Source organism: Sus scrofa, chromosome 13, assembly GCF_000003025.6.
Source record: "Sus scrofa isolate TJ Tabasco breed Duroc chromosome 13, Sscrofa11.1, whole genome shotgun sequence".
NCBI classification, from domain to species: Eukaryota; Metazoa; Chordata; class Mammalia; order Artiodactyla; family Suidae; genus Sus; species Sus scrofa.
The window spans coordinates 131,363,554-131,507,732 of NC_010455.5; the positions used below are offsets into that span (position 1 = coordinate 131,363,554).

Sequence of the window (144,179 nt, forward strand, 5' to 3'; positions counted from 1 at the left end):
CAAACACAGTGATAGATTATTTATGGTGATAAGTGGGTTAACCCTAGGGGGGAAAAAAATCAGTGAGGAAGGTCATGGGAGCAGCAGGATGGAGTGTTCAGAGGGCAGAATTTAAGAAAATGTGGGGATGAGGGATGGGACCCAAGAGCACAGGCAGTGGTGTGGGGGCAGCAGAGGAGCAGGGGTGGGGGTGGGAGACCAGAGGGAAGGCTGGGAGCAAAGGCCGATCCTGGAAGGGACACGAGAATTTGAGGTAGCAGAAGATTAAACATGTTGGAGGTTACGTGGAAAGGTCTAGCAGAGAGGGAGGGATTGCGAAGAGCAGACTTAGAGGGAAAGATATTTTCTTCATGCAACAGGTTCCTGAAACCAGCATCAGGTGTGGTCCTAGCACCCGCAGCAGGAGCCCTCACTGTCCCAGAAAGACTCAGGCTTCTGGCACGCTTGCCACCTCTGCCTGTCATCAGCTGGAGTCGTCTCTCCAAGCGTCCTAGTCCCTGTGTGTGAACTCAGATGACAACCTACCTGATATGACTGAGGAGAGGATAAGAAGGAAAATCTTGTGTGAAAAGCCCAGCTCAGTTCTGATCTTGGTAGATGCTCAGGAGGTGGGAGGGCCCTTTTCCCTTCCCCTCTCACCCCTTCTTATAGGAGGGCTGCTCCTCACTTCTAAGGAAAAAGGCAATCTTTGCAAAAATGACTTTCTATTCCTCCTATTTATCCCCAAGCAGTGGAATTTAAAGTATTGGGCTAAGAGAAGCCAACCTTTTGTTGTACAGCCTAATGTAATAAATTGCATTTGGAAGGCTTTTTAAAAAATAAAAATAAAGTATTGTACATCATCCTCATTAGATATATGCAATGGAACTCAGCCCTAAACTCAGCCATAAAAAAGAGTGAAATACTGCCATTTGCAGCATCATGGATGGACCTAAAAACTATCATACAAAGTGAAGTTAGACAGTGAAAGACAAACATCATATGATATCATCTCTATGTGGAATATAAGAAAAAAAAAGGATACAGGACTTAGAGTTTGAGGTTAGTAGATGCAAACTATTGCATTTGGAGTGGATAAGCAATGAGACCCTGCTGTATAGCACAAGGAACTATATCTCATCCCATGTGATGGAACATGATGGTGGATAATGTGAGAAAAAGAATGTACATATATGGATGACTAGTGTACACTTCACTGTACAGCAGAAATTGGCAGAACATTGTAAATCAACTATAATATAAAAAATTAAAATCTTACAAAAAATAAAAATTAAAAAAGGATACAAATGAACTTATTTGCAGAACAGAAACAGACTCATAGACTGAAAAACTTATGGTTACCAAGGGGGACAGGTGGGGGATGGGGGGAGGGATGGACTGGGGATTTGGGACTGGCATATGCACCATGAGGTATTTGGAATGATTGCCCAAACAGGGCTTGCTGTAAAGCACAGAGAACCCTACCCAGTATTCTGTGATGATCTATGTGGGGAAAGAATCTGAGAATAGACATGTGTATGTGTATGACTGGGTCATTTTGTTGTACAGCAGAAATGATCACAGCCTTGCAAGTTAACTACACTTCAATAAAACTTAAAAAAAAATAAAAATAAAGTATTGCATACCATTCTCATGAGGGAAGAACAAAACACAAAAAATATGCAGAATAATGAAAATAGACCCAACAAGCAGAAAGTCCCCGTCTTAAAATTCCCGGTGACAGCTCCCAGACTCATCCCCATCCATACCTGGTTATTAGTGGTGTTTCTCCAAAGGCAAGTGTCATGAGACTGTTCTTCATCCCGGCATTCTCTTCCTGATGATGATGATGATGAGGTGTTTAGAGTCAGGAGTGTTCCCGGGAGGCTGTTTGGTGGGAGGTTGTCAAGCCTGGGAGCAGTGGGTGGAGGAGAGAGGATTTCATGCCTGAAAAAGCAATCTTCAAACAAACAACCCCATTAAAACTCAGGCAAAGGGCTTGAGTAGACGTTTCTCCAGGAAGATGTACCAACGGCCGATACACACATGAGGAGATGCTCGGCGGCACTAGTCATCAGAGAATTGCATGTCAAAACCATAATAAGGTATCACTTCACACCCATTAGGATGACTGCTCTCCCCGAAATAGTAATTGTTGAAGAGGCTGGGGAGAAACTGGAACCCTCGTGTGTTGCTAGTAGGAATGTAAAATGACACAGCTGTTGTAGAGAGAAATATGGTGGTTCTTCAAAAATTAAATATAGCATTACTATATTCCCAGCAATTATACTTCTAGATAGATCTCTCTCTAGATAGAAAGAAAGAAAGAAAGAAAGAAATATATATATCTATCTATATATATATTCTGCTGAGTATACATGTACACAGAAACACACACACACACACACACATATGTATATATATGAATTGAAAGCAGGGATGGAACAGATATGTGTACACCCATGTCCATAGCAGCATTATTCATAACATCCAAAAGGGATAAGCAACCTAAATGCCCAAAAAGACAAATACTATATGATACAACTGAAATGAAGTGCCTAAAATATTCACATTCATAGAGACAGACAATAGAAAGGGGCTTGTCAGGGGCTGGGGGAGGGAGGAACGGGGAGTTAGTGTTTAATGGACAGAGTTTCAGTTTGGGACGATTCAAAAGTTCTAGAGATGAATGGTGATGATGGTTGCACAACATTATGGCTGTACTTAGCGCCACCAAACTGTACCCTTAAAATGGGTTAAAACGGGGGAGTTCCCGTCGTGGTTAAGTGGTTAGCGAATCCGACTAGGAACCATGAGGGTGCGGGTTCAATCCCTGCCCTTGCTCAGTGGGTTAAGGATCCAGCGTTGCGGTGAGCTGTGGTGTAGGTCGCAGATGCGGCTCGGATCCCGCGTTGCTGTGGCTCTGGCGTAGGCTGGTGGCTACAGCTCCGATTCAACCCCTAGCCTGGGAACCTCCATATGCCGCGGGAAGCGGCCCTAGAAATGGCAAAAAGACAAAAAAAAAAAAAAAAGGGTTAAAATGGTCAAGTTTGTTATGTGTATTTTCCCACACACAAAAAGCAATCCTCATATCAAATTATGCTGGACAGGAGTTCCCTTCGTGGCTCAGCAGAAACGAATATGAGTAGTATCCATGAGGACGCAGGTTTGATCTCTGGCCTCGCTCAGTGGGTTAAGGATCCAGCGTTGCTGTGAATGGTGGTGTAGCTCACAGAAGAGGCTCAGATCTGGCATTGCCGTGGCTGTGGTGTAGGCCAGAGGCTACAGCTATGATTCGAACCCTAGCCTGGGAACTTCCATATGCTGTAGGTTCAGCCCTAAAAAGACAAAAAAAAAAAAAAAATTATGCTGGACAGAGTTGAAGATCATTGTTCAACTGGTGAAATATTTTCCCATGCAATTAGAAGTTAGGCCTTGCTGAAAGCATTATCAAAAATAAAGACCACAGGGAGTTCCCGTCGTGTTGGAGTGGTTAACGAATCCAGCTAGGTTTCGGGTTCAGTCCCTGGCCTTGCTCAGTGGGTTAACGATCCGGCATTGCCGTGAGCTGTGGTGTAGGTTGTAGACGTGGCTCGGATCCCGCGTTGCTGTGGCTCTGGCGTAGGCTGGTGACTACAGCTCTGATTCGACCCCTAGCCTGGGAACCTCCATATGCCGCGGCAGCGGCCCAAGAAATAGCAAAAAAGACAAAAAAATAAAGACCACAGAAATCCAGTCTAAGTGAGCTGGTTCCTGGTTCACCTGGACCCCAATGGGTCATTGAGGCCACCCCTCTGCTCTGGGCTGAACTCAGCTCCCCCTGCCCAGCAGATGTGGCTGAGCCTCTGAGGAAGAGTGACCTGCCTCTGGGTGACAGGAATATGAGCCACCTTTTGTCCCCTGTAATTTTGCCTTTTATATTTTTTCCACATTTTCTATAATTGATTTGACTTTTTTTTTTTTTCTTTTTAGGGCCACACCTGCAGCATATGGAGGTTCCCAGGCTAGGGGTTGAATTGGATCTGTAGCCAATGGCCTACGCCACAGCCACAGCAACTAAGGATCCAAGCCACGTCTGCAACCTACACCACAGCTCATGGCAACTCTTGGTCCTTAACCAGAGTTAACTGAGCAAGGCCAGGAATTGAACCTGCAACCTCATGGATACCAGTCAGATTCGTTTCCACTGAGCCACGACAGGAACTCCAACTTTTATAATGAAGAAAACATTCCTTACATTCTCCATATTTGAAGGACGCCATCCTCCGGGCCGGCCCCTGTGAGCGAGGGCCTCTGTGTTTCTCAGGAGGGATTAGCCTCCAGGTGAAATCCTTTTTTCCCAGGTGAGTTCTGCAGGTAGGATCACAGGGATGGGCTAGGCTCACAGTCCAGATGAACAAATGTCCCAGCAAACCTCTGTGGCTATCAGCTGGGCTCCAGGTGGGCACTGAGTGAGGGAACCCACAGTCCGCAGAGACAGACTGAAACGACCTTCAGCCCCCGCCTCCAGAGCTCAGTCCCAGGGGTCTGAGATATAGAAACCACCAACGGAAAACATCCCCAAAGTGAAGCAGGTCCTGACCTCCTGCAAGCATGAGTTCCTGAAAGGGCAGAAGAGGAGAGGGCTCTGCAGCCGGGACAGATAAAGGAAGGCCTGGCAGGGTGGACCAACAGCTTCAGAGGATGCACGGGATTCTGCAAAGGTTTGAAGCAGATGGGCGAGGGTTCCAGGCAAAGGGTGCAGGGTGAGCAAATTTCCAAAGGCAAGAAAGGGTGCTGTTTGAGGGTGTGTTTTATAGGTAACTGGACTGCAAAGCTCTTGTGTCCCTGGCTGAAAGATTTGGGCTTTTTCCATAGGAGACTACGAAGCAGGAAGGGTGGTGGTTGCTACGGCTTCATTCATTTGATCAAGAGACGAGCCCACCTATGCCACGAGGCCTCAGAGTCTGCTTTCTTGTCCCACCAGCCTCAAGTCACACAGGTAGGACAGGTTGATCCTAACCAGTAGCCGGCCCTGAGACTGCAGACCGATGCGGATATACTTGCCGATTATCTTTTCCACACTGTTTTTCAAAGAGCCCAACCCTCCCTTTTCCTCAAAGGGATTCAGAGAGTTTGAAAACCTACAGTTCACAGATGGGGAGGGGGGGACCCGGCTGGATGCAGGAAGAAGGGAAAAGTTCTCCTTGGCCCAGAGCAATTTATTCATTACATTTAATGGTACATGCTAATAGGAGACTTCCCAATTTTATGCCACAATAAAACAGAGCAGCCTTTGAAATGATTAAACTAGCAACTTTGTGGTCCTCATGGCCAGCGCGTCACCACATCTAATTAAAGTTCAGAGATGGGTGCTGTCCGAGCTGCCGTGTTTTCCTTCATATTACATGAACAAACAGGTCTGTTGTGAATGCCCTACATGACTGAGGGTTGCACAAAAACACAGGGGCACGTGGGCTCAATCCGAGGAGCCCCATTCTTCCCTGGCTCCCCACTTTGAGAAACCTGCTTTGCTCATCACGCCCTCTACAGATTCCTCTCAGTGTAAACCCACAAAGATGGAGCAAATGCTGTTAGCTGGACAAACAGCCCAGAGGAAGGCATGGACAGCTCGCAGCCCAGAGCATGGACCTTAGTAATTCGCATCCCTTTGGGCATCAGTTTTCCCATCCCTAAAGTGGGGATATTACATGAGATAACCACGTATGACAGTGTTATTCTATGAACAAAAATCAAAATTTTTCACCCCATCTCGTCTGATAGAGAAGAAACAAAGGAGGGAAGGAGGGAAGTGGGCAATTTTTTTTTCTTTTTGGCCGCATCCCATAGCATGTGGAAGTTCCTGGCCAAGGACTGAGCCCAAGCCACAGCAGTGACAAGGCCAAGTCCTTAACCACTAGGCTACCAGGGAACTCCCCCCCTCCCCTACTTTTTCTTTTTTTTTTCTTTTTATAGCCACACCCTCAGCATTGGAAAATTCCCAGGCTAGGGGTCAAATTAGAGCTGCAGCTGCCGATCTACCCAACAGTCACAGTAACACTGAGTCCCAGCCGCGTCTGCGACCTATACCACAGCTTTCGTCCAACACCAGATCCTTAATCTTCCGAGTGAGGCCAGGGACCGAACCTGTATCCTCTCGGAGACTATGTCAGGTTCTTAACCCATTGAGTCACAATGGGAACTCCCTCATTCCCTTTTAAAAAAAAATTTGTCCAAAAAAATAAATAAGCCCAGTGAAGTTTGCCAAATAAAATCAGTATCAGAAGGAACTGGGTGTCTTCTTTTATTCAAACACTTGCTTATAAATGTGTCATTATCCAGAACCATTTTTATCCCCTAAAAGTGGTCAGGGGGAAGGCTTAGAGGAGGGCAAGGACTGGAAAGGACTTAGCCTTCATCTAGTTTAAATCTTTGCTCCTGTAGAAAAGGACACTGAATTCCAGAAAACCTCAGCCAACAGTTGGGATTAGAATCCAGTGTTCTCCCTGTTGTCCCACATCAGCCACTCTGAGTTCCTGTTCTTTAGAAAAGCAATATGTTATTTCTTAAGACTGCCTTCTGGCCAGCCTTTGCACAAGAGACAAGACAGCTGAAATAGCTGTTGCTCCTAATAAATGAAGCTGTTTGTTATTGCTCGGAGGGGAAAACAAGCCTAAATGACAGTGGTGTCTGGATCCCAGTGTCAGAGCCATCACCTGAATCCTTGAAATGACAGGCTGTCTTCTCTGGCATCGGCCATGTCCCTAATGGCAAATTAAGAGAAATGACTAAGCTTTGCTCTGACGGCAGAGGATTTTGAAGGCAGGAATGCAGTGACGGTGCTTATTACAACTGGGAGCCCAGAAGGAAGGCATGAAGTGGCGAACAGAGTGGATGGAGACTCAAGTGACAAGTGACAGAGAGGAGAGAGCTGGGGTTAGGGCCCAACAAGGATGACCCCAGGCTCTCCCCTGCTCTGATCACCTACCCATCCTCCTAGGAGGCATTTCCTTATGTGGAGGAGGGAGTCATGGCCCTCAGGACTGGTGACTCTGCGTAGATCAGCTTCCTGGTCACCTCGGAGAACTGTTTTCATCCATCCACCCATTCATCTTTTTGTGTATGTACTCCCATCCCTCCAGGCCCCAGAAAGGATGAGCGGTAGCTTGCATAAGACACAACAAAATTACTGTAAGTTAAAAGCGAGAAGGGAAGAAAGAGGACAAACAACAGCAAAGGACTTAAACAAATCCAGGAATGAGACTAAAAGTGAAAACCTCAAAATTCATTTTGTGGCCATCAATCCAGCTGCACACACATGATTTATGTGCTTGTCTGTGTGGATATATGGATGGCAATTTTCAAAACTGATTATTCTTTTTAAAGCGGTAAACTAGGCGGGCGTGCAGCTTAGCTCTAGTGAGATGTACATAGGAGGCTGGAAGAGCCAACACCTTGGGGCACAATGGCACAGGCCTCGGCTAGTGGCATGGAGACGTGGGTGCAGCAGGCAGTGGAGTGACTGCCCTGCCTCCCAGATGCTCTGCCTCTGTGCCACACGGCAGGTGAAGAGCCAGGGCCAACATCATAGAGCAGCGATGACATTGTATACCAGCAAAGCTGTACCTGCGGTCAACTGCAGTTCTGATACTGAAAGCACCTGGGCTCAAGGACTTCAGGAAGCTGGCTAAGGAGCAAGCAGAGGCTGAGCAGGAACCTCTGATGTTTTGGGGTACCCAGCATTACCTGGTTGCAAAGACAAGGCTGAACCTGTAAGAAAAACTGACCTACGACAGCCAGAGAGGTAGGCAGTAGGAGGCGAACCTTGCTAAAGGGGCCATACGTTTGCCTTTCAGCTTTGCAGCAACGAAAAGAAAAAGGAGGGAGTTCCCATCGTGGCGCAGTGGTTAAGGACTCCTACTAGGAACCATGAGGTTTCGGTTCGATCCCTGGCCTCAGTCAGTGGGTTACTGATCCAGCGTTGCCGTGAGCTGTGGTGTAGGTTGCAGACGCGGCTCGGATCCCGCGTTGCTGTGGCTCTGGTGTAGGCCAGCGGCTACAGCTCGGATTAGACCCCTGGCCTGGGAACCTCCATATGCTGCGGGAGTGGCCCCAGAAAAAGAAAAAAAAAAAAAAAGGAAACCATGTATGTCTGTACCATCAGATGCAAAGACCAGTGGCTGAGAAGGAGCAGAAGTAACCTTGGGATTAGATCAAAGGAGCATCTCTTCTGAGGGTCTTTGCACAGTGAACACTTTGTCTCTTAGTCCAAACATCTTCACCCTCAAGCATCATAGGAAAAGGTGGAGGCATGAGCTTCTCAGGGTTGTTTCTCACCACCTCCCACCCTGCGAGCAGTGGGGTCACCATAAAACTGGAAGCAAATTCTTCGGAGGGCCCAGTATGTGTGGTCCAGGCCCCAGGTCTCTGCACCTCTGGCTCATCTGGGGACATCTTTTAGGGTATGTGGAGGAATGTGTGAGCCACATCCCGTCGTCTATTTACAGTGACTCTCCCTAAATAATGCCTCTCTCACTTGAGCTTTTATTTTATTTTTTTCTTTTTATGGCTACATCTGAGGCATATGGAAATTCCCAGGCTAGATGTCGAATCAGAGCCGCTTCTGCAACCTATGCCACAGCCACAGCAACCGGAATCCTTAACCCACTGAGCCAGGCCAGGGATGGAACCCGCATCCTCACAGACACGATGTCAGGTTCTTAACCCACTGAACCACAATGGAAACTGCTCACTTGAGCTTTTAAGCAACATCTGGTGGCCGTGAGGCCAACCCTGCTCTCTCAGCCAAGTATAGATGAACAGGGGTTTCTCTATAGAAAATCCAGACTCACCCATGTTGGCGATCATGTCTTATAAAATCAGGTGTTTTTAAAAGGTAAAATCGGAGTTCCCATCTTGGTGCAGGGGAAATGAATCCGTCTAGGGACCATGAGGTTGTGGGTTCGATCTCTGGCCTCGCTCAGTGGGTTAAGGATCTGGTGTTGCTGTGAGCTCTGGCATAGGCCAGCAGGCCAGCAGCAACAGCTCCGATTCAGCCCCTAGCCTGGGAACCTCCATATGCCGTGGGTGTGGCCCTAAAAGGACAAAAGACAAAAAAAAAAAAAAAAAAAAAAAAAAAAGGTGAAGTCTTTAAATGTCCAACAAAGGGGCCACCCGGTTAACTTGAGGAGAAGCAGGGATTCCTGAGAAGGAAAGGAAAATGCAGGAATTGGTTTTTCACTGGGTGTGTCAGTGACGTCACATAACTCAATCCATAAACCAAGTCTAAAGGGCTGGGCTGTGTTTAAGAGGCTGCACTGCAGGCCTGTCAGAAGGATGAGGTGCTCGGGAAGCTGTGTCATCCATGCTGGGATGGGCCCCTGGGAATCAGCCCCATTTCTCCCCAGGCACCTCCCCAGGGAGGGAGGCCTGGGAGGGAGGCAGCCCAAGCAGGGATCTCTGTGGCCCCCCGGCTCCCTTGTCCCACTGCTGAGCTGTGCAGACCGTGCTGATTTCCTTGCTGCCTCCTCCTACCGTGCTGATCTCTTTGCTGCCTCCGCCTTGGTGACAACTCAGGGGCTGGGTGGTCCAGAAGTCCCCGGAGGCAGAGAAGTTCCTTGGGAGAGTTCCCTGGTGGCTCAGTGGGTTAAGGATCGGCCCTTGTCACTGCTGTGGCTCAGGTCACTGCTGTGGCGCGAGTTCAATCCCTGGCCCAGGAACTTCCGCATGCCATAGGGGCGGCCAAAAAAAATGGAAGTTCCTTGAGTTCACAGAGCCTCATCTACAACAGGGGCATGTGAATGTCTGGCATAGAGAGCAGCGTTCTCACTTTATGGCTGAGGGAACTGAGTGTGGAGGGGAGGAGAACCTGTGGAGGTGGGGCCATGCAGTGAGGGGCACAGCCATGACCTTGTCATACGTGCCCTCACTCACTCTGTCTCTCTGTCTTTCTCTCACGCCCACTTTCTTTCCGGGAAGCACCTCACCTCAACACGTCTAAGCCCAGTACCGTAGCCCTGCGACCTAATGCGCCTCCCCAGATGCTACCAGGCAGAGCCCCACCTCCCTGTCCCACAGGCGCCCAGTGGATCTTCCAGATGGAGCCATTCCTCACATAGAGCTTTGCAGGTCACAAAGCACTTTCTTTCTTTTTTTTTTTTTTTTTTTTTTTTTTTTTTTTTTTTTTTTGGTCTTTTTGCCTTTTCTAGGGCCGCACCCGCAGCATATGGAGGTTCCCAGGCTAGGGGTCTAATCGGAGCTGTAGCCTCTGGCCTACGCCGAAGCCACAGCAACATGGGATCTGAGCTGCATCTGTGACCCACACCACAGCTCATGGCAATGCCAGATCCTTAGCCCACTGAGCAAGGCCAGGGATTGAACCCACAACCTCATGGTTCCTAGTCAGATTCGTTAATCACTGAGCCACGATAGGAACTCCGACAAAGCACTTCCTCACCCACGTCTCACTGTGCTTGTTCCAAGAATGCCTCTTCCCAGCCATTGCAGGGGTCAGCTCAGGGCCATGATAACCCGGGGGACTGCTCATCATTGCTCCAGAACAAGTGAGATCCACGCTTGGTGCCAAAGGATGAGCTTTGTAGGCGGGGACGGAGCGCCCGGTAGTGCCTGCAGAACACACAGGTGGTGTTCCTGGTTAGCAGGGAGTCTTGTTCTGGGAAAGAGCTCTTTCTGTTGTAGCTTAAGTGTTAAGAGGGAGATGAGTGGGGTCAGCCATTCAGGGACAGCCTGGGGATGGGGGCACAGGTGACAGGGATGTGCCTTTGAAAGGATGGAGGTAGACGGACAAGGAAGGGGAAGTGATTTTTTTTTTCAGGACCTAAATTCCGGGTTTCTATAGCATCAGAGTGGGAGGGGCCTTCTGGTCCAGATCCCCATTTTATATATGGGAACACTAAGGCCCAAGGAGGGGAAATAACTCACTCATAGTCATATAGCTGGTCAGTAGCAGAGCGAGATCTGACCTGGGAGCAGGAACTGAGTGTCTAGAGACAGGAGCATAGGAAGGAAGGAGAAAAGCAGGCACATGATTTGGCCAGGGGCCAACCCTCTAAGGACAGTGTGGGGGCCTAGCATTGAGCTCTTCCAAAGCAATCTGGGAATATAAAACACAGGGAGGCCCTGCTGGCCAGTGAGAGGTCTCCTCCCTGGAAGCAGCAAGCTGCAAAAAGCTGTTCTTGGGACTGCTGGCTTTATGTTTGAGGACTTGGAACAGACCCCAGGGCACTAGGCACCCACACCAACACCATGCTCTTCCTCTGTGCAGATCAGCTCAACAAAGCCACAGCCAGGGTCTCCAGTGGCCAGAGTCTGGGCAGCGAGTTACACCCATAGCCACCCAGTTCAACTCAGGGCAGGGTCGAGTAATCACAGGCCGTGTGAGCAAGAAGGGATCCAAAAGGGCATGTACCAGCCTCACACCTGCCTCCATCAAACACCGGGATTCCTTCCATCTCCGGGTTGCTCAGCTGCAGCTTGAACAGCTCACGGTGACAGCTCATGGCCCCACGTGACGGCCACTCCAACCCTGGACCGTGCTCCTTCTCCCTACCCACCCTGCGTTTCCTGCCAATTGGTCCCTGTTCTGTCCCTTGAGATGCCATGGAACAGACCCCTTCCTCTTCTCCATTCTGACCCCTGAACTGGTTAAGGACAGTGACTAGCCCCCCTGAATCCTTTCCTTTCCACCCCTGCCTCTTTCACTCAGTTTCTCTATGACGGGTTCCAATCCTTAGCCAGCTTCCCCTCCCACCCTCTGCCCCAGTCATTTTCTACTCACTCTCTCCACTAGATTAGTTATTAATCCCAGCTCCCTAGGACTGAACCTGACATTCAAGGTGAAGGCCAGCATCTCAGTCATCCCCCCCTAGTCCTAAGGAAGCAGCTTATCCACATGTCCCTCCTTCCTCTTATCTCTTGTTTAGACCCTCTGATCCAAGCCACACACACACAGTTGCACACAAACACACACACGCACAAACATGAGGGCCATACATGTGCAGAGAAGAGTCATGTGTACCTTTGCTCATAATTAAATGTGTTGAAAATTCTGATTTTCCAAAACCTTAATAAAGAAACATATTAACTCTCTAAAAGGCAGGGGTCAAGGGGGAACTCCCCCAACAGCACAGCATGTGCTGAAGCTAACCTTTGTCAGGTCTGATTCTGGGGGCTGGCTTAGGCATAATGTATTCATTCAGGAGAGTTAACTGAGCACCTACAATGCCCAGTAGTTCCGTGGCAGAAAGGCTACATAATATATAGCTTTTATCCCAAGGAGACCAGTTAAGGAGATCTGTACATGTAGAATTATAGTAAAATGTGCTTAGATGCTGTAACTGAGGCATGGAAATGGGGAAGTTAGTTTCTTCTTACTGTTGTAATGAATTACCACAAAGCCAAAATGGGTCTCTCTGGACTAAATCAAGGTGTCCACAGGGCCGAGTTCCTTCTGGAGGAACTAGGAGAGGACGCACTTGCTTGCCTTCCAGCTCTGGGAGCCTGCCTGCATTTCTTGGCTCATGGCCCCCTTTCTCCATCTTTGAAGCTAACAGCATCCTTGACACATCTTCAAATCTCTCTCCAGCCTCCTGCCTCCTTTCACTTATGAGAACCCTTGGGATTACACTGGGCTCACCTGCATAATCTTCCCATGCTGAGGTCCTCAGCTGAATCACTTCTGCAGAATGCTTTTTGCCCTGTAAGGGGACATATTCACATATTCATAGGTTTGGGTGCTAAAACATGAATGTTTGGTGGCCATGATTTTAGCCATTATGTTCTACAGAGAACAACTCACTCTGTCAGTGGAAATGGATTCTTTAAGACTTTGTAGTTTTACGCAAGAGTGTCCTGGCATAAAAGGGAAAAGAGATTTACAAGACGAATGTTCTTCTTCTATTCACAATAGTCAAGACATGGAAATAACCTAAATGTCCATCAACAGATGTATGGATTAAGATGCGTCCATATATACAATGGAAGAGTATTCAGCCAAAAAAATAACAAAACAATGCCTTTTGCAGCAACATGGATGCACCTAGAGATTCTCATACTAAGTGAAATAAGTCGGAAGACAAATACCATATGATATCACCTATACGTGGAATCTAAAATATGGCACAAATGAACCTATCTACAAATCAGAAACAGACTCACAGACATAGAGACCAGACTTGTGGTGGCCAAGAAGGGAGCGGGATGAACTGGGAGTTTGGGCTTAGTCGATGGCAAACGATTACATTTAGAAGGGATGAGCAATGAGGTCCTGCTGTACAGCACAGGGAACTATATCCAGTCTCTTGGGATAGACCATGATGGAAGATGATATGAGAAAAAGAATGTACACACACACACACACACGTATATGACTGGGTCACTTTGTTGTACAGCAGAAATTGGCACAACACTATAAATGAACTATAATAAAAATGAATTAAAAAAAACCAAGAAGAATGTGCTTGCACTAGGCATGGAGATGAAAAGACATGGCTAGTTTTTGTCCCTTTTTTTTTTAAGATTGCTTTTCTTGGAGTTCCCATCATGGCTCAGTGGTTAACGAATCCGACTAGGAACCATGAGGTTGCAGGTTCAGTCCCTGGCCTTGCTCAGTGGGTTAAGGATCCGGCGTTGCCCTGAGCTGTGGTGTAGGTTGCAGACGCGGCTCAGACCCCGCATTGATATGGCTCTGGCGTAGGCCGGGGGCTGCGGCTCTGATTCAACCCCTAGCCTGGGAACCTCCATATGCCGCGGGAGCAGCCCAAAGAAATAGAAAAAAGACAAAAAAAAAAAAAAAAAAAAAGATTGCTTTTCTTTGTTTTCTTTTCCAGAAAGAATCTGATTGCCTTAAGGCTTTTAAGGTACTCTACCTTTCAAAATAGCTTGTTTCTCCCTATTGACAGACCTAAAGAGAAAAGAATCTTCCTTAAGTTGAACCGCAATGTTTTCATCATCACTGGCAATGTTAACAGATCTCTCAGTGCCCAGGAGTTACTTTAGTTGGACCAGAAAGGGTACTGGGCAGTGGGAGGGGTCTGCCACATCCTCATGCACAAAGAGGTCGGATGCATCCAGGACAGTCTCTGAGCTTCTTCTTCGGATAGACTGTGTTCTGCCTAAATACCCTGGGCCGTCACTGGGCCAATAAATCAGAGCAAAACCTTTCCCAAAGCTGGGTGGTCTTCAGCGTTTCACTGATGCCATCTCTTCTACCCCGTCCTGCAGATGCACTGAAAATCATTTAAACTGAAGCTGACTTTGACCTTGAACTTGAAGGGGCAAAAACTCTGAAATACTGGCATTTTCTGTTTTTCTTTCGATGTCGCTGCAGACATGAACGGCTAGGGGCTTGGAGCCAGGGAGGAGGCCCAACTCTACTCTGCCCGAGGCAAGCTGGGGTTCTTGCGGGCCTCCATCCGGCAGCCCCTGCTGTTGCAGTCAAGGGGAGAGGTGGGAGCTCTGGGCGGTGGGGACTGTGGAGGGAGACCAGTGCCATGGGAAAGACCTGTGCACAAGACAAATCCCGCATTCCTGTTAGTTCTTTGCATATTCTGTTGATGTCCTTCATCCCTGGGTCTTCTTTGTGCCAGGTGGGACTGTTCTGGGTCCTGCTGTGGGGTGTGGAGGCATTAGATCAAATACCACCCTGCCCTCGTGGTGTGCCAACAACAAGGGGACCCTTCCCTGCTGAACCGAGCTTGAGTTTACAAAACACATTTACACCCACGACTCTCTTTGACTCTTGTAACACCCAGGAGGATGGGGAGATGGAGTCAGCGGCATTGTCGAGACCTATATCTGAGACCAACTCTATATCATTCTCAACCAACAAGGGTGCCTCCTGTGGGCTCTGGATGGCTCCTGCTAGGTCAAGGCCAGACCTGCAGCAACTGTCAAAAGGCCTGCACTTAGATTTTCTTTTTTTTTTTGCCGAGTCCGTGGCATGCAGAAATTCCTGGGCCAAGGATCGAACCCAAGCCACAGCAATAACCAGAGCCACGGCAATGATAACACTGGATCCTTAACTGCTAGGTGACAAGGGAACTCCCCATGGATTTCTACCTCTTTTCTCTCATTTGCTTCCCCAACGCTTCTCCCCAACGCTTTTTTCTTTCATGTCCCTCTCTATTCTCTCTCCTTTTCTCCTTCGCAATAGCCAAAGCCCCACAAATAACTCTCAGCTCTCAGGGAGCCCCCAGTAGGTTTAAAGGAATAGAACCCCTAGGTTAGAATGTCTACAACCATGAATGAGTGTCCTCCTGGTGCTTAGCAGTTCCTAGGTTGAGCAACGGATCCGTCTATACCAGGAGAAGCCATGGGGGAGAGAGAGCTCGGAGTCCTCTAAGCCAGAAGCCAAGAGACTTTAGCTCACAGACTTGAGCTCTGCTAATCCTAACCTTTGGTGCATTACTGGTACCATTACTGAGGTACCATTCTGGACCTCAGTTTCCTCATCCAAAAAGTGGGATAATAACACCTATCTCCCAGGGTGGTTGCAAGGGTCATGATTTCATGGCACCAGGCATGTATTAGGTATTTAATAAAACTTGGTTGAACGTGGCAGCAGCTGGAACACAGAACCCTCCCAAGGGTTGGACTTGAAAATATCGTGCCTGTGCTGGGGTAATAAAAGCCAGGAAGCTCCTGGGAGCATCAACAGAGAGGTGGAAGGAGATGGAGGAAGAGTGTCACCTGGCAGAGGATGGTCATCATTTTCCCCCTGGGGCATCTCAGGCTCCTGGTGTTCTGGATCCAGCCATTGAATTCAATGAATGCTTGTCTCTTTATGATGTTGATGAAATCATCTTGTAACCTTCCAGATGCCTAATGAGGGTGTGTGCAGCTACTGAGCAGCGAGTCCTGGAATCTCCCTGCCCTCGGCACACCCTGGTAGTAATGGTGATTTTTAAAAGCTGGGAAGCCCAGAGTGACTTCTCCCTAAAACAGTCTTGGTCAGTATCTATGTCAACAGAGATTCAGAGCCCAACCTGCAGCTGTTCCCAAAAGAGAAGCCAATTGCAACATGCTGGGGGTTGGGGGAGAGACTGGAAACTTGGAGAAGAGAAATGGATGGACCCACAGTGAAACATGCAAATGCATTGTCCCCAGTTGTCTCCTCTCCCCAAGGACTCCACCTAGTTGGTAGCAAAGGAATTGAAATGATAAATTCACAACGTCACAGAGAATGCAAGAGGATTATCGATGGACCAGAAATTTCAGCAAGTTTATGGAACAGAAGAGTTGAAAGTAGGTGAGGAGGAGGAAGCCACGGCCAAGGTGAGTAGAATGATCTCATTTTCTTAACAGAAACCCAGAGAGGTTGGCAAATGGATTACACCAGGGACAATGCAGGATGGGAACGAGACTGGGGAGTAAAAACCAGGGAGTTATTTGAAAGCTACTATATAGAACAGTTACCTCGGCTTCCATCCCTAGGAAAACAAACAAGTTATTTTAAAAATCACAATATGGGGTCATATGGAAGTTCTATGTATAGATTTCTAAGGTATCTCCAAACTGTTCTCCATAGTGGCTGTACCAGTTTACATTCCCACCAACAGTGCAGGAGGGTTCCCTTTTCTCCACAGCCCCTCCAGCACTTGTTATTTGTCGATTTATTAATGATGGCCATTCTGACTGCTTGGGCATATATCCGGACAAAACTCTACTTAAAAGAGACACATGCACCCGCATGTTCATTGCAGCACTATTCATAATAGCCAGGACATGGAAACAACCCAAATGTCTATTGACAGATGATTGGATTCGGAAGATGTGGTATATATACACAGTGGAATACTACTCAGCCATAAAAAAGAATGACATAATGCCATTTGCAGCAACATGGATGGAACTAGAGAATCTCATCCTGAGTGAAATGAGCCAGAAAGACAAAGACAAATACCATATGATATCACTTATAACTGGAATCTAATATCCAGCACAAATGAACATCTCCTCAGAAAAGAAAATCATGGACTTGGAGAAAAGACTTGTGGCTGCCTGATGGGAGCGGGAGGGAGTTGGAGGGATCTCGAGCTTGGGCTTATCAGACACAACTTAGAATAGATTTACAAGGAGATCCTGCTGAGTAGCACTGAGCAACAGAACAAAGGATGGGGGGAAAATGTAATTGTAATGTATACGTGTAAGGATAACTTGATCCCCTTGCTGTACAGTGGGAATATAAAATAAAAATAAATAAAAATCACAATATGCTAGAGCAAACAACCCTTCGCAAACATCCTGGCTTATAGAGGTTCCCAGTATAATATACAACTAACACGCCAGAACCCTAACATGAAGATTTTTGGTCAACAAATCTTGCCCATGTGCACAGAGCTTTCAGAGTTGGTGATTTTTATTGCCTCAATTTAAAAATATGAACTAACAGCAACAACACCAATTACAACACCAAATCCCAGGAAAACAGATATAGCTCAAAAATTAAAATGGAACTTTAAAAACTACAAAATTTGGAGTTCCCATCATGGTGCAGCAGAAACAAACCCGACTAGGAACCATGAGGTTGCAGGTTCAATCCCTGGCCTCGCTCAGTGGGTTAAGGATCCGGCATTGCCGTGAGCTGTGGTGAAGGTTGCAGATGCAGCTCGGATCCCTCGTTGCTGTGGCTCTGGGGTAGGCCGGCGGCTACAACTCCGATTAGACCCCTAGCCTGGGAACCTCCATATACCCCGGGAGCAGCCCTAGAAAAGGCAAAAAGACCAAAAAAAAAAAAATAATAATGGTAAGTTCATGGAGTTCCCTTTGTGGCTCAGAGGGTTAAGCATCCAAAATAGTGTGCATGAGGATTCGGGTTTGATTCCTGGCCTCGCTCAGTGGCTTATGGATCTAGCATTGCCACAAGGAGTGGTGTAGGTAGGTCACAGATGTAGCTTGGATCTGGCCTTGCTATGGCTATGGTATAGGCCAGCAGCTGCAGCTCTGATTCTACTCCTGGCCAGGGAACTTCCTCATGCCACAGGTGCAGCCGTTAAAATATAAATAAACAAATAAACAAACAAATAAATAAATAAAACAAAAATAAGTTCAACTCCACTAGTTATCAGGGAAATGTAAGACAACAGTGAGATATCACTTCCTACCAATCTGATTCACGACAGTTAAAAATTCTGACATTATCCAGAGTTGGTGAGGATGTGGAGTAATGAGATATAAAAAGAAGAGGAAAAAGCACTGGGATTCACTCACTCTGAATCCTGAACTCAGGGGCCTGGAAATGGTGTTCATGAGCCCTGCAGAGGATTCTGATCATGTTCCTGTTTGAGAACCAGTCTTCTGGACTTTGGCGGACAGTTGGCGACCTGTGGGGAGAGGGGCCTTCCGTCCTCTCTCGCTGCTGTCTGAAGGGATGGAAGATGGAAAGCCCAGACTTCCTTGTCTCCCCCACCCGTCGATTGCACCGTGGAAACACAGAGCAAACCTCTCAATCCCGATGCCCACACTTTCCAGATGTTCCCCTTTCACGCTGGGAGGATTCAAGCGAAGTTCTTTGTCTTTTATGAAACAAAGATGTTGTCTAAAGCTTTAAAAAAAAAAAAAAAAAACTGGGATTCCATGTCCGTCAAAAAAGAGAACAGATACATTGTGGTATATTTATTCAATAGCGTATTTCGCAGCTATAAAAATGAATGAACTAGAGCCAAATGCTTCATATGGATAAATCTCAAAAGTGGGTTAGCCCAGGGAGGGTAAAAAGAATGGAAGAATGCTATATGCAGAGTAGCATTTATGTAAAATTTTAAAAATAGGCAAAGCATTACTTCAGCTTGTTTAGAGTCATAGACACAAATAATGAGTATAAAAACACACTTAGGGATGTAAAACACCGATTATTTTTTTATTTTTATTTTTTGGTCTTTTTAGGGTTGCACCCGTGACATACAAGTTTCCCAGGCTAGGGGTCCAGTGAGAGCTACAGCTGCCGGCCTACACCACAGCCACAGCAACACCAGATCTGAACTGTGTCTGTGACCTACACTACAGCTCAAGGCAATGCCAGATCCTTAACCCACTGAACAAGGCCAGGGATCGAAACTGCATTCTCATGGATACTAGTCAGATTCATTTCTGCTGAGCCATGACAGGAACTCCAAAACATCAACTTTATTAAGGAGGTTATCTCTAAAGAGAGGACAGGAATGAGAACAGGGAAGAGATAAAACCAAGAGTCTTCAGCTTTATCTGCTGTAGTTTATTGGGTTTAAAAATACCTGAAGCAAATATAGCAAAGTATAAAGATTTTATACAGCTGGATGAAATGTCCAAATTTGTTCCCCATACTTTTCTCAGTGTTTGAAGATAATGGCCAGGAGTTCAGGGGAGATGTTTCAGTTGGAGGGGAGACCAAAATATAAATCCCATGGAAGCACAGCCTTTGTTTTATCCACTGCTTTATCCCTCCACTTAGAAGAGTGCCTGGTATGGTGGAGGGGGGGGGTACTCAATTAATATTTGTTGAATGAAGGAAGTGTGTAAATGCACTGAGACATGCTAGAACACGGGTGTGTTCTGAAAGAACTAACCATAATAATAGCCAACTTCTACTGAGCCCCATAGGCACTTGCAAAGATAGTAAGGACCATTATTATCCTCCACTCTGCAGGTAAGGAAACTAGCCAGGTACCTTGCCTGAAAACATGGTGGTTAGGGCCACAGTCCATATCCATCAAGAAAGTCTGAGTTTTATGCTATAGGTAGTTTCAAAACTTGGAGCAATGAGAATAAATAAGACAGGCAGACACATAAACACACACACACACACACCGAGAGTGAAGGGTAGGCAGGACAGATGGAGGGGGAGAGTGCCTAGTGTGGATAGCCTAGGAGGGGGCACAGAGCAGGGAACACTTTAGTCTTCCAGGACACTCAGGGAAGACTCTTCAGGAGACATTTGAACCTGACCTTGAAAGACAATTGCGCCTACAGATGCCAGGACCCCAGCTCTTCCTGCTCCTTGCTGTAGGATCTCTTTTCTCTGGACCCTGAGCATAGAGCACAGGGCTGAGACCACCCACAGGCGAAGACTAACTTGAATGTAATCTCTAAGTTGAGCCTGTTTGCTGTCACCTTTATGTACACACAAAAAAGACTAGTTCAAAGCTCTTTTTTAGAAATCATCACAGCAGTAATCATTGCTTGCCCTTAATAATAAGAGCTATCATTTGTTGAGCATGTACTGTATGCAGGACACTGGGCTAAGTCATCAGATGCTTTATTGCCTTTAGTTCTCACAACAACCCTAAGAGGTAAGTACTGTTTATCCCTTTCCAGGGTGAGGAAACCAAGCCTTGGCCAACTCAGGTGTCTTGGCCACAGTACTAGGCAGTTAGTAGGTGGAGCTGGGATCTGAACCCACGGGGTTCTGTGTCTCCGCCCATGTTTTAACCACTGCTTCTCGCAAGCAGACATACAATTAAAGCAACGAGGGTTTTACTGCTTTCAATTGGAATAAATGAGAACGTGATCCGAGCATAATAAACTAGAACCCAAGCTTATCATTACATTCATGAACACCTGTCACAGTCAGAAGCTCCGTAAATGCTTGTGAAATGAGGTAATGTAGTTCCGGGAAATGCAAACCAACCCAGTGTCAAAATGACAGACTTCACCCCTAGGGGACGCTGTTAGAAACTCCCAGACCACGTGAAAAAGCAGAGTAGGGCATCACTGGCACGCGCCTGCGGATAGTCGCCCTCGGCGTCGCCCCCCAGCCCCCCTCTTAGACCTCCCGCAGCGCCGCCCCCATCCCTCCCTCCACCCGGGTCCCACTGGCCCTCCGCCTCGCCGCTCCCCTGCTCCTTGGCGCTCAGCCCAGACCTGCCCTAAGGGCTGTCGCTGGTGCCAAGCTCCTGGAGGGAAGGCTGTGTTTTCTCTCCTTCAGCCTGTCAACCCACAGACCTGCTCGGAAAATATGCTCTGCATGGAAAGAGTTCAGAGTTCTCTTCAAAACCCAACGGGTCGGAGATACCTAAAGTGAGAAGAAACAGGACAGGAAAAGAACGGGAAGAATTCTGCTTTTCAAATAAAAGTAGGTGAAGAGAGCAATCCATCCTCTCTCCTAGGAAAAGCTGTCATCGCTGGATCCCACGTATTCATTCTAAGGCATTCATTTTACAGACGTTTACTAGACACCTGCCAGGTGAGGGAGGCAGGCCTGGTCTGTCTGGGGCTGCACCCTCCCTCACTACACACTGAAAAGACCACTCAGTGGGGTCAGGGAGGGGCCGACACACAGAGGAGGAGGAGACAAAGGGCACCACAAGCAGTCACAACTTACGACTGTAAGTGGTACTAGGGGCGAGGGGGCGGGGGGACTGCGAGGTAGAATAGAGGGGGAAGGAGAGACGGAGGGAGGGAGGGAGGAAAGGAGGTGAGAGAGGAGGAGGAAAAAGAAGGGAGAGGAAGACAGAGGCAGCGGGTCTGGACTCTTCCCAGAGCCCTGCTGACAATATTCTGATTACGTTTTAATTAATTGCAAGGCTTGCCCAGTGCCTCAAACCAGAGCGCACTCTCTGATTAATTTCCGAAAGAGCCTGCAGAGTTTAATCATAGCAAACACGATGATCCCGGTTATCAAGGCCTGAACTGCTAAAAGCAGAAAATAAAGACCCCAGAACCGGCTATGGTTTGGGCTTTGGCCTTCGGCCCCCTGCGGGTGCCACGCCCAGGGCTCGGAGCGGTTAAGCCCCCCGGCAGCTCCGGGAGGAGCAGCGGGCAGGGCTGGCCGCCGGGGGCCTTCGGAGGAACCGAGAGCAGGGGAGCGGGGAGGCGGACTCCCGAGACGCGGGCAGCCGGGGTCGCCGGCTGGCAGGGCCCAGAGCGGCAGGCCAGCGTGTGGCCTGGGGCCGTGACACAGCGGGGGCTCGGCCCGGCCCACGAGGGCCGCGTGCTGCCGCAGCCACGCCAGAAAAGGCCTTAGGCCACAGTCGCAGCGCCAGGGATTGTGCCCTAGCAGGACCTCCGCCAGCTGCGGCAGACCCTCAAACATGTCGCCGGGCAGGGTCTCCAGCTGGTTGTGGTCGAGCTGGACCTCCGCCAGGCTGCTGAGGTTGTGGAAGAGCGCGCGGGGCAAGGTCCGCAGCCGGTTGCGGCGCAGCGACACGTGGCGCAGCCGGCCGAGGCCGCGCAGCAAGCCGGCGGGGAGGGAGGCCAGGCCGTTGGAACTCAGGGCGAGCACTCGCAGCTCGCCCAGGCCCCGGAAGGCGTCCTCCGGGAGCGCGCTCAGCCGCGGGCTCAGCGTCACCCTCAGGACCCACAGGCCGCTCAGGTTGCGGAAGACGGCGGCGGGCAGGGTGAGCAGCTGCGTGCCGTTCAGCCACAGTTCCTGCAGGCCGCCCATCTCCCCGAAAAGCACCTCGGGGAGTTCCTCCAGCGGGTTCTCGAACAGGGTCAGGAAGGTCAAACTACGCGAGTGAAGAAAGAGAGCAGAGGGCAGACCCTCGAGCCGGTTTCTGGCAAGAGTCAAAGAGCTCAGGCTTCGCAGCCTGTCAAAGGCGCCGGGTGCGACGGAACGGATGTGATTGCTGTCCAGCTGCAGCTCCTTCAGGGCGCGCAGGCTGTCCAACAGCCCCGAATCCAGAGAGACGAGCTGGTTCGAGTGGAGCAGAAGCTTCTCAAGCTTAACCTGGGCCCCAAACAATCCCTTGGGCAAGTGAGTCAAATTATTTCCCGATAAATCCAACAATTTCAGGTTCTCCAGGTGTGCGAAGAGGCTAGCAGGAAGGAATGCGAATTGGTTTTGGTTCAAAAAGAGTTCCTGCAAGCTAACTAGTTTCTGAAACATGTTTTGGTCAAGACTCTTTAGTTCGTTGCCGTCCAAAAACAACTGTTCCAGGAGCACCAGCTTATCCAATAGCGCGCCTGGAAGATGAGTGATCTTGTTGCGCGACAACCTCAGAGTTTTCAGCTTTATCAGGTCGTTTAAAGTGCCGGGGGCAATGGCCGTAACGTGGCTGTCGGACAGCATCAGGCGCTGCAAGACGGTCATGCCACTGAAGCTGTGGTTCTGCAAGGCGCCGCGGCCCATTCGGAAGAGCAGAAGGTGCGTGAGGTTGGTGGGCAGGCTGAGCGCGGCGATGCGCGCCACGCTGCTCCCCGAGCACTGCGCCGCGTCGCGGAACATGCACACGCAGGAGGGTGGGCAGGGGAAGCGCTGGGCGCGCAGGAGCCCGAGCGCGGCGCCCAGCAGAACGCTCCTCAGCATGTCTGAAAAGGAGATCTCCGCGGATCTGCGGGCAACACACAAGAGGCAAACGCTGGAATTTTGATCCTGTAACCCTGCAGAGGCATGATCCTGTCGCCAGGATTAGCGCTGACTTCGAATGTGCCCCAGATACAAGTAAGTCTACCTCTTTTCTTAGGAATGCGGATATTCCTGGGTGGCGAAAAGACATACCTTCTACACTAGGAGGTCTCTTTCTTTTGTTTTACTGATTTTCCACTCTTAGTTCAAAGCGTTGAAAATTAAAGCATTTTCAAGCTCTGGAAAAGCCAATACCTTTAAAATTCTACATAGAGAAAACTAATGAATATTCCTCACAATCAAGCTTCACGAGCATCACAGAGCTGTGCTCATTGTGAAAATAGCCGTGCTCTTGACTTTATAACTTAGCCAGGAGTGGCGATTACCTGCTGTCCTGAAGGGAACAGCAAAGTCTGTTAAAACGGCAGCAACCAGCACCTGAGAATTCCTTTTACCACAGTTGTGCTGTAGTTGCAGTACCAACTTACTCCAGGAAAACAGGAACACCCCAAAATAGTGAACACCCTTCATTCAGCACACAGAGAAGAGTAGATAATAATACCGGCCACTTTATGCCACACATCCGTCTCAGCTCTCCGTCTAAATTAATATCATTATCCCCAAAGGATGTTGGAACTAAGGCACAGAGAGCTTCAGTAACTTAACTGGGGACACAGAGGTAGAATTTGAGAGTAGTATTTCTGACTGAGCCAGACGTGAGCTATCATTTCTAAGATGCTTAATTAAACATTAGGATTTGTGGCATTGAATTATCTGTGAAATACACACTGATACTAATCTGCCCAATGTTTCCCAAATGTAATTTTACATAAATCACTTCTTATACTAAATTTTGTTTCTTATACACACACAAACTAGCCAAACCTTCCGATTGCTCCTACCAAATTTTAGAGTAGATGTCCTTACCTGAAATGGTGCTGCTTCCCAAAGCAACTGAAAGGCTCAGAGCTTTGCATGTGATTCGGCACTTTCCAAAGGAAAGGAGAGGAACCCTTGCATCCTGAGGATAAAGCCTTTCCCAGAATAAACGTCATAGAAAGAAGCCTATCTCAGAGGGCATATTCTGGTTTGTACCGACCAATAGACCCAAATTCTGAAAAAGAGACCATATATCACCTAAGCCCTACTGCCAAAGCCAAATGATAAGAGCAGGAGGGAGAAAAGTTCCTCCATAGATGGCACCACGTGACTCTGTGATGTGTGTCCAGTAGTGACACAGCTGGATCACTGCAGCAGCCACGCTCCTGGTTGGGCCAACATTGCCTTCAGGTCTTCCTTTTTTGGCCACTTTGCTCCAGTCTTACTCCAGTTCCCCTCTCCTCCTTTTAGGAATAATAAAGCTAAGAACCTTCTCATATGTGTTCCGTAATTGTCTTGCTGGGCTGAAGGGTGTTCACATGTTCAATTTAACAGAGGAATGTGAAACTGCTTTCCAAAGTAGTGGTGCCAACATGTGATGCCACCTACCATGTATGATTGTTCTTGTAATTCCGAATCTCTGCCCGCCCCTTGGAATGGATTTTTTAAATTTCGTTTTTACCATCCATATGAAATGCTTTGGTGTGGTTTTAATTTTTCATTTCCCTATTTAATGATGTACTTGAGCATTTTTTCATTTTTTTTTCTTTTTATGACTGGACCTGAGGCATATAGAAATTCTCAGGTCAGGGTGTTTGAATGAGCTGCAGACGAGCTGCACCTGCTGGCCTACGCCACAGCCACAGAAACACCAGATTGGAGCCACATCTGTGACCTCTGCCACAGCAATGACGGAGCCTTAACTCACTGATTGAGGCCGGGGATCAAACCTGCATCTTCAGGGACACTACGTTGTGTTCTTAACCGGCTGAGCCACAACAGGAACGCCCATCTTTTCATATTTTTAAGGGCCACTTGTGCTTCATGTTCTGAGAAATCGGGGTTCTTTTCTTTTGACCATTTTTCTGCATGCAAAATATGTATGTTATGTCTTTAAAAAACAGAATTGTAGTCATTTGTTATAGATTCTGGATACTAATCTTTTGCTGGTTGTAGGTGTCACAGATTTCTTTTCACCCGCTTTATGTCTTTTGATGGACAGGTGTCTCAAAATGGGAAGTTATTCATCTTTTATGGTTTGTGTTTTTGTGTCTATTAAAGTAATTCCTCTTCTCTCAAGCCAGAAAAGTATTCTCCTGTGACACCTTATTACATTTTAGAGTTTTGTCCTTCGCACTTAAGTCTTTAATCCATCTAGAATTGATTTTTGTGTATAATGTGAGTAAAGTAGTTTTTTTTCCATTAGGATAACCAGCTGTCCTAACCATCTATTTCTACACACACACATTTATACGTACACATATATATAACATATATACACACATACACAGTCTGCAAGGTATCCTATTGCGTGGATGTATTATAATTTAAATGACTAGTCCCCTATTGTTAGTCATTAGGTTTTGTTTTCCTATTACAATCCTGCAAATAAGTTTTTGTGTACACATCTTAATAAGCATACCCATAGGATCTATTTTTAGCAGTGGAACTGCTGGACAAAGAATATGTACATTTAAAAATTGGGGGAGTTCCCTTGTGGCACAGTGGGTTAAGGAGCTGGCATTGTCACTGCAGGTGCTCGGTTGCTGCTGTGGCATGGGTCTGATCCCTGGTCCAGGAACTTCCACATGCCAAGGGTGTGGAAAAAAATTTTGGTTGATATTACTAAATTTTCCTCCCCACAATTTGCCACTATTTACATTCCCACCAATGTAGTATGAGGATATCTCTTCACACTCCGTAAAACACTGGATATGTTCAGGCTCTATATTTCAGTGTGGTTTTGGTGCAGGGATCATCAAATAGCCCAGAATCAGATCCACACATTCATCAGATATGGATTTATGACAGTGCTGGCATTATAGCTCTGAGGGAAGAAGGGACTAATATATACATACATACATATATATATATATATATACACATACACACACACATATATACATATACACACATATATATGTGTGTATTTAACCCCTAGCCTGGGAACTTCCATGTGTCACAGGTGCAGCCCTAAAAAGCCAAAAAAAAAAAAAAGGAGAGCGAGGAAAAGAAAATATTGGGAGAGAGTTCCCATTGTGGCTCAGCAGGTTATGAACCTGACTATTATTCATGAAGATTCAGGTTTGATCCCCAGTCTCACTCAGTGGGTTAAGGATCCAGGTTGCTGTGGCTGTGGTTGTAGGCCCACAGGTGCAGCTCTGATGTGACCTCTAGCCTGGGAACTTCCATATGCCACAGGAGTGGCCCTAAAAAGCAAAAAAGAAAATACTGGGGAAAGTCAATGCTTGAATTGCAAAAGAACAAACATTAACTTCTGGAATTTTTTTTTTTTCTTTTTTTAGGACTGTACCCAGGGCATATGGAAGTTCCCAGGCTAGGGGTCGAATCAGAGCTGAAGCTGCCGGCCTACACCACAGCCACACCAGATCCAAGCCACATCTGTGACCTCTCTGCAGCTCGCAGCAAAGCCACATCCTTAACCCACTGAGCAAGGCCAGGGATCAAACCCACATTCTCACGGATACTAGTTGGGTTCTTAACGTGCTGAGCAACAGTGGGAACTCCAACCTCTGGACTTTTTTTGAGTGGAGTGGTACAGCAGTAGTAGTTCTGAAATTATTTTATCCCAGTTGGGAAAAAAAAAGTCCCCCCAAACTGACATTGACACGTGTTATAGAAAAGCCACTGAAATCCAGTCAGCCTTTGGTGTAACCAGATCCAGTCAAAACCCATTAAATGCTGAACTGACTCAAATTATTATTTTTTTTAGGGCCGCACCTGCCACATATGGAAGCTCCCAGGGCTAAGGTTCAAATCAGAGCTGTAGCCACTGGCTTACACCACAGCTCACAGCCATGCTGGATCTATAACCCACTGAGAGAGGCCAGGGTTCGAACCTGCATCCTCATGGATACTAGTCAGATTCACTTCCACTGAGCCACAACGGGAACTCCTGAAATGATCTTCTATGGCATGCAGTCCTAAACTACAGGGAAAGCTGCCACCTCCGTCAGGTATTGTGGGAGGTCTGTCTTTCCGCTCAGATCAAGGGAAGCAATTCCAGAGACTGGAACAGTTACCCTGCTGACCCGTTGGCTATGCACAGTCACAGCAAGTGAAAGGGCCTGCGCCCATCCAAGGCCAGGAGCCAGCGTGACAGAGGCCTGGAAAGAGGTACTGTGAGATAATCAGGGTAACACTTTGAGACAAATTCTGTTGAAGCTGCTTTAGCCTATTTCTCCAGAAGACCTCCAATGAGAATTACCTCCAAGTTTTATTCTTTGAAGAGAGGACATTCCGATGGCGCCAGAAGGGAACTCTGGGCCCGGAAGTTGGAGTAGAGGAACATTGAGTTCATCTGCTGAACAAATTGATGAGGTATTGAGAAGTACTTTGAGCACTTAAGTTGAAAACCCCACTATTAATAAGTCCCTAGTCTTGGAGTTTCCATAGTGACTCAGTGGAAACGAATCTGACTAGTAACCATGAAGTTGCAGGTTCAATCCCTGGCCTCACTCAGAGGTTAAGGATCTGGCGTTCCCATGAGCTGTGGTGTAGGTCACAGATGAGGCTCGGATCCTGCCTTGCTGTGGCTGTGGTATAGGCCAGCAGGTGTAGCTCCAATCAATATGACCCCTCGCCTGGGAGTGGCCCTAAAAAGCAAAAAAAAAAAAAAGGGGGGGGGCCCTAGTCTTATATTTCACCATTTCCTTCAGACCACTTGATATTGAAAATTTGGCTCTACACTCTGACTGATGGGTTTCCATGTAATAGTCACCGATATGATGTGACATGTGGAAAGTTGTATGATTTTCTTGAAACTTCGAAGTTTAAAAAAAAAAAAGGAAATGGAGGTAGTATGAAGCAGGGAAATAAATCGAGAGGCAGTAATTTGTGCAACTAAAAAGCAAACAAACGTATGAAGACACACATGCAAATGTTATACCATTGATTTAAGTCTTTATTTTGAACAGCTTCCCTCAAAAAAATTTCATAAGGTATTTACAGTGCTGAATATACAATTCTGAGTTTATGCCTTTTTGACATCAGGGTACCATTCTTGAGCAGCAATACAGTTTTAAAAATATAAAGATGCAGTATCATTTCTGATATAAAGTTACTTTAAAAAAAATCCAAAGTCTTAGGGAATTCACAAATCATAACAGGAAGTCACTATTTTATTAATTTAATGTGCACATAATTACCAAATCTTAATACATTAAAAATGTGTAAATGCCCACAGACTGTACAAAAAATTAATATTCTGTTAAAAGTTCCCAACCACCTCCCACCATAAATATACAAAAATCTATTTTCAGATATGTCAAAACTGCATGCATGAAATCTTAGAATGTTTTCTACAGCTTGAATTTTGCTCTTCTCTGGATACTGGCTCCATAGCCTTTGGGGGAACAGAGTACATTACATAAATGCCAATATAGGTGACCATGCCTTTGGAACTGTGCAGTATTTTCATAAACATGGGAGACAAAATAAATAGTAAAAACTGCAACAGTTTTGTTTAAATATAAGTACAATTTGGAAAGCTGTCGAATGTAAGGATTATAAAACTAATATAAAAAGTATTTATTTTGTTGTTGGCTTAGCCATTTTTATTCAAGCATTATTTGCAGCATTGCTTTACAGCAGTTGGTGCTAGAAGATACAAAACATATAGTTACCACTATTTATATTTTAGGGAGGAAAAAAAAACAACTTTAAACAACCCTGAGGGAGACACACATTAAAAATCTTGTTATTTCTTTAAAAAGTTAAAAAGTTACATATTATTTAACAATTAATTACTTTCCTGGACATTCCTGTCCTTTATAAGTATGTGCATAAATAAAATTTAAATAAGCAATATTTATTAATCTTAATACATCAAAATAATATATGTACAGATTTTAAAATTTAGGTCTGTATACACTCAAATAATTTAATGTGAAATTCAGGATCAAAATGACTACGTGATGGCGACCTACAGAGAGGACTCCGTCTCTCCATGGCACTGCGGAGACCCCCACCTGGATTCACAGACAGTCTTCAAACCACACTCTGGAAGCCATCTATTATCACTTGAACGACTCACTGTGTCTAAACCTACCTAAAAACCTCATTCCTTTGAAAATATGGACAGATGTGATATAAAACCCTTATAAAATCTAAATGTTAAAAAAGGGGGGAGGGTGTCAAAAATAGAGCTCTTTACGATCACGCTCCTAAAGATGTTAAATACAATCTGATACTTGGAGTTTAAGCTGCTACTTAGCAATTGCTTTAATTATATGCTTCAGTATTTAAGTCAAAGAAGAAAGTTTACAGTTCTGGGAGATCACCGAAGACAAACACACTGGAAATTAATGGAAATTATAAAATTATAAAATGATTGTGAGAATAACTATAGAAAACAGTGCTAATTCACAGCTCAAGAGGTCTAAGATGCATAGCTTCATAGAATCATTCGTGGAACAACTGTTCTTATCATCTAGTGTGTATTAATACAGTATCATACTTTTTGATGGAAAACTTCAATTATATTTGTGTAAAAAATCATCAGTGGCCATAGCAATAACAGTGATCCTGAGTGTAACTTACATTTCTCTGCAGTTACCAAACATCATCAGGTCTCTGCAGCATAAAAAATGAGAACCACATGGTTCTACAGTTCTGGGTAACATTTGATCAATTTGGTAAATATACATCAGGAAAATAATGATCAGCTAGAAGTGGAAAGCACAAGCATGCTACTGATTAAGGAAGAACACAGGATAGTATCACAGAGTTTTAGTAGTTTAGTGCCCATTTTACAGCAATACCAGTTTTCTTGCTTATGAGAATTTTGGGCTTTGCCAAACGGCTGTATCTTACCTATAAAAGCATTTTTAAGTTATCTTAATTTTGTTTAGAATTTAAATGTTAACCAGGCAAAACTGAAAGGTAAAAAATATTTTTCACATTTCTTTTGATCAATGAATGTCTATTTTCTAACTTTATTTCAATTTTTTTCCTCCCAGAAATTTCCACAGCCAAATATGCTTATCTAATCCAAAACAGGTAAGCTCTGACCTCTGGCGCCACCTAATGGTATAAAACAAACTTCACCAAGTTCATTTTTGCTTTGAAAAAGAGCACTCATTTCAAAACCACTCATTTTTTTAAGCCTTATTGTTGATAGGACAGACATACATCAAACCTTTAAAATTTCAGGAGTAAAATTATAACTCAAATAAATTAAAAAAAAAAACCAAGACAAAATCCTATAATCCTATGTCTTTACATAATTAAAGACACAGAAGAAAATAAAGACATTTAAAATAATATAAAACCTGAAAGTAACAGGTATGAAAAGATATTAGAAGGACAGATCCACATCTACTGCCAAAAGATATAAGCTTTTTTCCTACTGAAAAGGTCCTACAACATTTAACTAAAGCAAATTATACTAATGACACCAGACATAGCATTAGATCCATTTAATAGCTTTGAGGGACATCTCTTGAAGGCAGTGAAGCACCTTGCTGTTTAGAAAAATAAAACCCAGGCAGTTGTACAGAAAATATAAAATCATAAATGGAAATTACCTGAGTTGTATAAGCAACACCATAAAACTCACTCCTAACCCTAGGCTATCAAAGGGAACTGGTTTATGTATACAGTTTTCTTTGGGAGAAATACTGAAATCAAATGAATACAGGTTTTCTACCTATTTTCACTGGAGGCTAACTTACACCCATTTTATCTCTCAATCACAAATTTAGGGGCTGTATATAAGTGATGACCTTTTCTAATAAAGAGGCTGTGAAAATAAATTTAAAGGCATAAACTAAGTCTTTAGAAACTAATGTCTAAAAACCTTCCAAATACCAAATTTCTTCTGTACCCTGTAGAGTGTCACTGAGGGTGATGATGAAGAAAATTGTGGAAATATAAAGAATATTTAGTTACTGAATGAAGGTATAGGATCTTAGAGATTATTAATTTCACTGACAGGCCAATCTCTTTTTGTTTGTTTTGTTAAAACAAAAACAAAAACAAAAACAAAAACAAAAACCCCAAAACAAAAACCTCTCAAGTCAGCCCCTGTATCAGAAGGGACATAAATTTAAAGGGTGCCATTCCAACACACAGGATCAGATAAAGTCTTACATTTATACTTCCTTCAATACTGCTACTGGAATACCACTGAGACCAAATTCACTGCTACGTTATGGTGATGATCTGACATGATCCATTCCCCTTTACTAAAGCTTTAGCTTCTGTTGTTGTTTGAGGTTTTGGTGGCCATTCCGGATCAACCAAGAGCTCCTGAGCCAGATACATGTACTTGGCTTTTGGCATCCTCTTTCTACAGTTCAGGGCCCAAGACAAGCAGCATTTTCCCCACCAATCCACGGACTCCTAAGAAAATAAGGAAAAAGAACACCACATGTTAGATTAAGAGCTGCTGTTTATAACAGGTTTGTTAAAGCACAGTTCACTACCACAGAAAAATAAGAGGAAAGGACTTCTTGAGCATGGAAAACAAAACAAAACAAAACAAAACACATTTTGGAAGAAGTCAGCTTTCAATTATTTAGGAACATTTTTTAACAGATTATCAAATTATCCATGTACTTTACTTCATTTTACTTAGTTCTATGCACTGATCTCCTCTTGTATACAGATGCATTCTAAAAAATCACTTGTATATCTGCAGTCAGTGATTCTATAACAAACATAAAACATCTTAATGTATTAATAGTAACTTCAAACTATTCAGAAAGAGAAAACATTTTTAACATTTAATATGAAAACTTTCACATTCTATCCCAAGCTATGTTTTGGTACTATTGCTTCTAGTGACTTAACCACCTGATCTTTTTTGGAAGAAAATGGTATAAAAACACCACTGTTACTGTTTTTTGTTTTGTTTGTTTGTTGTCTTTTTAGGGCCACACCTGCAGCATATGGAGATTCCCAGGCTAGGGGTCAAATCAGAGCTACAGCCGCTGGCCTCTGCCACAGCCATAGCAATCCTAGACCCAAGCTTTGTCTGCGACCTACACCACAGCTCACGGCAACGCCAGATCCTTAACCCACTGAGCGAGGCCAGGGAGGGAACCCACCACCTCATGGTTCCTAGTCGGATTCATTTCTGCTGCACCATGATGGGAACTCCCCACTGTTACTGCTAATATCACCTTTCAAAACATTATGTAAATACTGTTAGGTCAAAATCAGAACTTAGATCATGTTTAATGTCAATCACTTCTTTTAAAACCATATTCTCATTAAATACAAAAAACAATTTTATTTTATAATGATGGTTTCCCCTTGGTGCTCCACAGCTGAGAGAGGTACACAGAAAGGTAAAATGCAAGTACTATTTCTTAGTATTATTTCATTATAAAAAGCTCTGTGTCACGGAAATCTTTCTGATCAATCCCGAAGTTTTTAATGAATCTGATCTTAGATACAGAGTACTTGGAGAATGAGAAAGCAGAGTTCCTGCTTATTGTACAAAAATGTAAATTCAGTAATAGGCTCTCAGAATTCGTCTTGACTGAAATTGGAAATAAATGAAATAAAACTAAATAACTATACTGAGCCTGGAATTATATTCACCTCTGAAGAATAGTCATTTCTTTATTTTGGCTGTTGCGTTTCCAAAGCAAAATTTAAATCCCAGGTTGTTTTGTTTTGCCATCAACAACATATAACCCAGGCTACAACCAGGTCCAATCTCAACCAAGGAAAAGCTGACCCTTGAACACAGGTAGAACTGTGCAGGTCCACTTACATGTGGATTTTTTTTTAAGTAGTAAATACTATAGTACTATATAGTCCATGACTGGTTGAATCTGCAGACATAGGGGAATCCTGGAGGGCCCATAAATTATACAAATTATAGCAGACTTTTGACTACGGGGAAAGGTCAGAGACCCTAACCCTGGCATTGTTCAAGGAAGCAAAATGGAAGCATAAAATAAGTGAGACAGGCCTTCTAGTGTTAATACTCAAAATATCTTCTTGATCAAGACAGGCAAACTTGCCGTAACATGGATCCTGAAACACAGGTTTCCAAATTGGCCAATTGAGAAGAGCAAAAATGCTTTAAAATGAAAACTCTCTATAAATTTTTCGTACCCTGACTTGGTAGGTCTCACATTGAGATGACCACCAGGAACCTAGTACTCTCTCCGTCAAACCTGGGGGTGGGAAGTGGCAGAGCCCTGAGCAGTGATGAATAATAAATAACGAGGTGCTTTTAAAGGCCCTCTAGTTTACTTTGTCAACAAAACACAGTAAGCTGCACCATTACCAAGAATTGGAAGGCAAAAACGGTGGTTGTCACAAGCAGGCTACGTGAGATTAGAAGTGGGCGAGTGGGTGGGTGGAGTAGAGATTCTAAAGATTATTAACCTAGTAGCCTCTTTTACGGTCATAGCTAAAAAGAGTTATTACCATCATCTTAAAGGAGGTCCACAAGAAAACATTTAGCATCAGGATACAGAAGAAGACTAGACACAGGGACTCTGGGTGATTCAAATAACAAATAATTCCTTTCTAGTAAAGGCACATACATGACCAACCTTAATATTTAATTTGAGGTGATGGTTTACTACTTGGATCTATCTTTTCCCCAAGGTGTTTACCTTCTTCAGTCTAAGAATTGCTGTTCCTAAATCAATCTGAAAGCTGTCACTTTGTATTTTACAGCAATTAGCATTAAAGGATTACAGAAAAGGGCTAATGGTGAATGCTGACTTAAAAAAAAAGGCAGAACCATATAGGCTTTGTCCAGATGATCCTGCTGAAGGCAATGCATGCAGTACACACACACACACACACACACACACACACACACACACACACACACACACACACACACACACACACACACACAGAGTTAAATCCATCATTTCGTACCTGTGGAAAGTGGAGGCAAGCAATAAAATTAAAACTAATTCCACTGCAAACAAAATCACAGTTGAATAGTATTCTTTTTACATTAATGTACATGTTTTAAAAAAAATCCTCACACCCATATTAAAAGCAATATACACCTGTTATAATTTTAAAAATAAATTAAGTCACAAGGAACACCAAGGATTCCCCCCCCACACTGTAATTAGACTTCTATTTTCTTCTTATCCCTTCCCTCCCCCCAAATAACATATACAAAAAAATACTATATGCAAGCACAGGTCTTTTAGTTTACAAATTCAAGCATCTCACACATATCCTCAAACGCAATATAATTCACTGGTAGAAAAAATAAAAGATGCTATAGGCATGCAAGAATGAGGACCAAATCAAGAGAAACAAGATGGTGGCTAGTGGAGAAAGGCATGCACTGTACAAGGAGCGGGAAGACATGGGCATCATGGGGCTGCGCATGACCACCCAGGCCTCCCCAGACACGTAGGCTATGTCCCCGAAGCAGGAGAACGCAGGAGCTATAGCAATCAGATCTTGGGATTTGCTCCTGAAAGGAAAAGTTAAACAATCAAGTCTCTCCCTCAGAGATGGGCTGAAAAAGGCTACCACAGTCCAGAAGAAAAACCACAAAGAACCTTCAAAAAGATCTACGGCTAAAATTCTCCTGCTGCTTAGACTGAGTCCAAGCTCTTCATCCCAGAACCCCAATGCCAGCTTACTCCTAGCAGTGTCCTTTAGGAAATGTTTTCATGGGTAATACGGAAGATATAAAGCCATGCTTATGGGAAAAATGTGATGATGCTACTATGGTTTTCATAAAAGTCTTCCATACCAATCCTGAATATAAAACAAAAACAATCAGAATTAGCATTCTATCTAAATAAGCTCGAATAATAGCTGAAGTGGCCTAAAGACTGCAGCCAACGTCTGGATTTTTCCCCCCATAGGAAAACATAACCAGGCCAAATTCTCAGGCATTATCAAAATTCATGATGGTATGACTCCAGTTCCGCATCTACCACTACGCACAGTTTACCAGACACAAGATAGGCACAGACACTTCTTCCCAAGAGATATGCAACACAGATCTTCCCAAACAGGTAAAGCTTTGTCGAAAACCACAGGTGATGGGGCCCTCCACTGAAGATTCTCACTCAGTAGGGCAAGGGTGGAGTTCCAGGCATTTCTGATATATATCCCTGATGAAGTTCCCTTGTGGTGCAGTGGGTTAAGGATCCAGTGCTGCCACCGCAGCTGTGGCACAGGCTGCAACTGTGGAACAGGTTTGAACCCTGGCTTGGGAATCTTCACCTGCTGCAGGTACAGCCGCCGCCCCCCACCAAAAAAAAAAAAAAAAAAAAAAAAAAAAAAATTCACTGCTATCTCAAAAATCTTTTCTTTTTTAAATCAGAGAAGTTAGGGCTGCTAGAGATCATTATAGGAAAAAAACTACTTAGCTACATTAAAGTTTGGTGGGTTTTTTGTTTGTTTGTTTGTTTAGGACTGCACTCAGGGCATATGGAGGTTCCCAGGCTAGGGGTTGAATCAGAGCTACAGCTGCCAGCCTACACCGCAGCCAGAGCAATGCAGGATCCGAGCCACATCTTCAACCTACACCAAAGCTCATGGCAACACCGGATCCTTAACCCACTGAACGAGGCCTGGGAACAAACCCGAAACCTCATGGTTCCTAGTCGGATTCGTTTCCGCTGCGCCACAATGGGAACTCCATCAAAGTCTTAACTTGATTATTTACAAATGGTTTATTTAATGTTTTCAATGTGATTCAATGGACATTTACTGAGGCCACTGAGCATCAATAAGAAAAACAATCACTATGGGAAATAAATTATTATTATGTAAGAATCTTATACCTAAATTAGTTAGCTGCATGACTATTCAGTGTGCCAAATAAACGTAATATCTAAAATGTCTACTATTTGATAAAATGACACCTAAAAGTTTATTTGGTCTTTAAATAAAAGACGGAGGTTTTTTGTTAAAGGAATATTATGGTCCTGGTTCCAGATACAACTGAATTTGAATCCCACTTCTAATACTGTTTCCCCGTCTGTGAAGACAGGGATATATTTAGTCTCTCTCCTAATCATAATTAGAGAGAGTTTATACAAAATGGCTCAGTGTCTACCATAAAAATTAAGCACTGAAAACAGCAGCTATTGTTCGTTTCTATTTTGTCACTTGATTGTTACATTAGTTTGCATCTCCATGGTGCCACAGTGTAAAACAGTGTAGCACAATGGGAAAAAACACTCTTCCTGAAAACAGAAACCCTGGCCTCAGCTCCTAGTTCTGCCATTCATTAACTGCGTAACCATGGCAGAGCAACTAACTGAATGCTGTTTCTTTATGTATAAAATGAAGTTAGAAACACCTTAAGACTGGAAGGATCCTGGAGGTCTTGTGTAGGTACTTTACAGATGACCCGACAGTCTGGATGTGGTTACTAGAGATCTCTAGGTGAGGTTCTTGATGTCCCAATTGGACAGTGCAAGACCTAGAGCGTAGTCCAGAGTCTCTAGTTTTGAAGCTTCCAACCCCACTCGATGGTCTCCGGGTCTATACGGTAAGGAAGGAACAGAAGAAACATGGCTGTTCTTCCCCCGACATTAATAGAGAAGGTCAGGTGTTGCGGGCTGAGAAGGCCTCACAGGATTCTTGGCAGAAAAGAGTACAGAACGAGCAGGTATGAAATGAGAGTTTGTGCTGAGGGAAAACTGTGGCAGCCACAGAACTGTGCCAGGCCTAGGTTGTGGCAGGTCACTCTCATCTTTACTTTTTCACTTTATGGCAGGGTTTTTCAACCTCAGCACCTCTGACAGCTGGGTCTAGAAAAGTCTTTGTCCTGGGTACTGCTGTAGGGTGTCTATTTAGCAGCACCTCTGGGCTCCACCCATCACAGGCCAGTAGCAGCACCACCACCTCAACTGACAACTAAAAATGTCTCCAGGGAGTTCCTGTCGTGGCGCACCGGAAACAAATCCAACCAGGACCCATGAGGTTGTGCGTTCGATCCCTGGTCTTGTTCAGTGGGTTAAAGATCCAGCGTTGCCATGAGCTGTGGTGTAGGTCACAGCTGAGGCTTGGATCCTAAGTTGCTGTGGCTGCGGTGGAGGCCGGCAGCTATAGAGCTCCGACTGGACCCCTAGCCTGGGAACCTCCATGTGCTCTAAGTGTGGCCCTATTAAAAAAAAAAAAAAAAAAAAAAAAAAGGGCTCCAAATGTCAGGGGCAAGATGATCCCTTGTTGAGAACTACAGCCTTCAGTAATATGAGTAAGTGATCGGCTCTTGAAGGGTCACAAATATGAACAGTGAGCACACAGTACACATGGAAGTGTCAGAAGATGAAAGCATAGCATTCGTTACTAAGAGATTATAAGATCACTCTCTCTCTAAAGCAAATTATTTTAAAAAAAAATGCTTTCTTAAATCATGACCATAGAAACTGAAGGCTAAAAGTCCTGTCCACTCAATGATGCTCAGGACCAGGAAGTGCACGGGGTCTGCTGCAGCCTCCCTGCTCTAGACCACTCTCACCTCCACCCTCTCCGCTGAACACTTCAGAAGTACAGCCTCACGTGAGAGCACGACCTCACATGAGAGACACAAACTCTAACACAATGAGGACAGATTTTTGTTCACACATTTTGAGAAAATGGACATAGCAAATAAGAGAATTTTCTGCCATTTAATTTTGGTTGAAAAAGGAGGAGGGCTTTTTCAAATTTTTTTTTTTTTTTTTTTGCAGCATATAGAGGTTAGGGGTCAAATTGGAGCTACAGCTGCTGACCTACACCACAGCCATAGCAATGCAGGATCTAAGTTGCATCTGTGACCTACACCACAGCTCATGGCATCACTGGATCCCTGATCCATTGAGTGAGGCCAGGGATCAAACCCACATCCTCATGGATACTAGTCGGATTTGTTTCTGTCGCACCAGAGCAGGAACCCCTCAAATGTTTTAAAAGAGCTTTGTAATACCCACTTCTGACTAAATCAGGGTATAACTCCTCTTCAGAACCTGCCCTTTCCTGTTTAGGTCAATAGTTGGAGATCTCACTGGAAAAGCTGAAAACTCAGCTTTTCTTTGGCCAAGGTCTTGCCAACACAAACATTCTCCATGAGGACTGATGATATGAGCCAAGGTTAACCCTCTGAAGTAACGCAGTGAGGCGACCAAGAGGGGAAAAAAAGACAGAGGAGATGAGCTCAAGGACTTGAACCCCTAACACAAGTCTGGTCACACTTACTCCTGGGGACAACTGGGCATTACACTGCAGATTCAAGACTCAACACATCATTACCCCACTGTCCCTGCTCATCATCAGGGATGAGAAAAAGAAAAGGGGCTCCACAGGACCTCTCAGAAAGTGATCCTGAGCTACTACACTGGGCATCCAGCCTAATGAATCACCAAAGTAAAGCTCAGGACACAGCTACTCGGGTAGAAGACTAAAAATTAGTGAGTGACCCACACACCAGGGAATCCTTTTGAATTCTGCGAGCTTCCTTGTGGCTCCAGATGAGTGAAAAGTTTAGAACACGTGCGTGTAAAGCGTGCTACCCACTTACAGATAGCGAAGGGCAAAATAATGAGGATTCTCCAGCCTCAAAAAGCTGGCTCAGAGCTGCGATTCAATAGTACTGGTTTTAAGAAATAAGACTAATCTATATTTTCTCTATCAAGTATTTCAATATCCTAAATTCATCTGTTTCTCTTTTCTTTTTACCACACAAAAAGTCAAAAGTCCTAAACCATGGATTTGTATAAAGATGAACACTATCTCTCTGAAACATTTTCTGAATGACCAGAGATGTATGCTGAGGGAAATCAAAGAACACCCCAAATTAAGGCACAGTAACATGACAAGAAATCAGAAATAATTCCTTAGAATTCTGACCTTTGCACTCTGACCCATAAAGAAACAATTCCCTATTCATAACTTTTATTTATGTGAATCTCATTTAGCTTCTAATAAGACACATTAAAACCAGAAACATAAAATTTAGGGCAAACGGAAATGGAAAAATTAACTCTTACCACTAAGGACAAGACCTTCACACACACAGAAGGTAAGGATTGGAATGGAAAAGAGACTTATGAAATTTCTGAAGTCCTGAAAAGCCTGTAACAAATGTTTGCCATGAATTTTCTAGGACTCCTTACAAAAAAAAAAAAAAATGAAATGCCAGGCAAAGAGGAAAAGGTTAAGCAGCACACAACAGAATACCACCCTACACAATGCAGAGCACACAACTAACAGCCTAGATATATGTGAAAAAGTGAGAGGAAGGGCTGATTTCCAACCTGTGGCGGCTGTGTGGTGGTGAAGCGATATTCTCCTTGTTTGTCTCGATTGAACACAACTTTCCAAAGGACCATGTCAAGGAAGAAGTTCTGAGAGATATTCCAGTGAGTTAAGAATTAAAAATGACTATGTCATTCTTTATTAATGCACACATTTAAACAGGCTCACACAATACTCAATCATTAGAGAAAACATGACCTGGTTTCATACAGAGAATTTCAGTTTAATATCACAAAAAGGATAAAGAATAACAACAGGACTTTTGTAACAAATATAAATCATCATAAAGTTCTTGACAAAATAGGGCCTCTAAATTTTCTACAAAGAATAGCTTTTACATGAATCCTCGAGTCTTTCCCATATCTATATAAATATAATTTCATCAAAGCCCAATACAAGTAATTCTTATTTTATCTTAAATAACATTTGAGTGAAAAGATGAACATAAACTACTACAGAAAAAGGAAAGCTTTAAAAATACAATATCTTGGATACACTTTCGAGTGTCCATAAAACAGCACAAATACATTAAACTAGGTAACTGAAAAAAATCAATACCATCATAACCATGCTGCCTACTATAGCCCCAATTTAAATACCAAGTCAGTCTTTTAAAACGATAACAATTATGTTTATAATTTCCAAGTCTAGAACATTACCTCTAAAGTCCACATATTTCCCCACAAATTACCTAATGTTAATTCAAAAAAAGTCTACCCTAAGAAACCTTTAAACTTAAAACTCACAACTATATCTCCTTCTTCATTTGATATATTGCTACTGTGGGAGTAAATTCTAATAGTAGCTCTGAGAACAGACCAAATTTTATTAATAAGCAGCAAGTGAGAATTTACGGTCTCCTTTTAGAGAAGCTGACCTTAGGGCACCCCTAACAGAAGAACTATACAGTAGACAATGGGTCAAAAAGTATGGAAGGCCTGGTCCCTAGAGGTGAAACTTAAACACCAAAGACGCCCCAGCAATCAGTGCCGAGAGTACATTCACAATGGTCACTTTTTCTACTTTCAAGAAACTCTCTTATGAATATTTACATACTTCATGGAGAGAGACCTCTCCCTCTTGTCCCTTTAATGGGAGATTTTGCTGTATATCACAGGACTTGGGTGGTACTCTGACTTCAAGGCCACCGGTTTACCAGTTTGTGGGTCACCTGAGCATCCATCTTCTCTCCTTTCTATTAATTACTAATTTCTGATTTCTAACGGCTTATTTTCTCCCATCTCTATGAGTGCAGCTAGGTCCTATCTCTTAATATGACTATCATCAGTTCATGGAAAAGGTCAGAAAGAAGGCTAAATGACTTTAACTACAGTGAAACAAACTCTTTGTAGGCTTCCATAATGTTACCTGTCCTCTTCCCCTACTACCATTAAATCACGAAGAACCACAAAGCAGGGCAGCCATTTGATTATGTGACGTACTTACCTCTACCACGATCGAAACAAAGGCATTGACAAGAACAATGACGAGCATAGTTAAACGCCACTCATACGGTATACACACTATCTGTAAGACAGAAATTAAATTAATGTAGTAGGTAGTTGATATTAGAGCATTATATCATAATTTCCAATGTAGGAGTCCCTATTATATACCAAACACTTTCACATATACTATCTACTTGATCCTCGACAATACCACGAAGTAGACATTATATTCACTTTGCAGATGATAAATGCAAAAATAAAGTAACTCAAGGTTTAAAAAACACATTAAAGTGGCTGAGCTTAGAGATAAATCCTATCCAGACTCAAAATCCCAGCTATCATGAATTTCTAACAAGTTCCTATTTTAAAAATAAAAGTTTAGAGTTCTTTGGTGATGCAGTGGGTTAAAGAGTCACAGGTTCAATTCCTGGCCAGGAACTTCCACATGTTGCAGATGTGGCCATTTAAAAAAAAAAAAAGTACTGTTCTTGAGCAATGAGGTAGATACTGATCTAATAATGAAGCATTCATCCCTTTAGTCAACAAACATTTACTGACTACCTAAGATACTGTGCTAAGTGCTAAGGAGTGACAGGATACATTCTAACACATTTTAGAAAGATACTTCTGACTCAGCAAGAAGGATGTGAGGGGTGAGGACTGCTACAGCGATCCCGGCAGGAGACAGTAGGGCCATAATGAGGAATATATATTTCGTCTCTATCCCTGGTTCCCAACACAGAACTTTTTAATTTTATGAGTGGTGGGGATGATAGCTATCTTACATAGTGCTTCTAAATCCCCTGGAATTTTCTGGGTGTCAGAAGTGTCTTCATTCTTTTTCTTTTCTTTTTTTTTTTTTCGCTATTTCTTTGGGCCACTCCCGTGGCATATGGAGGTTCCCAGGCTAGGGGTCAAATTGGAGCTGTAGCCACCGGCCTACGCCAGAGCCACAGCAACGCGGGATCCGAGCCGCGTCTGCAACCTACACCACAGCTCACAGCAACGCCGGATCGTTAACCCACTGAGCAAGGGCAGGGACGGAACCCGCAACCTCATGGTTCCTAGTCGGATTCGTTAACCACTGCGCCACGACGGGAACTCCAGAAGTGTCTTCATTCTAATAAGGCTACTCTTGGTGGGTTCCTGGTGGGGGCTGGTCACCAGAAAGACTAAGCCTCCAGGGAGAACAGAGAGGCTAAAGATTGAATTAACAATTGATCAGGCCTAAATGATGAAACCTCCATTTAGAAAATCCCTAAACTACAGGGTTTGAGAGCTTCTGCATTGGTCAACACGTTCAGGGGCTGGGAGGCTGGGACATCCCAACTCCAAAGGACAGCAGCTCCTGTGCTTGGGACCCTTCCAGACCCGGGCTTATGCACCTCTTCACTCGGCTATATCCTGTACCATTACTATATTCTTTTTTTAAAAAAAAAACATTATTTTCTCAGTTTAATTTAATTTTTATATTGAAGTATAGTTGACTTGCAATGTTGTATTAGTCTCAGGTGTTACAGCAAAGTGATTCAGTTACACATATACATATATCCATTCTTTTTCAGATTCTTTTCCCATATAGGTTATTACAGACTATTTAACTTACAAAGGTGCATGCACCCCTATGCTCAAAGCAGCACTACTTACAATAGCCAGGACATGGAAGCAACCTAAATGTCAACAGACAGATGAATGGATAAAGAAAATGTGGTGTATACAATGGAATATTACTGAGCCATTAAAAAGAATGAAATAGGAGTTCCCGCCATGGCTCAGTGGTTAACAAATTCGACTAGGAACCATAAGGTTGTGGGTTCAATCCCTGGCCTTGCTCAGTGGGTTAAGGATCCAGTGTTGCCATGAGCTGTGGGGTAGGTCGCAGACTCGGCTCGGATCCCTCGTTGCTGTGGCTCTGGCATAGGCTGGTGGCTACAGCTCCAATTTGACCCCTAGCCTGGGAACCTCCATATGCCATGGGAGCAGCCCTAGAAAAGGCAAAAAGACATTTAAAAAAAAAAAGAATGAAATAAGGTCATTTGCAGCAACATGGATGGACCTAGAGATTATCATATTAAGTAAAGTAAGTTAGACAGAAAAATATAAATATCATATGATATTACTTATATGTGGAATCTAAAAACATGATACAAATGAACTTATTTAGAAATCAGAAAAAGACTCACAGACTTCAAAAACAAACTTATGGTTACCCAAAGGGAAAAGTGGGGGAGGGCAGGATAGATTAGGAGTGTGGGATTAACATATGCACATGACTATATACGAAATAGACCTACCAACAAGGACCTATTATATTCTTTATAATAAACCAATAAACAGAAGTGTTTCCCTGAGTTCTGTGAGCTGCGATAGCAAATTACCAAACCTGAGAAGAGGGTAATAGGAACCCTGATACACAGCTGGTTGGTCAGTCAGAAGTACAGGTAATAACCTGGGACTTGCAACTGATATCTGGAGTGGGGGCACTATTGTGGGATAGAGCCCTGAACTTGTACGGTCTGTGCTAGCTCCAGGTAACTCGTATTAAAACTGAACTGTAAGATACTCAGTTGGGGTCCAGAGGGTTGGAGAAGTGGTTGGTGTGGAATAACCACCATACATGCGGTGTCAGAAGTGTTTTGAATAAGAAATCATGGTTTCCTTGTAGACAGCAGATGAGATTATAGAGTAATGAGAGAAACAGGAATTCAGAATAAGAAAACTGAGACAATCAAGGAACACACTGGCCATGGAAGGAGAAGGAAGACAGCAAAGTAGACACATACACTTCTGCCTTGGATAAATGGTACTGCCAAGAAACAGAGCTGAAGCAGGGCTGAGGGAGAACTGGGCTTAGTCTTTAAAATGCTGAATGAGAGAACTGACAGATGAACCACACATATAATGTTTAGTATATCAGTGGATACTCAGGTTAAAGCTCAAGTGTGAGACTAGGGTCAGCAAATAAAGTCTGGAGTTTTCGACACACAGATGGCAATTACCAGTGAAGCCGTGATGAAGGATGAGGTCACCCCAATGTATAGAGTAAGATAACGGATGAAAGCACAAATGTGTGGGGAGTTCCCATTGTGGCTCAGTAGGTTAAGAACCTGACTAGTATCCATGAAGATGAGGATTCATCAGTGGGTTAAGGATCTGGGGTTGTCATGAGCTGTGGCGTAGGTCATGGATGCAGCTCATATCTCGCGCTGCCGTGGTTATAGTGAGGGCCTGCAACTGTAGTTCCCATTCGACCCCATATGCTGCAGGTGTGGCCTAAAAAGACAAAAGACGAAAACAAAAAAACACAAATATGTGCAACACTAGCATTTAAGAAACAGGCAGAGAGTTTGGAACCACAGTGGAAAAGGAGAAAGAAGAGTCACAGAAGTAGGAAAAGACCAGAAGAGAGTAACGCATCATTAAATTCCAGGGGCAAATGTCTCAAGAATGATGGCATGGCTAATTTGTCAAATACTGCTGAGGGGACAAGACTGAAAACAAACAAAGAAAAACATTAAGGATACAAGTCCACTGGACTTAACAAGCAGCCTGTTAACTGCCTTGGCAAGGACAGATTTTCAGGAGCCTGACATGGCTAGAAGCCAGACTAGTTGATGAATGTGTGGGATGTGAGCTGAATGTAGCATTCTTTCAAAAAAAAAAATAATCTGGCTGTGAAAGCAGAAGACGTGTGGTGAGAAAGAAATATAAACATGTTTTGTTCTGTTTGATTCTTTTGCTTAAAGTGCTTATCTAAATCCCTCCATGAAGCGTGTGGGAAAACAGATGCTTAGACACTGCTGGTAAGACTATAAAGTCAAAGTTCAACAACGAAGTATTTATAAAAATTCAAATTCTAAATATCCTTTGACCAAGCAATTCTACTTCTGCACATTAACCTCTTAAATATGCATCTGTCCTTCTAAATGAAGTGAGCAAGAATTTGCAATATAGCATTGTTTATAATAGCAAACCAGTGCAAACTACCTAAATATCTATTAAAAGAGATCAGTTAAAATTTGGAAAAAATTGATGAAATGGAATGCTCATTCCATAAAGCTCATATACGACTGATACCCAAACCTATCAATAACATACCGGAAAACTTAGTCTGAGCTCACTCATGCAACTGGAGGCAAAAATCCTAAACAAAATCATAGCAAACCAAATCCAGGAATTATAAAAAAGAAATCAAAGAAACACTGTAAATTAACTATATTTTAATTAAAAAAAATTTTTTTAAAAAGAACGCATCATGACCAGATTGGATTTATTGTAGGAGTGCAGTGTTAGTTCAACATTTGAATATCAGGTTAACTGTAATTTACCACATTCTCCAGGGAGAACTTCTATGTAATCATTTCGACAGCTGTAGAAAAAGCACTAGCTAAAATCAGGCATCTATTTATGTTAACAACATCATAGAAGTTAAGTGTCCTCAACTCCACAGAGCATGTACACCAGAAACCTACGGCCCACAACAGGTCCAGGGATGAACTACGAGGAGCGCTCCCTACAGAGTCAGGGACAAGACAAGCGCAGCACTACCACACAACCTGCATTCACGGGGTTAACAGACACGAAAAACACATAGAAGGCATGAGGACTGAAAGGTCAGAAACAAAAAAATCATCACTATTTACAGGTAATAACTGTCTGAAACAAAATCCTAGCAAATCTAAAAGTTATAAGAATAAAGTTTTGACAAGGTTGCTGGAAATAAGATGAATATCCAAAACAGCTGCTCTATTTACACCAGCATAAGAGAATTAGAAAATGTGATTTTAAACAGACGCTTATCAGAGGAACAAAACCCATAATCCTACAGTTATAAATCTAACAAAAACTTGTATAAAAACCTTTAGGAAAAAAAAGAAAAAAAAAAAAAAAAACCTTTAGGGAGAGAACTGTCAGACTTTACTGAAAGATATTTTGAAGAAATAGATCCCCTTCAATTTTTGATAAATCCAGTGTAATTCTAATAAAAACTCCAAGAGGGCTTTTCCTGGCACTTGACAAGCGAAACTTAAAAAGTATACAGAGGAGGATAAGCTTAGGGAACAGTCAAGAAGATCATGATGAATAACAGTATGGGGGGGATGGGGGCCTATCTAACCATATGTCAAAATTACTTATAAAATCACAGAAATTTGGACAATGTGGTACTGACACAGAGAATGAGAACTAGAGAAGAAAATGTAGACCCCTCACCAGATTGACATATACACACACACACACACACACACACACTTTATATATATATATATGTATGTATATATATATATATATATGTATATATATATAAAATGTGTGTGTGTACATGTGTGTGTGTGTGTATTCACACTGAAAACCGATAGAGGACAAAGGTATCACTGAAGATCAGTGGGAAAGGATGGCTATTCAATAAGTAATGCTCAAAAGGGTATTCGTAAGGAAAACAAATCTGATCACCATCTCAAAGGCTGTATATATAAAATTCTTCCAGGTGCATTAAAGACTATGAAAGAGAAATCGCTTTATAAATTTGAGATAGACAAGGCTGCCAAGCCAAGATATAAAAGTATAGGACATAAAGAAAAAAAATTAAGCTCAACTACTGTAAAATTGTAAATTTGATTTTTAAAAAGATATAAACAAAGCAAAATGACAAGCCACAAACTGGAAGATAGTTATCACATATATCACCAAATACATTAGAAACTCCTAAAAATAAATGACAATATCCTAATAGAAAAAACTGGGCAAAAGGCACAAATAGCCAATTCATGGAGGAAATAAAAATGGCTAATAAACATATGAAAAATGCTTCATCCCACTGGCAATTTAAAATTAATATAATTTGCAAATTAAAACCATCATGAAATGACATTTTACACCCACCAGACAAACTTTGGCAATGATGTGGGACAAAAGATCACGCACCACTGATGGAAGTACAAATTGGTACTATCACTTTGGAAAACAAGTAGAACCTAAGAAAGCTAAAGGGGACATGCTCAACATTATACTAGAATATACCAGAAGACCCCTTTGCCCAAGTGGTATACCAAGAGAGGGTAGGTGGTACTAGAAGGAGTATTTTACCAGTGATGCTGCCAGAATTCCCACGAACGTTATATTTAATAGTAAACGGATGTTCCACGGGCTTTACTGCTGTTTTTGAAGTCTCAGCACTGCACCACCCTCTCATTGCTTCTACCTGGGATGAACTCTTTGTTACTACTCACTCCCTTACATTAAGAGACATGTATAATAATGTCACATCAGCACCATTAATCCAGGAAAAAGACTATAAATAACACACAGTTATTTGCCAATGGAGAACAATGAATCGTGGTATATTCCTACCATGAAAATGAAATGCATGGATCAACACAGTAAAGCTGGTGGGAAAAAGCAAGTCACAGAAAAAATAGAGATCGCAAGATACCATTTTCATAAAGTGCAAAGGTAAGCAGAACTACCTTTTAAGACTTTATACGTATAAGCTAAGTGTATAGTGAAAAGCAAGACAATGAGGCAGTGTTTCCTTCAGGGAGTCTGAAGAAAGGTGCATGATAGTGTCCTGCTGGTATGAGTAATGCTACCTTTTTAAAAGTTGGATGACAGACTCGTGGGTGTAATTTTACTACTGTTATGTTCAACAACTTATATATGTGTGCATTTTTTTCTATAAAACAAGTATTTCATCTTTCATAAAGTTTTTAATGAAAACAAGAATAAAGAACTCGATGGACAGGAGTTCCCGTTGTGGCTCAGTGGTTAACAAATCCAACTAGGAACCATGAGGTTGCGGGTCTGATCCCTGGCCTTGCTCAGTGGGTTATGGATCCGGCATTGCCGTGAGCTGTGGTGTAGGTTGCAGACGCAGCTTGGATCCCGTGTTGCTGTGGCTCTGGTATAGGCCAGCAGCTACAGCTCTGATTCAACCCCTAGCCTGGGAACCTCCATATGCTGATGGAGCAGCCCAAGAAATGGCAAAAAGACACACACACACACAAAAGAGAGAACTCAATGGACAGCAAGGACGAGGCAGCAAGTGCAGACTACTCAAGAAGCGGGTTGATGTGGGACTGATCAAATAACAAAATCAAAACCTTTTATTTTTAAAGACCAAGGGACATTTAATTTGTTTGTAGACAAAGGGAAATGGAACTAGAAGCAAAGACTGAAGAAACAGGAAAGAAAAATACAGGTAAAGTCACTAAAAGCTGCTGTTTTAATTATGTTCCTTATTCTTTTGGGGATCTTTGGGTTAACAGAACTGCATCCTTAAAAATCAGGAAAGACACCCTGAAAAAAACAACCACAGTTTAGTCTCTTTCCTCAGTAATGTAAGGACAGTGGAGGGGGACAGATCTTAAGTCCTAGCAATCATCCAGAAGTCTCATCTGCCTGTGTGCACTTCATGGAATACTGATGTGTCATTTTTCATGACTGCTGTCTTTACCACCGCTATTCCAGAGCCTATCGCTCCTCAGACATCAGCAATAACTGACATGCTTTAAGCCTTACCTGAAGAACCCGGTCAATGGAGGCAACTGGATGCAACATGATGAATAATATGAAAACATACAAAATAATCACAGACACAACAAACAAATCTGAAAAAGAAAGGAAAACAATTAAATTAGGGAGTTCCTTCAAACCCAACGGCATATATAAAGATTATAATAACAATTGGTATCCTGTCAATCCTAAATTTGGTTTTGAACACTTCTATTTAGGTTCATCAAGTATATAAAATGTGTGGTCTATGATATTTCCTAGAGTATAGCGCATCATGAAGGACTCATTTATGTAATGTGAAAATAATCAGCATTTTAAAAAATGAGATAGACCTTTATGGACATTTACTTACACTTCTCACAGATAGCTACTTTATAAGACAAGCCAAAATATAATACACAAACAGGAGGCTAGATTGTGTACAGCCAAATGAGATTAGCTTTCAAAACAAGTATACAATGACAATTACTGCTGACTGTAAAAATGCTGAATAGTATGCATTCTCAGTATTAGATATGTTATAATCCTAAACAGAGACATTCTATGTTGAATATAAGTATATTTCTGAGTCCCACTTTTTCATTAATTTCCTCTGTGAAAACATTTCCACAGAAAATGCCAGCTAAATCCCAGAAACTGAGCTGATCTACTATTTTTAAACGTGGGCTAATCCTGTGGCTGGCTGTGGTAGTTAGGAACAGTAAATTCTATCCATTAGCACTTTGCATCAGTTTCCTAACGCAAAAATAAAACCCCCTGCTCATGGTCATTTTGTTACCTGTGTACATACATGCATTCACATCATGTATACAAACACATCCTTATATAATGAACCATGAGCAAGGCTCAGGAATAGTCTCAATTATATTGACACTGTCCCCCCCCCCCAACTTCTCCCCCTTTTTTCTTTGGTCTGGATATTTATTTCTAAGTTCCTATTTGAGATCAGCTTCAAACCCAAACTTTACTATGACTACATATAACCAAAACTTCATCAAGAAGCCATCAGACTGAGTAAAGAAGTTTAATACAGGAGTTCCCGTCGTGGCGCAGTGGTTAACGAATCCGACTAGGAACCATGAGGTTGCGGGTTCGATCCCTGCCCTTGCTCAGTGGGTTAACGATCTGGCGTTGCTGTGAGCTGTGGTGTAGGTCGCAGACGCAGCTCGGATCCTGCGTTGCTGTGGCTCTGGCGTAGGCTGGCAGCTATAGCTCCGATTCGACCCCTAGCCTGGGAACCTCCATATGCTGTGAGAGAAGCCCAAGAAATAGCAAAAAGACAAAAAAAAAAAAAAGAAGTTTAATACATTATTTACAGACTATAAATGAGTGGTCTCAATATTTTTAAATGTGAAAGTCATTTGTAAATATGAAATTTGTTAACATGTCAGTTCAAAACTACAGGCCAAGAGTTATTATTCTATAGAAACAATACTGTGTTTTATATATATGTGTGTATTTATTGTTTATATATATTTGTTCTAGCAACTTAGACTGAAAGTTACGCTAACACTCTTGCAGAAAGTGGGGAAATATTTTTACTATGAGCCACTGACCAAAGGGATGAAAAATTTGGAAACCACTTAGATGAAAAAGGAATTTTTTCCTAAATTTTTATTTTTTTCAAACAGTCTACTAAATTGCAAATAGGAAATACAACATTCTATCCAATAAATGCAGCAACAAAAATAACACTTGTTATCCATCCATTCAAATATTTATATACTCAGTTAAAGAAAATGTGTTTGGAAAGTGCTAGTTGGAAGTAGAGAACACAACACATGTACACAAAGACAAAAACAGGAAAAAAGGGAAAAGAATAAACCTAAAAAGAAAAAAAAAGTCAGAATGAAAATGCCAAAGAGACATAGAGACAGAAAAGGTTTTGTTTCAATAAAGGAATAGCCCATGTTGAATGTTTTTTAAATGCTCCTAAATTTTTACAACAATAAGCAAAAATAGATCTACAATCTCGCCCTGACATACTGCCAGAAAAAAAAAAAAAAACACTTTCTCAATCTCAGAAACTTCTTAACTACCTCATCAGTATTTCTCAAATTTTTATCTTTCTTCTATAACCATCCTCTTTGATTACACCTTTAAAAATCTGCCAAGATTTCCATTTGAAGAAGAAAATAATTAAATCTTTCTTTTGTTTAGCCAGGGGAGAAAAAGAGGCACTAGTCAAAGGAATTTGATAGGGGAGTTGGATAGCTAACAGATTTATATAACCACCAAAATGGAAAGACCAAATAAGGATTTCAACCAAGAGTGGAAAAAAAATCAGGTATTTGTTGTGAGGGGTGAGTTTCCAGCAGCCTACACTCTCAGCTCCTGCATTCTCCTGGCATAGTCAGTGCTTCCTTAGCATCCTACTGAAATACAAGTAATACTCTTCACCAAAGACAGATATCAAAACAAATTCTGTATTGGTAGTGATTGCTGGTGGAGGGAGCTCAAGTTAAAAGATTTAGATTCTGTTTCAGATGCTGCCACAAAGATGTGGGAGCATCAGCAAGTCATTCAAATTATTTTAACTCTAAAATGGGGATAGGATGAGGATCCTGTAGGAAAGAGTAAACTTAAGTTATTAAGTATGTTCCAGCTATGGCATCACAGAATTGCTGTTAATGATACAAGTTCCTTTTGATGGAATAAGGCATTAAAGTAAGGTACCATAAAGCATTTCCTTCACAGTAAGAGACTCAAAAATAAAAACTAACACAGAGTGGAGTTCCCGTCATGGTACAGTGGTTAACGAATCTGACTAGGAACCATGAGGTTCGATCCCTGGCCTTGCTCAGTGGGTTAAGGATCTGGCATTGCTGTGAACTTTGGTGTCGGTCGCAGACACCACTAGGATCCCGAGTTGCTGTGGCTCTTGCATAGGCGGGTAGCTACAGCTCTGATAAGACCTCTAGCCTGGGAACCTCCATATGCAGCGGGAGTGGCCCTAGAAAAGGCAAAAAGGCAAAAAGGCAAAAAGGCAAAAAAAAAAAAAAAAAAATCATCTCAAGATAGAGTGACTACATTACACTGTCTAGATATCAAGAACAGCAACTGGCAGGTCCCTGCAAAAATCTATTATCTGTTTACAGTGCAGGAGAAAAGAGCTAATGTCAACCTTAACCTTTCCTCCACTCTTTTCCATCTGTATTCATATGCTACACTGTATATCACCTTATACAGCAATATTTTGTCATTTCTTACTTTCTTCTCCACTTTTCTTTCTTTACTCATCAGTACCAACTACATTCCAACTTCAGTGACAGACGGAGACAGACAAGATGTGAAAATTGGAAAAACATGTACATGTTGACTTTCTCGCTCCTACTGCATTTTCCAGGAGGCCTGTTTTATGATGGCATGCACTTAGGTATCCACTGACAGACACGCACAAGCTGCTTATAATAAGGACAAAGGCTTTGTGGCTATATTTCTGCTAAAATATAACTTTTAACACATGTTCTGAAATTAAATAAGAATATGAAATATTTTAAGCCTTTAATTTTTAAGAAGTTTTCCAAAATAACAAAAGATGCATTTAAAAAAGCAGGCAATTAATAATCTTTTTTTTTTTTTTTTTCTTTTTGCCTTTTCTAAGGCCTCTCCTGTGGCACATGGAGGTTCCCAGGCTAGGGGTCTAATCAGAGCTGGTGCTGCCAGCCTACGCCAGAGCCACAGCAACACCAGATCTGAGCCGTGCCTGCAACCTACACCACAGCTCACGGCACTGCTGGATCCTTAACCCACTGAGTGAGGCCAGGGATCAAACCTGCAACCTCATGGTTCCCAGTCGGATTCATCAACCACTGAGCCACAAAGGGAACTCCCTCCTTGAAGTTTTAAAATACTAAGTTAAAAATAAAATGTGTATTAACCTGATAATAAGGTAACTTAAGTTATGAAGTCCTCTTAAAAGTAGAGTGATAAGCCTTCTATGCAAGGCTTTTTGCCCCACAACATGGTTTGAACATGATTCTCAGTAATATAGTTTCCATTTGTTAGATAAAAAAAGAAATATCAGTTCTAGGAGTCCCTTGGTAGCTCAGCAGGTTAAGGATCTGGGATTGTCGCCACTATAGCACAGGTTGGATCCCTGGACCAGGAGCTTCCACATGCCATGGGCATGGCCAAAAAAAAAAAAAGATAAAAAGAAAAAAAGAAATACATATCAGTTATTTTTAAAGTAAAAACAGGAGTTTCTGTTATGGCTCAGAGGTAACGGACCTGACTAGTATCCATGAGGATGCAAATTCGATCTCTGCCCTGCTCATTGGATTAAGGATCCAGCACTGCCGCAAGCTACAATGTAGGTGGCAGATGCAGCTCAGATCTGGAGTTGCTGTGCCTATGGCATAGGCCAGTTGGTAGCTGCAGTTCCAACTGACCCCTAGTCTGGGAACTTCCATATGTTACTTACGTGGCCCAGCCCTAAAACAAAAAAAAAAACAACCAACTAAAAACAGATTTCAATTATTATTGGTACTTACAGTATTTTTGTTTGTTTGTTTTCTTTTTTGGCCAAACCTGTAGCATATGGAAGTTCCTGGGCCACGGATCAAATCCAAGCCACAGCTGTGACCTACACTGCATCCTTAATCCACTGAGCCACAGCAGGAACTCCCTGGTACTTAGTTTTGAACCGTCTTACCTGTTCAAAGTATAAAGTAAAAATCCTGCCCTACAAACCAGAGGGTAAAAGTTAAGCTAAATAAGATACTGTATAAATATGCTTTTGCAAACTCTAGCATGAGATAGAGATACGAGCAGTTATCACTCCTATGCTACATCCAAATCTGTGACCTGACATTCCGCCAATTACCACACAGGAATTTCTTTACAACAAAAGAATAACAACTGGAGTTGCCATTGTGGCTCAGTGTAACAAATCTGACTAGGAACCATGAGTATGCAGGTTTGATCCCTGGCCTTGCTCAGTGGGTTAAGGATCCAATGTTTCCTAGAGCCATGGTGTAGGTCGCAGATGAGGCTCGGATCCTGTGTTGCTATTGCTGTGGCTGTGGCATAGGCCGGCAGCTTCAGCTCTGATTCCACCCCTAGCCTGGGAACTTCCACGTGCTGCAGGCACGGCCTAAAAAAACAAAAACAAAATAAAAAATAAAAAGAATAACTGCTATTCACCAGAATACTGCAACTCTCAGGATCCATATGAAAAAAAAGCAGTTAAGTTGTTCCCTATATTAATTAGCATAGTCTCAACTTTTAAAACCAGCATTTTACATATAGAATGATTTTTTTCCAAAAACTCTAATTGTGTCAGTCAGAATGCTATCTCCTCTCTGCCACAGGCAGACCAGCTCACATAGGCACAAGCCTCCATTCTATTGGTCCTTTCTACAGTGGATGCAAAGGTAATAGAAATGAAGAATTCCAAGTGAATGCTTGCTGGAACAGCGCCAAAAATGAGAAAAGACAAGCTGGTGCTGGTGCAGACCATCCAGAAGGTATGATACCCACTGTTCCCACTGAGAAACCTTGCTTCCTGCTTCTAATTCGAACTCTTTTTGCAATGGGCTGAAAAAAATACAAGCTGGAGCCAGAAGTAATAGGATGTAAAAACCAGGAATGTTCAGAACTGCTGGCTTTAATTTAAAACTTAGGGTGGCAGCTACCATGAGAATAAAACACAATATACATCTAAATCACTAGGTTCATTCTATTTGTAAAGATCTATTTTACTTTGAAAGGACAGTTTTAACTCTATTCTTACATTATGTTTATAGTACGGAAGCAGGATGGAGATCATAACAAATGCCAAACTTACAATTCTTGTAGCAAGGCTGCCTGAAGGGTTTTCCTTTTGAAAAGGCAATTGCCACTATGAGGTACTGAAAACTGGAGATAAAAAACACTGTGGTATTTTCATAATTTTGAATGTTATGTTTATCAAGGTCAGTTTCATTGTACAAAGATGAAGAATTCCAATATAGGCTTCTTGTTGTATCACAGACACTAAAATACACAGAAAAAATTTGTATTAGCGAACACACTATCCTCCAAAGGAAACCAATTTTACTTTCTGTCATATTCCAATCAGTTACAAAGTCAGAAGTAAGAAACTACACTAATTAATTAGCCCTCTCACTGTGAATAAACCCATCCCCCACTTTTTTAAACCTAGGGAGTAATTATTAGCATAATAAAGGTAAACAGACCTGCATTTACCTATATGTATAATTAATTGAAATAATGTTATCATAATTTGTGAACTGGAAAACACTCTGTTCATAAACATACAGAAGATGCACTTAATACTTTTTCTTAAACTTTTTTCTGGTTTTAAAATATTCCCCAAACTGGGGGAGGAAAAGTTAGAAACACAAATCTTCTGGATTTAGGAAAGACCCTCCCCCCCAGTGATTAATTTCAACTTTCTCATTTTACAGAGAAGGAAAACAAGGCCCAGGAAAGAAAAGCTTAGCAGCAAATGAAGAAAATGGGGGAGCTTCCATTGTGGTGCAACTACAAATCCAACTAGTATCCATGAGGATACAGGTTTGATCCTGGCCTTGTTCAGTGGGTTGGGGAGATGGGCATTGCTGTGAGCTATGGTGTAGGTCGCAGACATGGCTCAGATCCCACATTGCTGTGGCTATGGTGTAGGCTGGTGGCTGTAGCTCCAATTCCACCCCAGCCTGGGAATTTCGATATGCTATAGCCCTAAAAAGCAAAAAAAAAAAAAAAAAAAGGAAAGAAAGACATTGGTCCAATGTCCCCATCTTGGTTGTGATTACTGGGACCTTGCTAGACCACATTCCTACAGATAAAGACAAATATATAGACCAAATTTAAGGGCTTAATGAAGCTGCATGCAATTTTTACATAAATTTTAAACTTATTTTTATATGCATATATATTACACATTTTTAAAAATGGATTGACCAACTTACTCTGACTGTGGACGCCACTTTTTATACCAAATCTGCTGCCTGACCCAAAAAAACCCCAAAGATTGAAATCCAATGCAGATGATGATCTGAGACAAAACGGAGAAGAGAAGGGCCCCAGATATAAGACCTGAAGGTGGTCTTTGTGCCACAAGTTCCTTCCAGGCAGGATTTAAACTCACTACATTGAGAAGAAAGAGAGGAAAAGTTTGTATCTAAATTGTCAGTACAAAATACATAATCAGATTCATTTAGGAACTAAAAAAACCTGTTTTTGGTCTATCAAATCTTTAATATGAAAAATGTCCAAAAATCAAGCCAGATACCATACATATTTTAAGTAATCTGTAAAAAAGTAAACAAGTTAAGCTTTTTCAAAAATGTCTTGGGAGTACTTTTTATTTACATTAGTCCATTGACATTCAAAGGAAACACTAGTTCTAGTAAAAAGAATACTAAATACAAGCATATGTCATCATCACTCATATGTTTAAGAGTTTATTTATCTCTGAATCTGTAATTGCAAAGCTACTGTGAAAACCATATATTTCTTCCTCTTGAGAAGACAATAACAAAGGCTTGAAGCTATAGAAACATAATAGTAACATAAAAAAGGCCTCTGATGGCTCATTAAGATCATTTCCACCAAGTTTCTCCACTGTAAAGTTTCTATTTTTCTCCTAGTAAAAGCTACTGAGACTATAAAAATCCTGTTCCTTATCAACTTTCATTCACTAGTTTTAGCATTCACTAAGGGCTGTCAACCTCAGTGCTTTTCAATCAACATGATTTTTGCCCCCAGAGAACATCTGGCAAAGTCTGGAGATATCTTTGGTTGTCACAAATGGGGGAATGTTATTGGCATCTAGTGGGTAGTGGCCAGATACATGTAAGCAACCTATACCACACAGAGCAGCCCCCCACAATAGAGAACTAGCCGGGCTAAAATGGCCAAAATCTTTCCAGGCATGGTATAAGCCAATCATTCTTCTATATTCTTAGTTAGCTTAGTTTACTGTAAGGAAGAGCTCTCCTTTCTCTCCCAATCATTTACTTATTTCCAGTATGGACTTATAAAATTTTATTTAAATAGGTCCTATCTCATTACCACCATTATTTACTTTGATGTTACTATCACCAATACTGAAACAAACGAATGTTTTGTCTCCTTATATGCCATACTCAGGAGGACACAGCATCACTTCTTTGATATTCCTGCCAAGAGTGCATACCGAGTCTAATGAGAATATAGCAAACAAACCCGTAATATTGGACTATGTTCTCTCATAAATAGCAACGTCAAGAAGCCCCAAAAAAGGCTGACGTACTATTATTCTGGATTAAAGATGGCTGAAGAGATGTGATCACTAAATGAAATTTGTAAGCCTGTACTAGATCCTAGGCTAGAGGGCTGGGGGCATGGGGGCGGGGGAACAGGCATGAGGGACATTATTGGGACACATGACAAAATTTAAATATGAGTATGGATTAGGTAATATTGTGTCAATGTTAAACTTCTCAATCTTTATAACAGTGTTTAGCTGTGTAAGAGAATGACTTTATTTGGGGCAATATATATTCAAACATTCAGAGGCAAAGGGACATGAGAATTTGAATTTACCCTCAAATATTTCGTTAAAAAAATGGAGAAAGAATACAAAGGGGGAGGGCAAACTGTAAACAATGAGTAATAAAAGAACATTTAGGAATTCTCCTTGTGGCTCAGTGGAAATGAACCCAACTAGTATCCATGAGGATGTGGGTTCGATCCCTGGCTCTGTTCAGTGGGTTAAGGATCTGGTGTTGCTGCAGCTGTGGTGTACGCCGGCAGTTGCAGCTCCAATTCGAACCCTAGCCTGAGACCTTCCATATACTGCCCCTGCACCCTTAAAAAAAAAAAAAAGAACATTTATAGAGAAAAGGGAGAGAGATGCCCTGTGTTACAATTGCTCTTGAAAATTTACCAAAGTTAAAAAGCCACACTAGAAAATTTCATATGCTTTAAGACCAACAACAAAGCAAAATACTCACTTGTAAATACCACTACCAAAATGATTGCCAGATCAATGAAGAGAAACTGGAAGTCTCCTAGGTTACTTAAGATCTACAGAAGGAATGTTTAAAAAATAGTTTTTAGGAACTATTTTTATAGCACCACTTTTATACCATTTCCCCTGGTTTTATTGGATTTTTCCTCTCTGGTTTTATCCCCCCTCTCCCCCAACAATGACAACTTCAAAATGACACTTGGACCTGCTTTAAAATGGAATATATTTGCCTTTAAATTAATGAAATATAACATGTTTTCAAGATTCAATTTAACATATTAGTATAAAAATTCAGTCAACAAAAACCTTTTAAAAGTTTTTTAGCAAAAAGAAAACACAAACTCACAATATTCAACATTATTGAAAATTAGTATCTTGAAGCTTCCTTAATATCTACCACTATCCCTCCTAAAACTTTCCACAAATGGTAAAAAAGGGGATAGTTGTACAAAGATTCCTTGTGATGTCACCAATTTTCATGTAGAGAAAAATCTAAAGTGAGATCACTTCAACTACAAAATCCATGGAGTACCTAGGGATACCCCCTATTGACACTTTTTCTCCAAATGCATAAAGTCCTAAAACTACAAATGAAGTATCTTTTCCTCATTCTGGCTTTTCCTTATAAATAGTATAGCAAAGTTAACTGTGATTCTAAAATATGCCACAGCTTGATATTTTGAAGAGTTCTAAAAAAGATGTCCAATTTATGCTAAAGGCAAAAAGACAAACAAACAAAAGCAATCATCTTTTATTCACAAGGCTGAAGTCACAGTTACCGGCCTTAAGGAAAAAACTATTCCAGATTAATAAGATTTTTAATTTGCTACCTGAAATGCAATTAAACTACAGGAAAATTTATAAAGGTTAGTTATTTAAGTTCCACAATTAATAGATGCATTAAAAATGAACTGTATATGCTCAATATCTTAATTCAAAGGTCAGCACTAAGTACCATCTCTGTAAGCAATGTTATACTCACAGAATACAGTAGAGTAACACTGAAGTACTGTATAATGCTGTACAAAGCCATAAATTTAAACACACAGAAGGAAGTCATTAAAGCAGCACGGCCTTCCCTGTGAAAACAAATGTTGGCATGTGAACAGAAGCATTCTAAATGCCTCCTCCAAACCACAATTACATCTTGACAGAGGAACATCAACATTCAACAGTTATAACAAAGCACTTTTCTACCAAAAGAACTAAAGTCAAGGCAGAACTGCAAGAAATGAGGAGCAGCAATCAATCTGTTGCTAAGGAGTTACACATCAAACATGCTAACATATCATTAAAACAAATTCATGTTACTTTCTAAAACCTGTGTTCTCTATTATTAGAGCAAGCCACAAAGAGATGGGAAATTTTTCAATGTATACTACCTGATGAGGTTTGGCACACAGGAAATACTAGGAGTTTTGGAGGTAAAGGGAGATGCCACCGAAGCCTCGAGCTCTGATAAGGAAATGCCTCCATGTGCCCTCTTCAGAGCCTAATGGTTTGAAGAAAAATGGCTTGAGTTTTGTGCATGTGACTTGGGCCAGAGAAAGAATTATAAATCACAAAATCTATACTTACACCACAATCATTTGCACCATCACCGCACATCCCAACAAAGTAACTACGAAACAAAAATTAAGATTATGATGTATTTCTTAAAATACACAACTAAAATTTAACTTAAGATTTCTCCAGTACAGTATTATGAAAAGCTAACAGACCAAGATTCCTCCACGAGAACTAATGAATCTTTTCATTACAATGACCACAGGCATGGTGCTTTGCAAACAGAACCAGCCCACAAGTCAAATGACCTGGGTCATTAATGCAAATCAGGTTACCATTCTGGCTTCTCAATTTCCTAATCTTTACAGCAAAGGACTTGGGCCTGCATAGTCTTTAGTAAACTTACTCTTAGGGCAATCTGCAAAGATTTCTCCCTTAAAAACTTGAAACAGAATTATTTACTAAAACTATATCATCACTTCTATCAAGCTGAGTAGTAAATGAACATGGATATCACTTAGAAAAGGAATGGTGGATGTTATACTTTAGCTAAATGAGCAGGTGAGCTTCTTTTAAAGAGGCACTTATCTGCCTTACAGATGACAAATTCATAGACATGAAATATTAGTTACGTTTCTGGTTTTGAAAACAAAACCACAATTCATAAAAATTAAAAAGCAAAACCCAAAACCTACATACTTACTCTACATTTTGCAAAGCTTCTATTAACTGCGTCTTCTGATCAGGAGCCATACGAGCAAACACAGTGCCATGCAGCATCAACTGGAAAAAAATACGAATTTCTTTAAAATACCATGCACGATTTATTCATGTGAACACATACATAAACCCAATCACTAACCTTAGGAACAAGATCTTGAAAATGCTCCAGTATCACTGAAAATGATTTTCCATTCATTGCAAAGTGATAACGAGTCACCTGAAGATCCTCTAAATTATCATGGACCAATTTAATTGGAATAGCCTATGTATAAGACATTCAGAACAATAACACTTAGGCAGCCCAAACAGGTAACACAATTCTATTTTAAATATATTTGATCCAAAACTAAATCCTTTCATTTGATATTTTACACAAGGCACTGAATATTTAACATTTAGTGAAAACAAAAGAAAATTCAACTTTAAGGTAACCTTTCCACGTTGTTTATTTAAAAAATAAAACTTAAGGAAGGCTAAATATCAGCTTCAATTTGAAATCAAATATTGAGCGGAATATTATGAACTACTGCATTATTTACCACTACTTTTAAAATTGGATAGATATTTTGAGATTCTTACACTTTAAAACTGTGCTTCTCAACTTTGGCTAAATATCAAAATGTAAACACTGAGATACCTGCCTCTGCCCCTAGTCCAAGTGAATCAGAATCTCTGAGGACACTTCTATGTGGAATCTAAAATATGGCACAAATGAACTTATGTACAAAATGAAGAGACTCACAGACAGAGAACAGACCTGTGGTTGCTGAGGGGGGAGGGGGGAGGGAGTGGAATGGACTGAGAGCTTGGGGTTAGTAAATGTAAACTATTTAGAAAGGAAAAGCAATGAGGCTCTACTGTATAGCACAGGGAACTAGATCCAGTCTCTTGAGATAGACCACAATGGAAGATAATAACATAAGAAAGGGACTGGGTCACTTTTCTATAGAGCAGTAATTGGCACAACACTATTTACCAACTAAATTAATTAAAACAAAATTAAAACTAAAAAAACAAAAAATCTCTGAGGAGATGGCCCAGGGTTCTGTTTTTGCTAACTTTTTTTGTTTTGTTTTACTGTGTTTTAATGCCACACTTTTTTTCAGAGTAAATGAAAACAAGCTTCAAAGAAGAAAATTCTTGACATTACCTCCGAGTCAATTGCTGATGAATCAGTACTTTGTGTTAGGGTATCTGCATAATGCCAATTTATCTTAGCAACTTTCCCATCCTTTGGAGGTAATGCTTCAGCAATAATAACTTTATCCTGAGGTAGTATCATTCCACAGTCTCTGGCCACAGAGATAGCAGTCAACATGTTGTCACCTAATTTTTAAAACATTAATACATTAAAATGGAAAAATGAATGTATTAAACAGTAAGTACTTACTGAGACTCTACTACAGTCCCCATGAATGGACTGGGCAAAACAAAGATATTATCCTTACTCTTGGAGTTTAAAAATAATGAACTCAGGACATACAAATCAAAGGAAGCCTCAAATAATTCAAGCACACAAATGCTAAATAGTCAGAACACTCTCACCAATAATTTTTTTTTGTCACCCACAATTTTTTTTTTTTTTTTTAAACCATTTCTTGGGCCGCTCCCATGGCATATGGAGGTTCCCAGGCTAGGGGTCTAATCGGAGTTGTAGCTGCCAGCCTACGCCAGAGCCACAGCAATGCGGGATTCGAGCCGCGTCTGCAACCTACACCACAGCTCATAGCAACGCCGGATCCTTAACCCACTGAGCAAGGCCAGGGATTGAACCTGCAACCTCATGGTTCCTAGTCAGATTCGTTAACTACTGAGCCACGACAGGAACTCCTGTAACCCACAATTTTTAAAGCCAAATACATTCTCAGTCTTTTTGAGTCAAGCACTCAACGCCTGGCATAGTGCTACATGAAGAGCAGGTGCTCCATAAACACTGCTGAAAAAACCTAGGGTTGATTGGTAATCTGTACAAGAATAGGAGAGTAAAATCACAGAGAAACATGAATTACAAAGCAAGGTTATACAAAACAAAAAGATAAGCAAAGTAATAAGAATACAGTCTTTACAAGATACAAAGAGAAGCAAGACAGACAACTCAGTCATGAGAGGAAAGACCTGAAGGCACATTGTAATGACAAAAACGAGAAAGAAAAATAATCAATGCACAGGAGAGGCAGGCAAAGGTCTGGGGAGCCCCCTGCTACCCAAACCGAAGGGCACTACTCTCTTCCCCCAATTCGCACACACTACTTCCAATCGTGTCTTTCTGTGACCTGACAGACCCTTCTGGGACACAGTGCCATACTGTGCCATGGCAGGAAAACAGGGACAAGAGATACAGATAGAAAGTGCTACGAAGCAAGATCATTAGAACCAAGAAGTGCTGGGATGCTATTAATTTGGTTACTTGAACTATCTGGTAATAAGTATGGTATTAAATGGATCTCAAAGTCTAAAACATAAAAATGTAGACAGACCTTTTCCATAAGTCTTACTGAACACACAGATGCTATAGTGAATATCTTAAATCTGACTGCTAAGAAAAAAAAACCCTAAGAGCTGCCACAATTTCATACAGTTAAGAAATGGAAATTATCTAATATTATCAACAGTATGATAACATTAGGAGAATCATTTAGATATAGTAAAGAGACAAAGCAGAAAAATGGATCTCTTCACTCTTACACATTCAAGCAAATGTATATTTAAAAATATAATTCTAACAAATATTAATCATTTTCCATGTATCTGGCATAGTTCTAGAAATTATAGATGATCCCCAAATAAGTAAAGCATATTCTTAACCCTCAAGAATCAAATTCTAGTAGAAAAAACAAGTATCTACAAATAACTAACACTAAGCCAAGTAAAATAACTGCTGTAAGAAATACATGATTGAGAGTTCCCATTGTGGCACAGTAGAAACAAGTCTGACTAGGAACCATGAGGTTGTGGGTTAGATCCCTGACCTCAATCAGTGGGATATGGATCCGGTCTTGCCGTTGTGAGCTGTGGTGTAGGTCACAGACGTGGTTCAGATCACGAGTTGCCATGGCTGTGGCGTAGGCTGGCGGCTATAGCTTCGATTCGGGCCCTGGCCTGGGAACCTCCATATGTTGCGGGTGTGGCCCTAAAAAGACAAAAGACAAAAAAAAAAAAAAGAAAAAAGAAATATATGATTTAAAAGAGATTTTCTTAAAGGAACAGTTAAATATTTGTAGTATGCCCTTCACTATTTTATTATACTTGTAAACAGATCTGCTAGGCCTCCAGCGTGCATTACAAAGCTGTTCTCTAACTTGGAAAAGTACTCTGAGCTGAAATAGGGCAATGGAGGATGGAGGATGGAAGTACTATGTAATAAATTTAGTTACTTGAGTTACAGGATAAGTATGGTATTAGATGGACTTATATAGAAATAAGTACGCTTTTATAATCAACTGATCATTCCTCATAACTTGAATTCTAAGAGTTACACTCAATTTCTTCTGTACCCTTTTTGAGGTCTAACCTGTGACCATTACAGTGCGAATGTTGGCTTTATGCAAATCTTCAAGTACTGCAGGGGTTTCTCGCTTTAATTTGTTCTGCATTATAATTAATCCCATAAAATCCATGTTGTTCTCAATGGCATCTCTGCAGAAACAGAAATTTTAATGTAATGGTTTAGTCAAGAGAACAGGTATTTGTTCATTTTATGTTGATTAGGCAATTTAAAATAGCCATAAATTACAAATTAAAACATTTTATATGCCAAATAAACCATAAACCTATGTATAAGTTCATGAGTTCAATCTCAAAAAATTTAAATCTGAAAAAATAATTCCCAGGAAATACATATTAAAATTAGCTTTTACTCTTTGAAATACAGGAATATAAGGATTGTTTGGAAATGTTTATCTTCGTAAGACACGAAGCACTCCTAGTACTAAGTAATATTCATCTTGTATCCTACCTACAAAATGAATGAGCGTATCTATTCTTTACTGTCCCCCATACAACATAATTTAAAAGAAAAAACTGTACCTCAGGCACATATGAAACAGTTATACTGGATTCATTAAGTCTTTGAGGACTTTTATAAAACTCTTGATCAAATTCTTGATCCTGGAAGTGTGATACAAAATCTACTAGCAGTCTGACAATGCAAGCTACTCAGGACCCAGAGGTGGATCTTTCAGACTACTGATATGCAATATTTAGCAAGATGCTGTTCCTTCAAATAGTTGAATATCTACCATGCACCAAGTGCTACACTAGTCACTGGGAGCACAACGAAGAAAAGGTATGATTTGTTTTCAAGACCCTTTTGTGGGGAAACAGACATGCAAGCAAAGAGATGACACAAAATATGATATGCTTCAACACTACATTGGAGTTCATATACACTACATTGGAGTTCAGACTGTTCATATAAAACAGTCTGTTCAGTGATAGTTGTGTTCTTAAGAAATCTAAAGCTATCAAAATTATATAACAGAAATATTTTTTCAATGGAAAAAGGAGGGGGCTTGAGGTTAAGGACCAAAATTTCTTTTTTTTTTTTTTTTTTGCTATTTCTTGGGCCGCTCCCGCGGCATATGGAGATTCCCAGGCTAGGGGTCGAATCAGAGCTGTAGCTGCCGGCCTACGCCAGAGCCACAGCAACGCAGGATCCGAGCCGCGTCTGCAACCTACACCACAGCTCAGGGCAACGCCGGATCATTAACCCACTGAGCAAGGGCAGGGACCGAACCCGCAACCTCATGGTTCCTAGTCGGATTCATTAACCACTGCGCCACCACGACGGGAACTCCCAAAATTTCTTATTTGCAAAATCCAAGTGGTTTTTCTCTACACAAAATTCAACAATAAAGGTGCCTGAAGTAAACAGCAATGAAACCCAAACGTCTTTGAAATTATATAATTTATATAATGGGTTGTGAAGATATAAAGAATAATTGGGAAACTTAATACAAATGACACTGCTGGGGTAACAGGAGAGAGAATCCCTGAAACCTGAAAATGCATTTCAAAGCATAAAGCTGTACCAATGTCAAACTACAGCGTCAAAGCTCTCTAAGGGTTTTCCTGTGAGGTCCTGGTTTCTGGCTGCAGCGGGTTTCCTAACTCTCCTCGCAATGATGCAGGTCATGGAAACCTGGCCTTCTGGTTAATGAATAGTACAATATTCAATTCAAGACATAAAGGTTCAAACTCTAAGAGAAATGCCAAAACCTGTTCCTACAGGGAGAACAGAAACACAGAGAAGGTCTTGGTTCAAAGAGGATGAAGAAGGGGAGCAGAAAGAGAGACAAGAGTTGATAGGGAGGGGTGGGTATTCTGGGCAAATGGAACAGCCTGTCCAAGGCATGGAAGGATGACTGAATGACAGGCTCAAGCACCGAAGGCAATTCAATTCTTAGCCTTTTTTTTTTTTTGAGGTGGAGGCAGAGCGGGGAGGATGATAAAAATTTGAAGCTGTAGAAAAAGAAGACCATAATGTACCCTCCACAGAAATTAGTATATAATGTTCTACTTGTGAGGCTCCCAATCACACACATGCACCAGATCATTTGGTTGCTGCTATTTTTTTTCCTCTAATATTCCTGCTTAGACCAAATACTCTTTTAAACAGGCAGAATTCCTAAAGCAGTTTTTCCTTTTAGTTATTGGCCATCCACTCCACTCCTTTAGTTCTCATCCAGAAAAATGGGATTGTACTATTAACACTGTCCTACCCTTTTCACTTAACGTCCCTGGAAAAATTAACACAAGTATTAATGGTTCATGATTTAACCACTATCAATTAATGTTATTTACATTATTTAAACATGAACCTTATGCACACAGAAATATTCCTTTAGGCTGGATTCCCAGAACTGCATTTGCTGGGTCAAAGTGTATAAGCAACTGAAAATTTTGATAGGTACTAAGCATTTTCTTTATGAATTTACAATAGTGAGTAGCAGTATGTTAAAATTTTCTTCACTAACCCTTGATATCAATATTTTCAATTCTGTAAACCTTAAGAAAGAAGTGAGTCTTGTCTGGTTTAATTCTGTAGTTACCTAAGAACTTAAGCGTCTTATCACTTTTATGTGTTCAGGGGCCATTCATGTCTTTTTCTGAAAATTGTGTCTGCATCATTTACCTTTTTTTTAGAAAAAAAAATTAAGTATGTATTTCATTGTTTTTCTCCTGGTTCATACCCTTGACTGTGACTCCTCCAGGAGGTGATGGGGAGCCATTTACAAGAATCCAGGGGGAAGGCTGAGATTAGATCTGAATGTTAAAGAGCTCTCTCTAGACTAGTGTGCTACATAGTTTAGATACAGGAAAGACTACAGAAGAACTAAGTTCCTGAATTACAGACAATGGCAGTGGAACTGTAAGAAAAAAAAGTCTATTTAATAGGCAAAACTAGCAGGGCAGCCAATGAATCTTTCTTGCTGCTTACAAAACACTAGGTACACCATGAAACATTCCTAAACAAAAATGTTATCTTCAAAGGGTTAGTCTATATCAGTCAAAGAGTAAAAGTGGCAATCCTTGAATGTGAAACCCATAGCTACACATGAAAATAAATGTGAGGTTGAAAATGGCCATTTGAACTTTGAGGGTGGGAGTATATTTACTGTGACTCATGATACTCTGACCAAATTAGTACCTGGGTTTCAAACACTGAGCAAAACAAGATGGTTGACTCCTGAACAACACAAAAGTTTGAACTGTGTGGATCCAGTTATACATGGATTTTCTCCAGTAAATACTAGAGTACCCTATGCTCCATGACTGAATCCATGACAGATCCTGGAGCCAATCCCCTACAGATACTGAGGAATAACTGTACACTGGGGAAAATACATTTCTGTAGAACTATGTTTACCAAAAACAAAATTATGTTCCTAAAATATGCCTGACACATAGCAAGCACTCGATAAATATTTAACAAATAAATTAAAAGTTGTTCCAGAGAGTTGGACTTTTATCTCAATCACCTAAAGCAAACACTGTCTTATGGTATATATTTGCATACATTCAATAAATATTTAATAAGTAAAAATTATAAATTTTTATACATGACATATATAAACATATATGATGGCTTATTGGAAAAACTGTTCATCGACCTTACCTGCTAATATTCTGTACTTTATGCCATGTCAGTTTCGACTCCAATTTTCTGTGGGCAAGAGCAATCACACGGAAACCCTGTTTGGTGTAATCTTCTAAAACTTTTTCGAAATCAACAGGAACTTTTAAAAAGGAAAAAATAAAAGTCACTGTTAGAATTGTGACCACATGCTTACACAAGTGCCAGAATATCACTTAAAGCCTAGCTGCTTCCTTACCTGTTTCAGGTTTACAAAGACTGGCAACAGCCTCCGGTGCCCCTTTCATGTAAGCATCCATCTTCCTGTCCCCCAGCACCCTCGCAACCACGCTCATTCGTTGCAAAGCTGAAGAAAATGGGAACTGGCGAACAATGCCAATCTCATAAACAGCCTACATTGATTCCAAAAGAGGCACAAAGCATTTATTACTTTTAAAGAATTAAAACAGATATACTTTCATATCTACTATATCTCAATTAAAACAATTTAAAAAAAAGGATACACTTAAATAACAAGTAAACATTCTTCACTTACCGGAAGTTCAAACAGCTCCTAAAAATAAAAAAAAGAAAGAAAGAAAGAAATAGTAAGATTAAGTCCATTAACACACTCAGTCCAATTCAAAAAAAAATTCTCAACTATGGGGAGTTCCCGTCATGGCACAGTGGTTAACGAATCTGACTAGGAACCATGAGGTTGCGGGTTCGGTCCCTGTCCTTGCTCAGTGGGTTAATGATCCGGCGTTGCCGTGAGCTGTGGTGTAGGTTGCAGACGTGGCTCAGATCCCGAGTTGCTGTGGCTCTGGCGTAGGCCAGTGGCTACAGCTCCGATTCGACCCCTAGCCTGGGAACCTCCATATGCCATGGGTGCGGCCCTAGAAAAGACAAAAAAAAAAAAAGTCAAGACTGCTTCTCTACCACCTCTCATTTCTAAAAAATATATTCTTGAGTATTTGAAAACATTCTGCCATCCTGGAAATATTCACATAGTTAAGTTCTAAAATAAACTAAGTGGAACACATTTTAAAATAAATATAAAAATAAAATCTTTAACATATTTTTTAAATTAAATCCTAGGAATACAGATGTATTCCTTAAAAGGCTTAATCATCATGTATCTAAATCGCAAAGCACTAAGCTGCTCAATAAATAGGTGAAAGGTAACAGGATTGAGAATTAAATCTCAATGTTTTACAAAGAATGTCTGGTGCAGTTTCTGACAAATGTAATAAAAATATTCATGTCTACATTAGACTTAAATAAAGGATATGTGATTTCACCTTCTAGCCATATTTCAAAATGAGGACAAAATGTGAGCACAACAGTATTTTCTAGCTTAGAGCAATTCCTTACCATTTCTTGGTTTCCTGCAGGTGTAGATTCAGGAAGCAGCTGTTTTGGAGGACGAACCACAGTGGGCATAATTCGATTATGAAGTGCTGTTTCCTCTTCAGTTGCTTCCTCCAGAATCTGAAAGGAAAACATTGAACGCACTGATTCATAAAATTTCATTCACTGGTTCCATTTTAAAATGAAACATTATGGCTATCTTCAGGGAAGTTTAAAAAAAAAAAGTGTCCAAGGAATCAATGAGCATTACCAGATCACTAACTTAAGTGAAACAAAATATAAACGAAGCTAGTTAAAGTTTTAGCAACCCACAGAAGAGGGGAGGCAGAGGTCAGACGTTAAGAAATAGAGAAAAACTTCTCTAATTCTGCTCCTATACCCAGTTAGGTTCAGAAATTAGTTCTGTTAAAATACAGAAGGTTCTTACAGTTTCAAAAATTGTCAGTCTACCATCCAGGAATTTATTTTTGCTAACAGAAGAGGATTCAAAAATATATAGAGCTCAGATATGGTTAGCAGAACCACTGAGTCAAGAGCACACTGAGATATGAGTTTAGTCTTCAAGTTTGAACACTTCTAATCAAGTTACTACTACCCTAACCCCTTGAAATTTAATTAAAAAAATTTTGGGGTGAAAATACCCAGTCAAAAACTTGTATTAAATACACGAACACGAAAAACAATAAACTAATTTGACTCTATAAGGGAAGGAATCATCAATGCGAAAATGGTAAGGACGAGAGCTGTGTCCAAATAGTTTTACACAATTCTTAGGAAACATTTTAACATCTCTGAAAGTCAGGTACATCTTATGTCAAATGACATTAGTGCTCAGTTATGTGAAAACATTTCATGGATACTCTGTGGTAAGATCAAGCATCATAGCAGGTATCTCAGTCAAAAAAAGCATGCTATGGGAGTTCCCGTCGTGGCACAGTGGTTAACGAATCCGACTAGGAACCATGAGGTTGCGGGTTCTATCCCTGGCCTTGCTCAGTGGGTTAACAATCCGGCGTTGCCGTGAGCTGTGGTGTAGGTCGCAGACGCGGCTCGGATCCCGCGTTGCTGTGGCTCTGGCGTAGGCTGGCGGCTACAGCTCCAATTAGACCCCTAGACTGGGAACCTCCCATATGCCGCAAGAGCGGCCCAAGAAATGGCAAAAAGACAAAAAAAAAAAAAAAAAAAAGAAAGAAAAGAAAAAAAGCATGCAATTATACAAACTTAATTACCTACTTTTTAAAAAATCCACATATAGATCAATAAATCTAGAATCTCTGATCAATTCAGTTGGAGAAAAGCTTTAGAGAATATCAGAGATGAATCAGCTTTACTTTTACTCTTTATAAATTAAGTGGGCTTCCTCTGGGGAATTAAATTTGATGAGTCTTTAGTGCAGGCTTTCAGAAGATGACAAAGTACTTCTTCACTTATCTCCCTCCCTTTCAAAATATTAACAAAACAGGAAAAAGAAATAACCCTGTAAAAGTAAACAGAAAGCAAAGCAGAGAGAGGAGACAAAGGCAAACATATTGATGGACTTAGCCATGAAGGAAACAGTATCCCAGAATAAACACAAAAGGACATACAGGAGAGGTGGGAACATTTCTTATCAGCCAGAATAGCTGAGCAAAGCAAAAAGACAAAACAGAAACACAGGAGTAATGCTCTAGAGATACAGACTACCTACCTGAGAGGAGGGAGGGCTGCTAATACGAGGGGCCGCACTCCATAGAACAGTCCTGCTATTGCAAGCACTGTGAGAACAGGCGGGAAAGCAACCTAAAGACTCCTTCTGCTCCCCTGAAACTGAAGAATGCCTGCTGCTGGGGCCCCTCCCTCCACACACAACAGGCTCCCCTAGTCAGCCCTCCCACTCAGGGAAGATACTTCTCAGGAAAACAGACCAACATACATATGGGCAAGGATAAAAACCTTGCTGCACCTACCCAGATTTATCAAATCAGACCTTCGTTCTTTAAAACAAAACACAAAACACCTGACCCAGAGAAGATACGTAATTCAGAAGCAAGAAGAGAATTTTAAAGACAAACTGTTATCACACCTATAAAAGAAATAGATGCTGGATGCTGTAAAATGACAACAACCAGAACATAAGCAAGCTCTCAGAAATTTAAATTATCAATGTTGTTAACAGAAACCCGTGTGTGTGTGTGTGTGTGTGTGTGTGTGTGTGTGTGTGTGTGTGTGTGTGTGTGTAAGAGACAGAGAGAGAGGACACAGGAAGCAAAAGACAGGGACAAAAAACCCTGAAGGCACATAACTATTTCTTACTTTTTACCTACGGCCAATGACTTGTGCCACTGAGATCATCTTACTGACTCAGGCCTACTGCACCAAGACAATGATGTCTGCTTCTCCGGTAAACACAAAGCAGGGGCCTGAGCAGGTCATCCTCTAGTAAAGGGCATTTGAATGAAGTCGATCTAACTAACAAAACAGACTTTTTGTACAGTTATAATGTATCTTTAGAAATCACACAGTTCTTTTCATGGTACAAGAAAGACTACCACCAAAACCACTTGAAGAAACAATGCTTCTGCAAGTTAATTTTCATTATTTTCCTAAAATTACTTATAGCTCAAAATACTGAACTTACCCATCCAATGGCTTCAAACATTTTCAAATCAAGTGGATCACCAGAGAGCACTCCTTCAATTTTTGTAAGTGAATGACAAGTAGCCATACAAGCAACAAACTGAGACTTTACCAACATCTCATTGCAAACCTTTTCTTCTGGCAAAAGAAAACTACAGAGAAAATGTACTGAATTAGATTCATAAATTCCAAGACTGAAGATAATATCATAACAGGACTCTTCAGGTTTTATTATTTTAAAAAGTAAAACTAAAAAATATATATATAGTGTGTATGTATATATATATATATATGCACGAATTCATTTTCACTATAGATTTTAACATTCAAAAACATTTTCTTCCACGAAAATTACATGTGACTAAAATACAGTATTATCTTAAGATTCTAAACAACCAGACAATACAGTACAGAAAATACTACACACTAAACAATAATTAAAACTCCTGCCTATGGACATATGGCAGATTAGAACACATAAAAACTCTCTGGAAAAACATCAAATGAATGTGTTTAATACATTACCTTTCAAATACAAACCTGGGCTCACAGGAAAGAAAGGGAAAATATCTAGTGCCAGAAACAGAGGAAAAGGGAAACTAGATGGATGTGACCTTAAGCAGATGCTGTGACCACCTGGGGGAGAAGGAAGGAGGGAAGGGAGCCATCTCGGTACCCTTAAGGACCTGGGTTTTAACAACCACACAGGAAGAAGAAACAAAGTCCTGGCCACATACAAAGTGGGGAGTTGGAACTGAGAGAATCTTTTCATTCAAGACGGTCAGTGCTCTTGAAGAACTACACCCTTAGAAAAGACTTAACCCACAGACCCAAAGGCATAACTAAGAATAAGTTGATCTCCTTTTCTTCCCCCCAAAGTTCAATAGTGAACAGCTTATATTTAGTATGCATTAGGCACTATTCTAAGAGCTTCATTTGATTCATTTCATCCCTATATCACAGGAAGATGTTTTATTATCCCATTTCGTAGATGAGGAAACTGAAGCAGAGTGGTTAAGTGACTTGTCCAGGTTACACAGCATTTAAGTGGTAGAACAAGGATTTAAACACAGGTCTAATTTTAGGGCCTAAACTCTAAACCATTACACTACTCAGGATGGGGTTTGAGCTTGAATACATACTACTGCCTAGTCCAGAAATCCCAAGTTATGAAAGTAACATTAAAGCTTGTCTGGCACCACTGAGAGTAAAGTCAAAACTTTTGGCCAAGTAAAGTCAACACTCTAGAGAGGAGCTCCCACAACAGAGCCGCAAATAGTTTCACAGAACAATCCTGCTAAGGATGAGTCCATCATTTAACTACAAACCAGGAAACAATTCTCATGAGTCAACAGACACAACAAAGACAGAATTAGAATCCCATAAAACTGAGATAATAGAATGACAATCTGAAAGAATGCAAAGATGGCATTTTTAAATTACAGACTTAGAAAAAGAACAAGACACCATGGCGGGGACAGGGGGAGAGGCAGATTTGGAAAGAACTAAACGAAATTTCTTGTCCAGGATGGTTAGGATTCCCAGATGGAGAGAAAACAAAGAATTGGGAAAAAGCCATAATGGAACAGAAAGAAGCTAAAAATTTTCCAGAATTTATGAAAAGCATGAATCCTTAGTAGCACGAAGCAAAATGTGCCCTGCACAAATAAACAAAAAGATCATGGTGAAATTGCAGAAATCAAGCACATACAAAGAAGTTGTTTTTGCTTTTGTTTGGCCACACCCACAGCACCTGGGCCAGGGATCAAACCTGGGCCACAGCAGTGACCCAAGCTGCTGCAATAACACCCACTGCACCACAAGAGAACTCCAATTAGTATTTTTTTAAATAATGAAGGAGAAGAGAAATTACCAAAGAAGATTAGGACTTCTTAACAGCAAAAAACAAAAGGAGTCAGGAGAAATGGAGTAACATCTTCACTGTGCTAAGAGAACACAGCTGTCAACCTAGGAATCTATACAGTTACACCGTGATTCAAAGGGGATAATGAAACAAAGAATACTAATGAATGTAGTTATAGAAGAAGGCAATTTAATCCAGAGGGATGGAACACAAGAAGCAATGATCAGCAAAGATATTCATAAACTTAGGTAAATCTTACCAAGTAGACTATATAAAACCAAAATCATAATCATGTTATGCAACAAATACACATAAAGATAGTAACACAACTTCAGAATGATATTATTGAGATAGGTTAAGACTAGCAATATCTGTCATGTTTTAATTCTTTTATAAGATATCTAAAGTAAATAAGGCAAAATGTCAATTGTTTAATCTCAGGGATGGGTACGCAGCTGTTTGTTATATTAATTTCTGCATGTTTGAATGTTTCACATAATAAATAGGAAGGGAGGGGAAAGTAAAAGTAGTCCAAAGTCCATGGGTTTTGGGAGGAGTTCTAAACCAATAAAGAAAACCATTAGACTCCAAATGTGAACATGGATAATTTAAGGCCAAGTAGTAAAATATTAGAATGTAGAAATTTGAGAAAATGAGAGAAATATGAGAAAATGTGTATGGAGATCGGGGTGAAGGATGGTGGAAATAATTTCCAAATATATCTGAAATCGCAATAAATGTGAATACAACAGCATAAAAGAGTGAAGAGTAAAAAGATGGAAAAAAGATATGAGGCACATATTAGGCAAGAGCAAACTGATGTATAACTATATAAATATTAAGTGAAACATAATTTAAGGCAAGATGTATGATTAGGGATAAATAAGGTCACAATGTGACATACTATTTATCAAGATGTGACAACTCTAACAGTACATGCACCAAACAACAGCCTCTCAAACTATATAAGCCAAAATTCCAGACTTTTTTCTCAAAAAATGACATTAACACAGCCACAGCATTAAAATTTCTCAGCATCAAAAGACAACAAAAACAAAGTAAATAGATGAGACAGAGACTGGTGAAATATTTTTGCAATACATACTACTACTGACAAAGATTACAATCTAGAAAACACAAAGGACTTCTAACAAATAAGATGAGAACTAACAACACAATAAAAAAAATGAGGATGTCAACTGACCAAACACAGGAGAATGCTACATGGCCCTCCTTCTAAAAATGTGAAAATACACTCAGCTTTATAAGTAATAAAGAAACTGGGAGGAAACCACAGTGAGGTACCATTTCAGATCTATCCATTTGTGAAAACTGGAAGTCTGACAATACCAAGTTTGGAAAGGATGTGCAGCCAGAGAATGTCTTAGCTACTAAGGAAGAGAGCAAGAAGTCAGCATCATCACCTAGACCCAGTAGGCAGTGCCTACCAGAGCAGTGGCCAAGCAAGTGCTGTAGGGCCAGCACTGACACTTTGAAGAAGCTAGTTTACCAAAACTCAACCACATGCTCACAGAACCCGTGCACCTCAGCAATGTAACTGTAGCACTCTTTGTGAAAAAAAGAAGAAAAAACGTACTGTCCCTTAGCTGAAGAACAAATATGATTTAACCACATAATGGCATACAATAGTTGACACTACTGAATTGGATCTATACATATCAACATGGATAAATCTTGAAAACATGTTAAGAGGCAAAAAGGCAGCAGAAACACATATAGTATATATCAGTTGTGTATATTTATTTATAGATGGATTCTGTTTATAGGTGGATATAAATGAAGTAAAAAATATAAAAACATGCAAAGATAGTAACACAGCTTCAGAATGATATTATTGAGATAGGTTAAGACTAGCAATATCTATCATGTTTTAATTCTTTTATAAGATATCTAAAGTAAATAAGGCAAAATGTCAATTGCTTAATCTCAGGGATGGGTACGCAGCTGTTTGTTATATTAATTTCTGCATGTTTGAATGTTTCACATAATGAAATATTTATTAGAGGAGTTCACACTGTGGCTCACTGGTAACAAAACCAGTGATGCAGGTTCAATCCCTGGCCTTACTCACTGGGTTAAGGATCCCACATGGCCATGCCAACTGTGGTGTAGGTTGAAGGGGCAACTTGGATCTGGCATTGCTGTGGTTGTGGCATAGGCCAGCAGCTGCAGCTCCAATTTGACCCTAGCCTGGGAACTTCCATATGCTGCAATGTGGCCCTAAAAAGCAAAAAATAAATGAAGAAATAAAATATTTATTAAAAAGTTAACTAAGAGGAGTTCCCGTCATGGCACAGTGGAAACGCAGCCGACTAGGAACCATGAGGTTGTGGGTTTGATCCTTGGCTTCGCTCAGTGGGTTAAGGATCCTGCATCGCTGTGAGCAGTGTCGTAGGTTGCAGACGTGGCTAGGGTCCTGCGTGTTGCTGTGGCTCTGGCGTAGGCTGGCAGCAACAGCTCCGATTGGACCCCTAGCCTGGGAACCTCCATATGTTGCGGGTGCAGCCTTAAAAAGACAAAAAAAAAAAAAATTTTTTAATGTTAAAAAATTAATAAATGATCAAGTCTAGCTAATAATTACCGTGTATTTTCCACTCGTTGAATCCCCCAAAGATCTAAACCATCTTCAGTAAGAGTTCCAGTCTATAAGAAAAAAAAGGCACATATTTACAAAGCATGGCTAATGCTTCCAAAACCAAAAATCATAAAAAGCTATGCTACGTCTATACAGTGGAGTGCTGTACAGTTGTAAAAGGGGGTAAAGGGATGAGTAAGATCTCAGTGTACTGATAGAGAATAACTTCCAGGACAAAAAAGTAAGGAAAAGGGTGCAGAACACTCCTCACAGTATGGTTCCTCTACATGTATTTTTACTACTACTACACAAGGCATAATTGTGGATATAAATGGTCAGTTGACTGCAGAACTGGGCAAATAAGCAACATCTAAGATATTAAAAATAGAAAAAAAATGAACTTCCTGTCGTGGCTCAGCAGAAACAAATCTGAGTAGTATCCATGAGGACGCAGGTTCAATCCCTGGCCTCGTTCAGTGGTTTAAGGATCCAGTGTTACTGTGAGCTGTAGTGTAGGTCACAGATTCAGCTTGGATCTGGTGTTGCTGTGGCTGTGGTGCAGGCCTGTGGCTATAGCTCTGATTTTGACCCCTATCCTGGGACCCTCCATATGCTGCGGATGCGGCCCTAGAAAAGACAAAAGACAAAAAAAAAAAAAAAAAAAAAGAACGAGAAAAAATATATAAAAATGATGCAAGTGCCAAATAGGTTTAAAAGAGGAAAATTGGAGGAACATTTACAGATGTGTGCAGGAGTTCCCGTCGTGGCACATCAGAAACAAATCTGACTAGGAACCATGAGGTTGCATGTTCCATCCCTAGCCTCGTTCAGTGGGTTAAGAATTCGGCGTTGCTGTGACCTGTGGTGTAGGTCGCAGACGCAGCTCAGATCTGATGTTGCTGTGGCTGTGGTGTAGACCGGCAGCTGCAGCTCCTATTAGACCCCTAGCCTGGGAACCTCCATATACTGCAGGTATGGCCCTAAAAAGCAAAAAAAAAAAAAAAAAAAAAAAAAAAAAAAAAAGATGTGTGCAAAGTAGTTGATAAAGAATACAGAAACCATTAATCTAAATACTTTAAAGCTACACCATGCCCTTTGAGAATGATAAAACTGAACCAACCTTGTCAAAGCAAACAAGATTCAGCTGTCCACAGATGTTTATCCTTTGGGGACTGATACAGAAAATACCAACTGCCTTCAGTCTTCTCTGGGCATACACAATGCCAGCAGTCATTGCAGCAGGAAGTGCAGGTGGCACAGTAATTGTGATGATATCAAGGGACTCGATAATGATCACCCCAACCTGTTCCTACAGTTGACAAAAAAAAAAAATGTCAGACCCCCAATATTAAATATTTACTAATCTAACATGGGTATTTCTTTACTGAAAAATCTATAAACCATTTTCAATTTTATATATAATAAGTGTGTGTGTGTGTGTGTGTGTGTGTGTGTATGTGGTTAATAAGCACACATCTTATAACCACTTATAATTTTTTTCCCTTTAGAGATTCTGCAAAGTAAAAAACTCAGTGAACTGTCAGTGGATTGTGGAATAAGCGCTATTTTTAAAGAAAATTCTTACTTCAATAGCCCCATATACTTCATACACCACACTTCAAAGCTCAACATTTGTCAGACTCTTATTAGTATTATTGACTCTTAGTATATGCTAATCTCTACAAGGGATAGAAAAAAGAAATTTGACAAGGTCCCTTAGAAATATCTTCAATTCAGTAATCACAAATAATTTCAATGCTGTATATACCAGAGGTGGAAAAAAGAAAAAATAAAGCCTCTGTCTGATGAGTAAGTGATCTCCCCTCCCTTTTTTTAAGCTGCAAGAAAGCAAGTAAAAGACCATCTAAACTGGAGCCAATTAACCTTCTGCTATGATGGTAATGTTCTCTAAATGTACTTTCTGATATAAAAGCTACAAGTCTCATATGGCTTTTTTTTTAAGTTAAATATAAATTAAATTAAAATTCTAAGTCTTGCCACATTTCAAATCCTCAGTAGCCACACGTGATAATTAAGAATCAAACTATTAAGGGTTCCACATACGTACTTGACTTAAAATGCTATTGACAATAGTGTAGATGAAGCCAATGCCAGCCACTGCCACAAGACACAGTAGAAATAAGTAGGCATCTCTGTAGAGTTTAAAATCAGTTGGTTTGGGATACAATATGGAGCGGACAAGCTGTCCTTTGGAAGTACTGAATCCTTTGGGGGAAAAAAAAAAAGGTTAAGAAGAAAATGACTAAACAATATTTTTGTAAGAAAATGAGAATCATCTCCCAAAAGAGAATCTCTTTTGAAACATTCAACAGGCGTCATATACGCTAAACTATGCAAGAAAAGATTAAATGTTTTTTACCTGTTCTAACTACTACAGCTTTGACGAGTTCTCCAGTATAGAAACGAGTTTGAATAACAGTTGTCCCACAAAACAAAGTGTGTCGTTTATGTGTTTCTGGACTATATAATTCACCTCCCATTCCTTTTATGCCCACTGAAGGATTTGGCAAATTAGTCTTTGTCACTGGAACACTTTCTCCTTTGGGAAAAAAAAATCATAAATTAAAGCACAGAAATCAGTATCAAATACACGAATCTTGAGTTGTCAAATATCCTAAATGTTCTACTGCTGACAAGTTATTAAGAGTTCTCACATGTGAATAATGTAGTTTAATCAACTAACTTTTTGTCTACCAATTTCCTTACCCAGAAATACCACATCTTGTCTTCCACAATAATTGATGAAAGTGAGTGACTCAAAGGTAGTCATTTGGAAATAACAGCATAAAGTTTCAAATAAGATGAGAGCTGCTGCCATCATCATAGTACCTATTCTGGTACCCCTAAGAACTAAGCGGGGAAGCACTCAGCAACCCCAAGTACACAAGACAGCTGAAGACCTACTCCTAACCCCACCAACGAGCAGGAAGAGAACAGGCATCTAAACAAGGAAAAGCAGTAAGGTCATTTTCCCCAACAGTAACAAACAGCCAAATTCCTTTTAACATCAAAATGTTATCACTTCTTGCATCAAAGGTGGTGGGTGTGTGGGGATGTGTATGTGTACGGGTATATTTTAAAACAGACTCTCAATAGTTCAAAAACATATTTTTAAAAAGCAAACAAAAAACAAACAAACCGGAGTTCCCTTGTGGATCCGGCATTGTCACTGCAATGTCTTGGGTTGCTGCTGTGGCTCAAGTTCAGTCCCTGGCCTGGGAATTTCTGCATGCCATAGGGCAGTGACAAAAAAAAAAAAAAAAGAGAGAGAGAGAGAGAGAGAGAGAGAGTATTAGATAGGAATCACTTTCTTGCCAGACTGACTACAATTAAAAAAAAAAAAAAGTCTATGATAAAAAGATATAAAGCTCTACCTCCAGATTGTGAATTTCCAAAGGGAAGTTATTTTAAAGTCTATTCCTCCCCAATCTAAGAAAAATATCAGAGTTCTGGTCATGGCTCAGTGGTTAACGAACATGACTAGGAACCATGAGGTTACGGGTTTGATCCCTGGCCTCGCTCAGTGGGTTAAGGATCCAGCATTGCTATGAGCTGTGGTGTAGGTTGCAGATGTGGCTTGGCCCCTGAGTTGCTGTGGCTGTGGTGTAGGCCAGCAGCTATAGCTCCAATTCGACTCCTAGCCTGGGAATCTCCATATGCTGCGAGTGCAGCCCCTCCAAAAAACAAAAGACAAAAAACAAAAAATAAATCTTTATTCCCACTTTCTGTCCATCAAAGTGAGAGGTAAATATGCTGAATTCCCTGTGGGCAAAGGAATTCTTCCCTCTTCCCTTACATAAAGCATTTCCTCATGTCAAAAGAATGGACAGGCGTTCCCACTGTGGCTCAGTGGGTTAAGAACCCAACACAGTGTCTGTGAGGATGCGGGTTTGATCTCTGGCCTCACTCTGTGGGTTAAGGATCCGATGTTGATATAAGCTGGAGCGCAGGTCACAGATGCAGCCTGGACCTGGTGTTGCCATGGCTGTGGTGAAGCCCGATTCGAACCCTAGCCCAGGAACTTTCATATGCCACAAGTGAGGCCCTAAAGAGAAGAGGAAAAAAAAGAGTGGACAGAAGCAGGCCAAGAGATGTAGTGAACACTAGCAATGTGCTTCAGTATCATAGTTGGGTATAATGCAGAATTTGGTTCCCTCAGAACAAAACAAAACAAAAAAAGACTTCAATATCTATCACATTCATGAGTAAAGAATACAAACGACATAGTTAATCTGGACACAGCTTAATCAGTAACTATTTAATCCTAATGTCATTATCAACAACCTATCTGGTTCTTATTCATTTAAGTTAGTTTACCTGTTAACATGCTTTCATTTACAATGCAAGTCCCACTAATAAGCACTGCATCACAAGGCATGACTATCCCATTTAATGGAATGACCATGACGTCTCCTGGCACAAGGTCTGTAGAAAAGATCTCTTCTATTTCTGGATTTAAAGAAAGAAAAAGAAAAGCCTGAGAAATATATCCTTTAACTTGGAATAAAAATATAGCAAACAAAAAAACCTATCCAAAGGTCACCTGATCTCCATAAGATGTTAAAAATATAATGGAGTTAAAGAGGAAAATCCTAATAGATGACGCATTTTGATAAATAGATTATTATTCCTTGAGCTAACAAAGCATGGTATTTAAATGTTTCAGCCAGTTTGTTCCTGAATAGGAAATCAACTGCTCACAGTTGATGCCAAGTCCCCCCCAACCTAACAGGTGGGTGGCCTTCAACATTCATTACAACGGTGGATGGTCAATCTTAGCTATCAGCCCTATGAGTAAACAGTGAGTCCATACAGGAGACCTCCTGCAACAGGTTAAAAAAACTCAGATTTCCATAATCCCTTGGAAACAGATAAAAACATTGAAATATTAGCATTTTTTCTTTTTTTTTTTTTTTTTGGTCTTTTTGCCTTTTCTAGGGCTGCTCCTGGGGCATATGGAGGTTCCCAGGCTAGGGGTCGAATTGGAGCTGTTGCTGCTGGCCACACCACAGCCACAACAACGTGGGATCCGAGCCTCGTCTGCAACCTACACCACAGCTCACGGCAACGTGGGATCCTTAACCCACTGAGCGAGGCCAGGGACTGAACCTGCAACCTCATGGTTCCTAGCTGGATTCGTTAACCACTGAACCACAATGGGAATGCCATCACTTTCTTAATAGTATTCTTTTTTCTCATTGCTACCATTTATAATCACAATGTCTCATTGTCTTCTCAATACTCCTAAAATAATCCCAGAATATTTTAAATTTTTTAAAATTTATAAATTAAACTTTGTACTGCTAGTTCATTATTTCCTTAGAAATTTACATATTATATTAAAGTTAGTTAAACACTTCTTTAAAGATCTTCCCAAGTAAAAGGTGGCCTTATATTAGTCTTTGTCTCTCTCATTCTGCCCCCGCCTAGCAAGTGACCAAAAAGCACAAGAAAGGAAGCAACCTGATGGACCAAACTGGGTTTACCCTTGGATGTAGTATATACTGAGCCAAGAGAGTGAAGACTGACTGACTTGCTTTGACCTAAATCAGAGTGGCTACTGTCTCCAAGGCCCATGCTGCTGGGCTGCCTCCCCTTTATTACCTTACCTCTTTACTATTTCTCCAAACTAACAGGTCCAAAACATTATTCTTCCCTAAAATCCTGCAGTGCTCCCTATTTAATTAATTGACATCAACATCCATCCCCACAACCTGAGCATTCTATCACTTTGCACCCAGTGAGTCATCAAATCTTGACCCACGCCTGAATTTAAGTGTCTTGTAAATCCATCTCACTACTCTCCAGCTCCACGACCCTCCCCCTGATCCATGTCATGCCTTCAACATTACTCCCTTCTACATCAGTTCAAACACAGCAACCAGAATCATTTTTTTCAAATAGGCAAATATGATCATATCACTCTCCTGCTTCAAACTCTTCAATGGCTTTCCACTGCCTTTGTGGGAGAGTCCAAATTCCTTAATAGACCATTAAAGGCTGCCTACCTTCTAGCTGCTGCATCTGCCACACTGAATTTCTTTCAGTTACTACAATGACCAAACTCTAATATCTGGGCCTTTGGGCACTTAAAACCTTCTTCTCTCCATCTCTCACCCCCGCTTCACACCTCCTCACCTGCCTTTTATCTGGCTAATTCAACCACTCAAAACTTCTTGTACAGGGCGTTCCCGTTGTGGCATAGCGGAAACGAATCCAACTAGGAACCATGAGGTTGCAGGTTCAATCCCTGGCCTCACTCAAGCGTTACTGTGAGCTGTGGTGTAGGTCGAAGATGAGGCTCGGATCTTGAGATGGTGTAGCTGTGCCATAGGCTGGCAGCTGTAGTTCCGATTCGACCCCTAGCCTGGAACCTCCATATGCCACAGGTGTGGCCCGAAAAAGCAAAAAAATAAAAAAATAAAATAAACTTCTTGTACAAAGACGCCATCTCTAACACCTACAGTAAATGAATTTTCTCTAAAATCTAAGTTCCCTGACCTCTTGCTATCATAGTATTTATCACACTTAATTATTTCTCTTTTATCACCTCTTTCCAACTAGATTGGAGTTCAGTGATGGCAAGGACTGCCCATCTTGGTTAACTCCTGCATCCCAAGAGCCTAGTATAGTATCTGTCACGTTATAGATAAATACAGATCCACATAAATGAATGTATTTGATAAGAAACATGCGTACAAATCCAAACACCTATTTTTATTTCTTATGGTAATGGGTGTGTATGTATAGTAACACTGGGCTTGCTTCACACGTTAGTGCTCAGTGGACATCTTTTTTAATTTATTTTTCCAAGAGTAATCTGAAGTACTTACCTTCATTTACTCTGCAAACTGAAACTCTCACAGTACTGTGAGCTGCCACCATGTCATGCAACATAATATATTGCTGAATCAGGGAAAAACAATGTTAACTCGTTAATATAAACTCACTCTTCAAGAAACAGAAAGCAAGGGTAATATGAACTAAGGTAAGCTAATATAATAAATGCATATTGCTCTGCCTTTAAAAATGTCAAGATCAAAAAGATTCAAAAATTATGCAATGTATTAGCTCAACACAAAATAAGAAGCGCTTTAATGATACAGCCCTGAAAAGAGCACAATCAGCCCTCTGGTACTCCAGTCTGAGGTAAGCAACTATAGATCCCCACGGCCTCAAAGCAGTCAAATCATACTCTGAAAAGCATCTGCCTTCCCCTACCTCAAAAAGGAGGGAAAGGGAGTACATGCTCACATAACTAAGAGTGACTACTGAGTACTTTATACCAAACATCATTCTACACACCTTACATATTATTACAAAACACAAGCACAGTTGTGAAACCCATGATAAATTGGACTTACCTTTCTAATAGCATACAGGGAGCTTATAATTGATACTACAGACATAATCACAATGGCTACAGCATAGTAGTAGTATTCATCTGTGCTCCAGAGTATAACACTGAACAGCTGGAAAATGTAAAATGGGTTGAGAACCTAAAAAACAAGATTTTTAAGTCACATTGAAGAAGATATTTATAACCATCCAGAGTTAAGAAATAACCAACAAGACACAGGATAAGCTCTATAGTACCCTTGGGCACTACTCAAAAGAGTAGAGTAAGCATTATTATTATTATTATTGTTATTATTTTAAACCATTAAACAACTAGAATTTGGGCGTCCCTTCGTGGTTCAGCAGGTTAAAGATCCAACATTGTGGCAATGTCACTGACATAGCTCTGGTTAAAGCTGTGATGTAGGTTGGATTCCTGGCCCAGGGAACTTCCACATGCCATGGGTGTGGCCAAAAGAAACCAAAACAACATCTACTACTAGAATTTGACTAAATAGGCTTAATTTGATTTTTTTATTTTTTTTTTTATTTTTGCTTTTTAGGGTCACACACTCGGCATATGGAGGTTTCCAGGCTAGGGATCAAACTGGAGCTACAGGTGCCTACGCCACAGCCACACCAGATCCGAGTCTCACCTGCGACCTACACCACAGCTCACGGCAACGCCAGATCCCCACTGAGCGAGCCCAGGGATCAAAACTGCAACCTCATGGTTCCTAGTCAGATTCATTTCTGCTGCGCCATAATGGGAACTACTAAATATGCTTAAATTATTTGCATCCATTTAGATAGATTCGGCTAGAAATAGCTCAGGTATATGAATTTAGTTCTGCTTTAGTAATAAAGTACATTTACTTCCAATAATGAGAATGCTGCTAATGGATACAAAGCTTTTAATCAAATAGAATGTTTTACTTATTATGAATTCCAATTTCATTAATAACGCCCCAATGTCTTAAAATTGATGCTTCTGTACTTTCACATATATAGTCCCATTTTACTTCAAAAGCAAATGAGATCAGTAGAAAAGACTTAACTACAATTTTATCCATAAAGAAGCAGCAGAGAGAAAGGCCTTCTAATGATCAAAGCTAGTTACTGATGGAGTCACATACAAACCAGTCTTCTTAATTCCTAATTATTACACTTTGCTATGCTCTAAAACAATCAGGGAGTTCCCGTCATGGCTCAGTGGTTAACGAATCCGACTAGGAACCATGAGGTTGCGGGTTTGGTCCCTGCCCTTGCTCAGTGGGTTAACGATCCGGCGTTGCCGTGAGCTGTGGTGTAGGTTGCAGACGCGGCTCGGATCCTGCGTTGCTGTGGCTCTGGCATAGGCTGGTGGCTGCATCTCTGATTCGACCCCTAGCCTGGGAATCTCCATATGCCGCGGGAGCGGCCCAAGAAATAGCCAAAAAATAAAAAAATAAAAAAAAATAAAACAATCAGGAACTGATGGAAAACAATCTGCAGCTCCTACTAAAAGTATTCACCCAATACAGCTACTTCTTAATCTTCAGCCCCAAATCAGAAGGAAGTCTACAGAGCCTAACTCTGCTAGGCAAAACCACTTACTCCCGTCCTTGATGTACCCACAACCCTTTATTTACACCTCTTCTACGGCTCTTACAACTCAACCGTCACTACAATAACTACTGACATGTATTTGTTCCGGGCTCAAGTGCAGGCTCCTCAATGTCATTCATTATGTCATGTTTTTAATTCCAAACTCCTGGCAGGATACCTACTTCCCAAGAGTGTACCATGTGAAAGAAACACAATAAATTATTTTTAAAATAAAAGGCAGGTGTGTACATCTGTAAAATAGGGTAAGATGTAGATGTGCGACTTCCTGAGAGTAAAACAAACAAACAAACAAGCAAAAATTCTACAGATAAGAAAGGTGAAAAAAGTAAACAAAATACAAAAGCAATCATGCCCCAAATTACTGATTACAGAGAAATGTCTTTCTTACCTTCCAAGTAAAAAAAATAAGCAAAAAGAAGTTAGGAATAACAATAACCCAAAAAAAGCAAGAATAACTTATTACTTAAATCCTGCTCTTTTCAATTGATGAGCCTATTATTGACCACAAATACTGAGACAAATGTGACTGTCTTACCTCCTTAATTAGAAGCTTAAAAACTGAAGGCACTTTCACAGCAATTTCATTTACTCCATAAAGCAATTTTCTATAACATGAAAACACAATAAAAGTATTACATTCTACCTTAATAGTACAATTTAGGGAAGGCATTGCATTAGATAAGGCTCAAACCGCCAAGTGCTTCTTAAATCTGGAACTTAAACATTGATGTTTCTAAACAGTTGTCTTCTACAACTTAAATCCTTTATTCATGGTATTCAGAGCTACAAAGTTAACACTGGATAACTGTACTGTTACCATTTTATCTTTTTATGTGACAATTATCTTTCCTACAAGTCTATAAAACCATGTCAGTAAGACTTTCTTTTCCATCCATGAACACATCTCAACAATTCTGAATTGCAATTAATTTTTGTAAGAGAAGGTAAATTTGAGGGGGCCCTGTACTGTTTTTCTAATAGGAATACTGTACTAAAAATGCTTATTTCAAAACATTACACATACAGCCTTTTTTCTTTAATGCTTTTAAAAGTTGCTTAAATCCTTCCAATTAAATTCCTTATGTTATAATAGTACTTTCTATATGATAAAGTAATTCTTGCCTTTTATGAAGTAGAAGCCTTGAATTAATGAATTTACATTCTAACGCTCTGAAAGAATATGCTGTAGGAGTACAAGAAAATTTCTAATTTAATTAAAAATAGCATTTATCTTCAGGATATGCAATATACTGGTATACTTTTATACTTTAGCAAAAAAAATAACACTATAAAAAGATCACAAATTTTCATTGTGGTAAATTTGAGCTCATGCTTACGAGTCCCAGTATTAAGTAAATCTAAGATGCTATCAATTGTAAGACATACCATGATTTTATGCACTATCAAGATAAAAATGCTAACAAGTAAAGAATGACACTCCACCCACAGTATGACACACGCTTCCTTTTAGAGATGTTAAAATGTAGGAGAGTGTGCACCTTAGAACTGATGAAATAACAGAGTATTTCAGGGATATCCACTTCAAAATCAGCCTCAATATTTTTATAATTCTTAAAATGACAGTCTTATCCAAATAAAATATCATTAAGTTGTCAAGTGCTTGCTGTTATAATATTTAAATACCTGTTAATATTACAACTCTATGGCAAAAGGGTAGACTACATATACTACTTTATTTAGGAATTTTGATAACAGATCTAACTTTAGTTGGATAAAAATTACCTGTAGGCATGCATCCCCTTTGTCAGTCCTGCACTATGCTTTTCATAAATTGACGTACAAGAAACACCTTCATCCAGTCCCCTAAATAAATCCAAAGTTTTTACTTTAAACAAAGTTTAAAATATCCAAACTTCTTAATGCCTTATTTTTCTATATTCCTGATTTTAAAGTGTGACTTCCTTACAAACAGAAACTCCCAAAAAAAGTGAGACAATGGATGAGAATTTTTAAATCTCAAATTCCTAAGATAAATAATAATGAAAGGTCTAAGTCTCAAATGCAGCAACTTCTAAGTTATCCAATGTATCTATGATAGGATGGCTCTCAATATTCAAGTTTATAGAGTAAAATTATTATCCTTTAAGTCTAAGAGCTAATCATTAAACTAATAAAATTAAAGACTAACTTGAGAATTCCAAATTAAAGATGAAAGTATTTTTACTTTTTATCTATACAGTTTCCCTCTTCAATCTTTGAAGCTTGACACTAAGAAATCCTATTCACTTATTTTTCTTTCAATGAGAGCATCGATCTAAATTCTTCCCTCATCTAATACATACTCAGAAGAAAAGTACAGAATCTGTATGAGTTCCAGGCAATGTCTAAAATCTATTAACAATTCAAACCAGGATTCAACTAACATATCTACTTTTCCCCAAAATGTCTTAATTATGTTTATGCTAAGATACTAGTCATAAAACTCTAAAGAGAATCGAACACATCATTTAACTCCAATCATTTTCTACTTTTTTCAGATAGAGAAACTAAGCTCCAGGGGTGTAGGTCACAGATGAGGCTCTGATCCCGCAATGCTGTGGCTGTGGTGCAGGCCAGCAGCTACAGCTCCGATTTGACCCCTAGACTGGAACCTCCATGTGCTTCGGGTGCAGCCCTAAAAAGACAAAAAGAAAAAGAAAACTAAGCTCCTTAATAAACTGCTGTTGTTGGGATGGGTTTAAATTCTATAAGTCGGTATGGTCAGCAAATATTTTGACCTACTTTTCCCACTGAGGTTGATTACTTCTCCAAAGGCAGCAGAAATCAGCTCCAAGTCAAATTTTTTAAAAAAACAAAATGTGAGGTCCTTGGCAGTGTTTTATAAAGCAAGCAACGGTTCTTAACTAGGAATGATTTTCAGAACTAAGCATGTGGACTTGTCTTGGTTCATTCCAGAATATTCCAGTTCTTAAATGTCTAAGAAAAAAACCCAGGCATGAATATTTTAAGTGTTCATAAGATAATTCTTTTACTGCTAGTATTAAGAATTCCTGGAGTTCCCGTCATGGCTCAGTGGTTAACAAATCCGACTAGGAACCATGAGGTTGCGGCTTCGATCCCTGGCCTTGCTCAGTGGGTTAAGGATCTGGCATTGCCATGAGCTGTGGTGTAGGTTGCAGACACGGCTTGGATCCTGTGTTGCTGTGGCTCTGGCGTAGGCTGGCGGCTATGGCTCCGATTTGACCCCTAGCCTGGGAACCTCCATATGCCACAAGAGAGGCCTAAGAAATGGCAAAAAAAAAAAATTTCTTTGTCACTCTCAATCAATGGTACTTAGTGACTGTTTATAATAATCACTTTAATAGCAGCAATAAAAATAAAATCCTAATAAACTTAATACTTATATAATTTGAAGCCCTCATAAAAAAATAAATTTTAAGGGATTACTCCAATTCATCCTACCGAAGGCTTATTAAAAAAAAAAAGTCCCATTTTATCCACCTATTGAAGTTAAATTTATGACTGTCTATCACTCCATATCTCAAGTACGAGTGGATGGAACTGTCAACAAATTGAGAGGTGGTAATTCAGATAGTGTGACAGGCTAAAAGGTATACTCAAAATTCACTTTGAGATGAATCCCCAAAAAGAAAAGAACTCAGACCCAAACTGGACTTTGGGAGCATACTGCTTCCAACTTTTATGTGAATTCTGCCAAGGTACAAGTTGCAGGTAGGACTTACTCTAAAATGGTTATTAAGCATTCAAATAACACCAGGGAGTTATTAACAAATAAGTTATGTAATAAAAACCTCTTCAGTTTTTATGTTAACACTAAAATGAATCCTTTTCTATCTAGAACACTTTCAAGATACTCATGATAGAATCCAAACAAAAGAAAAATACTTACTTTAAGAAATCAAAATTGTGAAGGGTATCATTCCAAAAGTATCTTACACTATGGTGTGTGAAGTATCGCATCTGTAGGACATAATAAACACTACATCAAAAGGAGTTACCATCACTTAACAATTAAGTTTACTAACACAGATTTAGCGTATAGTATATCTATTAAAATTAAAGCAATCACACGTGACATGTAATCTGTTTCTTCTAGTAAATAACTAAACTGTTATATATTCTGATAAATAGGTATTTTATATGCATATAACTTTATCTCAAACAAAAATACAATGAAAAACTGAAAGTACAAAATTATAGATTTCCATAAAGCATAGAACAATTCTGATTTTTAAAGAAACTTTGAGACCAAGACCACAATACCTGTTGTGATTGAATCTGTGAATATTTACTGATCTCAAACCTATTTTCTTCAGCCAGATTTTCAGTTAAGTGAACAGCATGGCCATTGGAAATCTTATTAGCCATAGATTTTGGAATTGAAAATGGGGGGGTTTCCAGAGAAAGAAAGCGAATTTTTGCACAAAACCACCTTCTGAATTCATCCTTAAAAGAGAAAGGAATAAGGGTAAAGAATCCATTAGGCATATTACGTAACTACATATATTTGATTTCCATTCTTCACATACTATTATTTACTTATCTCTAATTGAGAAAGCATCACTTCCTACTCACGAAATGCTAAACCATTTCACAAAGATGTGTAATTCTAACAGGAAGTGCTTTCAATTGCTCACCGTTTTATATGCCATACTTCAATGACAGGGTATCTCATAAAAGACTGTAATTTCCTCTTTGACCTATCTATATACTGAGACTAGATATTAAAGCCTCTTATAAAATGCTTCCAATTAGGATTTAAAACAAACAAACAAACAAACCGGGGGTGCAGCAGCATCACTCAGGATATAGTCCTGTTAGGTGATCTTGACAGAACAGCCATCTACCTAATCTCTCAGTGCACCAAGAGCTATGTAAGAGGGTAGAGCTGGTCCTCTTTAAGATTCCTTTGAACTCTAATCATTGGGATAATATTCAATTGAACACAGATACTTTAGAAATATTAGAACTAGCATTCCTCATTATATCCTAGCAGTGATGTTCTCCTCACTTAGCTACCAGTAAATACATGGACTTACAGTAGTCCTCAGCAGCACCACTTCACAGTCTTTAACTGCAGCTCTAACACAGGTCGCCTTCACCCGCCACTCGGGCATCCAATAGAGGAGGAGGAGAAGAAAGCCACCAGTACACACCACTCCTAGAGAAACTATGGCAAGCTTCCAGCGACACAAATTATAGCCATAAACCTCCTGCATGGACACAGTGATCACGTGATTAAATATCAAATGATAAGAGAGGCAAATTCCAAAGCCTTCCTATCTTCCCCCCACACACATACCACAAGAAAAGATGAATTTTATTAAGCTCATTTTAAATTTTTTGTAAGTCAAAATGAGAAATTCTGTTACTTCTTAAATTAACAAGTGAAAAAGCAAACCTCTTTCCTCTCAGTTTTAATAGCTCACAAGGGAAACAGGAACTAGACTTCAATAAGAGATGCCACATAATCCCAATCCAAAAACACAGAATGAAGAAAGGGCACTGATTTAGCTGTTTTTTTTTTTTTTTTTGTCTTTTTGTTGTTGTTGTTGTTGTTGTTGTTGCTATTTCTTGGGCCGCTCCCGAGGCATATGGAGGTTCCCAGGCTAGGGGTTGAATCGGAGCTGTAGCCACCGGCCTACACCAGAGCCACAGCAACGCGGGATCCGAGCCGCGTCTGCTACCTACACCACAGCTCACGGCAACGCCGGATCGTTAACCCACTGAGCAAGGGCAGGGACCGAACCCGCAATCTCATGGTTCCTAGTCGGATTTGTTAACCACTGAGCCATGACGGGAACTCCCTGTATTTTATTTTATTCTGGCAGTTTTTTAAAGGTACTTTTCTACTTCCCTAGAAAAATAAATTCTTCACACTTTATAAGTAAACTATAAAAACCAGTTACCATTTCATCTTCTTGACCCTGGTTGATAGTCTTCCTTTCTTCTTTGTCCATATCTACAATGGTTGGGAAGGTCCTGTGCTTCAGAAGGATTGAAGATAACTGAGGGAAAAGAGAACAAATATTAAGACATTATTCTGTATCTTAGTAGACTATACATGCAACTATATACTACCAGATTTCTTGTTTTGGGGGGGGATTTTTTCATCTTTTTTTTTTTTTTTTTTGTCTTTTGAGGGCCACACCTGCGGCATATGGAGGTTCCCAGTCTAGGGGTCTAATTAGACCTGTAGTTGCTGGCATACGCAGAGCCACAGCAACGCCAGATCTGAGCCGAGTCTGCGATCTACCCCACAGCTCACGGCAATGCCAGATCCTAAACCCACTGAGCAAGGCCAGGGATCAAATCCGAAACCTCATGGTTCCTAGTCGGATTCGTTTCCGCTGTGCCACAATGGGAATTTCAGATTTCTTGTTTTGGTAAAAGTTTAACTGATATGTAAGTAGTCGCTAAAGTGCTACTTCATGTAATTCTCTTGACATGTTCAGTGGTGTGCCAGTTCTTGTACCTGCATGATTTACTATCACAAAACTTGGCATATTTCATTAATTTATACTAGCAATTAGCCTGCTACAAAGCAATTTAAATCCTAAAAGAGGAGTTCCCGTCGTGACTCAGTGGTTAACAAACCCAACTAGCATCCATGAGGACCTGGGTTCAATCCCTGGCCTTGCTCAGTGGGTTAAGAATCCAGCATTGCTGTGAGCTGTGGTGTTGGTCACAGACGTGGCTTGGATCCAGCGTTGCTGTGGCTGTGGCATAGGCCAGTGGCTACATCTCCCAGTGGACCCCTAGCTTGGGAACCTCCATATGCCATGGGTGCAGCCCTAAAAAAGAGCAAAAAAAAAAAAAAAAAAAAAAAAAAAATCCTAGGAGAAACTACTAAGAATCCTCCTTTTTCATTTCCCAGTCTCATCTACTGAGAACCTATCACATGAATGGCAATCTCTGGCCAAGAGTCAATCTCTATGGCAGGTGTACCCCTGTCGGTGACCATTCAACTAAATATCCCATTCTGATTCCAAGTTCACTAAGCAATCTTCTGATTACTTCTGATTACCCATAATGCTTGTCAAGGAGAAAATTTACTGAGCCCACTGACAAAAATATTTTCCTGTATTAGAAAAGAGATTAAATTCAAATATTAGACATTCGGCTACATATTAAAGAGAGTTTCAAAATGTACAACAATGCCAGTGTTCTTCCAAATTTTGTTTCTGGAAAATAAATGTTTTTCAGAAAAAAAAGTTACTTGTGTAACAATTCCATTACTGTTCTGTTAAATTAATATTCCTTTTTTCCCCCCTCGGCCATGCTTGCAGCATGCAAAAGTTCCCTAGTCAGAACTTGAGCCACAGCAGTGAAGCCAGACTCTTAAACTGCTGAGCCACCAGGGAACTCATAAATTAATATTCTTAAATATCTATACCTAAAGTGGCAATAACAGATATAACCCATATAAACAAAGGCTACTTAGAGTTCACAATCATTTTCAAGACTATTAAAGGGTCTGGGCCGTAAGCCCAGTGAGAGCCATTGCTTTAGACTCGGTTGATCTCTGCAGAACACAGTGGGAACATTCCCTCCCTCATTCCAGATGCCATAAATCTATTCATCAATCCGGTGTATAGCACAGGCCTGACACATGGTAGGCACTCAAAAATTACTTGCTGAATGAATGACCTTATAAAGAACTTGTGCTAAGACAGCAATAGCTTTGTGACATTTATGTGATACGAACTAACAGCCAAGTATAATCAACCACAGGATGTCAAACTAATTAATCCCCCATACAGGACTACTGGAATCTCTTGATTTATGTCATCAACAAAATGACCAATAAAAAATATTGATGCCTCCTGCATGGGCACATAAAGTTTCTCTGCCTTCTGATAGCCCGGAGATAGGATCAAAGCTAGGTAGGGTCAGGGCTTTCTACAGAAATAAAACACAAGAGTTTGATTACAAACACACAGATGCACGGGCACACAATATATACTGGACTCAATGCCATCTTGGAAAAGAAGCCTCAGAGCTACCTTGTTTCTCAGAGGAAAACAAGCCACATTATCACACAAAACCTTTTAGGGAATTTAGTAACAATTTCTTCTTAGTCTAGGGTAGTGTTACAACTGCTGAAAAGCACAGTACTAGAGCCATTCCACCATTACAAGACTGATCCATCAAATCCGTAAGTCTTGAGGTGGCAGTTACCCTAAAGGGCTATGCAGCTGCTGCTATAGACCATGGGGAGAATGAGCAAGTCCAAACTGTTTCCCTGTAGAAAAGATCAGCTGTTGCTACCTGAACCTGTATAATCTAATCCTGCAAGGTTTCAAATGTGCACATGCTTACCTTCAAAGGGTAAAGCAAAGGAACTCTGCCCTGACACTGCCCCAATGAAAGATCCAGTCTGGGGTTCTTAACCTTTTATCTATCGTTCTTCCTTAAATTCTGGACTGAATCTCAGGATCATCTCAGGATTCACCAGAGTCATTTTCATAACCAAAACATAAAATTCTGATCATTTCCCATCACCACATAAAATACGTTTCTTGAGGGGAGGAACTAATTCAAATTCTTTTTTTTTTTTTTTTTTTTTTGTCTTTTTGTCATTTATGGGGCCGCTCCCACAGCATATGGAGGTTCCCAGGCTGGGGGTTAAATTGGAGCTGTAGCCGCCGGCTATGCCAGAGCCACAGCAACACAGGATCCGAGCCGCATCTGCAACCTACACCACAGCTCACAGAAATGCCGGATCCTTAAGCCACTGAGCAAGGCCAGGGATTGAACCCGCAACCTAATGGTTCCTAGTCGGATTCGTTAATCAGTGAGCCACGACGGGAACTCCAATTCAAATTCTTAAATGGAGAGACTCCTGCTTCCAACCAAGATGGAAAAACACAGACCAGATTGTGCCTCCTTCCTATGACAACGAAGTGTGTAAACTATATAAAACTATATATTCTTCAAGGAACTGGATATCAGACAATGATACAAACCGACACAGAAATGGTAAGCATGTAGGTGAGCTCCACAACTATTCCACTTTATAAACTGAGTAATTTACAGGAGGAAAAAAAAAAAAAAGGTAGGACAGGGAACCCATGGGGAGCCCAGCAGTCTCCTTGAGTTGAAGAGAAGAAGCTGAAGCTGGGGAGGCATCAAAATGCCTAGGTTTGCAGAACAGATTACCAGGGATGTGCACACCACAAATCTACAAGACAGTCCCTTCTCAAGTCTTCAGTTGTGTACTGATCAGCACTTGTGTGTGATGAAACTACCAAGAAGAGCCACCCAAAAGGCCAAAAGAATTAAGGAGGGGGGGAAAGCATCAGGGATTACAGGGTTGGGAAGAGTGCCTGTTCTCACCAGCCATAGAAGAAAACCTCCATTAACTGCATGGAATCACAGGGAGTATTCGGAGGATTTTGCTTCAGCATTAGGTTCGAATTACCCCTAAACTAAAAGCTACCATGGTTCTGCCTAACAAAGCTTTAAGACTTGAAAGAATAAAATTGTTTCCAAGTAACTTAACTGAGTTAAGTTACTTGGTGAAAACACCAAGGAGATTTATAGGAATACAAAATATCCAGTTATAATGTCTAACATCCACTTAAAACTTTTAACAGGCACACAAAGAAAATACAACCCATGAGATAAATAAATCAGCAGAAAAGGACCTAAAATTGACAGAGATAATAGATAATAATGATGAGAGACAATAATGGTAGACAAGGACATTAAAACAGCTGTTCTAACTATAGTCCACATATTCAAAAAAGCAAGACTACTGAACATGTTAAGCAGAGACACAAAAGATATAAACAGGAACCAAGTCAAAAATAAATAAAAAGTACGATGTCTGAGTTAAAAAATATACTAGATAGGATTAACAGTAGGTTAGACATTGCAGAAGAAAAAAAAAAATCAATGAACTTGAAGACATAGTAACAGAAGTATCCAAAATAAAAAACGGGGAGCTCCCATCATGGCTCAGTGGTTAGCAAATCCGACTAGGAACCATGAGGACGTGGGTTCGATACCTGGTCTTGCTCCGTGGGTTAAGGATCCGGCATTGCCATGAGCTGTGGTATAGGTCACAGACGCGGCTCTGATCTGGTGTTGCTGTGGCTCTGGCGTAGGCCAGTGGCTATAGCTCTGATTAGACCCCTAGCCTGGGAACCTTCATATGCCGTGGGAGCGGCCATAGAAAAGGCCAAAAAAAAAAAATTAAATTAAATTAAATTAAAACAAACAAACAAACAAAAAACAGAGAGAAAAAAGACTAGAGGGGAAAAAAGCAAATATAACAGCATCAGTAAGCTGTGAGACAACTTCAAGCACCTGATATACATGTAAGGCAGTTGGGAACAAAAAAGAATGTAATGAAATATAGTCCCCAAAACTTCCAGACCAGATGAAAAACAGTAAGCTCACAGATCCAAGAAGGCCAACTAACAATAAGCAAACAACAATAGCAACAAAAAATTCTGAAATCTGGAGTTCCTGTCATGGCTCAGCAGTTAGTGAGCCCAACTGGCATCCATAAGGACACAGGTTCGATCCCTGACCTCGCTAAGTGGGTAGGGGATCTGGCATTGCCGTGACCTGTGGTGTAGGTCACAGACGCAGCTCAGAACCTGTGGCTAGGCTAGTGGCTACAGTTTCAACTGGACCCCTAGCCTGGGAACCTCCATATGCTGTGGGTGTGGCCCTAAAAGACAAAAAGACCAAAAAAAAATTAAAAATTATGAAATTACAACAAGGCATATCATCATCAAACTGCTTAAAACCCTTAATGGGTGGGGGGGGACATATATGGAGCCAGAGAAAAAAGATACCTCTCATACAAAGAAAGATAAATAAAAATGACATTAAATTTCTTGCTAAAAACAAAAGTAGGGTAAAATAGAGCAGGGCAATATCTGTGAAGTACTGAGGAAAAGAAACCATTCTAAGAATTCTATACCCAGCAAAAATATCTCCCAAAATGACTCAACTTTAGCAGCTATCAACTCAAAGCCATCCCCTAATTGGTAAAGATATTTTTTTTCGTAAGTTTTTATTTGGAAGTCCAAACCTGGAGAAAAGTTGGTATTTTGCATAAAGTTGTTTGTTAAGCTGCTTGACTGTCCTGATAGCTTCATAATCTATAGCGATGTCTCCTCTATTATTCCTGATATTGGTAATTTGTGCCCCCCTTCTCTGAGTTTAACTAGGAATTTGTTAATTTTATTGATCTCACAGAACAGCATTTGGATTCATTATACTAACCTCTCTTTAATATGTATAAATTATCCAAGTTTTTAAAAATAAAATAAAAGCCATCCATTTGAAGGTTTTGTTTTTTTTTTTTTTTTCCCTGATTTTTAGGGCCACACCCACGGCATATGGAAATTCCCAGGCTAGGGGTCTAACTGGAGCTACAGCTGTGGGCCTATGCCATAGCCACAGCAACACCAGATCCTTAACCCACTAAGTGAGGCCAGGGATCAAACCCTCAACCTCATGGTTCCTAGTCAGATTCATTTCCACTGCGCCACAATGGGAACTCCTGAAGTTCTTAGAAGAAAATTTTCAGAGATTAGGTATTTCTGGCTCAAAAGCCTATCCATCTTGAGGACTCTGCCTCTGAGTCCCAAATCCACTGACTCAACCTATTATGTATCAGGTATTATCCATAAACTCCTACTTCTGGGCTTTGAATCTAACTCTTCTTCAATCCTATCTTTTTTCCACTGCTTAGAAATATAGATATACTTCCCCACTTTTGTATATCTGAATTTTTCAATATAGAATATATTTATAGATAAATAAGCATACTTTATTTATAATTTTTGAACAAGAATCACCATTAAAAGTCAATATTTTCATTAATCTCTTTTACTTATAACTATTAAAAACCTTTCCCCAAGTATCTCTGGATAGTGTTCACACTAGTCCAAGGCAATTATATTTTCATCTCATCTTCTACAATCAACTGACCATAGCAAAAACTATGACAGTTGTACACTGCCTGTAACAATCTATTTTCACACTTTCCTAAATACAATTCTTGACCATATTTTCTCATTATGCTTTTTACAAGCGTTATTTCTCTGAAATTTAGCTTACTTTTTAAAGGCAAAATTCTTAAGTCTTATCAAATTTTACAAAAGTTGAAACATTAAAAATAATTTAAATAATTCAAATTAAAAGTTGCTCTAAAAGCCGCCAATTATTCTCTTTAAACATATTATACTTCATAGGAAATTACTGAGTTCATTTTTCCCATAAATTTTTAGTTGAAACCAATTAGACAACTGTAATAGCTTATATTTAAAATATATACATACTGTAGATGTATATTTACATTTAAAATACATGTACATAAATAGCCTTTAACATTTTTATGACATCATGAAGATAAAAACTATATATTTCAAAATACACTGCTTATCACAATGAAAATATATATACTACATACTATTCTACCATTTATCCAACTAAACATTTGAAGCATCTATATCAAAATTCAAAAATACACTTAACTCAAAAAGTATTAACTCTGGTGGTTTGTTTGTTTTTTAATCAAGTCAACCTCTAGAGCATAAAAAAAGGAAGTAAATTTTTCTTACCAATAGCACTATATCATCATTTCTTCTGAGTGCTGATATTAGAAGAGCTTTCAAAAGCAGAATCTTAATATTAAAAATAAAATAAAACTAAGCATAAAAATCCATTCAAATGAGAATCTTCTGCCACATATTTGTTTGGTTCTTTTAGAACTGCTCTCAAAATGATTAAAATTTAAGATTTCTTAATTCACAAATTATAAATGGCTTTTCAGAAGACAGACCTTCTGCCAGCTGACTGCCACTGCACACTGAAGTCTCAATTCCACGTGCATGCCTGAGCCTTGATATTATCTAAAAAGCAAGCAGCTTATAGGGTATTGTGCTTAACCAAACCCTTCCTTGCATTTACAATGAACTAGACTTTTTGTGTGAGTAAAAACAGAAGCACAGACCAAAGTGAAGGTATCAGAAATAAATCTCACTAAATCTAATGCTAATTTTTACAAAGTTTACTCATTTTTTTCACATTATATAATTTCTAAGAACCATTTAATCTAAGATGAGAGTAAATCAGATCTCACTTCCTAAAACAAGATGAGTAGGCCTCAACAAGCATAGAAATGCCGAAACCTAAGGCATCTTTCATCTTCCCTTCAAACCTGAGTTTCTCATGAGCTGTAACAATAGTATTATAATAGTATGTGTGGGGGGGGGGGTGTTTGTTTTTTAGGGTATTCTATGTATGTGCCTAGAATTCCAAAGTAGGTAATTTCACAAGGTGATTTAGAGAATGATCTTCAAGTAAAACCTCAAGCAAAGTAATTCTGAATAATATTTTTTCATTTACTTTTTCCCTTCAGTTGCTCTTTGCCAACTTTAGGTTGACAAAAGTAAAAAGACAAAATTTTAAATGTTTTATTCAAAATTCACAAAACTAAATAAGTATAAAAATTCTCAAACGATATTTTTATAAGTTTGCAATATGTACTTCTAAAGTTTTAAAAATTAAAACTGCAGTAAGACTTTTGGGCCACCTTGTACTGTTGAAAAACAAAATAAATCATCCCACTTTGTTTTGCAGTTCTAGAGTTTTTTCCTGAGAATTAAACATATCTACCCATGTTAAATAAAGATTTGATAAATCCCATCTTCAGGACCTCAAAGCAAAGGGTGTTTTAAAGAGTCTACAGTATAAATACAAAGCCAGCATTATGAATATTATTTCCTTGTCAACTGTGCAGTATTCACAGCAATTAAAACGACCTTCTGCAATTCAGGAGTTTTACCTTTATATCTGAAATAAAATGTGCCCTAATAAATATAAAACCCTAACTTTACTCACTGTACAATGTTCATTTTAATATCTATACAATATTTGTGTAAAAAACTGAAAAAAAACTCCATCTCCCAACTTCAGTAACCAAACTGTGATAACTGTTGCAGGCAACAACTTAACACTTCAAGTCAGCTCCTAACAATAAGAATGACATAATATAATTTAATGAATACATGGAAATTTTACAAGGATACCAGCTAAATTTTAACAAAGCTCTACTCAATACCCATTTTATCACTTCCCATCTTGAACTTTCTCTTATAATACATGCTTTTGTTTCTGTGTTTAGGCTTAAGGAAGACCATTGTATCCAATATACACCAAACCAAAATTGTATTTACATTTGTGAAGTACAGTCTTTGTATAATTATACATTTTGGTATGTTACAAAACAATGAGATAGCTATAATAAAATAAGTTATAATTAGGAAAGATATTGCAATTATCTGCTTTAGCGTCAAATTAAGAACATTAGGAGTTATCACTCAGCCTGCACTATAGCATATGTGCATACATTTTTATCATTTTTATTATATATACTATTTAAAGAAATCAACCCTTTTATTCAGAGAAACTCCATGTGGTAAGACTATCATTCGACAAAATAATGGCTTTGAGTATTACAGTCAGTTATATAGTATTTAATCAGTAAAAACTGGGATGTTTTATTATCCTCATTAAAAAAACAGAAATGGATAAAGAAAATCATTTATATACAACATAATTAAGTTTGCATACTTAAGTTTGTCTACTTAATATGAATGAAAATTTTTTTACTTATGTTCAAGTTATCTTGACCTTAAAACTTTTACACTTCCCCTTAAATCTTCTTCATGTATGTGACTTTCTAAAACTCCATACTCAAGGACTGAGAGTTATGAAAGTGTTATAACTGCAAGACTGATTTCAAAATCTTACCATCTATTACGAAAAATGCTACAGCAGACAACCGAAACCAGTAGAAAGGATCACTGCGATAAGACCAGTCTTAAAGAGTGAATATTCCAAAGTGGAAAACTGGCACCCGCCCCTGGGATAACCAAAGGCTGAATATATCTGTTAACTAGTGATGTGGCCACCAGGGGTGACAGGTTATTGGCATGGGAATGAGGGAGACTTTAGTGCTTTTTGAATGCTTTTTACCATATATATACAAAAGAGAAGAAAAAGAAAGAAAGAAGACTGAGTGTATGAACAGACTTCTAGTTCTACCACACATGGCCAACTGTGGGCCAGAACTTGTAGGAACCTCCAAAGCACTCCACTGTGCTCTATCAGACCATTCAAGTCTCTCTGCCAGGATCTTGCTCTTATTGTTATTTTACTCCACGCAAGGGAGAGTAGCCATTTTGAAGGCTCCTTTAATGAGTACATCTCTAGTAAGCTAGAGTTGACTATTTTTATTTTTATCTCTTCCATATTCTGGCTCCACTGAGGGAAAGCTCTAGCCAGTGTTAAGAGCAATAAGCAGCAGCAAATTCCAAATAATTTTATCAAACCAATTCACCTGTAGGTATTAAATGAGCATATATGCCATTTCCATTCCATTTCATTTCCTATTCCTCCTATATTAGGAACAGGAGATGTATAACTTTACGCCAAAATACAAAATACAAAAACAAAAAAACAAAAACAAATGAAAAGAGTACAGGCGGAGTTCCCGTGGTGCAGTGGTTAACGAATCTGACTGGGAGCCATGGGGTTGCAGGTTCGATCCCTGCCCTTGCTCAGTGGGTTAACGATCTGGCGTTGCCATGAGCTGTGGTGAAGGTCGCAGACGCGGCTTGGATCCTCCACTGCTGTGGCTCTGGTGTAGGCCAGCGGCTATAGCTGCGATTCGACCACCTAGCCTGGGAACCTCCATATGCCGCAGGAGCGGCCCAAGAAAAGGCAAAAAAGACAAAAAAAAAAAAAAAAAAAAAAAAAAATAGTACAGGACTCGAAGTCAGCTTTAATCTGTTCTTAAATGTCAATTAATTTAACATGTACTATTTTGCAAGTTTCTTTACCCATCTTGGTTTCACCTTCTCCACTAAAATGAGACGGTTATAATTCATGATTCATTCCAACAGTGAAAGTTTCTGACCTATGCAAGTACTGCCTGCATACATGGCCCGCTGTTGCACTCTTTCACCACTAGATGACGTTCCAGTATTGGTAAGAAAAAGACTGACAGTTTTCACAAGGCTTAACAGGGCAATCACTGACCAATAATGATTAAAGATGAGAAATTACATACAGATTTTTTTTTTTAGTACCAGTGGAAACCCTAATAAGTAGGATTTGCTTATAAGAGAAATTCTGTTTCATATGTCTCAATGGAAAAATAAGACGTAATTAACACAAATGATAATGGGAAGGGGAAGGTATTATTCCCTTTATAAAAATTATTCCCAAATTCACAATCATCTGAAACTAGAATTTAGGGATCTTACAATGCTGCAGAACCAGGAAGCGGGAAACAGTTAACAATTTTAAGAGAACATGATCCTATTAGAGAGCAAGATGAGGTAAAGAGTGAAATTATCTGATAAAACATTACTTGCCCATTAAACTAGCAAAAAAAAAAAAGATAAGGTGCATCTTCACACTTCGCTGTTAAGAATGAATCTGCACTAGCTTTTTGAAAAACCAACTGACAGTATATGAAAATTTAAACCTCACACATACTTCACATACTTTGATCCAACAATCTCAATTAGAAATACGTGTCACATGTTCCCTGTGCATGGATGTTACCACTAAGTTTCTTCAAATTCCTCTGCATTGTTAGATTTATGAAATGAAGTATAAAAGTTCTGCACTTTTTTTCTTCTGGGAGTGAGAATGGATACTTACAAACAACAACAAAACAACAACAAAAACCTAGTTGAAATGAGTATTTTTAAACAAGCACAAAAGATTGTGTTATGGGCATTAATGCAATATGAATTGACAAATCAAGAGTTCTAGTAACACCTTGCATAAAGTAAACCAAATTGTGTAAGCCTAATTTCCCAAACTAAAAGTTACACTTTTAGGGGTAAAGGATTAAGAGGTATCAAACTATTATGTATAAAATGAGCTACAGGGATATATTGTGCAACACAGGGAATACTGCCAATGTTTTATAACACTGTAAACAATGTATAACCTTTAAAAATTATGAATCACTGTATTGCACACCTGTAACTTATAAAACACTGCATATTAACTATACTTCAATAAAAAATTATACTTCCAAGTTCTGAGGTAAGAGGTTTTTTAAGCAATATATGCATGAATGTTCTTCCATTTCAATGCAAATTAGTGACCATTTCTTCTAAACTGCGATGCTATTAATCCGAATCCCTAACAACTTGTTTGACATTTCAATCAGCGATTTAAAAGATGGTCTTTTGAAACCATTAACATTCATTAATTCTAAGACTCATATTTTCCACATTTTAGCATAGCTAAAATCAGGATGCAGCTTAGATGAAACCTTACTGTTGCAACTGGCAAGTGACCACGATGATGCAGTGGTCAATGCATGCATGTGCTCAAAGTAGGTGTCAACTGTTCATGGTCAATGCACGCACGTGCTCAAAACTATTCATAGCATTGTCATTTCAGCTGAGTAAAGTGCACTGCTGGCAAAGTACAATGCTGACTTTAAATTGACTTAAAGTATTAAAAAACATTACGCTGCGGTTGCATACTGAAAGAGTAATCATTTGCACAGAAAGATATCAAAATAGAGCAGCAGAGTGGAAAGGCAAGACTAGGATGAGAAGGAGTGGAGGGACAGGAAAGAGAAGGGAAAAAATGAAAAGAGGGGAGAACAGGAGAACTTTCCAGAGAATTATACTTCTAAATTTTCAGCATGTTAAGGAGTCATAGACTCCAGAGATGTTCATTTTTCTAATTGACAACAAACCCCCAAATTTTTCATTAACTCAGTATAGTTCAAGAATATTGTATTATGCTTGCAAGAAAACAAAATTAGTTTTACTCATCATGATCTTATACTACAGTATGGTTCACATTTCATTCTTCCAAACATTATGAAGACTCAACTACAAAGAAACACAAAGTCACCAGGAAACCTATTCTGTACAAAAAGGACAATCCTACAAATTCACAATTCTGATAGGGATAGGCACCTGAATCAGCTTTTTAAAATTATGCGCGTTTCTTTTTCCACTTTACTCCTTTTTCCCCAGTTTGAAACCTACTCATGTTACCTCAGCATACAAAGGAAGTATAAAGCCTTTGAAGTCTGCATTCAACAAATATTTCAGTAACACATCTCTTTAAATTGCTGTTGAAGAGGATAATAGCCTTACTCCTGGTATGACCATCATAGAAATCTGAACTTTCTCATTTCCTATGGTCACTCTGTAATCCATTATTCAGGATTTTTTTTTTTTAAATCCATGTATTGGACTTTTTTTTTTTTAAATCCATCTATTGGGGTACTATGCCAACCATGACAACTTACACAGGGATTTCTAGTTTACAAAATACTTTTTCTGGAATCATCTACTTTATTTTCCAGTTTTCAATCAACACTGTCTTTTAAAAACAGGGAAAAAATAATCTTCACTTAACCAAGATTATTTTTCACCTTCCCTAGAAAGTCAAGCATGCAGTGACTGTATACTGAGAAGCCTTACCAACAAATTAAGGAATGACATGCAGACAGCACCATCTTTCTATTTCTAAAAAATCCAACTGAAAGCAAAACATACTTGAAATACACACTTTCATAAAGAAAATAGTGACTAGGTTCCCAAGACAGCCCACAAATGACCTTTTTACTCCCACAATTCTGCTGAATTCTACTTCATGTTACACTAGCCTGGGCTGTGGGGCAGGTAGCCAGGTTACCAGGCCTCTACTTCCGCTACCCACTTCTTATTTATTAATATTCCCCAAGCCTCCACTTCCTTTGCCCTCTTCTGAACTATTAATATCCTCAGGGCTTCTCTCTTTGTAACAACATCATGGGCAAAGGGCGGCACTACTGGCCCATCGACAGCGGCAACCACCAACCAGTACTTTCAGACAGCTAAAATTCAACAGGCTCATTTCATCTTTCTTCCAAAAACCTGCCCTCCCTCCCGCCACCACTACCAATTCCCTCTGCTCCTTTAATGAGTAGGACTTGCCTAAAAAGCTGGGCCAGGCATTTGGAAGCCATCCTAGACTCCTTCCTATCCCACACCTTCTATATGCAACTGGGCACTTCGTCTTACCATTTCTACCTTCCCCAAACCCACCTCGCCATGCCCGTCTGCACTGGCATTGCCTCAACTCTGTCTGGATGCCCTCTCCAGTCTCCCTCATTCTAATCAATACACAAACCAGATCTGATGTCTCTGCTTAAAATTGCAATAGCTTCCTACTGTCTCCAACAGCATTTCACAATTGGTAAAAGTCTCTCCACGATAGTTTTTTTGTCAAGACATTGCCTGCTCATATTAATGGATGAAAAACACTGGATTAAATAAAGATAAGCAGCCCTCTTACTAGCAAGACTCTGAAAAGTTTTACAATGCATAAGGCTACTATATGTTTCCCTACCATGGAAAACCAGGCAGGAGAGAGGCCCAACTGGGCTCCAAGAACAAAGTCACAACCGATTGGACAACATATAAAATCCTTCAGAATCTGGCCCTGCCTAGCTGTTAACACCGTCTTCCATTCACCTCTTACAAATCTTACATCCCATCTATAAGAGAACCATTTGTAGTTCTTCGAAGAGCCCTACTGATTCCTGATTCCACTCCTGTCCATACATTGTTCCCGCTGCCAAGAATGCCCTTCCCCAACTTAGTCTGGCTGAAGAGCTCCTGTTGGTCCTTCCAGACCCTGGCCAACCACCTTCTTTACTAAGCTTTGACTGTCCCTTCCCCTCCCAGCAGAGGCCTTCTCCACCTCTGTCCCTCCTCTCTGTGTGTCAGAGCATTTGTCCCATGATCTTGGGCTTACAGACTAAAATCCTTAAAGGCTGGGAACCAGGCCAGCACTCAGCAGCACAGCTGAACGAATTAGGGCAAGAAAGGGGGTGTGAGGAATGGGTAAAGTCTGGGAGTCCTCCTGAGCGCCCCTGAAGTGCTTCCACTTCCTCACGCCATCCACGCCTGCATAGGAGCAGCACAGATGGAGCTGGTGCTATGGCAATCCTATGGATCGCCCACTCTTCCTGACTGAAAAGCCTTGTTTATTTGTTTTAGAGACCAATGAAAGTCAAGTTTTCATGACTATGGACAGAGTCTCACCAACATGTTCACCAATGAACTTAAAACAGTGCTTTTATCCTAACCAAGCAGTATCCTAAAATCTAACCCCAGACCACTTTTTGATTTAGAAAAAGGCAAATTAATTGAGAAAATAAAGATGTTGTCCAAGTACCCTAATATTTCAAAATAAACCTGTAAACATTAAATTAGCATCCTAGTAAGAATCATTATGATTTATCACTACTTCCCATTTCATAAAAAATCATTTGTTAGAATGTCACTGTCTACAGGTGCCAAATATGTGCTAAATGCTGGAGATTACAAAGATTAAATTTCTAACCTCAAGAAGCCAAATCTAGGCTAGACAACTAAGTAAGCCAACATCAAAGTGGTCGTGTGCTGCAGTAAAGCAGGCGCATGGGGGCCAGGAAGAGGCACAGGCAGGGACGAAGAGGAGGGCCAGGGACCGAAGAAAAGACTCAGAGAAGAACTCTCCCCTGCACTAAGACCTGCCAGGTGGGAAGCTCATCAGGCAAACGGGCAGTAAAAAGAGGGGAAATAGGGAGGAATCCAAGTAGAGGAATTACCATACGCAGAAGTGCTAAAGTGAGAAATGCTAGTAAATGTCAGGAAATACAAGTTACTCAAACTGGCTGGAAATGGTGCTAAAAAAGATGGAACAGAATCAGATTACGATGAAAGACTTTGTGTGACATGATAAAGACATGGATTAACTTGTTTGTGACAGAGAGTCTGAAGTTTTCTCATGCGAAAGAGACCCAAGGCCATGGCAAGGGGCCACACTCCCAAACAATATATGCTGACTGGTGTGCAGTGCAGCTGCTCTGTGCTCCCTTGCTGGACTGTTTACCTCTAAGAGGGCAGAATTCACTCAGCAATGCACACCCACCATCTAGCCCTGTGCCTGGTACAAAGAGGAAATTAAAAAGTATTGAACAGTTAGATGTGCCAACACAACCTTAGGGCTCATCCAAGAGGCCTTAACCCAGCCTCCTTCCTTACTGCCTATAAAATCACAACTCTTATTATGCACTACAATAACTGGTAACTGCCACAACTTTTAAAGGAACATGGAGAAAGGTCATTCACTATGGGCTACACCAGAGATGAGAAAGGATTTGGGAGAAAAAACACATTAAGATGCTTCTGAACCTGACAAAATTTAAGTTTTTCTTTTATTTATTTATTTATTTATTTTGGCCACCCCACAACATATGGAGTAACCCGGCCAGGAATCAATCAGATCAGAGCCTTAGCTGCAACCTACACCAGATCCTTTAACCCAATGTGCCGGACCAGGGATCAAACCCAGGTCTTGGCACTGCAGAGATGCCGTAGATCCCCTTATGCCACAGCAGGAACTCCAAGTTTTTCTATTCTTCTCACCATAAACTGAACAGAGGAGTTCCTGTTGTGGCGGAGCAGAAATGAATCCAATCGGTATCCACAAGGATGCAGGTTCGAACCCTGGCCTCTCTCAGTGGGTCGGGGATCTGGTGTTGCCGTGAGCTGTGGTGTAGGTCACAGAAGAGGCTTGGATCCCTGCTTTGCTGTGGCGTCGGGGATCTGGTGTTGCCGTGAGCTGTGGTGTAGGTCACAGAAGAGGCTTGGATCCCTGCATTGCTGTGGCTGTGGCGTAGGTCAGCATCTGTAGCTCCAATTCGACCCCTAATCGGGAAACTTCCATATGCTGCAAGTGTGGCCCTAAAAAGCAAAACAATAACAAAAACAAAAACAAGCAGAAAATCATGGATTAGCTCAAAATTATTCACCAACTCTAAGACAGTGCTGATCACTATAAAAAGTATATTTTCATATCAAAAGCTCCCATGAAATAAAAATCTATTTTAACTAACAATTTGCTAGATTAGCCTTTCAAATAATTAGGTGCTACTTAGGCTACCTGCCTATAGTACTTTACATTTTTTCTTAGTAAATGGATTTATATTATTATCATCAGCATGTAAGTAAGAACTCCAACTCTGGTGGTTGGGAAAATAATAAGGAAAAAAGGTTTTAAACGGAAACATTAGGCAACCATGGACAAAAAGAAATTATAAATGATCCAAGAAAACTGATGACTTAAGAAACTAAAGCATAATTTAGAGACTGATGAAAAATCTTTGGTCTCTGAGGAACCAGTGACTCACATTTAAAGAAATCAATCCAAAGGCCACAGAAGTAAAATGAAATTTTAAGTCTTCTTTTTAAAGAAAAGATGTAGGCACATTTCACTAATCAGAATTTCTAAGTGAAAATAGGGAATATAAAATCCTATTAAATAAACATAATGAAACATATTTTTAAATTCTGTAATGCAGCCAGAAAAAGCAACAACAGGTAACAGTAACATGGGGGGGGGGGGAACCACACTCAGAGACAAAAAGAGAAAGATAAAAATATACATCAACTGTACATGAGATACAGGAATTTAACATCTTGAGCTTTTTAGGATGTTGCTACCAAAGATGCTAAATCATGGTATTTTTGCTATGAAAAGCCTAAATTTAACAGTATGTCATTAATGCCTGCTGCTCCACTTAAAAAAAGCAATCCTTAACCACACCCCTCACGCTTTCTCATGACACACATATATACACACAAGTGCGACTTGTTTTGAACATGTTAAATGCTCAAAATGAACAAACAATGTTAAGTTAGCATTTACCCAGCCTCTTACCGTCACAGTTCTCTAAGGTAGGCTCTATTACCTCCACTCGGCAAATGAAGAAACTAAAAAAGCTTAAGTAACCTGACCCAGACCACAGAGCTATTAAATGACGAGGCTGGAATTCACAATCACTTGTATGTGGCTCTGAGGTCACATTTTAACCAATACACCATGCCTTCTCCCAGGGCATGACTGTTAAGTCAATTATGCAAGGCTCTCCATGTGGTAAAAAAATATCAAGTATAACCCTAGGGATACTGCAGATTTTCATAAATAGCTAATTTCTTTCTCCATTATTCACACCATGGAATCACATCATATTTGGATTGAATGATGTCAATCCAACTATATGCGCTGGAAAAGAAAAACGAGGGGGAAAACATTCTACTTTTTTTAAAGAATAGTTACATGCACACATCTAATCTTCATCTAGACTGGACTGCAGCTTCTTGGGGGTTTTTTTTTTTGTTTTTTGGTTTTTTTTTCAGGGCCACACCTGCAGCATATGGAAGTTCCCAGGCTAGGGGTTGAATTGGAGCTGCAGCTGCCTACACCACTACGAGGGATTTGAGCCGGCATCCGAGACCCAGACCACAACTCACAGCAACACCAGATCCTTAACTCACTGAGCGAGGCCAGAGATCAAACCTGCATCCTCATGCATGGTAGTCAGATTAGTTTCCACTGAGCCACAACAGAACTCCAGGAAAATACTCTAAATCATGGTGGCAGGACACATGCCCTTACATCCTGTCCCAGAGTGAGAAGGCAATGGAGACTAAATCTGCTGTTCCTCAGTCGACTTAAAGCCCCATTCACCCTTCAAATCTCACATAACCGATTATGATTCCCGCTCAGCAAAAAAGTAACCTGTTCTAGGGAGTTCTTGCTGTAGCGCAGTGGGTTAACAATCTGGCTTGTCTCTGTGAAGGCACTGGCTCGATCCCCAGCCTGGCAGAGTGGGTTAAGAATCCGGTTGCTGCAGCTGTGGCGTAGGCCACAAATGTGGCTCAGATTCGATCCCTGGCCTGGGGAACTTTCATATGCCGAGAGTGCAGTTGAAAAGGGGGAAAAAAATAACCTATGCTAACAGCTGAAGGAAAAACCAGCTCTGAGAATTGAAGAACAATATGTCAGCTAACCAGTTTTCGAACTAGTGCCTTCCTAAGCAACTTTTTCACACGTAATTTCAACTACACAGGATTTTCACCTTAAATGAGAATTTAGGCCCAAAGCCTCTACATAAAAGGGGATTTCGCTTTACTCAGCTCAGAAAGAATTAGGAACCAAAACACTTGTCTTTATATATCAAAGTTAAGTTACTAACATATTTTTCATCTTACTTCATGAATAGGAAAAAGAGAGCAATAGGTATGCTGCTAGACACACATGGGAGCTATTCCATGACTAACTTTAAAAATAAACTAAAAATGTACTCAGTCAAGTGATCAAAAGCAATCCTTAAAAATTGGTTCTCAATAGAAAACACACACACACAAAACAGACTGAGGATTTATGATATGTCAGTACTAAAATACAAAGCAAGATAAGGGTGAAAAGAAGACCCAACTAAGGGAAGACTTCTTTGCCACCACACTGTCACTTACTTCTCAGACGGCAGTTTCTAGTCCAAACAACCTACAACCACTTGGAATTCCTATTTTCCAATCTCATACCTCTTTATTTCAATATTCAGTTCACAAATTCCTTTGTGAAAAAAACAAGATAAACTAAATAAAATAGGAGTCAATTAAACTAGCTTGCCATCACTGAAGTAGAACTTTCACCGCCACCACCCAACAACAGATATAAATATTTCTATTAAAAATTTCTGAGAGGGAGTTGCTGTTATGGTGCTGCAGAAACAAATCCGACTAGGAACCATGAGGTTGCGGGTCTGATCCCTGACCTCGCTCAGTGGGTTAAGGATCTGGCATTGCCGTGAGCTGTGGTGCACCTCGCAGATATGGAGTGGATCTGGCGTTACTGTGGCTGTGGCATATGCTGGTAGCTGTAGCTCTGACTGGACCCCTAGCCTGGGAACTTCCATATGCTTCAGGCGCAGCCCTAAAAAGCAAAAAAAAAAATTTTCTGATCAAGATTATACAGACATCAGCAAGTTCCACATCACATGATGAGGAAATTCTACTTTACAGTTAATTCACTTTTCTTGGAAATTTTATTTCTTACCTAACTAGCATCTGAGTGACAAGAGATTATACAGAAGCAAGATTCACAATGAATGAGAGAGTCAACAAGAGGGAAATTTTGATCCAGAGACTAATTACAATTCACTTCATTCATCCCATCTCACAAAAATCAGACTTCAAACACAGGGTCCTTCTTCCTGCAGTCTTAGCTCATCCTAGTATCAGTGGCCTTTCTCGATAGAAGAGGTAAAAGATGCATTTTCCCCTGTAACTTCAAAAGAATGCGCATCTGGGGAGGTCCATTTTCCTAAGTCTACATGGCTCTTCCCTTAGGGAGACACCTTGTGGTACATTAAGTCCTTTTTTAATTTAGGAAGGCTCAAAGTTTGCTCTTTGAGTTAATGTTTTACCATCTCAGACCTACCAAAGGCCTCAACAGGAGGCTTTGGGTTTAAGATGTTATGAGGTCTGGTGTTGGGATAGTTTTCTCTGGAGAGTTCTTCTACGGAAACTTCAGTGAGCTCCATTCTCAACTTTCCTCAGCCTTGGACATTTAATTATTTGAACAGCTCTCCCCTTTCCTCATCCCACTTTTCTCCCTTCTTACTGAGGACCAAAAACCCATTTTCAACTCACTATTAACACAGTGGCTATTTTTCCCAATTACCATTTATTCATGACATTTCACATTATCGCTACATTTAATCTTACTAATACAAAAATTTTTTTTGGTCTTTTTTTTAGGGCTGCTTCCCTCGGCATATGGATGTTCCCAGGCTAGGGGTCGAATCGGAGCTACAGCTACCGGCCTACACCACAGCCACAGCAACGCCAGATCTGAGCTGCGTCTGTGACCTACACCCCCCAGCTCATGACAACACCAGATCCTTAACCCACTGAGCAAGGCCAGGGAAGGAACCCGCAACCTCATGGTTCCTAGTCAGATTCGTTAACCACTGCCCCACGTCGGCAACTCCTAGGGCCCAATTCTGATCCTCTGTTATTTCTCTACTCTCAAAATATGAAGATCAACAAAATTCAAGTAAGACTCTAAGGATAACTTCCGTGCTTTTGCAGGTTACCTGGACTAAGGGGATTAATTAGAACACAGTTTTGATGACTACAGATTTACTCTCTCTACCCGGCCAAATGGCTTCATTTCACACAAACTACGTTCCAAAACCAAAGACTAAATCCCATCAGCTAACTCTTAGATCCAGATTTAACCAGATGGGCTATATAGCACATTCAGAATACATTCCATCTCTGGAACAAAGCCTCTGGTGGTAGATGTCAGACACTCGATTATCTTCTTTTAGCATACCACTGTGAATCGTTTTAAGAATGCTGTCTTTAGGAATTCCCATTGTGGCTCAGGGGTAAGGAACCCAACTAGTATCCGTGAGGATCCAGGTTTGATCCCTGGCCTCATTCAGTGGGTCCAGGATCCAGGATCTGGCATTGCTGTGAGCTGTGGGACAGGTCACAGAAAACTCATCAGAGAATAAGTAGCGTTTAGACATTCTCGTACTTGAGTTTTGCTTTTACTACGAAACCATTTTCCTATCTACACAGGAATTTATCCTATTTATCTCAAATCAGTTGTAAATTAGAATTTTAATAACCAGAGCTACCCCAAATAAAGCTTCCTTGTTGGCCTGGACAAAGAACCAGGCTCTCTTACTACATAATTTGAACCCAGAATCAAAGTGAAGCCTGTCAACTTTATTTTCAAAATAAAGTGCTACTTAATATTTGTATTTACTTATAATTGCACTTCTTATAAATTAAAGCAACCAATGTCATCATTATTCCTACCCAATTCCCTGACCTCAAACAGGCTTTGTTGTTCTGATAATGTTCAAAAATCTCACTTAGCTGTTTCAGCCTCACCTGATCTAATGGTGGGTAATACCAAAAACAAGGATAGTAGCTAAAGCAAACTTCCATAACAATTACTAATAGGCCTGCTATTTCAAGCAACTTCCAGGAACTGATTTGCCTTTAAAAAGGGTCACCAGAATGGGATGACCATATACCTTTATTTTGGCAACTATAACCTATTAGGCCAAGCAACAATCCTCCTAAGAGCAAAATACAACACATATTCCAGTGAAACAAAATTAACACATGTGACTTGGTAAAGAGGATGAATTCAAACCAAGGGCAGAGAGCACTTTTAACTAAGTAACTGCCCTTCAAAAGACAATCTCCAATCAGAATACCTTCAATTTAGCAACAAAGCCTTCAGAACAGTGTTCATTCTGCAATGATCTTTAACCTTCCAGCATTTGTTAGATTTCTTAAAAATTCTAACTTCCTGACTCATAGAGCTAAAATAGTCATTACATACACAAATGTTCTACTCATTTAGTTTGGGATCATGTGTAGGAAACACAGGTTTCTGTTTCTAGGTTTACCACTCCATACCCATTCGTTTTGTACTAATATAACCGCTAAATATAGCTCTAAAACACTGATGATTAAAAGTAGTTAATTATGTGAGTGATTCATACCTCCTATGTCCAGACACCAAGATCCAAGGATGTTTCTGTCAGATCTATGGGAAGAGGTAATGATAAACACCTGTCACAAAATCTTTCCAAATGGAGAAGCTCTGAATTACTGTCAACCCCCAATTAGATTCCCTCAGCACCACTCCCCCCACCCCAAAGAGATCACACATCCACCAGAACCGCACTGTGCACATGGTGTGGGGAGAAGGAAAGGGTATAAAGAGAGTGGCCATGAAGTAATGGAAGACAGGGCCTTGGGTTTTTCTAGTTCTATCACAGAGTCAAAGTGAGAGGCCTTAGATAAGTCATAAGTCACTTTTCCTCTCTGGGCCTCACTTAGCTTAATGCGGTAATTGGCAAGGAGCTCTACTACTCCGTGGCTAAGGACGAATTCAAGATTCCTCAGTCAGCACTCGTACAAACCCATCCAAGCTCCCTTCTAATACCTTACCTTCGACCTCACCATCTCCTGAACTTTCTAAAAGGGCTGGACGACCGTCCCACTCCCAAATCCCAACACACACTCGCCTTCTTCCCAAGTGGCGTGACCCAACCAGGCCTTCACACCCACAACGTGGAGCCCTCCTTCTCGCCTCACCTGTCCCAGACAGACATTCCGCAGTCTTAGCGCTCCCCTCCGCACACACGCCTTCCAGGAGAAGTGATGCCCAATTCCGGCCCGAGGAGGCCGACCGAGAGCTCACCTGGTACCCGCCACCCCCGACAATACCATTCACCTCCTCCAACCTCCCCCATCACCTCCACCCACCGGCTACACGCTCCGTTCACCCTGCCTTCCAGCGCCCCGGGGAAGCCGGGACCACTCACCGGGCGCCGCGGCGCTGTCTCCTCGGCGGCCTCCCGGCCGGAGCAGCCAAAGGGCCGCGGGGGCCGGGGCCAGGGCCCGCCGCTGTCGCCGCCGCCGCCTCGCCTCAGCCCAGCCCCATCGCCCTCGGCCAGCGCCGGCGGCCGCGGGTCGCTCGAGCTCGAGGCGCCGCCGCCGCCGCGCGCTGCGGCTCGGGGTTAGGGGAGGGAGGCGCCGCGGCGGGGCCCGGGCCGAGCCGGGGCGCAGGGGCGTCCGCGCTCTCTTCCTCGGCGCGCGCGCGGCTGCGGCGTGCAGCCGGAGCAGGGCGAGAACAAGGGCGGGCGGCAAGGGAAGGCAGGCAGGGGAGGGGGGCGGTCTGCACTCCCAAACGGCCTCTCGCCGCCAGCGACGTAGCGAACCCCCCTCCCCTCCGCTGTGGCGCCTGGATCGCTCTGCCGGGAGAGCCCGCAGGCGGGCGGGGGAGCGCTCACGGGGAGCTCGGGACTCCCGCGCCGGATGTGAGGTCACGTGATTGCCTCATCCAACGCCGAGGGCGGAGGGGCGCAAAGGGGACGTCAGGAGGGGCGGGACCGGTGGGTGGGCGGGCCGAGATTCGGGCCACGCCCACCACCTCCCCTTTAGCTCCCTCACCCCCAGGCGGGAGGAGAAAAGAAAGGGGGAGGGAGGGCACTACAGGGGGGCTCGAGGTTGGGGTGCGGGGTGTTACTAAGCGAGAACGGCATTTTTTTTGGCGGTAGGAGGTGGAATTTACCAACCTGGCCGTGCAAATACCAGCTCACAGTCCAAGTCCGCATTTTATGAAGAGGGAAACTAAGTCCCTGCGAGGGGCCTAACCTAACTTGCCCAGAGTCAAGGTCACGGAGGAACCTTGTACGAAAATGCTAGAGAGGAAGCCAGATTGTGGCTCCCAATCCAGGTCCCTTTCATTCCTTAGTAGTCCCCTCCCCAATCCAAAAAAAAAAAAAAAAAAAAAAAAAACAAGCAAAAAGCTGTAATTCTCTTTTAACCACCGGCTCCGCGCGCCAGGCCTCGGGCGGAGGACTAGTAAGTGTACCCAAGAGAAAGTTCCCACGCTTCCATTCCACCGCTTCTAGCGGTAAGGAGTTCCTTCCGACAGCGCTGGATGTAAATTAAATACTTCCCTCCGCAGAAGATTTATCTCTGAGCAGGGCCCCGGCCGGATGTACAAATCGCGAGTCTGGTTTTCGCGGAGACCCTTCGATGACGCGCCCGCCATCTTTTGGCGCTGAGACTCCCTTGCCCGTGACCTTGGAGCAGGGCCATTTTTTTGTCGTTCACCTTACGGCTAACAGAATTCCTAGCTGCTCAAGCGTAAGAAAGGAGGAGACCACGACCTCTGGTGCACTGCACTTGGGCACGCTTCGCCAGGGGCAGGGAGCATTCAGGCTCTGGTTCATAGCATTTAAAGACACTTCTTGGGGTGAATGGGGGGAGCTACCACCTTTGGTACGCGACACTTGGTGACACCTCATTTGGAGCAGCACACATCCCAAGTCAAGTCACCAATGTCACCTTATAGAGAGCCTGGAACACGCTGCTCCTGGCCCCCGAGGTTGTTTGGAGCTGGACGGTTTCCGAGCACTTCCTCGCACCCTTTGGCTTGGACCACGCACTGGACTGAGATGGATCTACAGCTCTCTCTTCCCCACCCCTGGGCTCAGTCTCACGGTTTGATTCCACCCTGACGGTGTTCAAATGATTAAATGAGATAAGGAGTGTGGAAGTGTTGGGCAAACTCTAAGAAGCTCCCTCGGAGGCCTTGGGCCCTTAAAGCCTCCTTTCCCACCTCTCCAGATTCTTTGGCTCCTGACTCTTTTCCCTCAGCCTTTCCCAAACATAAGTCCCCAAAACAAAACTATCCTGCCCACCCTCCGCTCTAAATGTCCTCTCCAGTTGGCTTCCAAGCCCGTCTCTCCCCCTCATACAGACCTCTTAAACAGTGGTCTCTCCAGCAGTCACCACTTCCTCATTTCTCAACACTAGGAGATTGAGCTTCCCCTTCCCCCACCCCCCAACACACACACACCCTTCCTCACCCTGCTCAGCCAGGCAGGAGTAACCCAAAACCTTCATCCTCCCAAATCCAGCAGGCATTCTACAGACTATATCTTTCTGGATCTCTCTGCTTCATTTCACACCTCAGATATCGCCCACCTTCTAGAATATCAATACTGCCTTGGTTTCCAGAAGAGTACACTTTTCCACTTCTCATGTCTCCGTAAATAAGGCCCCTGCCTCCTTGAGTGGCATCCTTAATTGTCACCAATTGTGAGTCTTGGCCTTACATGCAAGACTCCACTTGAAGCCCACAGCTCTTCTCCTTCCACTCTTAGGGATCACCTCCACCCTCACGGTTTCACTTCCCAAATCAGTACTCATCAGCCCAATCCTCTTCCACAAGTTAGACCCAAATAGCCAACTGCCTGCCAGGCAACTCTATCTAGATATCACAGGGGTACCCCAAACTCAGCTTGTCTAAAACTGAACTCATCCTCTACCTTCATAGCAGCCTCTCCCTCGGTTGTTGGCACCACAGTACCTACGGCTTATGGGATCAAATCAGAGCTGCAGCTGTGGCCTATGCCACAGCAACACTGGAACTGAGCCTCATCTGTGACCTACACTGCAGCTTGAGGCAACGCCAGCTCATTAACTTACTGAGCAAGGCCAAGGATTGAACCTGCATCCTCACAGAGACAACTTTGGGTCCTTAACCCACTAAGCCCCAAAGGGAACTTTGAGTGTGAGTCATTCTTGATTCAGCCCTTTGCTTTATCCGATCATTTAATCATCTGTATTTCACCTCCTTAAGTCTCAAATCTCTACCTCCATTCCCACTAGCAAAAGTTCTAGCCATCCTTTCCAGCCTGAACTATTACCGCAGCCTCCTAATAGTGTCTTTCAGACAAATCCATCCTCCACTCAGCCTCCAAAATGAACTATCTAGAACACATACCTATTTAAAATCCTGCAAGGGTTGGGGAAGGGGTCCCCTGGCTTCTGGCTGTTGCACGTACCACTGTGGCACTCAGCATGCATTTGTCAATGCCCTTAGAGTTTTAAAAGACCCTGAAGAGCTCCAGACTTCAAGAAGCAGCTCAAATCCCCAAGATAAAGCAACGTACAACCAAGCAAGGGAAAATTATAGGAAGAAAAAGAGCAGTAGAACACTTCCAAAAGTTTCCTGCTACGGAGGCATGGAAAGACGAGAATTTGGACACTGGTGGGAAGAGTTGCTGAGTCACTGGGAAAGACTTGAGCATGTTTATAGGCTGAGGAGAAAGATGGGCCAGAAAAGGAGAAGCCCAGGATGAAGAAAAAAAGGAGTGGAGCAAGTCTTGAGAAGAAGGCTTACTGGTTCCTGGCATACAATGATTCCAGGCCCAAACTGCGGTTCCTGCTGAGCCCAACTCTTCCCTCCTATTTACTCTTTAAAACCAACCCTGGAACATAACCCCAAATAAGTAACAGTCCTCTTAGTACGCTCTCACTTCAGTTTCTACGCTTACTCTCGAGTGCCTTCCCCCCCACCATTGCCTTTCCTCCTAGTTCACTGAAAAAATACAGACCATCAAGAAGGAACACCTGCGGAGTTTCCACTGTGGCTCAGCAGGTTAAAAGCCCCACCTTCGGAGTTTCCATTGTGGCTCAGCAGGACCCTCAGTGTCCCTGAGGATGCTGTTCGCTCCCTGACCTTGATCACTGGGTTAAAGATCCAGCATTGCTGCAGCCAGGGCATAGCTCTTAGACGTTGCTTGAATCTGGCATCTGGCATTGCTGTGGCTGTGGTGCAGGCTGGCAGCTGCAGCTGTGGATTTGATCTGTAGCCCGGGAACTTCCATAGCCGCAAGTGCAGCCCTTAAAAAAATAAATAAATAAAAGAACACCTGCAACAGCCGCAAGTCTGCACATCAGGCCACGTCTGCATCCAGGGTCTCTCCCTCACTCCAGTTTCTGCAGAAGGGCGGGGAGCACCTCTTCCCAAGTGCTCTAACCTTTCGCAAGTACCGTCCTAGACCTCCTAGAGGTCACTGGTGTTGCCGGCTCCAGTGGACAGGTTTCAGTCCTTATCTCCCTAGCCCTCTCAGCAACATTTATCTCCCATTCTTGAAACACTTTTCTCTTCGTTTTGATAACTCTCTTTTGGATTTCCTCTACTCCCTCTCAAAGGCTTATATACTCCCTCCTGTCCCACCTCTGCATGGTCCCACCTCTTACTCCCCAGGACTCAATCCAAGACCTGTTTTTCTCTCTGAACAAGTTGTATTATTTGTTTTTGTTTTTTTTATTCGTCATCTGTAGTCCTTCCAAAAGTTTTGGATGGGCTTCGGGGAGTCTATAAATTCCTTCAAAGTCAATGCAAATACTTTAATTTTTTGTTGTTTTATAAAATAAAACCTTAGTGTTGTATTTCTCTCATGTTAAAACAGTGCTTTCTTTTCTCTTTTTATGAAAGTATAGTTGATTTACAGTGTTGTGTCAGTCCCTGCTGTACACCATAGTGACCGAGTTATGCATATATATATGTACAATCTTTTTCTCATATTATTTTCCATCATGTTCTATCTCATGAGACTGGATATAGTTCTCTGTGCTCTATGATAGGATTTCATTGCTTATCCATTCTAAATGTAATGATTTGCATATACTTTAAAGGAAGACATATAGCTTCTATCAGTTTCTCAAAGGTATCAGGTACTCCCTAAAAGGATAAGGGCCCTGATCCACATGGTCTCCCCCACATGACCTCAACCACCAAGGCTGTCTATATGTTAATAACTCACAACCATATAGATGCCTGCAGCCCAGGTCTCACTTCAGAGTCTCTGAGCTATACCTCCAATATCATCTTCACATGGTGTCCCACTGGGCCCTCATAAACTCATTTATCCAAAACTCAAATCTTGCCCTTCTTCCCCAAACAAAAGCTCCTTTCCCTGGCTGTCTTGTCCTTAGCTGAAGACACTGTCACTTATCCAGTTGCTCAAGCCAGAAACCTGGGAGTCATTCTTTCCAATGCAATATAGAATCCACTTCAAAACCTTCCACATCTCTCCATCTCTACTTTTTTTTTTTTTTTTTTTTTTGACTTTTCTAGGGCCACACCCCCGGCATATGGAAGTTCCCAGACTAGGGGTCGAATTGGCGCTGTAGCTGCCAGCCTACGCCACAGCCACAGCAACTCGGAATCCGATCCGTGTCTGTGACCTACACCACGGCTCAGGCAATGCCGGATCCTTAACCCACTGGGCGAGGCCAGGGATCGAACCCGCAACCTCATGGTTCCTAGTCAGATTTGTTAACCACTGAGCCACAACGGGAACTCCTCTCCATCTCTCCTTTCACTAGAATAATTCAAGCCACCTTCATCTCCCACCTGGAACCACTGCCTTAACCCCCAAGTGATGTCCCCACTTTCACCCTTACCTCCTTTCAATCCATCCTCACACAGTGGCCAGAGTCTACCACTGTGTGTGACTCGGAGCATAGCTTCTAAAAAGATTTTAGGAGTTCCCGTCGTGGCGCAGTGGTTAACGAATCCGACTAGGAACCATGAGGTTGCGGGTTCGGTCCCTGCCCTTGCTCAGTGGGTTAACGATCGGCGTTGCCGTGAGCTGTGGTGTAGGTCGCAGACGCGGCTCGGATCTTGCGTTGCTGTGGCTCTGGTGTAGGCTGGAGGCTACAGCTCTGATTGGACCCCTAGCCTGGGAACCTCCATATGCTGCAGGAGCGGCCCAAAGAAATAGCAAAAAGACAAAAAAAAAAAAAAAAAAAAAAGATTTTAAATGATTTCCCATTTCACTGAGAATAAAACATGAACTTTTCTGACCTACAAAGTCCAGCGTTGGTCTGCCCATCACTCCCCCTTTACAGGCATTCCTGTACCTTCCCCTTCCTCGCACCCTACTTCCTTCCCTCCCTCATCTTTCAGTTCCTCAAACGTGTGTGCTTCCTTCCTGCCCCAGGGCCTATGCACAACTTTTTCTTTCTCTTTCCTTTTTTCTTTCCTTGCCTGGATAACTCTTACAAGTTCAACTCTTGACTTAAACAAGTGTATATCAGTCCTTGAAACAGGCCTTGCCTGGATATTCATTCTTTCCTTTATTTTCTCTATTTTTTTAGCTTTTTAGCGCCACACCTGTGGCATATGGAGGTTCCCAGGCTAGGGGTCAAATTGGAGCTACAGCTGCACCAGCCTACACCACAGCCACAGCAGCACAGGATCTGAGCTGTGTCTGCCACCTATACCACAGCTCGTGGCAATGCAGGATCCTTAACCCACTGAGCAGGGCCAGGGATCGAACCAGCAACCTCATGGTTCCTAATCAGATTTGTTTCCACTGCACCACCACGGGAACGCCCCCTATCCTTTATTTTCTAATGAGCTCCATTATTGTCTTTATAACCATTATCACAATTTTAATTACCTGTGAGTGTGTTACATATTTAACACCTGTCTGTCCCACCAGACTTCAACTCTGTAGAGATGAGGACTGGTTTACAACTCCAGAATTTTCCGGAAAAGGGCTTAAAGGTGGTAGGCTTTTTGGAAGAGGAAATGAGAGTTTGTCTTGAGGCTATGTTTGCATGGCACTTTATGTGAGATTGAAAAAGTATCAGTTATCCATGTTTGTAAACGGGGAAAGGACTTTTGGAATTAAGGGAAAGGGGCACAGAAAGCATTTCCCCTGCCCTCCCCTGAAGCCATCTCTTGATGCTGCTACTGGTGGAGATTGAGTCAGTTTGATTTATCATTATATATCAAACACTAGATGTGGCCTGGCAAATAGTCAACCTCAAATGTTTGTTGTCCAGTCAGTGAATGAATGAATGAGTTTACAATCCCAAACATCGTCTCTGTTAAATGCCTTTCCCTGGAGATCCCCTCGGGGCGCCGCGGAAACGAATCTGAGTAGGAACCATGAGGTTTCAGGTTGGATCCCTGGCCTTGCTCAGTGGGTTCAGGATCTGGCATTGCCGTGAGCTGTGATGTAGGTCACAGATGCGGCTTGGATCTGGTGTTGCTGTGGCTGTGGTGTAAGGCCCTAAAAAGACCAAAAAAAAAAAAAAAAAAAAAAAAAAAGCCTTTCCTAACTCTCAAGCTAAGAATCCCTATCCTGTGCCTCTTTTTCACTGCATTTACGACTTTGAATTAGTACCTGTTTAGTGTCTGTCTTCCATTAGTCTACGTTGAATTCATGTTTTTATGTCTAAAGTTCTCTCTACCTTCATGTGTTATTTGATCATTACAACAATGCCAGTACTAAATCAGCAGTTACTATTATGCGTATATTTTACAGGTGAAGAAAGTGAGAAAACTTTACATGTATTATCTCATTTAATCTTCGGAAGGACCCAGGAAGGAGGGACTATTATCATCTCTGTGTTTACAGATGAAGCTGAGGAAAGCTTAAAATTCCATTTTTACAGGAAAGGAAAAGATAGTGAATAACTCACCCAAAGTCACAGAGCTAATAAACAAGACATGGCCCGGATTCATCACAGGCAACTTGGCTCCAGGGTCAAATTCTTCATCGGTACAATCAAATGAAGCCATAGGGATTGAGCCTCTGGGATCCAAACTTTTTTGATTACCTGTTTAAGCACCCAGACTCTGACTTCCTCATGTGCAGGGACCCAACTAATCCATCTTTGGATCCTCAGCACCTAATGGAGAACCCAGCACGTGATGGTACTTAGTAATAAGTATGCCGAGGAAATGAATAACAGATTATCATGGACTTGCACAACCACAATGTCAAACTACCAATGGCATGATTAAGATTCCCATTTTATAGGAGTCCCCATCATGGCGCAGAGGAAACGAATCCAACTAGGAACCATGAGGTTGCCGGTTCAATCCCTGGCCTCACTCAGTGGGTTAAGGATCCAGCATTGCCGTGAGCTGTGGTGTAGGTCGCAGACGCAGCTCGGATCCCACATTGCTGTGGCTGCGGCATAGTCTGGCAGCTGCAACTCCGATTAGACCCCTAGCCTGGGAACCTCCATATGCCGCAGGTGCGGCCCTCAAAAAAAGACAACAAACAAACAAAATATTCCCATTGTATAGAGAAGAAAAATGAGGTTCACAACTTCCCAAGAGGAAGTGATTTGTCTGTCCTTCTGACTGATTCCAGCCCTCTTTTATATTTCTTCTGCTGCTTCCACAAAAGGTTAGAGGACACATATTCAGAAAGACTGTACCTTAAGAAAGAATAAAAAATTTCCACAGCCCTCGGTGTCTTTTCTATAAAAAAGTTACCATTAAATGTATTTAATAATCTTTGCCTAACAAGCTCTGTCTTTAGCACCTTCTATTTTGTCCCTATTTAGCTTGAACCACACAAGCCTGTGGCGGGGGTGGGGTGGGGGGTAACAGGAACAGGAGAAGATCTGTGAGTCAGAGGTTTAGAAAGTCCAGGGGCCACTACTGACTTGTTTCTGTGGTTAAGCAAAGCACATAATCTTTTCTGTTTCGGCCCTAAGACAGAAAGCCGGCAATCTGCATTCTTCTCAGGCCATGGTGCCCTAGGATATGGTGGGTCACATGCCACTGAATATTGTTTCCCAACTCGCTGTTTAGGTCATAGAATCCCTGCTTAGGGGAGTGCTCACTGCTGGCATATAACCAGTCATGTGCCAGTGAACCAGTCCTCTGAGAGGAAAAAAAAAGCACTGATTTGTAGCACCTGCCAATTTTGTGGTGTAAATATTCCCACCATGGCCATTTTCAAGCTATCAACAGTTGAGAAGCTCACAAAATTCCTGAAAATTTAGTAATCTGCTCTAATGAGCCAACACAGATCAGCTCTAGCATACTACAGCTCACAGTACCTCCTTGGGTGGACAAGGAGAGGAAGAATACAAGCAGCCCTTTAAAGGATGCTTTTAGGGGCAAGGCCTGTCCTCATAGGCTGTTCCAGGGAATTTCCCTGCGTTTGTTTATTTATTTTGTATTTTGAGTTTTTAGGGCCATACCTGCAGCTCATGGAGGTTCCCAGACTTAGGGGGCAAATCGGAGCTGTAGCTACCAGCCTACGCCACAGCCACAGCAACAGCAACACAGGATCTTTAACCCACTGAGCCAGACCAGGGATCAAACCCACATCCTCATGGATTCTGGTCAGGTTCATTAACCACTGAGCCATGATGGGAACTGCTTCCCTGAGTTTAAATATAATGATTTCAACTCTGATGAGAAAAGAGCAATTTGTGCTGGAGATGAGAAAACTAGTTTCCAGTCTTAGCCTTCTCAGAAGTAATGAATTTATTTCTCTAATTTTCAACTTTAATAGGAACAACATTATCCAATTTCACAGGATGGTTGATTATCTAACAAACACTTATATAGCACTTACTATCTGCCAGGCTCTGCTTAAGGACTTCACATATTTACTTATTTAATCTTTGTAACAACACTATGGGGTAAGTACTATTATCAGTTTAGAGATGTGAAAAGACGAAAGCACAGAGAAATTAACGAAATTCTCTAAGGTCACAGAGCTCACAAATAATAGCACCCAAATTTGAACCTGGCTCCAAAGTCTATGTTTTACCCTTTAGGGCCCCGAGTCAAAGGCAGCTGCCTGATTTGATAAACAGTTTTACTGGAACACACCATGCTCTTTCACTTACATATTGTCTATGGTGGCTTTTGTGTTACAACAGCAAAGTGGAATAGTTGTGACAGAGACAATATGATCCACAAAGTCCAAAACATTTATAACATCTGGTCCTTTACAGAAAAAGTTGGCTGACCCCCGCTCTATGGTATCCTGCCTCTTTGTACCGGGTGAGACAAAAGTTATTATTAAGAAACTCATGGACTTGGAGAACAGACTTGTGGTTGCCAAGGGGGAGGGAGAGGGTGTGGGGGTGGACTGGGAATCTGGGGTTAATAGATGCAAACTATTGCATTTGGAATGAATAAGCAATGAGATCCTGCTGTATATCACTGGGAACTATATCTAGTCACTTATGATGGAGCATGATGGAGGATCATGTGAGAAAGAGAATGTATACATCTATGTGTGACTGGGTCACTTTGCTGTACGGTAGAAAACTGACAGAACACTGCAAACCAACTATAATGGAAAAAAATAAAAATAATTAAAAAAAAAAAAAGAGGCTAGTAGTTCCCAGGGTCAAGCTGGTTCTGAAATTGTGTTCTGGGCCAATAAAACAAGTGAAAAATAATGTCAAGGTTGTAACTATACCCTGTCATTTGTACTATAACAATTGTCAGTGAAATAGCAGTAAAGTGCAAACTTCAGGGTCAAATGATCCGTGAAAACACGTATTAATAGAAACCTGTCTGACGTCATGGGATCCCAACATCTCGCAGTTGGAACGAATTCAGGGATTGTTCATCCCAGCCTTAGCTCTCCACTTGGAGACACTGTATTGGTTTTCTGAGATTAATGCTGTAAAGCCTTCATGGATCACCCTCGAGTCCTGCAAGATGATCCCCCAATACTGTCCTGGGCTTTCTGCACAAGAGAGCAAAGTCACCTCCTTTATGGGACTCAGGCACCAGGCTCACATGTCCACACCTGTCACTTTGTCTCCGAGGCAGATCCTCCATGGAGCTGTCTCAGAGGCCAAGCAGAGAAACTCCCGAAAGCCTGTCATTCACTGGCCTCTTGGATGGTCATTACAAACTTCCCCCGACCTTTGCAGCCACTTCCTGTGAGCCACTCAGGGACTGTTAGTCACTCGTGACCTATTTTCAGAGCTGGCAGTTCTGGCTTCTGGAGCAAACGAGGAACGAGCCCAGCTACAGGTGATTGTTTCCTTTAGGCTCCGGCCACAAAAAAGAATTGCTCAGTGAAGGTGAAAGAGGATGGTACAATTAGTTGGGCGGGTGGTGAATGCCCCATTCAGGCTGAAAGATTTTCATCCCACTATAAACTATGGGGTCAATACCTCAAGATCACCAGAAGGCTGTTTGTTATCGTCTGTTTGCTGAAGACAGTTGCTTCTTTATATAAAAAAGAAAAAGGACCCATTTGCTCTTCTTCTTTTTTTTTTTCTTTCCTCACAGGAAGAAATACCTCCCCTAAATTGGTAAATTAAGGCAATACTGATTGAGCTACTGTATGGGAGTCTCATTGCCAAAGAATTTCTTTCAGAAATGTTTTGAAAATAAATTGATCCCTTTGTTGCACAGCAGAAATTATCAAAGCATTGTAAATCAACTATACATCAATAAAATTTTAAAAAATGAAAAAATAGAAGTACATATTTCCAGGATAAAAAATTAAGCAAATAAAAATGGAATTTCTTTTTTCAATTTTTTTTTTTTTTGGTCTTTTTTGTCTTTTAGGGCCACACCTGCAGCATATGGAGGTTCCCAGGCTAGGGGTTGAATTGGAGCTGTAGCCACCAGCCTACGCCACAGCCACAGCAACTTGGGATCCGAGCCACATCTGTGACCTATACCACAGCTCATGGCAACACCAGATCCTTAACCCACTGAGCCAGGCAAGGGATGGAACCCTTATCCTCATGGATACTAGTCAGGTTTGTTAACCACTGAGCCATGATGGGAACTCCCTGGATTTTCTTTTTTTTTTTTTTTCCAAAGTGAGTTGATCCTAAATATGCCTCCACCGTGAGATTACCTGTAATCTAATCCAGTCTGGAAAGCAGCGTCTAAAGAGCTTGAGGTTCTGCAAATTCCACAACAGCTGCAGGCACAAAATGAAGAACAAGGGGTTAAGGTGGAAACCACTAGAAACATCTCACCACTTACACTTAGTTCTTTGTCACTAGAATCTTTAACTATACTTAAATGGCTCATACTGCCCCCAAAGAAAACCAAAGTGAGAACTTCTGGCGCATTATTAAAAATTCCACTTATAATTGTTTAAGTTTATATGATTTCTTTAGGGTCCCTTTAAATACGTTTATGAACTTTGTTTCATTTTTCAAATATAAACAAAGTTTAGGAAGTCTCAGGAATTTACAGATCTCAAGTCTTCTTGCGGGGGTAACCTAAGTTTAGCTCCTTTGGGTTTCTGAAATACCTGATTTTATCTCTTCATAGAAATTATGTGTTCCTACAGTTGAAAATCATGCTCAGCTTCACCCTCCATACCAATTCAAATATTCTCAGACCAATGACAAGCTCCAGGAGAGAAGGTACAGTCCTAGTCACCTTTTTATCCTCTACATGTGGCTGCAGTAGCATGTGGTCCAAATTGCTACTGTTGCTGTGCAACCACCATGAAGACAGGAACTTTCTCTAGTTTGTTTCTTCCTACAGCCTCAGTAACTAGGACAATAAACATTAGGTAGTAGCCACCCCATACATTTTGAATAAACCAGCCTATAGTCTTTAATAAATGTAGGAGAAGGAGGTTTAAAATGCTAACTTTTTTTTTTCATTAAATTAGGGCCTCCTGGTAAGAGCCAGTGATCAATCAGAGTAGTAGAAACAGTAGGAGATATTGATGAAAAGATTTAGTGCAAAGAATTGGCCTACACAATTGTGGTGGATGATCACTCAAGGCTGAGATCCACAGGGCAGACTCTCAGGAAAGATACTCTCAGGTGGATTTCTTCTTCTCTAGGAAAGAATCAACCTTGCTCATAAGACCTTTCAACTGATTGAACCAATTAATTATCTATCTAGGATAATCTCCCTTAATTCAAGTCAACTTATTGTTAAGGTCAAGACTTTAATCATACCTACAAAATACCTTCACAGAAACATCTAGATCATTTTTTTTTTTTTTTTGGCTGCACCCCCAGCATATGGGAGTTCCCAGGCCAGGGATTGAACCCGAGCCACAGCAGTGACAACACCAAATGCTTAATCACGATGCTACCAGGGAACTCCCCTAGATCAATGTTTTACTGAATAACTAGGGATTGTAGTCTAGCCAAATTGACACTTAAAAAAGACCATCGCATCCCTCAGATACCTATCTTGGAACTTTGGAAGGGACTCCTTCCACATATACATGTTTATTTCCTTTTCTTATTTCATATAAGAAGAGCTAGTTAAAAAAAAAATCCCTTTACATATCAAGTTGCTTTAGAAAAGTTCATATCCAGAGCTCCCGGTAAGGCACAAAGAGATCAGCAGCATCTTGGGAGCACTGGGACATGGGTTCAATCCCTGGCCTGATATAGTAGGTTAAGGATCCATCACTGCCATAGCTGCAGCTTAGGTGAGGACTGTGACTCAGATCTGACTGCTGGCCTGTGAACTCCATATGCCTCAGGGCAGCCAAGAATGAAGAAAAAAAAAAAGAAATGTTCACATCCTCTGCCCTAGGCATTTCAACTATGGAAATCTAAATAACCTATCCCAGGTACCAAAAAAAGATTAACATCCCCACATTATAGATGAAGAAACCCAAACATAAGTAACTTGCCCATTGTCAAACAGCTGGGTAAACTGAAGGACCAATGCGTTCCTCCAAAGCCATTTCTCCTCTAATAATTACCCTATACAGGAATTTGAAACAGAGAGAATGCTTACACAGAGATGGCCACTCAGATGTCATTTATAATGGGGGAAAAACAGAAGAGGAGAAAACAAAAGCCCAAAGATAGCAAAATTTCGAATATAATTTATAGCACATCCACATGATAAAATACTATGCAAACATTTAACGGTATATTTACGAAGGAGAAAATAATAAAGGTTGGAGTGATAATAAATGAATAGAGAATAAAAAAGCGTTACAGAAAGCTGACCAAATGTTGACTTTTAGAAAATATCAGCATTGACAACTCTTTAGCCAGATAACCAACTCTTTAGCCAGACAACTCTTTAGCCAGAATAGAAGAGGGGGAAGACTCAAATTACCAAAATCGGTAAAAAGAGAAGACATCACTACCTACATTACAGAAATAAAAAGCTTTGTTGGAGCTCCCATAGTTGTTCAGCAGTAACGAACCTGACTAGTATCCATGAGGACATGGGTTCGATCCCTGGCCCCACTCAGTGGGTTAAGGGTCTGGCATTGCTATTAGGTGCTGTGTAGGTTGAAGACATGGCTTGGATTCCTCATTCCTGTGGCTGTGTCATAGGCCAGCGGCTGCAGCTCTGATTCAACCCCAGTCCTGAGAACTTCCATATGCCACAGGCACCCCCCACCCCCACGCCCCCTGCAAAAAAAGCTTTGTAGAGGAATACTGTGAATAATGTATGCCAACAAATTAGATACCTAGACAAAATGGATACATTTCTAGAAAGAGTTTTTTGATGCAAACTATCAAAACTGAACTCAAGCAGGAATAGAAGTCTAAATAGACCTATAACAAGAGATTGAATTAGTAATTTTAATATGTTCCTGCAACAACAACAAAACAGAAACAAAAACAAAAACCAAACCTAGAACCAGATGACTTAACTGAGGAATTTCACAGTTAAAAAAGATACCAATTTTTTTTTTTTTTTGTCCTTAGGGCCACACCCATGGCATATGAAGGCTCCCAAGCTAGGGGTCCAATTGGGAGCTGTAGCCACCGGCTTATACTGCAGCCATAGCAACTCGGGATCCGAGCCATGCCTGCGACCTACACCTTGATCATGGCAACGCTGGATCCTTTAACCCACTCAACGAGGCTAGGGATCGAACCCGCGTCCCCTAGTCAGGATTCGTTAACCACTGAGCCACGAAGGAAACTCCAGAAGATATGAATTCCTTACAAACCCTTCCAAAAAAACAAAAAAACAAACAAACAAAAAATAGGAGGAAACATTTCCCATCTCATTCTATGAGGCCAGTATTAACCTGTTAAAAAAAAAAAAAACAGACATCGAGAGAGAACTACAGACCAATAACCTTTACAAATATTGACACAAGTATCCTTAACAAACTACTACCAAACCAAGTCCAGTAATATGTAAAAAGGACTTTATACCATGACCAAGTGGGATGTATCCCAGGAATGCAGAAGTTAATCTTACATATAAAAATCAATAAATGTAACATACCATGTGGGAAGAATAAATGACAAAAACCACACTAGCTTCTTCATAGATGCAGAAATATTTGACAAATTTCAATCCCTTTCATGATAAAAATGTTCATGCCAAGGTTCATAGCAGCATTATTCATAATAACCAAAAAGTAGAAACAATCCAAATATCCATCAACTGATGAATGAATACATCCATATAATGGTATATTATTTGGCAAGAAAAAGAGTGAAATACCAATACATGTGACAACACAGGTGAACCTTGGAAACATTACGCTAAAAAAAAAGAACTCAGTTACAAAAAGCCACGTCTTTTTCTTTTTTTTTAAATCTTTTTAGGGCTGCACCTTCAGCATACGGAAGTTCCCAAGCTAGGGTTCAAACTGGAGCTGCACCTGCTGGCCTATGCCACAGCCACAGTGATGCAAAATCAGAGTCACATCTGCAACCTACACCACAGCTCATGGCAACGCCAGATCCTTAACCCAGTGAGCGAGGGAAGTCAAGGATCAAACCCACATCCTCATGGCTACTAGTCAGGTCTGTTACTGCTGAGCCACAACAGGAACTCCAAAGGCCACATCTCATATGAGTCCATTTCTATTCAATGTCCAGAATGGACAAATACACAGAGACAGAAAGAAGACTAGTGTTCGCCAGGGATGGGGGAAGGGAGTTCGAGAGGATGAAAAAGGAATCACTGGTGATTCATACAGGGTTTCCTTTGGGTTGATGAAAATATTCTACAGTTAGATAGTGGTGATGGTGGTACAACTCTGAATATCCCATAAGCTACTGACTTGGACACTTTAACAAGGTTCTTTTTGCGGTATGCAAATAATATGTCAATAAGGTTAGTTTTAAAATAGTATATTTACAAAGGGTGTTCAGTTACATAATGAGAGCTCCAGGCCATGGTTCAGTTGTGCCTTTACTTAAATCCTATATTCCTCCTGGCACTCTAATTCAATTATTTAATCAAATTACACCATCAAGGCGCCAAATGGAATCATACTAATCTAGTGCCTCTCAGAATCACCCTAATGGAATTCATCTGAATATCCTGCCTATAGTTTTTAATCTAAGTGGCTATAATAAATAGCCATATGGAACTAATTTGGAATTTTTTGCACAAATACTGAGAATATTGCCCATCATCGGATCATTTCTTGATCCATATTATAAGATACTCTATTTATCTATTTATTTATTTTGCTTTTTAGGGCCACACCTGTGGCACATGGAGGTTCCCAGATTAGGGGCTGAATCAGAGCTGCAGCTGCCGGCCTACACCACAGCTACAGCAACACCAGATCCAAGCCGTGTCTGTGACTTACACCACAGCTCACAGCAACGCAGGATCCTTAACCCACTGAGCAAGGCCAGGGATCGAACCCTCAACCTCATAGTTTCTAGGTGGGTTCATTTCTGCTGCACCACGATGAGAACTCCTATAAGATACTTTATGAAAATTATATTTTATAATGTATCTTATGAAAAGAAATGTCCTTTAGAGATTACTCTTTTTAATAATCAAAATTATACACCTGATGGTGATTTCTTTTTAGCTTTAGAGGAAGTTCAGTTGAACTGAAGCAATTATGTTGACTGAAATGATTAACATATTTTGTATATCCATTTTTTTCTATCTGTTTTTCTTCTTCTATTCACAATTTGTTATTTCATTGCATGGAATTTTGGTGTAAGTCACTTCAAATCCTAATACTCACTGAAGAATTGGTCCAGGATTTTGGACTAAGGTTCAGTATTTAACTGTGTCTTACATTAAATCAAAGTTTCTCTGCATTGGCACTATTGATAGTTGGAGCATGATGATTCTTTGTTTGGGGGGTGGGGGCTGTCCTGTGCACTATAAAATATTTAGCAACATCTTGGTCTCCATCCTCTAGACACAAGTAACTGCTCCCCAGTTTAAAAACCAAAAATGGGAGTCCCTTGTGACTCAGCAGGTTAAGGATCTGGTGTTGTCACTGCTGTGGCTCGGGTCACTCCTGTGGCATGGATTCGATCCTTTCCACATGCCTTTTTTGGTTTGGCCAAAAAAGAAAAAAAAAAAAAGTGTATTCAGACATTACCAAACATCCCCTGGAGGGCAAAATTGCCCCTAAGAACTATTGCCTTAAATCATCATAGAACAAATGACCCCCCCCCACCACTCTTTCCAGTAACTCTTGAGAACTATAAAAAATTCATCACTCTAGATGGATAGGTATATAGGTAGGTAGGTAGGTAGATAGGTAAGTAGCTAGGTAGGTACATACATAATTTTCTCACTTACTTGCGATGAATCAAGGATACTGGTTGTCAGTCCCTGAAGCAGAGCTGCTTCCATGTAGGTCTTCTCATTTCACAAAGAAAAAAGAACTTCCTGATTTTTCATTGGAACCCAACCATCCATTAAAAAGAAAATTATCCCAAATTTTAGATGAGGAAACTGAGAAAGGGAATATGATCAAGTTCAGGGCTAAAATCTAAATTCAAAGCTGCTCCTCTCTCCACCAAGAAATGCTTCCTCTCTCTCCCTCTTTGTCTATATAAAGGTGCATAAAGGTAGAGACGAGTCAGAAGGCTAAAGAGGATCTTCCAAAGTGTCAACAACTTAAAATGGTGTTTAATCCAGTCGACACCTCGAGAAAGGATTACGCCTTCCCAGATTACATTGTACTTTAATCTAATTAAAACTGACAAATTTCCATTAGATCTAACTTCCTGTTTACAGAGAATTAGTCTTTCTAGAAAGAGACCCTAGTAGGAAACAATCAATCAAATCCCAAAGTGGGGCATTCTATGAGACAACTGGTCTGAATTCTTCCAAAATGTCAATATCTTGGAGTTCTCGTGTGACTCAGTGGGTTAAGGATCCGGCATAGTCATCATTGTGGCTCTGGTCGCTGCTGCAGCTCAGGTTCAATCCCTGACCCAGGAACTTCCGCATGCTATGGGTGCCGCCAAAAAAAAAAGAAAAAGTAAAAAAGAAAAGAAAAGAAAAATCCAAAAATAAACAATCAGAAAGCAAAACCATGGAGAAACTATTTTAGGATTAAATAGACCAACAAATCATAACAATCAAACACAATTTATAAATCTTGCAGAATCCTGGTAGTATGTAAAAGGACTCTTAGAAGACAGGAAAATTTGAATTTAGATTCAATCAGTTTCAGTTTCTTTAGAAATGAAAATGGCATTGTGGTACAATAGGAGATTTTTTTTCTTCTTTTTATAGCCGCGCCTGCAACATACGGAAGTTCTGGGCCAGGGATCAAATTGGAACTACAGCTGCACGCTACACCACAGCCACTGCAACACTGGGTCCTTAACCCACTGAGTGAGGCCAGGGATCAAACCTGCATCCTCATGGATACCATGTGAGGTTCTTAACTCCCTGAGTCACAATGAGAACTCCAATTGGAGATTGTTCTTATTCTGAAGAGATACTTGTGGTAAATATTTTGGGATTAAAGTTCCACCATATCTGCAATGGCTTGACAACAAAAAAACAACAAAGATAGATATACATACATACATACACACATAGATGATAGATAGATGATAGATAAAATACGTGTAGAAATATTAACATTTTAAAAAGTTTAAATGAAAAATGTATAGAAATTTAACTAGTCTTTCAATTTTTCTGAATATATGGAATATTTTCACAGAAAGTTGAGGGGAAATCCACGTCACAGCAGCAACCCAAGCTGCTGTAGTGGCAAATCCGGATCCTTAACCCACTGTGCCACAAGAGAACGCCAACATACCGATTCTTTTTTTTTTTTTTTTTTTGTCTTTTTTTGCTATTTCTTCGGCCGCTCCCGCGGCGTATGGAGATTCCCAGGCTAGGGGTCGAATCGGAGCCGTAGCCACCAGCCTACACCAGAGCCACAGCAACGCGTGATCCAAGCCGCGTCTGCAACCTGCACCACAGCTCACGGCAACGCCAGATCGTCAACCCACTGAGCAAGGGCAGGGACCGAACCCGCAACCTCATGGTTCCTAGTCGGATTCGTTAACCACTGCGCCAGGACGGGAACTCCCAACATTCCGATTCTTAAAGAGAATACTCAGATCACACTGGGTGGCTGGGTGGGGTCCATGGTCATGTTCCAAGGACCCCCATGAACTCCTTACAGCTGTGGGCAACATTCTTTGTGCAGCTCTAACTCTACCTTTCTCCCATAGATCTTGTCCATCTTTTTTTTCAAAGGGGTCCCATGACTCCAGAAGGGCTGAGGTCCAGAGGCTTTTCTGAAGATTTTAGGTCTGATGGCTGCAGAGGTGAGAGATTTTTGAACTTCAAGACATTTCCCTGCTGCTCAAATCACATGTAGATCACAGGACCTTAGAACTGAAAGCAAGGAGCCTTAGGAATGATTTAATTCAACCCTGAAAACAGAAGATCTGAAATAGGCCTGGTCCAAGGTCAGGCAATTAACTTAGTGGTGGAAGGCGAAGCAAAGCCTAGGTCTGATTCTCAGCTTTCCACTCTGCTTGTTCAAAAAACCCTTGTCTGGGAGTTCCCGTCGTCGTGCAGCAAAAACAAATCTGACTAGGAACTGTGAGGTTGGTGGTTCAATCTCTGGCCTCGCTCAGTGGGATAAGGATCCAGCTTTGCTGTGAGCTGTGGTGTGGGTCGCAGACATGGTTCCGATCCCGAGGTACCGTGGCTGTGGCTGTGGCCGGCAGCTGTAGCTCCGATTAGACCCCTAGCCTGGGAACCTCCATATGCCATGGGTGTGGCCCTTAAAAAAAAGCAAAAAAAAAAAAGAACGCTTGTCTGTTCAGTCACTTTACCATTGCTGGTTTCTGTGTAGACTTGAAAAGCCAAAACCATCCTTACACAGGCTACAGAGCCTACTTGACATGCTTCACTGCCCCCTTCCTCCTCTGCTGTCCCCTCCTACTATCATTCCCAGGCTCACTGCCCATCTGCCACGTGGTCTCCTGGAGTTCTTGAGACTCAATCAACTAGCACACACGACCTTAGGGCGTCTGCCCTGCTGGTCCTTCGTGCAATGCTCTTCCTCCAAACATTCGCCTGATGAACTGCCCCACCTTCCTTGCACCTGCTCTGATCTCTCCATGAGGATGACCACCTGTTTAATATGCAGCTCCCTCCACCACCAGCCCCAGCAACATGTGACCCCAATGTCTGTTTTTTCCACATCCCCTGTGACCTTCAAACACCTTACACAATTTTCTTGTTTAATGTGCTTTTTGTTCACTGCTGTTTCTTCCTTGGAACATAAGCTCCACAAGGGCAGAGATCTTTGTTTTATTTGCTGACATATCACAAAAAAAAAAAAAAAAAAAAAAAAAAAAAAAACCACTAGAGCAGTGCCTGACTCAGGGAAGTTACTAAATTCTGGACATTTTTGTGGAATTAATGAACATTCTCCTTTTGCAAACTAGGACTGAAATTTTTTTTTCTTTTTTATGGCCACACCTGTGGCATATGGAAATGCCCAGGCCAGAGGTCGAATCAGAGCTGCAGCTGCAGCCTATGCCACAGCCACGGAAAGACCAGATCTGAGCCACATCAGCAAAGTGTGTTGCAGCTTAAGGCAACGCTTGATCCTTCATCTACTGAGTGAGGCCAGGGATCAAACTGAATCCTCATAAAGACTATGTCAGGTCCTTAACCCAATGAGCCGCAATGGGAACTGCAGGACCTAATTTCTTAATGGGGACCACAGTTAAGCAAAAATAACAATAATAATAATAATAAGTAGGAAAGGTGAGGGAGAGGATTTATACTCGATGTTTTATTTAAAAGGTGGGATTTGGGAGTCCCTTGGTGGCCTAGTGGTTAAGTAAGATGTAATCACTGCTGTGGTCCAGGAACTTCTGCATGCCTCAGGCATTACCTCCTCTCCAAAAAAGGTGGGATTTGGTGAAATACATAATGGACATATGACCAACAGCCCTGCCATGATTCACACAATGTCAGCTAGCACCATTCTATGCATGGAACACATTGGCAACCTCTCTTCCTGCCTGAGGGCTTACATGTTGCAATTCTCTTGTAATAAATTCCTAAATATTTAACACTTGAATGACTTCCTAATATGGTGTTGATTTACTGCATCACAGGCGTAATTAAGAGGCATCCATTCATGTCTGTTGGGATTAAGTTTAAAGCCCAAAAGTTTAGCCTCCAGAGCCAAGCAAATAAGAAAGCAGCACAGGCAGGATGCAGCAGACTTTCACACCCACCCTGACACTGGCAGCTGCGTTTTTCTGAGAGCCCACCTTTGCTGCAGACCCCCTGGACTTCCTCCTGTTTTGAGTGTGTGAGTGAAGCTAAGATGAACCTTGAGTGAGGAGCCCACTGTGGGGCTCTGTAGGGGTCCCTCAAATCATCACTCGGCCAATTTCAATCTTCAGAAGGAGACCTTGACCTCGTATTTATGGAGACAGGTCCATCCCCACCTACAAATATGGATGTCAGTATATTTCACCAGAAATTGAGGCTAAACTTCAGAGACCTAAAAATGTTAGTCGTGGCAGCTAGACACTCCATTGATTTTGCTGGTCACTTTTCATTGTAAACATGTGTATTATCTTACTATGTCCTTGAGTTTTGGAGGAACCAATAGACTGGCTGTAAGGATCCTGAAAACAACAACAACAACAAAAACAACAAAATGACAAGATATAGCCAGTTTTTTGTTTTTTTTTTTTTGTTTTTTGTTTTTTTTTTTTTCAGGGCCACATTCGAGGCACATGGAGGTTCCCAGGCTAGGTGTCAAATCAGAGCTATAGCTGCTGGCCTACGCCACAGCCACAGCAATGCAGGATCCAAGCTGTGTCTTCAACCTACACCACAGATCATGCAATATCGGATCCTTAACCCACTGAGCAAGGCCAGGGATGGAACCCACATCCTCATGGATCCTAGGCGGGTTCGTTACCTGCTGAACCATGAAGGGAACTCCCTACCCAGGTTTTCTTTCTCCACCCACAGCATGTTGCACACCTGGGCCTTTCAGAAAATTTTCCCAAGTCACAAAGCCCTTCTCTTCTCTGTGGGCCCATCTCATTTCTTTTTTGATGCTATGTTACTAGAATTATTGCTGGTCTCCATTCATAGCAACAAACCATCGCTTCTGCTCATGTATTTCTGGACTGCCAGAAATAAGAAAAAGAAGTTGAATGAAAGTTTCCTTTAAAAAATAATTAAAAAGCCATTTGTAGCAACATGGATGGAGCTAGAGATTATCATGCTAAGTGAAGTAAGTCAAAGATAAATATCATATGAAACTTATACATGGAATCCCAAAAAAGTGATACAAATGAACTGATTTACAAAACAGAAATAGACTCACAGACACAGAAAACAAACTCATGGTTACCAAAAGGAAAAGGGGGGAGGGATAAATTTGGAGTTTTGAATTAACATATATACTATACATAAAATAGATAATCAACAAGGACCTGCTATATAGCACAGGGAGTTCTACTCAATATTCTGTAATAACTTCCATGCCAAAAGAATTGAAAATGAATGGATAGGAGTTCCCGTCGTGGCGCAGTGGTTAACGAATCCGACTAGGAACCATGAGGTTGCGGGTTCGGTCCCTGCCCTTGCTCAGTGGGTTGACGATCTGGCGTTGCCGTGAGCTGTGGTGCAGGTTGCAGACGCGGCTTGGATCACGCGTTGCTGTGGCTCTGGTGTAGGCTGGTGGCTACAGCTCCGATTCAACCCCTAGCCTGGGAACCTCCATATGCCAAGGGAGCGGCCCAAGAAATAGCAACAACAACAACAACAACAACAAAAGACAAAAAGACAACAGACAAAAAAAAAAAAAAAATGAATGGATATATGCATATGCATCACTCAATCACTGCTGTACACCTCAAACTAATACAACATTGTAAATCAACTATACTTCAATTAAAAAAAAAAAGTTTAGGAGTTCCTGTCATGGCGCAGTGGAAATGAATCTGACTAGGAACCATGAGGTTGCAGGTTCGATCCCTGACCTCTCTCAGTGAGTTAAGGATCTAGCATTGCCGTGAGCTGTGGTGTAGGTTGCAGACTTGGCTCAGATCCCGAGTTGCTGCAGCTGTGTTGTAGGCTGGCAGCTGCAGCTCTGATTCGACCCCTAGCCTGGGAACTTCCATATTCCGCAGGTGCGGCCCTAAAAAGCAAGCAAACAAACAAGCACATAGACAAACAAAAACTTTCTTTTTTGTGTGGTTGTTGTTGTTGCCATCATTCATTGAAGAATTATTTAGTGAATAACTACTGTGTGCTTGAGAATGTGCCAAGCACTGGAGAAATAGTACAAAAACACGGTTCCTGTTCCAAGGGGTTTATAGGCTAGTCTAGTAAAACAGAATAAGAAACAAGAAAACTGAAATGTAGAAAGACAACAAAGGAGGTAAGTACAGATTGACTTTCAATTGGAAACAAGACAGCTACGAATATCCAAACTAAGACAAACACACATAATGCTGTTACTCAGATGGGGCACTAGGAATATTTTGCATATTTCCTTTCAGTTTTGTTTTCATTTTTGTTTTTGTCTTTCTGTCTTTTCTAGAGCCGCACCCTCAGCATGTGGAAGTTCTCAGGCTAGGGGTCTAATGGAAGCTGTAGCCACCGGCCTACACCAGAGCCATAGCATCACCAGATCCGAGCCTCGTCTGTGACCTACACCACATCTCACAGCAGCACTTGGTCCTTAACCCATGGAGCAAGGCCAGGGATTGAACCCACAACCTCATGGTTCCCAATCGGATTCATTAACTACTGAGCCATGATAGGAATTCCCACTTTCAGTTTTTTTTTTTATTCGTTTTAATACAGTTGTGCTCATCCTGAAGATAGAATCTGTTATCCTACCTTTTTTCACTTAATACAAGAACATAAGTATTTCTCCCACATTTGTAAAAATTGATTGTAAGTATTGTTCTAGTCATAGGAATAAGTTATAACTTGCTTATCCTGTTCCTCAGTATTCATCATTTGCACTGAATGTTGTTTTCATTCAGATGAATTAATTTGCTCTGCATTTATTATACTCTTGCTTTTCAGGAGTCATCAGGCACTGGGCTGCGTTTGAGGATATAAAAATGAGTAAGTCTAGACTTCCAGGAACTCAAAAGTTGGAAGAAAAGTGCCTGGGAAGCAGACATCCACAATTAAAATGAGGTAACAAAAGAAGTTGTACAAGGGGGAGTTCTTATCGTGGCTCAGTGGTTAATGAACTCGACTAGTATCCATGAGGTTGCAGGTTCAATCCCTGGCCTTGCTGAGTGGGTTAAGGATCTGGCGTTGCCATGAGCTGTGGCATAGGTCACAGACACGGTTCAGATCTTGCATTTCTGTGGCTGTGGGTAGGCCAGCAGCTACAGGTCCAATTTGACCCCTAGCCTGGGACCCTCCATACAACAAAAAACCAAAAAAAAAAAAAAAAAAAAAGAAGGTACTAGGGGTTACAATGACTCAAAGAGGAAGGACTACACATACCACAGACTCAGTGACTCAAACACTAGAAATGTATTCTCTCATAGACTAGAGGCTGAAAATTCAAGATGAAACTGTCAGCAGTTTTTATTTCTTCTGAGTTCTCTCTTCTTGCCTGGTATTTGGTGGCCCCCTGCCATGTCCTCATGTGACATTTGCTCTGTCTACACCCTTGGTGTCAGTGTGTCCACATTTCCTCTTCCTTTAAAGTGAACCTTATCCAATTACCCTTAATAGTTTTCGCAGAACTAGAATAAATAATCCAAAAATTTGTATGAGTCATAGAAGGCCCAGAATTGCCAAAGCAATGCTGAGGGGTTGGGGGGAAAGTAGGAAGCATAACTCTCCAGGCTTTAGACAATACTGCAAAGCTACACCACTCAAAACAGTGTGGTACTAGTACATATGGATCAGTGCAGTACTAGACATATGGATCAATGGAACAGAATAGAGAGCCCACACACCTATGGTCAATTAATCTTCAAAAAGGAGACAGGAATATAAAATGAGAACAAGACAGTCTCTTCAGCAAGTGGTGCTGAGAAAGTTGGACAGTCTCACGTAAATCAATGAAGTTAGAACACACCTCATACCATATACAAAAATAAACTCAAAATGGCTTAAGACTTAAACATAAGACATGCCAGGATAAACCACCCAGAAGAGAATATAGGCAAAACATTCTCATACATAAATTGTACAAATTTCTAATTAGGTCAGAAATTTAAAAATATATAAACAAATGGGACCTAATCAAACTTACAAGTTTTTGCACAGTAAAGGAAACCTTAAAAAAATTAAAATTAAAATTAAAAAACCTACTTCTGGGAGAAAATATTAGCAAACAATGCAACCAACAAGGGCTTCATTTCCAAAATATACAAATAACTCACACTATTCAACAGCCAAAAAAGCAAACAAACTCAGTCAAAACATGGGCAGAACACCTAAATAGACATTTCTCCAAAGAAGACATGTGGATGGCCAGTAAGCACATGAAAAGATGGTCAACATTGCTAACTATTAGAGAAATGCAGATCACCTCACACCAGTCAGAATGACCAACATTAATAAGTCTACAAGTAACAAATGCTAGAGAGGATGTGGAGAAAAAGGAACCCTCCTACATGGTTGATGGGAATGTGAATTGGTAAAACCGCCATGGAAAACAGCATGGAAGTTACCCAGAAAACTAAATATGAAACTACTATACAATCCAGCAATCCCACTCCTGGGCATATATCAGGACAAAACTATACCTTTTTTTTTTTTTTTTTTTTGGCCTTTTTTCCATTTATTCCGCCGCTCCTGCGGCCTATGGAGGTTCCCAGGCTAGGGGTCACATCGGAGCTGTAGCTGCCAGCCTACGCCAGAGCCATAGCAACACAAAACTATAATTTAAAAAGATACATGCACCTGTATGCTCATAGCAGCACTACCCACAATAGCTGAAATATGGAAACAAACTAAATATCCATTAACAGAGGAATGGATTAAGAAGATGTGGTAAGGATATACAATGATACTGGAGTTCCTGTTGTGGCTCAGCTCATTAAGAACCCAACATAGTGTCCATGAAGATGCAGGTTCAATCCTTGGCCTCGCTCAGTGGGTTAAGGATCCAGTGGTGCCACCAACTGCAGTGTAGGTCCCAGATACAGCTTGTATCTGGCATTGCTATGGCTGTGGCAAAGGCCTGCAGCTGCAGCTCCGATTTGACCCCTAGCACAGGAATTTCCATATGCTGTAGGTGCGGCCATAAAAAGAAAAAAAGGGAAAATAGAATAGGGAAAGATCAATTGTGAGTCTTTTTGCTTCCCAGGGCCTCAGCTTCCTTATCCATAAGATATGGGGCATGATACCCTATGATTCTGCCAAGCCTACCAACATCTTTGCACAGTGCTTTAAAGTGTTTAAAATATTTTTGACAAATAGGATCTTATTTAATACAAAAATTCCCAATAAATATTTGCTGACATGAATGACAGTGATGATTCTGTGTGAACTGAAAAGAGCCTACTTAATGTCTAAATTCCCTCTAATCATTACATCTGAGAGCCAGTTGAAGACCTTTAATTTTTCTTTTCTTTTCTTTTTTTTTTTTTTTTTTTGGCCATGCCCGAGGCATGTGGAAGTTCCCAGGCCAGGGATTGAACCCACACCACAGCAGCGACCCAAGCTGCTGCAGTGACAATGTCAGATCCTTAACCCATTGAGCCGCAAGAGAACTCCTAATGGCTTTTGAAATGACTACCAATCACTGAATGTTATAATTAATTTTAATTCCTAAGTTTAATTCCTAAATATTGTCCAGTATGAGGAAAATGGCCTAAGCATAGTTGCCAGCATCAGAAAAGGAAGAGGGGGCACCTCTTTGTGCAGTATGATTTACTTGGGAAAGAGTACTTTACTTGGGAAAAATGTTTCTCCAGGTTTTTGTTTCTAAGTTGATTGCCATGTATTCAATATATTCAACATTCAGTGCTTTATTGTTCTATTTTACTTGACGTAAAAATCTATTTCAAAATGCAGCTCTTGGAGTTCCCATTGTGGCTCAGTAGATTAAGAACCCTACTGGTATCCATGAGGATACAGGTTCGATCCCTGGCCTCCCTCAGTGAGTTAAGGATCCGACATTGTCACGGCAGCAACATTGTCACTGTTGCCGCAAGCTGCAGTGAAGGTCACAGACACAGCTAGGATCCTTCATTGCTGTGGCTGTGGCATAGGCCCCCAGCTGCAGCTTTGATTCCACCCCTAGCCTGGGACCTTTCATATGCCTTGAGGGCGGCTGTAAAATGAAAAAAAAAAAAAAAATGCAGCTCTTCTTAGAAGAGCGCCTACCCACAGCCCTTCTGAATGGAAGGTGTCCTGCCTGCACCTGCCTGGGGCCAGCTCCAGGTGTGCCCCGACAAGTGATGTTCCGCCCCCTCAGGTGTGCCCTCGGGGTAAACACAAGCTCTCCTGGGCTACTGCCACCACCAAGGATTCTGGTTTCACTGTCGCTGTGTCTCTGATGCCAGTGCTAAGGACAGTGAACTTTTAAAAACAACCTTCCCTTTCTTCTCTAATCTGATAGAGAAATAAAGCCTGAGTCAGGAACCAATCAAGTGGAAAGGAGCGCACTAAATCAAATAAACACTGAACTTGACTCCCTCTGACACTGCTCTCCAGAATCCCTTGAGAGATACAAGGATCTATGGAACAGGCTGTTTTGGAGACCCTGGAGGAGGGGGCTATTACAGGACCTGAGGGACAACATTTAAGGGGCCTGAAGAAAAATAAGGGGGAGACAACTTTATACCTGTCAGAATAGATGGCTATTATCCGCGAGACAACAAATCACAAGTGTTGGCAAAAATGTGGAGAAAAAGGAACACTCATACACTCACTGCTGGTGAGATTGTAAATTGGTACAGCCACTATGGAAAACAATGTAGAGCTTCCTCAAAAAATTAAAAATAGAACTACCATATATATGATCCAGGAATTCCACTTCTGGGTATTTTTTCCAAAGAAAACAAAAGCACCAATTTGAAAAGATATATGCACCCCTATAATCATTGCAACATTTTTTACAATTGCCAGAATAGGGAAGCAACCTAAGTGTCCATTGATAGATGGATGGATAAAGATGTGATATGTACATGCATATACACACACACTATGAAATATTACTCAGCCATAAAAAAAAAATCGAAATCTTGCCATTTGCAATAACATGGATGGATGTAGAGTTTATTATGTTCAGTGAAATGTCAGATGTGGGAAGACAAATACCATATGATTTCATTTATATATGAAATTTTAAGAAAAACAAAACAAAATAGAAACAGATCCATAGATACAGAGAGCAAACAAACAGGGGAGGGGGTGGTAGGATGAGGAAAACAGGTGACAGGGATTAAGAGGTACAAATTTCAGTTATAAAATAAATGAGTCCCAGGGATGAAAGGTACAGCCTAGGGAATATAAATAATATTGTCATAACTTTGTATGGCAACTTCATATGAAAACTAGACTTATCATGGTGATCATTTCATAACATTATAGAAGCACTGTATCTTACACCTGAAACAAACATAGTTTTGTATGTCAATTATAATTCAATTTTAAAAAAGAGGAATTCCCGTTGTGGCCCGACATAGAGTCCATGAAGGCTCAGGTTCAGTCCCAGGCATCAGCATCATTCAGCATCATTCTCCCTTTAGGGCCCTCCTGGCTCCTGGGTGAGACTGGAACATATCTGAGTTGAGAGAGAATTTTCAGGTCTCAAGTATTAAAGCTTCATTTACTGATAGGAAAACTGAGGCCTGGGGGAGAAAGGAGGCTTTTGCCAAAGTCACATGCCAGCTGGTGGCAGAGCTAGCAGCAGAACCCGGGGTCCGGGTCCTCTGCACATCCCATGTGCCTTCCCAAAGTTGAGTCTTGGCCCCCCCAAAACTGGCTCCTCTCCTAGTGTTCCTGTTGCTGTCAGAAGCCCTCTTCCTCCAAGTTAACAAGCCTGGGAATCTGAGAGTCATTATTAACTATTCTTCTTTATCTCACACTTCCAGTTAATGAATCTTACTTAAAATATCTTATTCTTTGTCCCAGTTGCCATCACTCCAGGAGGTGCTGCTTCAGTCCTTGTCTGCTGCTAACCACAGCCCTGCCCCCAACTCCACCCCCCACCCCCCATCCCGCCCCGGGGCTCTGACCTCTCTCCAGTCCATCCAGCAGAAGCTAACTTTTTTTTTTTTTTTGCATTTTAGGAGGCATATGGAGGTTCTCAGGCTAGAGGTCCAATCCGAGCTACAGCTGCCAGCCTATGGCCACAGCCACAGCAACACCAGATCTGAGCCGTGTCTGCAACCTACACCACAGCTCACAGCAATGCCGGATCCTTAACCCACTAAGCAAGGCCAGGGAACCTCAGGGTTCCTATCGGATAGGATAGGAACCTCAGGGTTCCCATTGGATTCGTTTCCGCCACACCATGATGGGAACTTCCCAGAAGCTAACATATTGATAATAGCTGACAGTGGGCATACCCAATATGTGCCATCATTTTTTCTAAGTGATCTACATTTATCTCATTTGCTTCTCATAAAATCCTAAAAGCTGGATGTTTTCATTACTTGCATTTTATAGATGAGAAAACTGAGGCACAGAGCAGTTAAATACGTCTAAGATGGCACAGCTAGCAAGTGGAAGAACTGGGATTTTTAAAAAAGGGGGTCGTTTGCAATCAAGTTTGAGAATCATTGGTCTGAGTGTCAGGTCCTCTTGGCTTTGCTTTACCCACTTGATCCCAGAAATGTTTCCACCACATTCTCATGACAATCTATTATTTCACGTGACCTACCAAGACCTCTCATTCTGTCAAATCCCAATCATCCACTCAGCCATTGCAGCCTTCATTTGTTCCAAAGCTGCTTTAGAGTAGTCTACACTGCCTGTAGACTTCAAACTTCTTAGCTCTCTGCAATTTTGCTTTTGAAATCATTTCCCTAAAGCCCTCCACTACCACGTATTCATTCAGCTTTCACCTGAACCAGACTATGTGAAATGGAACTCAACAACTTCCTCCTCAGATCCTTCCCTGTTTTCATCTTCCCAGTGAATGATGCCACTAAGCTAAAGCCTGGAGTTTTAGGGGCTATGAAATATGAACTAGAGTGGAATTTTCATGAGACTGGTGACTTTGTCTGGTACATGACACCGAACCCCCACCGCCCCCCCCCCGCCTCCGCAGGTGGAAGAATTTAACTGGATGCTGCCCACGAGCACCTAGACCCCAGACTGTTCGGAATCAGAAGGTTGATGATGTTGACTCCCAATTACATCACCACCAACCACGCAGAAGGATGCCCATGAGCTTATCACACACCTTACAACCCTACTCCCTCACCCTTTTTTTTTTTTTGTACTTTAGGGCCGCACCTGTGGCATATGGGCATTCCTAGTCTAGGGGTCGAATTGGAACTATAGCTGCTGGCCTACACCAGCCACAGCAACTCAGAATCTGAGCTGTGTCTGCAATCTACACCACAGCTCACAGCAATGCCAGATCCTTAACCCACTGATCAAGGCCAGGGATCAAACCTGCAACCTTGTGGATACTAGTCAGGTTCGTAGCCCACTGAGCCACAATGGAAACTCCTCCCACACTGTATCTTTAAAAACATTTCCCTGAAATCCCTTGGGAAGTTCAGGCCTTTTAAGTTCTATCTACCTGGACTCCTTGCTTGGCGTCCTGCAATAGACACCACTGCACTTTCCTTCACCACAAAACAAAACAAAACAAAACAAAAAAAACAGAAATAAACAAACAAAAAAACCCCCAGGTAGCTTGGTGCCAAAATCCAAACTCCTAACCACCACATTGCTTTTTTTCCTGAAACACTTCTATTACCATGTCACTCCTCCATCCAAGAGCCTTCAACAGCCCCCTTCTTCCAGTCACTGTGGAAGTTCAAAGTCCTAGTTTGGTATTCAAATCACTGCATGGTTTGGCTTTCACTAGACTTCAGATAAGTTAATTAACTTCTCTGAGTCTCAATTTCCCGATCTATTAGTTGGGGATAATCATAGCAGCAACCACCTCATGGGACTGTTGTGAGGATTAAAAGAGGTCACTCACATAAAGCTCTCAGCTCAGTGTCCAGCACAAAGTGACTCTTGATTAGTGTTAGTTATTGTTAAGTTAACACAACTTCCTTATAAGACTCCTCTGACCAGGATGTTGGAAATAAGTAGTGCTGTTTGCTGAACTGAATACTGGTGCAGTTTTTCCCTTCTGGAAATTTTCCCCACTGCCACTCCTGTTCTCATGTGCCAGTGTAGCCAAACCCTCCCAACCCTCCAGTCTCTCTTCCTCAGGGGCTCCTCCCCCTACACTAATCTGAATTCCTGGAACACTTATTCCCATTATACTTTTTTTCACACCACCATTTGTTTAATCATTTGCTAAACATTTATCAAGTGCTTGCTCTAACAGTAACAATAATTGTATTTGAAATTATACTTTAAAGTGCTTCAAGTCACAACTATGTCTCTGTCAATCCTTACAAAAGTGATGGACCATGGGTCCTACTTTAGAGCAACTCTAGCAGCTTTTTTTTTTTTTTTTTTTTTTTTTTTTTTTTTGTAGGCTTAGGTACATTTCACTGGTTTTCTTCCAAAATCATTGGGAGCAAAGTGGTGATAAAACCAAGCCCCCCTAAAACTGAGTTCCCCTACTGAATTAAGAATTAACCTCTTTATCCAAAACTGTATTCCCTTTCTTGTTCCACCCTTGTTCCCCTGATGA

General features: G+C 41.2%; 2 protein-coding genes across 6 annotated transcripts; both read right to left on the reverse strand.

Annotated features, from left to right (window-relative positions):
- GP5 (glycoprotein V platelet) lies at positions 19,169 to 26,288 on the reverse strand. Its single transcript, XM_021070068.1, has one exon. The coding sequence runs from the start codon at positions 23,198 to 23,200 to the stop codon at positions 21,491 to 21,493; it is 1,710 nt and encodes a 569-aa protein (XP_020925727.1). The 5' UTR covers positions 23,201 to 26,288; the 3' UTR covers positions 19,169 to 21,490.
- On the reverse strand, positions 28,240 to 112,570 carry ATP13A3 (ATPase 13A3). 5 transcript variants are annotated; one of them, XM_021070069.1, is made up of 34 exons: positions 112,431 to 112,552; positions 111,603 to 111,646; positions 90,085 to 90,183; positions 89,215 to 89,388; positions 88,439 to 88,621; positions 88,065 to 88,135; positions 85,937 to 86,017; positions 84,729 to 84,798; positions 82,612 to 82,746; positions 82,081 to 82,153; positions 79,565 to 79,696; positions 77,607 to 77,786; positions 77,295 to 77,452; positions 76,347 to 76,535; positions 75,233 to 75,294; positions 70,768 to 70,918; positions 68,154 to 68,270; positions 67,336 to 67,353; positions 67,039 to 67,192; positions 66,822 to 66,942; positions 63,216 to 63,340; positions 60,855 to 61,030; positions 59,844 to 59,966; positions 59,685 to 59,764; positions 59,054 to 59,096; positions 58,858 to 58,967; positions 58,458 to 58,554; positions 57,459 to 57,531; positions 55,431 to 55,608; positions 54,305 to 54,492; positions 48,523 to 48,611; positions 41,006 to 41,086; positions 39,559 to 39,648; positions 28,240 to 31,702 (listed from the first exon to the last, which is right to left on the reverse strand). In XM_021070069.1, exons 3-34 carry the CDS (start codon positions 90,133 to 90,135, stop codon positions 31,505 to 31,507), a joined length of 3,771 nt encoding a protein of 1,256 aa, XP_020925728.1. In that variant the 5' UTR covers positions 90,136 to 90,183; positions 111,603 to 111,646; positions 112,431 to 112,552; the 3' UTR covers positions 28,240 to 31,504. The 5 variants fall into 5 exon arrangements, with proteins under 5 accessions (XP_020925728.1, XP_003483349.2, XP_020925730.1 ...); XM_003483301.4 differs by lacking the exon at positions 39,559 to 39,648 and having other exon boundaries at positions 28,569 to 31,702; positions 112,431 to 112,570; XM_021070071.1 differs by lacking the exon at positions 85,937 to 86,017 and having other exon boundaries at positions 28,892 to 31,702; positions 112,431 to 112,570.

Coding starts and splice junctions, on each gene's coding strand:
- GP5 (XM_021070068.1), bottom strand. CDS start 23,200: ATGCTGAGGAGCGTTCTGCTGGGCGCCGCGCTCGGGCTCCTGCGCGCC.
- ATP13A3 (XM_021070069.1), bottom strand. CDS start 90,135: ATGGACAAAGAAGAAAGGAAGACTATCAACCAGGGTCAAGAAGATGAA. Junction 66,943..67,038: donor TCTTTGTAAACCTGAAACAG/GTAAGGAAGCAG, acceptor CCTTTTTAAAAG/TTCCTGTTGATTTCGAAAAA. Junction 41,087..48,522: donor CCATTGACCGGGTTCTTCAG/GTAAGGCTTAAA, acceptor TCTGTCTTACAG/ATAGTGTGTATACCGTATGA.